Here is a 105,716-nt window from a genome sequence, read left to right on the forward strand (position 1 = left end):
CAACATCTTATTTGTTAAAGATCCTGAGAAAGATGTCAACATGGTGTGGTCATTCAGTTCATGAACTACACAGCCTAATTCTCTGGTAAGATAATTATACTTTTATCTGTAATGAATTAGGGTTGCCAGGTCAGAAGCATCCCAAACCCTGAGATTTCAGGGGTGGGCCCTAGTGATGTCACAGGGATGGGCCTAGTGTTGCCATGGGGCAGGCCTGAGTGATGTCACAGGGGCAGGCTCTAGTGATGTCATTAAGCATGATACATTAAGCACCAACCACAGTTGCTTGGAGCATACAATTCAAACAAAAACATTTCTCTGATTGGAAATTAAGACAAATATTTTAGCTAAAATATGGAGCCTTGGTAGGGAACATTTAATCTAGCCTACTTGCTTCTGGCAAGTAGGGTTTAAGTGCCCTCAGGTCGGTCATCAGTAAGAAGAAAGGAGCCTAGTGTTGTGGAGATCTTAGATGGGAGCACACAGGAGTAAAGATGGATGCCCCTGAAGACTGCAATTCTAAACACACTTACTAAGGAACTAAGACCCATAGAACTCAATAGGACTTACGTCTGAATATAGTTTGGATTGTGCTGTTGGTAAAGCTTGACTAGGGATCCTCTGCAAAGATATTCATATCCAAGCAGGGTTGGCAACCCCCTGCCTGGAATGCCCTGCCCCTACGTTTTAACATGACTGCTCCAAATGTCTTTACAGATTTGGTCCTTCACTTCAGAAAGAGGTCTGAGAAATGAATAAGAAGATTCTCTAAACTTTTCCGTCTACCCTGTGGGCCGCTATAAACTCACTTTGACAGCCAACACAATTCCAGTGAGTTACCTCAGCGCAGCCAGCAGAGACTGACATTTAAAGGAATTTACTGTATTTCTTATTGCAAGCTGCCTTGGTTTCTAGTCAGCAATCTTACCTCACAGGGTTGTTGGAAAGATTACACACACACACAGACACACACGAGATGTAAAAATACATACACCCCATATAATATTGTCAAAACCAGTTGGTCATTGCTGAACATTTTTAAAAAATCAGTATCAGTTTCCTACATAATAAAAGTAGTGATACCTAACAAAGCCCTGCCTAACTGCTTTAAAAATAGGATTGGAGGGGGAAACATTTACAACACAAACACAATCCTTTGCTATGTTCACTCGAAAGTCCCATTAATTTACAGCACAATCCTAACCATGTCTATTCAAAAGTCCTATTGAATTCAATGGGGTTTACTCCTAGTATGTGGGATTAGCATTTCAGCTCATTTCAGAACAGTGAGTATTGGATTAAACCTTCATATTGGGAAGGTTTTCCAAACACTGCCCTCTTCAACAGCCCAGCAAAATTTAAACTTGTTTGACTCCTGCACACAACAGAGAAAAAGACTGAAAGCTATATACTTAATTTATTAGATTTTCAGATAAGCAGGAAAAAAACAGTTTTCTGGCCTTGCTATGGGGTCCAGTTTCTGCCTTGAGGTCAACAAATCCCTTGTCAATCACAACCCTGACTTCACTTATTGGCTACACCTGAAAGGGTGGGGTTAGAGCAGCCATTTAACAGAAGTTGCAGGAGATGGCTGCTGATGTTTTGGTGTATATCTTGTGAATCAGACCACCTAGCAACTTAATTTTTTTAAATGAAATGTGAGAGTCTGGAAATTAAAGTGACTCACCCAGAGACCTAGAGAGGACCCCAAAAATCTGGAGTCTCTGGGTGAAAACCAGAGACCTGGCAACCCTATAAAGAATATAGATGAGCAATTCCTTAAACAGATTCTAGTGGGCCGTCGTTGGGTGACAGGGTGAGATCTCTTAAGTATTTATGCAGTGCAGAAAAAAAGACTTCTACATTTGAGGCCTGAGAGCTTTTTGTGCTATTAAAGATCGCTTACCTGGTTTCGCTTTCTGTGTTTGCTCTGGGCGTGGTTGTTGCCATCTCAGCAAATGTCGAGGTATAACATTCTCATAATCCCTATCAGAATGTTCAAAACTGCCTTCAGAATCTAAAGAAAGAAATAGTAGCTAAGGGCTGATATTAAAATGCATATTCCAGTTATTTAATTCTCGTTTACTCTCTTAATGGAAAATGGCCATGTAGAACATTATATAGTGTGAACTGGAAAGTACACAGTAGGGCTGTGCATGGACCCCCAACCTGATTTGTGGCTTTGAACTGTAAATACAGGTATAGCCCAGCAATTTGGAATATTTGTACCCATCCCAACCCGACCTGGCTATTACAAATATCCAAAATCCTATTAACTTGCATAACAAAACAAAAATGGCCATAACTTTCTTATTTTTTGACAGAGGGACATGAAATTTGGAGACATTGTAGCCGCTAAATATGAAATTAAACCTGCCAAATATCAGGTGGGTAGCCAGAGGAGCTTTCATGTTAGACACCTCTAATATTTAAAACATTTTAAACTCATCTCAGAATAAAAGTCTTTGGTTTGTGGGTTTTTAACTGGAGAACATGTACAATAGTAACAGGCATCATCATCATCACCACCACCACCACCACCACCACCTAACTTGTGTACAGCAATTTAACAATAGCTCTGGAAATTGCCTGAAAATAAAAGTCTTAGAAAGGCTATGATTCTGCCCATGCATGTTACAGTACTTAGAAGTAAACCCCACTGAGTTCAACAGGCTTCCTTCCAGACAAGTGCCAAAGATGGCAGCCATGCAGCCGGATCTCAGGCAAGTGTTCAAGGTGGCTCTTACCCCCAAGTAATTGTGCAAGTAAAGCCTATTCATCTCAAATGTGCCTACAATTGCAGCTTTACAATCTAACCCTAGATGTGTTTCTTCATATGTTTATCCCACCGAAGACAATGAGATTTACTCCCAAGTATGCATGTACAGGCTTACAACCTTAATTTCCTTGCGCACAATTTCCTTGTAAGCAGGTTCCACTAAAACAGGGCTTTAAAAAGTATTATTATCAAGAGTGGAAAGTGCAAAGCCCATTAATTTAAAGGGAATTTGAGCACACTTACGTCTACTCCTTAATTGGAAGGGAAGCTCTGCTGATTTTTCACTGGGCTTTACTTTCGGGTAATGCATTCAGAATTGAAGTAGCTGATTGGAATAATCAGACTCCCCAACAAGGCTTCTGTATGCATTTGCAGGAAGAGTTGTCACTAATACAGTGTCCTCCCTTTCTCCTGCTGCTACTGTGATGTCTCAGTGTTCTTGTCTGTGCAGGAACGGAATATTGCAGCTGACAGCCAGCCAAATACACAGACAATGACATATGACCTCTAGTTACTTTTTTAAAACTCCAAATACAGGTATGCTGTATTTGGAAACAAATCTCTGAGAATGTGGTCTCTGCCCCTTATGACACAGTGACGACTCAGCCCACTCTGTAACGTCAGAAATAGCTGCTGAAGAAGTCAATTTGGTTTGTTCCTCAGGCTTCATCTGAACACAGAACAGAGTCCTACTACACAGTGGCCCTTTTTATATGTAATGTTAAGCCAAACCAAGTGAGCATCTGAATACTCACAGCAGGAAACACAGTTGTTTCACTCCTCCCTTGGTCTTGCAGCTGCTGCACTACTGTCAACCTCACATACAACATCCAAGCACATTTATCCGAGAGAACAAGATCTTGTGCATGGAAACAACCATGTACTGTTCTAGATGTGTTCATAATTAACCCTTGTTCCCTCAAGAACACACTCTCACACAATGCTATTTCAAAAGAACTCTTTATTACAAGAAAGAAAGCAACTTTAACTAAAAGTGCAGTAACTGATGTGAATAAGAGATATGCGGGACAGCAATTATAAGTAATACATTCACACACACATAACTAATTAAAGAATCAAGAAACCCTAAACAAAGTGGGTAACCGCAACTATTTGTTCTGATTACTCTTAAGATAGCAACAGAAGCAAAGTTTCCTATCCTAGCTCTCGGTAGAATGATCCTGTAGCAAATAGGAGAAAATTGTGCTGGTCCTTGAGAGCAATGTGAAGAATGTGAAAAGTAGTTGGAACTGCAATAACGAGCTAACCATGACAAAAAAACTGATCTTAAGTAGGATTTCAAATTCTGCAGGTGGGCATGTAGTAGGGTTGCCAGGTGAGAAGCATCCCAAACCCTGAGATTTCAGGGATGGGCCCTAGTGATGTCACAGGGCAAGGCCCTACTGATGTCATTAAGCATGATATGTTATGCATCAACCACAGTTGCTTGGAGCCTACCACTCAAACAACAAAAATCTCCAATTGGAAATTAAGATAGAAATCTTAGCTAAATGAGGGTGTTCCCAGGTCCAGCTGAAGTGATGGGATCATTCCTTCTCAGCTATTTAGAGAGCCTGGGTAGGGAACATTTAATCTAGCCTACTTGCTTCTGGCAAGAAGGGCTTAAGTGCCCTCAGGTCAGGCTAGTCACCAGAAGGCCACTGTAGGAAGAAAGGAGCCTACCGTTATGGAGATGTTAGATGGGAGCACTCAGGAGTAAAGATGGATGCCCCTGAAGGCTGCAATTCTAAACACACTTAACTAAAGGACTATAGTAATGTCATGAACTTGTCAGAATGGCTCAGAATGGTTCAATATAACATGGCTCTGATGCAGTGAATTGTGGGGATTTCATCTTGTGCAGAGATGGGCCTCTGAGTGAGTGGAAAAATCCAAGTTTCATTTCTTAGCTGCAGTTAATTAGGAGGCCTGAGAAGATACACCTGTTTATCTGATGAGAGCCTGCTACCAAGGTCAAGCAGGCCTGGGGATGGAGGAGAGGATGAGCCTGTTAGGCGTGAAAACTGGAGAAGCTTCAAGAAGCATTACCTCATGAGAAAGCCCCCTGATAGGCTAAGATAGTATGGTCTGTTACTAGGTTCTTTTCCTTAAGGATAGGGGTGAAAGCTATAGCCTTTGTTCCGTTGGGTTCCATCTAGATGGGTGGTTATCTGAGTGGGGTTCCACTGCCTTTCACTACCCAACTTATGCCTCTCTGGGGAAAGGTGAAACTTTCACCAACTATCTCTTCAAGTAAGTAGAATAGGCTAGTTAGTTTTGTTATTTTGGTTTGTGTCTGAATTCTCTTGTATGTTTTATCTAAGCTTGTTTGGGTATGGGTTTTAAGGAATTGTTTTGCTGCTATTAATTGTGCCCTTATATTTTATTCAATAAAGCTACTTCTTATTTACCCATGTGTGTTCTTTGCAGGAAGGGAAATTTGGCTCTGAACCTGGTACCTTGGCCAGTGATCACTGACTACCGTGTTTTGGGGTTGGTTGGGGCTCCAGGACAAGGAATGCCTCTGTGACTCTTGTCTTTAGGAATCCCTGGCAGAACTATTTCTGGGCTCTGGGTTTCCCCTGACTCAGAGTGGTTACTCAGATTAAGGGGGGGTGGCATTCTACCTACCACCTTACAGGGTTGTTGTTGGTTTGCTCAACCTTGGCAAGGGGGGATAGTTTGCCAGGATCAATTGCCCTGGGTTGGGAATTGGGTCCTGGGAATGCACCTAGCACCTGTTGGGTGGCACTAGGGCATGACAAGTCCCATAGAACTCAACAGGACTTACTTCTGAGTAGATATTGTTAGGATTGTGCTGTTGGTAAGGATTGACTAGGGATCCTCTGCAAAGATATCGATATCAAAGCAGGGTTGGCAACCCCCTGCCTGTAATGCCTTGACTGCCTTTTAATGTGGCTGCTCCAAACCTCTTTACAGACTTGACCCTTCACTGAAGAGAGAGGTTTGGGAAATGAGTAAGAGTTAAGAAGATTCTCCACCCTTTCCCCCATTGCCACCCAAAAGGGAGTTAAACAGGGCTGTATTTTAGCCCCTACATTGTTCAACCTATATATCAACTGCTTAATTAAAAGCTTGGCATGGTGCCCCTCGCATCATCCTACCCTGTCAAACAGGCCTCTTTCTATCCTATTATATGCAGATGATGCAGTTCTTTTGTCCCTCACAAGTACTAGCCTCCGACGCCTGCTCAGAGCCCTCGCCAGTTACTGTAATAGAGAACAGTTAGTTATTAACCAAAACAAATCAAAGGTCGTAATATTTACTAGGAAGAGAGTGAAACATCGATGGCAATTAAACGGTACCCCTATAGACCAAGTATCATCATATAGGTACCTTGGGATAACCCTTCACTCCTAGGGAGCATGGCATCTACAAGCAAAAAATGCCAGGGCAAACGCTATGAGGAGCACAAAGGCGCTTCTCTCCTTTTTTTACATGAAGGGTGGGCAACACGTTCCATCTGCGCTACAGGTATTTAGCGCTAAAGTCATCTCTCAATTACTTATGGTGCCCAGAGAAGTGTGTATGCCAAACACACCTCCTTCGAAACTATCCAAACTAAGTTTCTAAGGAACATACTGGGCAACCCCCTATGTGAATCGAATGCCAACGTACGTCTTGAAGTCAGGCTGCCTACGATCGAGGCTTGTATGTGGGTGCTCAAGTTAAAATACTGGCTTAAACTGATCTTTCTACCAGTTGGTTTGGCTCCACTAGTGTTATCTGATGCGTTTCAGTCAAAATGGAAGAAATCACTACTCACCAAACTCTCAGCTTTAGGCTTTTCTCCTGCTAGAGTCCTCTCGGGTGGTTTTTTCAAAGCGAAATCGGCTATCACCCAGAGAATATTCGATATAGAATTGTAAAACCATTTGCCTCTTGCTGGCTCCATCTCCGACTCTTGCCTTTCTACAAAAACCTTTACTCCTGCGCATTATCTGGCCTTCCTATACATCCCCAGACTTAGGAAAGCCTTCACGCTGGCCAAGCACAATGCCCTACCATTGGCACTTTTAGAGGGCAGATACCAAAAAATCCCATTCGCAGAACATTACTGCCCATGCAATGTTGACGCAGTAGAGACCGTGAGCCACATTTTATTAGAATGTTCTCTTTATCATGACCTCCGATGCTGATTAATTACCCCCATACTGCAGAAATTCCCAGGTAGAGATGCTGTTTTCTATGTACAATATCTTCTAGCTAATAAAAATCCTTTAGTTACAACTAAGGTCGCAAGCTTTTGTGACGCAGCCACAAACGGAAAAACATGCCAACCCAATGACTGTTATAGCTTATAGCTTGGTTTTAGATTGACCATGTGTCAGTATACAGTCTATTGTACTGTTAACTTTTTATACAGTTTTTTTGCCCTGTTAACTTCTTATGATGTTTTATATTCTGTACTTTGGTCTCTGCTGGTCTTTGACCGTAATAAAGCAATCAATCAATCAATCAATCAATCAATCCACCCTTTCCTGCCTATCCTGTGGGCTGCTATAAACTCACTTTGACAGCCAACCCAATTCCAGTGAGTAATAATTGACAGAGAGAAAACACACATGGTTTGGTCTACCTTCACAGGTAGTAGCTTGAGAACAACAGCACTTGAAGCCACACTTCCCAGTATGTGAATTCTCTTTTACCACTATTGGGCAAGAAACAAACCATCATGCAAATAACAAGGTGCATCATCAGTGGGTTTAAGGGGGTTTGACCACATGGAACTACTGTTGTTGCTTCTATGGATGTAAGGGAGTACGGTCAGAGGTAAATGAAACGCAAATAGAAAAAGAAAAAGACAGTGATCATTTACTAAATGGAATACCATAACAACCCCAAGAAGATTCCTATGAGTAAGACAGAAAACTCAGCATCCTACAACCAGTCAGAGTTCCTAACCAAAACTAACAAAAATCCTGGCAGCCAGTCAGCCAAGGTCACAGAAATCGCCATGCAGCATAACCTGACCCGGGGGCTGCAGTTAATGCAGAACTCTGCAGCACAATTGCTGACATGAGTGAGACCCTATCAGCACATAATACCTCTGCTCTGAAATCTGCACTGGTTGCTGAAGCAGGCCAAGTTCAAGGTGCGCTTTCCATGTTGCAGGTTCCACATAGTACTTGTTCTACTCTTGTAAGCAATCAGTCCTTTAGTGTGGCAGTATCTTTAGTTTGGAACTCTCTGCCTATTTACATTAGCAGGTGCCTTCATTGTACTCATTTTGGCACCTGCTAAAAACATTTTTGTTTAGGCAAGCCTACCCAGGCATGGAGAAGCTATTATGATTTTTTAATCTGTTTTTAACTCATTGTTGGTTTTATTATTTTGAATGTTTTTAAATACCTGTCTTTAACTGTTTCTGCCAATATTGTATTGTTTTAATTCCTTCTATAAATCACTTTGAGGTTTTTTTTTTACAATAAAGCAGTATATAAATGTTGTAAATAAAATATATAAATAAATTTTGGAGTCACTGTGGCTCTTGGGTCTCTTTTCTCTTTTATACCAACACAGACAATTTGATACCAACTAGCCCAGTACAGATGACATGGACTAACATTGACTGTCCAGGATTCCAGGCATAATCTCTTCCAGAGACTGAATTTTAGACCTTTGCATGCAAACCATGTGCCCTACCACTGAGCTATAGCTTTAAAAACGTGTCTTTTAAAATTGTTCTTTTCAATTCACTAATGAATGCACAGCATACTAGGGCAGAACTACACCTTGCATTTAAGCACATTCAACATACATTTGAAGCACGTGAATCCCACCACAGAAACCGGAGAACTGTAGTTTGTTAAGGATGGTGGGAACTATTGTAGAGAAAATGGCGCTTGAGTAGCGGATGTGTTTGCCGAGTGCTCCTGGCCTGGAGATATAATTAGTTAAAAGAATTGCAGTTGGACGAATTCTGAGGCCTAAACATCACTGGGGGATGAGATAAGAACTCCGGCAACTACGAAGCAAGATAATTGCACCTGTTGTTAAGCTAAACATCTCTCGAGAATACTGTGGAAGGACAGCAGGAAGAGCTCTGCCAAAGAGTAAACTAGGTACAGACATAACAGAGCCAACCAAAAACAGTGGCGTGGATATAAAGAGAGCCAAGAGAGGAGGAGAAGGAGAAGGACAAGGGGACGCCACTGACTGTCTAACAACAATAGCAGCAACAGCTGCTGCCACCGTTACAGGAGAGGAAGCCCTCCCAAAAAATCTCCTCAGAAGAGACGCTGCCGGGCAAGTGTACCGTCTTGCTGCTGTTGCTGCGGTTGCCAGGTTGCCGAGTTGTTGGGTTGTCTCTACCTGTGGGTTTTCTGTGAGGTACTTACTCCTTTGCAAACCCTGGTCTATCAACTGTGATTTAGTAGTTTCGGCCGTTAATCGTTTCATCAACTGTGATTTAGTAGTCTCTGCCGCCAATTGCCGCCACCCCTGCTGTTGTACTCGGGGGGTTGGCAGATAAACAGGCAGGATTCCAGCCGAGGGCTAAGACACCCCAGCATACTCAATAGAGAGAAGACCTCCCCTAAGAACATCTTTACCAGAGTGTTGACGCCCGGTGAGTGTATTTTCTAGCTGTTATTGCTTTTTGCCGGCTTGACTCTACTTCTGAGACTTCTTGAGAGATCTACCTCTTTGCAGACCCAGATTCTATCAGCTGTGACTCAGCAGTCCCTACCAGCAAGTGCTGTCTACCCCAGCTGTGGCAGCTGAGGGGTTGGGAGATAAAAGCAGGACTTTTTTGGGACCGGGGCCCTGCTTGAGTTGTGAAAGCCAGTGTCGGGGGGATGTGTCTATTGGAAGGGAATGACGGGGAGAAGGTGGGAGGCCAATATATAAGGAGGCTTGGGGTCATACGTTGGTGGAGGGCCGGGGGCAGACCTTGTCAGGTAAGAGAAACTAGGGAGAGATATGTTACATCTGCCCCCTGTTCCGGACCTGTCCAGAGCCAAAAGACTGCTGGGAGATGCTTGACTCCACACTCTGGTCTTAGATTGCTGCTGTGCAATGCCAGATCTGTTGCCCAAAAAACATCTTTCATCCATGATATGATATTGGATGGGGGTGCAGATCTGGCATGTATTATGGAAACCTGGCTGGATGAGGCTGCTGCCCCTATCCTCACAGCCATGTGTCCGTCTGGGTTCTTGTATGCACACCAGCCGAGGGTTGGTAGTTGGGGAGGGAGAGTTGCAGTTATTTACCGGAGGTCCCTGGTCTTCACTAGGCCCCCTCTCTGTGAGACCAAGGTTGCTGACTGCATGTACTGGAGACTGGGTCCACAGGGCAGTCTGGGAATTCTGTTTGTGTACTGGCCCCCCCACTGCACGACAGACTCCCTGACTGAGGTGCTAGAGATGGTCTCAGATATTCGGGTACAGTCCCCAAACTTACTGGTAGTGGGGGACTTGAATGTATATTCAGAGGCCAAACCTCGGGATTTTATGGACACCATGGCTTCCTGGGAGTTACATCCTATTTTAATGGGGCCTACTCATATAGCTGGCCATGCACTCAACCTTGTGTTTGTCTCGGGAGAGGAGGGGAATGGTCTGAAAATTGGGGATACCCCCGTATCATGGTCAGATCATTACTTAGTGAAGGTGGACCTTTTGCTGACACAGGCCCTCTGTGGGGGTAGATGGATTCCTGAGGGCGCTTGCGGATTCTTTAGAGCATGTATATGGCCACTCGGTTGAGACCTTGTTGGAGGGGTGGAATGCTGCAATCACCGGCGCACTGGACCAGGTGGCTCCAAAATGTCCTCTCCCCCTGAATAGGGCTCAAACAGCACCATGGTATACCCCACGCTTGCAAATTCTGAGGCGGGAGATAAGACGGCTAGAGCACTGGTGGCGGAAATCTCGCTCTGATTATGATCGGACATGGGTTAGATTGGTTGCAGCAACCTACCACGCGGCGATAAAGGCAGCAAAAAGGGATTTTTATGCTGCCTCTATTGCATCCGTAGAGTGCTGTCCCAGGAGGCTGTTCCAAGTGGTTCCTACTCTGGATGGTCCGGTTGTTCTGAGACCCACGGAACAGATTAAGGCCTCCTGTGATTAATTTGTGAAGCACTTCGCGGATAAAATTGATCGTATTAAGAATGCCATTCCGTGTAACATGGTTGCAGTGAGCGAGCAAGAGGTGGCCAATGGTGCTCTAGTGGTGTGGGACCGGTTTCAGCTTCTTCCTTCTAATGAAGTGGACAAGATGCTCAACCTTAAAACCAACCACTTGCTCACTCGATCCTTGCCTGTCATGGCTCATTATGAGCTGCAAGGATAGACTAGGCGAGGGGATTAAGGCAGTGGTAAATATGTCCCTGGAAGAGGGAGTAATGCCTTCAGCCCTTAAGGAGGCAGTAATTAAACAAATTTTAAAGAAGCCCTCCTTGGATCTCCTAGATCTGAACAACTTTAGCCCAGTCTCAAACTTGCCATTCCTGGGCAAAGCGGTTGAATGGGTGGTGGCGAAACAGTTACAAGCACATTTGGAGGAAGTGGCTTATTTGGATCCATTTCAATCAGGCTTTAGACCTGGACATGGGACTGAAACGGCCTTGGTTGCCTTGGTGGATGATATGAGGAGGGCTTTAGATAGGAGCAAATGCACCTTCCTTGTCCTCCTTGATCTCTCAGCGGCCTTTTGACACAGTTGATCATGATATTCTTCTGGACCGCCTGGAGAGGTTAGGTATAGGGGGCACTGTACTGCAGTGGTTCCGTTCTTTCCTCTCTGGAAGGTACCAGAGAGTGGCATTGGGGGATGAGATGTTGGACCCTTGGCCTCTCACTTGCGGGGTGCCACAGGGTTCTATTCTTGCCCCGATGCTGTTTAACATCTATCTAAAGCCGTTGGGGGCTATCATCAGAAGATTTGGGCTGCAGTGTCACCAATATGCGGATGACACGCAGCTCAATCTTTCATTTAAATCTTCACCAAGGTTGGCTGTAGAAGCCCTGTCCAATTGCCTGGAATCAGTGAGTGACTGGATAGGAAGGAACAGGCTGAAGCTGAATCATGACAAAACCGAGGTACTGCTCGTGGGTGACAAAGGACGGTTGGGCGATGTTGACCTGGTGCTCAATGGAGTGTGATTGCCCCAGAAAGACCAGGTCCGCAGCCTGGGGGTCATTCTTGACTCCCAGCTGTCCATGGAGGCTCAGGTCTCAGCAGTGAGCCAGGTGGCGCTGTATCAACTTCATCTGATACGGAGGCTGTGCCCATACCTTCCCAACCATCTGCTCCCATCGGTAGTACATGCCCTTGTCTCCTCTTGCCTAGAATACTGTAATGCGCTTTACGTGGGGAAGTTGCAACTGGTACAGAATGTGGCGGCTCGCCTAATCAAGGGGAGCCGCCGGCAAGATCACATTACTCCAGTGTTGAAGGAGTTGCACTGCTTATGGGTTGTTTTCCGGGCCCAATTCAAGGTATCGGTTCTGACTTTTAATACCCTACATGGTTTCAGCCCAGCCTATCTGAGGGAATGCCTCCGGCCTCATCAGGGATGCTGCTCAACAAAATCAGCCTCAAAAGGCCTTCTCTCTATCCCACCAGCTAAAACAGCGAGATTGGTGAGGACTAGGGAGAGAGCCTTTTCAATTGTGGCCCCCACCTTGTGGAATTCCCTTCCAAACGATCTCCGCCATGCCCCTGCTATGATGAACTTCCGCCGGGCCTTGAAGACCTGGCTTTTCAGGCAGGCTTTCGGGGAGGGTTAGGTTTTTATTATGCTTGGTTGAGATTTTACTGTTTTAATATATTTGTATGCTTTTGTGTACATCGCTCAGAGTGACTGGACATTCAGCCAGATGGGCGACTAACAAATCTAATAAAATAAATAAATAAAATAAACTATAACTGTGAGGGGGAAACTACACTTCCCAAGATTCTTTGGGGGAAGTCATACGCTTTAAATGCGAGTTGGATGTGCTTTAAATGTATTATATGGATCAGCATTACCTCATAAGCTTTGCCTGCATATAAATCATTTTAATTAAATTTTAAAATGGAAATAAGCTACAAAGTTTACTGGGTGACCATGGACTATGCACCATCTCTCAGCTTAATCTGCCCCTCAAAGTGAAATCAACATAGGGGGACCATGACCACCCCAAGGAAGAAGAGCACACTTGAAATGTAGAGGAAATAATACTTTTTAAATAATAATTTACAACCATAATGTGACACCAGATACTTATCAAGACATAGTATGAAGAAATATTTATATAAGCATGAATGTCAAAAATGTTTATTATTTACACAACATCTAAATATATTTATAGTGCAATCCTATGCATGTTTACTCAGAAGCAAGTCCCAATGTATTCAATGGGGCTTACTCAAACAGGGAAGCATGCACAGGACTGCAATATAGTGATAAGGAACTTCACTCACCCAATCCAAAATTCAGAATCATGCCACTTTAAACTGTTTTGCAACTGTTTTATATTTGTTTTATGGTTATTGGATTTTAAATGGCTTTATTTTTTGTTGTGAGCTGCCTTGATTTCCAATCCTACCTCCAAGGGTTGTTGGAAATATTCTATATACATACACACTGGAGATGTAAAAATACATACACCCCATATGATAGTTTATTGTCAAAACCAGTTGGCCATTGCAGAACATTTTTTTTTAAAAAATCAGTATTAGTTGCCTGCCAAATAAAAGCAGTGACACCTAAGTAAGCCCTGCCTAACTGCTTTTTAAAAAAAAAAGGATCAGAGGGGGAGAGATGTACACCACAATCCTTTTCTATGTTCAAAAGTCCACGGATTTTCAGCACAATCCTAACCATGTCTACTCAAAAGTAAGTCCTACTGAATTCAATGGGGTTAACTCCTAGGTACGTGGAAATAAAATTGCAGCTTTACTCCCAGAAAAGCTTCTTTTTAAGAAAGTTTTCAAAACAGGTTATAAATATGACAAATAAACTGACCTCTTCAACAGTCCAGTAACATTTAAACTTGTTTGACTCCTTAATCAGAAGAGTATAACACTGCAACATGTACACTTTTTAAAACTTGTTCAAAAATTATTTGAAAGATAACATATATAATATGCCATCTTTGCAAGCAATTAAAAACACCCCGCATGCACACTTTTATTATAACTAAAATTGTTTTCTGTGTATGCCCACCAAGATCCTTCTGTGATCTTCTGTTGTAGTGTAATCCTATGCATGTTCAGTCAGAAGCAAGTCCCAACCCTGTACAGAGAAAGTACACTTTATGCTACTGAAAGCTATATACTTACTGAAAACTGTTCTCAGAACTTGAAATGGGGTTTAGGTATTGCCTGGGGGGTCAACAAATCTTGTCAATCACAACCCTGACTTCCCTTACTGGCTAAAAACCTGAAAGGGCAGGGATTAGAGCAGCCGGCACTAACAGAAGTTTGGGGGGGTGCAGCTGACATTTTGGCTTATATCTTTTGAACAAGACCACCTAGAAACTTTGTTTTTTAAAAAATGAAAGCTAAAAGTCCAGAGATTAAGGTGACTCACCTGGAGACCCAGAGAGGACGATGAAAAAACCAGAGTTTCTGGGCAAAAACCGGAGACTTGGAAACCCTAGCATGAAGGAGTTTGAAGATGTATTAGGAAGGTGGATATGTGATGTTTCACTTTTGATGGTTTGCTGTAATCAGTTAAACAGGTAAAGTTTGGAAGAGGTTTACAGTAAATGTGGTATGGACAGAGAGGGAAGGGGGAGTGAGGGAGTTAGCATGTTGAGGAATATTATGTGCTGATTAGCAGAGTGAATATGGGATAATGAATATATCTGGGAAGGAGAGCTCCAGGTTTAGTGCATCTGATTAAGCTAGGCTAGTAACTATGTGATAACCCAGGGTAAGGATAAAGCAAGAGTAGCCAACTTGGTTGGATGCAGAGGGAGGTGGTTAGATGGGTAGGATAGGCAGGCTTGTATTTTACTCTCTGAGGAAATGTTACAAAGAATTAGATAAATGAAACCAGTTGTTTTTAACACATGCCTGACTCTTGGCCAAGTTACCAAAGAGAACAAGTTTAACTGTGACTAGTGACAAAGTGACACAGTAGATTGACATAACACAAATAAGGGCAGAAACAGTTATTAATGGTGGCAGCGAATTTCTCAGTAGAGAGAAGCAGTTACAGGTAGCAGAAAACAACACTTTGCTGGGATCTTTAGAGGTTATAAAGTATCCAGAGGCGTTGAGGCTTTCTGTTCCTCAGGCTTTTTGTAAGCAAAGGCTGGGGGGAGGTGAGAAAACAAGGTCGCTAGCAATAGCTTTGCTTAACTCTGGATGTGGAATAAGGATCTTTACTTGCACCAGGCAGAGCATGAAAGTTTGGATTTTTGGTAGGGAATAACCAAATCTGGACGAAAAAACTCCTCCTGAAGAGTGGGTTTTGGCAGGGGGAGATAAGACAAGGTACAATGATAGTTAAAAAGGTAAGGTGGAAAAATCTGGTTTACAATGGAATAGCCATGACTTGGTGTATGTCAGGAACCATAGGCTAGACTCCTAGTAGGGGCACCCAAGGCAGAATGGTCAAAGCTTAGATACCAGACTAAGATGCATCCAAACTCAGAGAAAGGCAATGGTAAACCACCTCTGAATATCCCTTACCACGAAAACCCTATGAACAGAGTATCCAAAATGCAACACGAGATACTGCTGGAAGATGAGACCCCCAGGTCACAACGCACTCACCAAGCTACCGGGAAAGAACAAAGGACAAGTACGAGTAGCACTGTGACTAATGATGCAGCTGGGTCAAAGCCGAAAGGAAGCCCAGAGGCTGATGCGCACAGATGCAAAAGAAGAGTCCAGAGCTGTGTGACACACACAATAGGAACATGGAATGTGAGAAGCATGAACCAGGGAAAATTAAAATTGTCAAGCAAGAAATGGAACGTATCAATATTACAATACTTGGTGCAAGTGAATTAAAATGGACGGGAATGGGACATTTTCAATCAGGCAACTACAAAATATTTTATGCAGGAAATGAGAAATCAAGAAGAAACGGGGTTGCTTTAATAGTGAGAAGTGATATAGCAAAAGCAATTAGGAGCTACAATGCAAGGTCTGAGCGAGTGATATCAATGAGATTAAACAGGAAACCTATTAACATAACCATCATCCGAGTCTACACTCCAACAGCAAACGCAGAAGAAGAAGAACTGGAGAGATTTTACACAGAAGTACAGGAGGAAGTTGATCACACACCAAAACAAGATGTGCTGATAATCATGGGGAACTGGAATGCAAAAGTAGGGAACAGAGAAGAACTAGGAATTGTGGGGAAATGGGGCTTAGGAGACAGAAATGAAGCAGGAGAAAGACTTATTGAATTCTGTGAAGCCAATAGTTTGTTTCTTGCGAACACATTTTTTGAGCAACCGAAAAGACGACTGCACACGTGGACATCACCAGATGGTCGATATAGAAATCAAATTGATTATATAATTGGTAACAGAAGATGTTTTCTGCGAAAACAAGACCAGGAGCAGACTGCGGTACAGATCATGAACTGGTCATATCGAAAATCAGGGTAAAGCTAAAGAAGAACAAGAAAGCAATCATAATGCCAAAATACAATTTAAATAACATCCCAGAAGAATATAAAGATCAAATAAGGAACAGGTTTGAGGCTTTAAACTTAGTTGACAGAGAACCAGAAGAACTATGGAGTGAAGTCAGAGAAATTATCAGGGAAGAATGCAGAAAGACAATACCTCTAGTGAAAAAGAAAGACCTCAATGGATGGCTGAAGAAACTCTTCAAATGGTTAAAGAGAGAAGGAAAGCAAAAGCAAAAGGTGATAGAAACACGGTCAGAACCTAGATGCAACAATACAGCGACTAGTACGTAGGGACAAAGAAAACTATTACAGTAGTTATTGTATAGAAACAGAAGAGGACAACAACAAGGGAAGAACAAGAGCCCTATTCCAAAAGATTAGAGAAATTAAAGGGAAATTTAAACCACAACTAGGGATATTGAATAATCAACAGGGGAACACACTGAGATGAGTTGGCCGAGATGAAATAAAAGGAAGATGGAAGCAATACACTGAAGAACTCTATAAAAGAGATGCAAGGATGACAGATTCATTCACGGAGGAACCATATGATGAAGAACCAGAAATTTTAGAATGTGAGGTAAAAGCTGCTCTTAAAATACTTGGAAGAAACAAATCAACAGGAACAGATGGCATACCAGTAGAGTTGCTACAAGCTACTGAGACTGAATCTGTCCAAATTGTGACTAACATTTGTCAAGAAATATGGAAAACTAAACAATGGCCTACAGACTGGAAGCGTTCAATATATATCCCAATTCCAAAGAAAGGGGATCCCAGGGAATGCAGTAATTATTGAACTATTGCCTTAATATCCCATGCAAGTAAAGTAATGCTCAAGATTCTACAACAAAGGCTCTTACCATATATGGAACGAGAAATGCCAGACGTCCAAGCTGGATTTAGAAAGGGAAGAGGCACCAGACATCATATCTCAAACATATGTTGGATAATGGAACGGACCAAGGAATTTCCGAAGAAAATCACCCTGTGCTTTATAGATTACAGCAAAGCCTTTGACTGTATAGATCATGAAAAACTATGGAATGCTTTAAAAGAAATGGGAGTGCCACAGCATCTGATTGTCCTGATGCACAACCTATACTCTGGACAAGAGGCTACTGTAAGGACAGAATACGGAGAAACTGATTGGTTCCCAATAGAAAAGGGTGTGAGACAGGGGTGTATTTTATCACCCTATTTGTTTAATCTGTATGCAGAACATATCATATGGAAAGAGGGACTGGACCAAGATGAAGGAGGTGTGAAAATTGGAGGGAAAAATATCAGTAATTTAAGATATGCAGATGATACCATACTACTAGCAAAAACCAGTAATGATTTGAAATGAATGCAGATGAAAGTTAAAGAGGAAAGCACAAAAGCAGGACTACAGCTGAACGTCAAGAAGACTAAAATAATGACAACAGAAGATTTATGTAACTTTAAAGTTGATAATGAGGACATTGAACTTGTCAAGGATTATCAGTATTTCGGCACAGGCATTAACCAAAATGGAGACAATAGTCAAGAAATCAGAAGAAGGCTAGGACTGGGGAGGGCAGCTATGAGAGAACTAGAAAAGGTCCTCAAATGCAAAGGTGTATCACTGAACACTAAAGTCAGGATCATTCAGACCATGGTATTCCCGATCTCTATATATGAATGTGAAAGTTGGACAGTGAAAAAAGTGGATAAGAGAAAAATCAAGTCATTTGAAATGTGGTGTTGGAGGAGAGCTTTGTGCATACCATGGACCACGAAAAAGACGAATAATTGGGTGTTAGAACAAATTAAACCAGAACTGTCACTAGAAGCTAAAATGATGAAAGTGAGGTTATCCTACTTTGGACACATCATGACAAGACATGATTCAGTATAAAGACAACAATGCTGGGAAAAACAGCAGGGAGCAGAAAAAGTGGAAGGCCAAACAAGAGATGGATTGATTCCATAAAGGAAGTCACAGACCTGAACTTAGAGGATCTGAACAGGATGGTTCACGACAGATGCTCTTGGAGGTCACTGATTCATACGGTCACCATAAGTCGTAATCGACTTGAAGCACATAACAACAACAACACGCCCTTCCTCCCAGCTGGAGCCCAGGGCAGCAAACAAAAACATAAAAAACACTTTAAAACATCATAAAAACAAACCTTAAGATACATTAAAACAAAACAACTTTAAACACATTTATTTAAAAAGCTTTGAAGACATCTTTAAAAAAAGGTTAGAAAACATATTGTTGCGCGCCTCCCCCAATCTCCGAGCGGTAAGATTTTGGGGGTCCCTGTGCTCCTCCAGGGTTTAGTTTCCTTTGGGAAGGTCAGCGGAGACTGTGGTGTCTTTATGAAATATGGTTTATTTATTTACACACATTCCAACCCAGCTCGAGGATGGAGGGGTTCAATGCATCAGCAGTCTAATATCCAGCTTTTCCATCTGGGTTGCAGGAGGCACCTCAAAAGCCATGGTGCAGAGAGCCTGTCTCTTTCTTCCTGCCTGCAGCCCCAGCCATTCTCTAGCGACACTAAAAACTACAAGCACACTTCTGCTAGCTGCCAGCAGTGGGGGAGAGGCTCTCCTCTAGAGTTCTAATGACAAAAGGGGTCTTCCTAGCCCATTCTCCATTGCTAGGCAACTGATCGGCCCATTATCTTACCTGGCCAATCTATTTGGTTAACAAAAGACTCATTTGACCAGCAGAGAGTTCCTCATTCCAAGGCACAGGATTCCAAATCACAGGCTGGAAAGGTGACCCACAGGAATCATCCATTCCAACCCCCCATGCTCATAACAATATTGTTTTAAAAAAAGGTTTAAAAACATATTAAAAAGCAATTCCAACACAGACGCAGACTGGGATAGGTCTCAACTTAAAAGGCTTGTTGAAAGAGGAAAGTCTTCAATAGGGGCCAAAAAGACAACAGAGATGGTGCCTGCCTAATATTTAATACAAATGGGGCTTTTAGTTTGGGGAAAAAAGGTGAGTGAAGGGGGGCATACTAGAGGTGTATAAAATTATGCATGATGTGGAGAAAGTGAACAGAGAGATGCTTTTCTCCCTCTCTTATAATACTAGAACCTGGGTTCATCCAATGAAGCTAAAAGTTGGAAGATACAAAAGGAAGTATTTTTTCACACAGCATATAGTTAAAACTATGGAATTCCCTACCATAAGATGTAGTAATGACCACTAGCTCTGATGGCTTTAAAAGGGGGTAAGGGAAATTCACAGAAGGCTAGTCATGATGGCTGTGCTCTCATGTCCCGCTTGTGGGTTTCCTAGAGGCATCTGGCTGGCCACTGTGAGGACAGAATGCTGGACTAGATGGGTCCTTGGTCTGATCCAGCAAGGCTCTTCTTGTGTTATATTCTTATTAGGGAATATTGTTTGCAAAAATGTGTACATTTGGCAAAATTGCATACAAACTGTGTACATTACACACACAATACATTACATTAATTACATTAAAATACGTATAAATGTTCATGCCACAGGAGTTACAGGATTTTTGTTTTGGAAGGCTGGGTAAAATGGACAGGTTTGTTACAAGCACACCACATCTACCTGCAATATATAGAAAAAGGATATAAGCTTCCAACATCCTTCCGTTTCCATAATTTGTGTTCTCTCACAGCATGCCTATCAAAGGATGTTAGAGTGGTATCCAACTAAAATCACTGCACTCATTGAATGAATTCCAAGAGTGAAACAGAACTTCCCCTCTCTCCATTCCCCCATGTGCCCCCGGCACTGTGCCTAAATCTCAGCAGAGTTAGCGTGGGGGAAGCCCTAGAGCAGATCTGGGGGGCACATGGAGGGAGGAGAGGGAGGGAAAGTTCTGTTGAACTTGTGGAAGATGTTGTTTGTGTGAAGTGAAGCTAGCAATACAACCCTCAGTGTAAAAATGAAGCTCAGATAGAGATACAGGGAGACCATTGTGAAGCTAATATTTGATAATGCGCTATTGCTTTGGGCTAAATGTTTTAATTGGTTTTAGAAATATGTATTGGTGTGTTTTAATATGTTAATGTTATGTTATGTTATGTTAATGTTTATTTATATCCCGCCTTTCAGCCAAAAGACCCTCAAGGCAGCTTACAGAAAAAGTAAACACAAATATAAAAATACATCCACAAGGCAATACATCAATAAAGCAATACATCAATAATATATTGTATACTTTCCTGTATAGTATGATGGATGGATGTGGACTGCCTTTCAGGATTTCATGGTAAGCGGTATTCAGAGGGGGTTTACCATTGCCTCCCTCTGAAGCTAGTCTTCTCCAACTGGCTAGGGCCTGCTCAGCTTGCCACAGCTGCACAAGCCAGCCCATTCCTTGTCCGCAACTGCCAGCTGGGGGGCAACTGGGCTCCTTGGGACCATGTAGCTTGCCTACGGCTGCACAGGTGGCAGAGAACGTAACCCCTGAGCCACTCACTGTGGGGGTGATCTTTAGCTGGCTCGACATCCAGGAGACACGAGCGGGGATTTGAACTCACAGACTCTGGACTCCCAGCCAGGCTCTCCTCCCCACTGTGCTATACCAGCTGTTTTCCTATATAGTACAGAAAAATCTAAATAAACTAACTGCAGATGCCCATTTCACATAGTGCAAACTTTCATTTTCATTTATCACATTTGTATCCCACTTTTCCTCCAATGTACAGGGCAATTTCTATGAGGTTATCCCACTTTGTCCTCACAATCATCCTATGCTAGATGGGGCACAGAGAGAAAGGATGATCCAAGAGGACACGAGTTTCATACCTAAGCAGGGATTTGAACCCAGACCAGCATTTTATCCACTACAGTGACTATACCACTTTGGCTTTTTCTTTACAACCACCCATTACCCAGAGTGTCTTTGAGCCAATAATTACATGAATGGTACCAAAGATCTTTCCTTTGTATCCAGAGCCAGAGGATGAAAAGGGTGGTACTATGGAACACACAGAGAATACCCAAATCATACTGGTCAAGGTAGGGAATTGAGCTCATCCCCATCCCACACACATTTCACACACATTTTTTTCCGTGCAGCTCCTACCTGGCCTCTGATGTGCCATTTGATCTTTTTCCCTGGTGTAGTCCAGTACAGCTCTAGTTGCTCCAGAACAGTTTGGGCACGTAGTACTGGTTGCTGTTACCTCTGAAGTGAGATGTGGCTACTTCCCCAAAGGCAGGCATTGATTTGTATAACAAGTGGGTGTCAAATGTGTATATCTGACTCTTGCAAAACTCCCACAAGCTTCCTTAAGTTCAGAAACCACAAGCAACAAAAGGTCTCCACACCATGACTCTTTCCCCAACCCCTTCAGTTCCTTTACCCTGCTCAGTGAGAACTGCTGGAAGGGAAGCTGGGGTCAGCCTTAATAGGGAGCGAGCCATAACAAATGCTGGGCCTGGAGAACTGTTTCAAAGCAAGTTAAGTCACTAAGGGCAAAGAAGAGGAAAGGAAGAACAAGGCTATGAAATATGAGTTATTATTAATTTATATATTGCTTAAGTGCCAAAGTTGCTTCTAAGTGGTTCGAACAACTTATCGTTGACCTTGTACAGAAAATTTGGTTTCCTCTCAAAAACTAGATTACATAGAACCCAGTGATTAACTTTACTACTAAAGTTAATCTTTAGTACTAAACTTTACTGCTAAAGTGTGGCTGTGCCAGAATGAGGGACAACACAGGAGTACAAATGTTATATTCTGTGGTTTGATATTTTAGCTAGTGTTAATTTTATGAGCCATCTTGGGTCCATCTTTGATGGGGAAAACTGGAATACAAGTTATTAAAATAATAGTAATATTAATAATAACAGATACAGGGAGAGAACAATCATTCTTCACTTATATACTTTGCTTAGCATACTCTTAAGTGCCCATCTCTAAAGGGAATTATGGGAAATCTTTCAGCAACAAATGATAAAGGCAGAACACAGGAAGGGTATGAAAGGGGAGGAGATAACTCCTTAATGAACTGGAAAGTTAGCAAAAGAAAAGGAGGGAAGCATTGAATAAAGCACAACTCTCTGAAAGAGTTTGGGAAAAGAAAGTTACACTCTGCAGATTTAAAAGGTCCTAAAATAATAGGGCATAAGAAGTAACACTCTTCTTATTTTTCATTATACAGCCACAAGAGCGGCTGTACAGTAGGGCCCCGCTTTACAGCGCTTCGCGTTACAGCGTTCCGCTAATACAGCGGTTGTGAATTGTAGAAAGGCCCCACTTTACAGCGCTTGTTCCACTTTTACAGCAGTTTTTTGCCGCCGGGCGCCATTTTGGTCAATGTAAGTCAATGGGATCCGCTTTACAGCGGTTTTCGCTTTACAGCAGGGGTCCGGAACGTAACCCGCTGTATGAGCGGAGTCCTACTGTATACTATAGTCAGTATGGATTTTTCGCATTCCACAATGTTAAATTCAAAATACCCCCATGCCATTCTCATGCTTCCTATAAGCTAATTTCAAAACAAAACCTTACAAAACTTATAGTCCTGAACTCAGAAACACTTGCTTAACAACCCTCTGTATTTTCATGGCGATACAGAAAACAGTCAGAGTGAATCTAGAGTTCAAAGTGTAAAAAGAGAGAAAAATCAGACCTGTTGGACTTTTTTTTCTGTCAGAGTTCTCATAATTTGTTGAAATTAATAAAAATCAGCCATGTTCACAGAGTACCTATAATCCTATTATTGACCTTGCCCCATACGCTGACCTTCATCTTCTGTAGTTTAATAGCTAAAAAATGCCTGGCTGATTTTTAATTAATTAAAGAAATTTAGCATTAAACTCAATGATATTGTCGGGCATGCTCAGTAAGAACCAATTGTCAGTGTTCTAAAAGACAGACTCACAGCTTCTGGGCTTGCCTAATCAGGGGGCTACACCCACAACAGACCTTTATTTCACTAGACAGTCATGGCTTCCCCCAAAGAATCCTGGGAAAAATGGTTTGTGAAGAGTGCTGAGAGGAGACTGCTATTCCCCTGACAGAGCTCGTGGCCAGAGTGGTTTAACAGTCAGCTGCTCTTATTGAAGCTCTGTGAGGGAAACAGTGCGCCTCCTAGCAACGCTCAGCACCCTTCACTAAATACCCTTCCCAGAATTCTTTGGGAGAAGCCATGACTGTCTAAAGTGAAATAAAGGCGTGGAGTAGATGTGGCCAGGGACAGCTTTGGTTTAAATTTGGGTGGGAGGCTACATGTGCCTGCTGTAGAATAAAAAGGTGGGGGAAGCCCTGAAAAAGAATACTATCCACAATGTTTTTCTTTTGGAAAAGAAAGGGGCTTTCCCTCTGCCCAATGCCATCCAATCTCCTCCCCACTCCCTTCCCGCCCTCCTCCTCCCCTCCCCCAGGTCAGTTTCACCAATCCTAAGCATCATTGCACAGGAGTAAATCCCACTGAACTCAAAAAGCATACACATGATCAAACTTCCCCTCCCCTATCCCCTCCCTCTTGCCTCACCCCTCCCTTCCCATCCCCTCCCTCCCCCTCCCCTTCTTTCTGCTCTCCTCTCCCCCCTTTTCTCCTTCCCTCTACTCTCCCCTCCCCCCCATGGTCAGTTTTACCTATCCTAGCCATGATTGCACGGGAATAAATTCCACTGAACTCAATGATCAGACCTGTATTTCCCCTCCTTCCCCTCTCTTCTCCCTTTCTCCTCTCCTCCCCTCTTCCTTTTTCCTCCTCCCCTGCCCACTCCAGCCCTCCCTCTCCATGGTCTGTTTTACCTATCCTAAGCATGATTGCACGGGAGTAAATCCCAATGAACTCAATAAACATGCAAATGATCAAACCTGCCCTCCTCCTCTCCTCCCCCTCCTCCCTTCCCCACCCCGTGTCAGTTTCACCTATCCTAAGCATGATTGCAGGGGAGTATGCTCAGAGGCAGTTACCAAATTCTTCCAAGCTACACAGGAAGTGGATTGGACTGTGAAAGAGCAACCCAAATTGTATTTGCATTTTTACAAATTTATAGGGCAGTACAATATCTCAGAGAGGAGATCTGGTCTCCTGCTCCCCTGGTGCATTCACTATAGCTGCCCAATTTCCCTGCTTTTTAAAGTTTGATAGAAATATTTGTTGGCTATATAGGTATGTTCTTAAACTGCAAGGTTTTTTGCCTGTTAGTGAATAACTTCTCTAGAGGAAATGGGGCTCTTTTCAGAAAACAAACTTGAGGCCTGATTTCAGGCTTCTTTGCTTTGTGTCACATTTCCAGAGATAATGGTATTGCCATGATATTGTCTTATATATGAGGCTCCAATTCTTCCCTATCCTGATTAAAGACATTTCTCAAGTTTACCTTCTTCTTTTGAACAAACAGGATGAGTCAAACATTTTGTATATGTATGTTTTCTCGATCCTTGGAAACTCCATGAATCATCCAGTTTCACTTGTGCTTACAGCCAGTTCTGTGCACTACAGTGGAAGTCCCCTATTCCTCTTCTATATAGTGCAATAGTATGCCTTCCTGATTGCAGCTCATGTGCTAAAAATAAATTTACTAATTATTTTATTAATTCATTCTTGTGAATTTCTGTCTTGCTTCCTAACTGCACTCAGAGGAGCTTAAAACATCTCTCTCCACACAATTTACTTATTTAACAGATTTTTATAACACTCTTCAGCAGGGTTTCTAGGGCAATTCTTAAAATACATAACAAATAAACAAAATCATAAGAAAATACATAACAATAAAGAAATGATTAAAACAACAGTTAAAGTATTTTTATAAGCCCTGAGAAAAAAGCCTTTTGACTGACATCCAAAAGATAATAGAGGAGCCAGGCAAGCCTTGCTGAGGAAAGAATTTCACAAATGGGATGCCCCAACTGTGGTCTTCTTCCCACATTCCTCTTGCCAGATGGCCTTCAAAGATTATCTTAGTGCAGATTGATGTGGGAGCAGGTCCAAGACACCAGAGAGCTTTATAGGTGAGCACCATCAGCACTTTGAATTGTGCTCAGAAATGAACCAGAAGCTGGCAGAGTTGTTTAAGCATTGGCAAAGTGTGTTCTCAACTGCTGGTCCCAGTGAATAAGTTAGTAGCCATAATTGTAGTTTCTGGGCAGGCGACAAAGGCAGCTCCACTTAACAATGCATTAGTCTAACCTGGGCAGTATCAGAACATACATAACCGGGGCTAGGTTATCTGTATGCAACAGAGGGCACAGTTGGCGCACCAGCTTTAGATGGCTCACTGGGCCACTGAGCTCACTGAGGCATCTAGTGACAAAGCTGAATCTAAGAGCATCCATAAATTGCAACCCTGGTCCTTTAGGGAGAATGTATTCCCATCTACAACAGGCGGAGCACCATCTCCCTAAGAAAATGAAATGCCAACCCTCAAAACTTCCATCTTGTCAAGACTGATCCTCACTTTATTGGCCTTTATCCAGCCCATTACTGATTTCAGGCACTAACTTAACACTTCCACTGTCATGTAGAAAATGCTATGAAAGCCCAACACCATAAATCTTTTGTGAAGGGTTGGCAACTAGGCCTTGCAGAGGAGCCCTCTGATGACCTTAACTACTGGGAAGGAAGATGCATATGAGGCATGACTAGCAGGTATGTGGGACCCAGGCCATTTGAAGCTTAATAGGTCAGAACTAGCACATTGAATAGTGTTTAAATTCTAGACACTAGAGAAAGGTGAAACTCATGAAGCATGGTATTTTTAAAAGAACAACCTGAATTTGATTCATTCATCTTGATGCCTGAGTTCCTATTTTGCTAATATTTAATAAAGATTTTCTTTCTTAAACAGCAGAGGTGGGCTACCTTGATAAATGAAACACTGCCCTATCTCTCTGCAGATGCACAAAATGTTTCTTGATATATAATACTTCAGTTAATTAATCCTCCTGGAGGTGCGTTTGCTTTGCATTAAAGAGATCTTTCTTCCAGGGCTGGGGAGGGAAGGACCCAATATGATTCAGAGGGGGAAGGGGAGGGGAGGGACCCTTTAAAGCCCCTACTGAAGCTGCCCCCACTATGAGTGGGTGTAAAAACCTATCCCTATTCTTTCCATGTTATTCCTACCTCTGGTACAAAAGTTTCTGTGAAAGAAGTAATGTCCAGGAACATATCTACTTTAATTGAGATATTACTGTATTTCTGTCCACTGATGGGATATGAATATGAAGTAGAAATGTGTATTAGTATGTTACAACTAGTACATGCTTCCAATCAAAAAGCAGCTTTTTGGGATAGATGAACAGAAAGCTGAAAATGCCCCTGCAGCTGGAATAGTGGCAGCTGGCTCAGAGTCAGAGGCAAACAAACTGAACACCTATTTCAACCTCTGGAAGCTTGTTAGAAAGTACTGCTGCTCCATCCGGAGCATCCCTGAATGCAAAATAAGCAAGTGAATATTTTAGTCACTTAAAACCCACTGCAACGATTTCCAGGAGTAGCTGTGTGAGCTTGCTGCGGCAGAAACGAAGTGTTTGGTAGCACCTTAAACACTCCTTAACAAAGTTATGATGGCATAATAAGACCGAATGCTTATTATACCATAATAAATGTGATAGTCTTTTAGTTGCCACATGACTCTTTGTTGTTTAAAACCCTCGACATTTTTTGTTTGTTAACATTACTGAGGGGAGGGGGTTCAGCTTAGATCATAACAAAGCCAGCTGGCCACTAGAGGAACCCAAAGCATACACTAAGCCTTTCTACGTTTCCTCTGATAAACTAGAAGCGCAGCCCTAACCAAAAATTTCGCCAGAACTCCCATTCTTTACTCTGATGCAAGCAAAGCAATCTCTTTACACCGGGGAAGAGGAGACGACAACCAATACGCATGCGTACAGCTGCCTTCCGTCATAGAGGAGAGACCGGAAATGTGGTCTATCCTTCACTCCTTGATAACCATAGAGAAGTAGTTGGTTGCTAGGGTGGCAGTTTAACTGTCCACCCTACGTCTTCCTTTCTGTCAACCGCTGACGTTGGATTTCTGTCAAGCCCTTTTTTCTCCCACAGTTTTGTAAAGTGCAGGTTATTTCCAGCCTTACAATATTTGGTTAGGTTCAACTCGAGCTCCGAGAAAACACTGCGTTTTGGTATAGTCCCATGGAACGAAGTTTGCAAAGGTAGGCCACAGCCTGGTTGCCATAGTAACACTTCCGGGTCTCCCTCCGCTTCCGTTAGGCGCCTTTGTTTACCTCAACCCTTTTGCAGCGGACGTAAAGGTTGTCGCGCTGGCGGAAGGTGAAAATAACTGTAATAACTTCACACAGCAGGTGAGAGATATGGAGTGTATTTGGGCTCAGTAGATGTTGCGAGGGAGGAAGCATGATGAGGTCAAATGCAGCCTTTCTCTCTTAATCTCGGCAACACCGCCCTTGATTGCAGAGCCAGAGAGAGAGGGAAGATCCCCTTTAAAGACATAGCCGCATTCCAGGTGCAGCTATTTTCTAGCGCAAGGGGGATTGTATCTCGCATCTATGCTATAAATATAGATAGATTTGATAAACGGCATATAGGACCTGGCTTTTTCCAAAGGAAGCCTTTGGAACTGTAATTTTGCAGGAGTGCTGGGTATTATTTGGTAATCTCTAACCCTATCATAGAACTACAATATCCCCAGAGTAAAAGAGGCTAGAAATATGTTTCCATTTGTGATGTAAACGAAACTGGAACTAGTCTGGTATTTTTGTAAATTACTGCCACCACTTCAGTGGCTGCTAGTTATGATAACTGTGTGTGTTAACGCCAATATTGGAGGTCGTATATCTCTGAGCACCTGTTGCTGCGAATTGTGTGTGGGGCTTACTATTCATTTATAAAAGTATTTGTAAACTACCAGCTCCTGCTTGCGGGCTTCTCATAGGCATCTGGTTGACCACTGTGAGAACAGGATGTTTGGACTAGATGGGTCTTTGGTCTGATCCAGCTGTCCTTATATTCTTCTGGTTTCTTACTATCAGGAGCATTTAGATTAGAGTATTTGTAACCAAGATGATTCCACAGTGGCCAAGTTAATTCCCTTGGAAAGCCAGCGAGTAAAGCATGGAAGTAATAGCCTTCTGTTCTTGCATCTTAGCAAATAGTATGCAGAGACTTACTGCTTCTCAGTTGGGAGTGGGGGATTCCCTTTAGCCTTCTGGACTAGCAAACCTATCCTTAATTCATTTTTCTAATGCCCCTTTAATAAAGCTAAACTAGTGGCTATTGCCACATCTTGTGGTGGTAAATTCCATACATTAAATACAATAAAATAAATACATTAAACACAATAAAATATAAATATTTTATAATTATGTATAAAAATGTAGTTCCTTCTGTCTGACCTGAATCTGCTGCCAAACTATTTCATTGGATGACCTAGAATTCTAGTATTATGAAGGAGAAAACTTTCAATCTATGTCGCCATACTATACATAATTTCATATATTGCTCTGAGGTCCACCCCTGTTCCCTCATTTCTAACTAAAAAGCCCCCTTGCTGAAAATATTGTAGCTTATCCTTGTAGAGATTCAAACCCCGTGATCATTTTGGTTGTCCTTTTTCTGCAGATATGCATATCTGTATTTGTTTTGTTTGTATTCTGTGCTTTATCTGAAAATCTGAATGGCATATGTCTGCAGGATTTCCAACATTTAATCTCCACAAGAACGTGTGGGTTAAGTTAGGCTAGGAGGTGATGATTAGCCCAAAGTCACCTACTTCTATCATGGTGGCTGGCAATACCTAAATTCACTCAATCCACTGCATTGCACCGGCTTGGATGTCTGTCTTCCCATGCAAAATAACTAGCATTTAGAAGCTGCTATATAAGACAGTGCCCCTCTTGAAATACAGTTCTATTAATTCAGGACAGGTACTTATTACCCAATAACATTTTCTCTCTATAGCACCATGGATGCACGTTTTACTCGTGGGAAGTCTGCTATCCTTGAGCGGTCACTCACCCGGCCCAAGACTGATGTTAGCCTCAGTGCCTTTTCACTATTGTTTTCTGAGATTGTACAGTACTGTCAGAACAGGGTATACTCTGTCTCTGAACTTCAGAACAAACTTTCTGAGCTAGGTCAGCAGGTGGGAGCCCGTATCCTGGATGTGCTGGTGATGCGGGAGAAAAATGGTAAGAGAGAAACCAAGGTCATCAACATTCTGCTTTTCATCAAAGTGACTGTATGGAAGGCTCTCTTTGGGAAGGAGGCTGACAAGCTGGAGCAAGCCAACGATGATGACAAGACCTACTACATCATTGAGAAAGAGCCTCTCATCAATACTTACATTTCTGTTCCCAAGGAGAACAGTACACTCAACTGTGCTTCTTTCACAGCTGGCATTGTGGAGGCCATGCTGACCTGCAGTGGCTTCCCTGCCAAGGTCACAGCCCACTGGCACAAGGGAACCACCCTCATGATCAAATTTGATGAATCAGTAATAGCACGTGACAAAACCCTGGATGGCCGCTGACTACAATTTGTTTGAATTAATCTGAATCTTGTATATGCGTATTTTGACAGCATCCTGAAATAACTACCCTGACCATGCTTTGGCGGTATGTGGTGAGGAAGAAATGGTCCAGTCTGTATTGATGGTAAATGTTTCTACAGCATTTGTACTGATTATCTAGGACCACTTCTGCTTCCAGAAATCTCCCTGAATTCTGTTCCTTGAATCTTAGCAGAGGATTGAAGAGGGAATGGAGTTTGTTTTCCTTGCCAAAAGATAGCATAGCCCTAATTAGCAGATGATCTATATAATTTGATGTAAAGATCTCTCTTATGCTGTTGTCTTTTCATTTCTTTGTCATTGCCCTACTGATGTTGCCACTAGAAAATACTGATTAAGGGTGTATATTGCTGGAATAAGCCAAGACATCTTTGCTGCTGTTACTGCTTCTTAGCTAGTCCCTATTGATTATTACTGAATATTTTACTCTGCTTGCTGTCTTACCTGCAGGCATGAGCTGGAGCTGGCTTAGCATACTAGGTGAAACCCACAAATTACATGACTAGATTCCTTTAGAATGGCTGAGGCTTGCAAACAAGGGCAGGGATAAAACATATCGGGGTGAAAGTTGTGTCTGTCTCCCTGAATTACACTCTTCACTGCCCATGCTGCTTCTGCTCTGGAGACAAACAGGCAGCAGAAATCTAAATTTAGTACTTGCCTTCACACCCTCAAATACCAAAAAAAGTTAGAAACTTCTCTGAGAGTTGTTCCAAGAGCTGTTCATACAGGGCTTTCCATCAGTACCACTGGTCCTTCATACAATTGTTTCCTGTCATACTTTTTGAAGCAGGGAAAGTGATGCATTCCTGACCTAAGATTTCTCTCTTATTTTTTTTAAAGGGTAAAATAAGGTAACTAAAATACAAAGAACATACTGTTGAAATATGTTTAATTGCAGGGCTCTTCTTTAAACCAACCGTTTATGAATCATTCCATGAAATGAAGATGCCAATGGTCTTGGAGAATTATACCCAGTTAATAAATTCTGTAAAATAACCCTTTAAGGATTTTATCATCTCCCTCTCTGAACTTAAACCATTTAGTGCAACTTACCCATGTTGTTCTTGTTCTGTACACACCACATTATATGGGACAGTACTAGTGTTCACATTCTGTTTAAAAGGCATTGAATAGTTGGGTTTATATCCATGTTTTCAGTATGAAGATGCAAGTGAGTTTAGTGCTGTATTGCAAGTGATCTTTGAGAACAAATCTTTCCTGTCTTGATGGGTTGAGAAAAGTTTAATATTCAGCCAATGCAGGTATGTCAGGGATGGGAAACTTGGGGTTCTCCAGATGTTGTTGAAAAATCCCATCAGTCCCAGCCAGCATGGCCAACGATCAGGGATGATGGAAGTTCAGCAACATCTAGGCCACAGCTTCCTCAACCCTGAGACATTTGGAACATTAGAATTTATTCCATAAATCATTAGATTAAATTATATGCTAAATACCATATGACTCAGTGGAGAGTTTTGCAGAAAGTAAACTCTAGTATTTGGTTCAAGTCCCTCTATAGTTCGTTTACTGTTCCCAAGTGTTCCTAAGTGACCATCTTCCATCATAGAGCCTCTACCTGCAATATTTGGCTTTCAGCCACTCAGACTCTGTGTAGGTTGAATGAGGTGGTAGAATCCAGGATCCATTTGACTTAGTCATGTCCATTAATTTCAGTGGGTCCACTCTAAGTAGGACTACCATTGAATACAACCCATTCAAACAAAATACTCTATATATTTATAGATATGAATTCAGGTGAGGTGAAGGAAAACGTAGATCACTTTACAGTAGGGCCCCACTGATATGGTGGGTTAGGTTCCAGACCCCCGCCAAAAAGCGGAACACCAACAATAAAATGACACCTGAAAAATGCCAAAAAAGCGGAACAAGCGCCGTATGAGTGGGGCCGTACTGTAATTGAAAAATACCGTATTAGCGGAACGCCTAGAACCAGGGCCCTACTGTATTAGGAATTGCTGTATTAGGATTCTGCATATGGCTTTGAGTGTCCTGTGGAAAGGAGATTGTATAGAGCAGGAATTTTCTTTTACTTTTGTTAGTGATGGGTTGCATCATAACTGGTAGAGAAATATCTTTTAGCTGATGTTTCTCAAAGGTGAGAGAAGTTACAGTTGACCTACTTACAAATCCTAGAGGACTGTTGTGTATGTTATTTAATAATTCTGAGCTGAAGCAGTAGTTCCTCCCCCATCATGACGTTCATTATAAAATCACTAAATGGGGATGCAAGTAATGGAATTTAACCTCTTTTATGCATGCTTCAGTAATGTCATACATAGGATTGCAGATTTTTACTAATGTTAATAGAGTTTTGCTAATTGTCTTTGGACCTACTGATTTGTATGCATATAATGGCTTTTCTTCACTAGTAAGAGCCGGAAGTCTTCTTATCTCAGAAGAAATGGAGCTTTTCCTGTCATCAGATGCTGAGAACATATAATGATGGGGTGCAACTCATGATAAAAATGACTGTTGGTGGCGAATCCAACAACTAAATTGTCAGAGCAGAAAGGTCTTAATTGCTTAAAGAATGCAAAAAAATGAGACTATTTAAGTAAACATCTTCCAAAGAATAAGAGCTCCTTCTGAGAAAGAGTTTGCTATGTTGAACCAGGTACCCAAGTACAGAATAGGTCCATATACAAAATACAACAGTATAGCTTTAGGTTTGAAGGGTATCCAAGTGTATAAATGGAGGGAGGTCTTCCCTTAAAATAAATGAATGGGGCCCCAATATTTCCCTAATCGCATCCATGCTGTGTGCAGACATTGTTGGGGAAATAAATACCTTTCTAATAGCTGCTCTCTGTAAGAACAACCCTTAGAAAAGCAGTGATCTAGTTGGAGAACTTTAGATAGTGTAGTTATACATGGTCCTATTCACACAACCCAGGTATCAAGGTGTTAACAGTACCACTCATCTGGAGAACCAGTGAGCCTTCAGATATTATTGGACTGCCATCAGCCCCAGCCTCAAAGGGCAATGATCAAGGATGATGGGAGTTGCAGTCAAGCAACATCTGGAGGTCTTTAGATGTTTCACCTGTGATCTGCATCTTCCAGGGATGTTCAGACTCCTGGAAATAATTCCTAACTCTTCATAATTGCCATTCAAGTTGTGCTTTTGTTGTTTCTCAGTTATGCTACTGCCAGTCACTCAAGTTATGGAAATTGCAGCCTGTCTGAGTCAGAAATGAGTATACCAAGGAAATCCTAAATCTCTGTCATGTCATTGTGTGATAGAAAGGAAGCATGAATGAAAATTGTTACACGGAGAGTGGCTTTCTAGTGAAGAAGCAACAAGACAAGCACAGTTCCTCATCTTTAAGAAGTCACTCAAATTACCTTGGAATATTAATTTTACACGTTCTATTCATAGCCTTCAACAATATGTGTGGTTTTCTATGAATTTACTGTATATGTAGTGACAGAATGAGCCTCTTGTAGGACCTGTACATCCCTAGCGATAATTGTGTTAAAATATACTCTACTGGAATGAACTGGTGCCTCTGGAAACACATCTACATCAGTCCTTGAAGTGCGAGAGGACTCGTGGCTTTTTTGCTGTTCACAGGGTAACAGGCCCACCTTCTGCCATTCACATTTACTCTAGCAAAGTTCCAGCATCCCTCACCATTGTCCATGCTGCCTAGAGCTGATGGTAGTTGGAGTTCTACAACATCTGAAGGGTACCACATTGGCTGCTTGTATTCTACACAATCTATATCCTTCAAATCAAGCATGTGGTACAACCGTAAAAACCAGACCTGTGACAGAGTGTAGAATGGGGCTACAGAAAAAGCCATGTTAGAATAAAGATTTCTGACAGTCTGCTGTGGCAAGCAATTCTTGATTGAGGAGAGAATGATTTGATTCTCAGGCTTTTCTCTTTATGAATCCAATATATCTGGTACAATGCCCTAGCTATGCACACAGGCTGGAATTGCCCTCTGAGATCTACGAAGAGTAGATTGAAAATTTCTCCCATCTCTCACCTTTACTTCCATTTCCTGGGTTGAAACATGTCTATGGCTCTTCTCTCCAGGCACTCCTTTGCATGCATGTTGAATGTACTCATATCCTAAATGTCAAAACTGCCCCTACAGGTGGGACCAACCCCACATGGCAGACCTGATTGGAGGATCCCCTTCTAGTTATTCCACAATGGTAAAAGTGGGGATGATTCTGTATGAAAATTTATCATTTACTGAACATCAGGTGTGATCTTTGCACCTCTCAGGAAAGTTTGAGTTTCTTTTTTAGATTGTTGAATGTGGATTGTTTCTTTCTAAGGTACCTCTTTTCTTCCTAAGCCTTAATCTTGATAGTTTTTTTGGAACCTGGGAATTGGTTGTATACTTTTCACAACCCAAGGATCTTTCCCTTGCGTAGCAGGCAAGCAAACATATGAATACAAATAGCAGACTACACTTGCACCAGGAAGTAAAGGGAAAGCAAACTGAACTTGCTCAGCAGTGACAGGGAAATTAGGTGGCAGTTGTCCTCTCCAGGGCTGAAAGTTAGCCTGTAACTCCTCGAGTTCTTCTGATTTAGGAGCTAGGTTCAAGTGAGGTGATGGGGTATTTCAAGGCAGTCGGCCATCTCCGCAGCCAGTTCAACTGAACTGGGTGAGGCTTCTGAATAAATACATTTAAGCTCAGGCTGCATGTGCTAAATATCCAGCAGAAAATGTAGATCAAGTTGTAAAACCCAGATTGCCAAGTAGTTACCATGGTTGGTAGGATTCAAATATTGTATCTTGAGAGCTGTGCTTTCCCATGACTTTTAAATAGTAAACAAGAATATTTCCCCCACCTCCCTGAGCAGTGAGGGATTAGAGATGGGGTGGGTGCTTGACTCATTTGTGGCTTGTTTGGATAAAAGAGAAGCTGATAACGACAGAAAGCAAGCACAAGTTTCTGGATTGTATCTGTCCTGAGAACTATTACTGGAGCAGTCTCACCCCACCATGGATGACAACTATCAGAATGAAGACTACTACAATGATGATAAGTCAGAGAAATTGTCCCACACCAGGGAAGTACATTCCAAGTCAGAACATATTACAGCAGGTAATGGGGAGGATGAGAAGAAATTCTCAAAACATTGCTCTAGTTCTGTGATAAAGTGTTGTGTTCTCACAACAGAAGCAAAATGAAGTATGTGTCCTAGCTAGTCAAGGAGTCTTATTCCCAAGTAAAGTTTGGCACTCCACCCAACTGGAACCACAGTTCTTCAAGAGCAATCAGATGTCTTGCTGCAGAACCCAGAAGTTATTGTGGAATTGTTTAGAAAGATTTCAAGAAACAGGAGCACTTTACAGTGTGGGCTAGTTAATATCAGCTGCTTTCTTGCAAATGTTTAGCTATCTGTGTAAACTTTCTTAATATGTTTGCTAAATAGCATCAGCTCTCATTATTCAATTTTTTTCTCAATTTTTAGCCATCCACGTTGATATGTCTCAAAGGCCTACATTTGCACTGCAGAGCAGAGAGCTTCAGTACCATGGGGACTGAGTGATGGGTATCTGTCTAGATGCAACCTAGATAAAGAGGCACAAGCGGCCCACAGCTCTGCAATATATTTATTGGGTTTTTTTTAATGATGAACATTTGGGCCAACTGTCTGGGTGTAAAACCAACTGGCAAAAGTCAGAGGCAATGTCTAAGGATGACTACCAGTCTGCAGTCATCATATTGGCTGGCCATTTATGGGACATGGGGAGGTTACTATATCTGAGCCTCCTTGTCCCCAAACAGGTAAACTAAGCCATTAAACTCAATTTTAAGAACATAAGAAGAGCCTGCTGGATCAGGCCAGTGGCCCATCTAGTCCAGCATCCTGTTTTCACAGTGGCCAACCAGGTGCCTGGGGGAAGCCCGCAAGCAGGACCCGAGTGCAAGAACACTCTCCCCTCCTGAGGCTTCCGGCAACTGGTTTTCAGAAGCATGCTGCCTCTGACTAGGGTGGCACAGCACAGCCATCACGGCTAGTAGCCATTGATAGCCCTGTCCTCCATGAATTTGTCTAATCTTTTAAAGCAGTCCAAGCTGGTGGCCATGACTGCATCTTGTGGGAGCAAATTCCATAGTTTAACTATGCGCTGAGTAAAGAAGTACTTCCTTTTGTCTGTCCTGAATCTTCCAACATTCAGCTTCTTTGAATGTCCACAAGTTCTAGTATTATGAGAGAGGGAGAAGAACTTTTCTCTATCCACTTTCTCAATGCCATGCATAATTTTATACACTTCTATCATGTCTCCTCTGACCCGCCTTTTCTCTAAACTAAAAAGCCCCAAATGCTGCAACCTTTCCTCGTAAGGGAGTCGCTCCATCCCCTTGATCATTCTGGTTGCCCTCTTCTGAACCTTTTCCAACTCTATAATATCCTTTTTGAGATGAGGCGACCAGAACTGTACACAGTATTCCAAATGCGGCCGCACCATAGATTTATACAACGGCATTATGATATCGGCTGTTTTATTTTCAATACCTTTCCTAATTATCGCTAGCATGGAATTTGCCTTTTTCACAGTTGCCGCACACTGGGTCGACATTTTCATCGTGCTGTCCACTACAACCCCGAGGTCTCTCTCCTGGTCGGTCACCGCCAGTTCAGACCCCATGAGCGTATATGTGAAATTAAGATTTTTTGCTCCAATATGCATAATTTTACACTTGTTTATATTGAATTGCATTTGCCATTTTTCCGCCCATTCACTCAGTTTGGAGAGATCTTTTTGGAGCTCTTCACAATCCCTTTTTGTTTTAACAACCCTGAACAATTTAGTGTTGTCAGCAAACTTGGCCACTTCACTGCTCACTCCTAATTCTAGGTCATTAATGAACAAGTTGAAAAGTACAGGTCCCAATACCGATCCTTGAGGGACTCCACTTTCTACAGCCCTCCATTGGGAGAACTGTCCGTTTATTCCTACTCTCTGCTTTCTGCTTCTTAACCAATTCCTTATCCACAAGAGGACCTCTCCTCTTATTCCATGACTGCTAAGCTTCCTCAGAAGTCTTTGGTGAGGTACCTTGTCAAACGCTTTTTGAAAGTCTAAGTACACTATGTCCACTGGATCACCTCTATTTATATGCTTGTTGACACTCTCAAAGAATTCTAATAGGTTACTGAGACAGGACTTTCCCTTGCAGAAGCCATGCTGGCTCTGCTTCAGCAAGGCTTGCTCTTCTATGTGCTTAGTTAATCTAGCTTTAATCATACTTTCTACCAGTTTTCCAGGGACAGAAGTTAAGCTAACTGGCCTGTAATTTCCGGGATCCCCTCTGGATCCCTTTTTGAATATTGGCATTACATTTGCCACTTTCCAGTCCTCAGGCATGGAGGAGGACCCGAGGGACAAGTTACATATTTTAATTAGCAGATCAGCAATTTCACCTTTGAGTTCTTTGAGAACTCTCGGGTGGATGCCATCCGGGCCCGGTGATTTGTCAGTTTTTATATTGTCCATTAAGCCTAGAACTTCCTCTCTCGTTACCACTATTTGTCTCAGTTCCTCAGAATCCCTTCCTGCAAATGTTAGTTCAGGTTCAGGGATCTGCCCTATATCTTCCACTGTGAAGACAGATGCAAAGAATTCATTTAGCTTCTCTGCAATCTCCTTATCGTTCTTTAGTACACCTTTGACTCCCTTATCATCCAAGGGTCCAATCGCCTCCCTAGATGGTCTCCTGCTTTGAATGTATTTATAGAATTTTTTGTTGTTGGTTTTTATGTTCTTAGCAATGTGCTCCTCAAATTCTTTTTTAGCATCCCTTATTGTCTTCTTGCATTTCTTTTGCCAGAGTTTGTGTTCTTTTTTATTTTCTTCATTCGGACAAGACTTCCATTTTCTGAAGGAAGACTTTTTGCCTCTAAGACCTTCCTTGACTTTGCTCGTTAACCATGCTGGCATCTTCTTGGCCCTGGCGGTACCTTTTCTGATCTGCGGTATGCACTCCAGTTGAGCTTCTAATATAGTGTTTTTAAACAACTTCCAAGCATTTTCGAGTGATGTGACCCTCTGGACTTTGTTTTTCAGCTTTCTTTTTACCAATCCCCTCAATTTTTGTGAAGTTTCCTCTTTTGAAGTCAATTGTGACCGTGTTGGATTTTCTTGGCAATTGGCCATTTACATGTATGTTTAATTTAATAGCACTGTGGTCACTGCTCCCAATCGGTTCAACAACACTTACATCTCGCACCAGGTCCCGGTCCCCACTGAGGATTAAGTCCAGGGTTGCCGTCCCTCTGGTCGGTTCCATGACCAACTGGTCTAGGGAATAGTCATTTAGAATATCTAGAAACTTTGCTTCTTTGTCATGACTGGAACACATATGCGGCCAGTCTATGTCCGGGTAGTTGAAGTCACCCATTACTACCACATTTCCTAGTTTGGATGCTTCCTCAATTTCATATCTCATCTCAAGGTCTCCCTGAGCATTTTGATCAGGGGGACAATAGATCGTTCCCAGTATTAAGTCCCTCCTGGGGCACGGTATCACCACCCACAACGATTCTGTGGAGGAGTCTGCCTCTTTTGGGGTTTCGAGCTTGCTGGATTCAATGCCTTCTTTCACGTATAGAGCGACTCCGCCACCAATACGTCCTTCCCTGTCCTTCCGATATAGTTTATATCCAGGGATAACCGTATCCCACTGGTTTTCTCCATTCCACCAGGTCTCCGTTATGCTCGCTATATCAATGCTCTCCTCTAAGACCAAGCACTCCAGTTCTCCCATCTTGGTTCGGAGGCTCCTAGCATTAGCGTACAGGCACTTGTAAGCAGTGTCTCTCTTCAAGTGTCTTTGGCACTTGTGGTTAGGCCTGTGGTAATTTTCCTCTTCTGAATTTATATCCTGTGCCCCTGCTCTCACAATGCCTACTTCTAGGCCTACCCCTTTTAAAATTTCATCATTTCTTTGGTTTTTATCCCAGGGGGGAGGTTTATTCCGAACCGGACCTTCCTCGGCTCCTGTTGGGTTTCCCCCCTCAATCAGTTTAAAAGCTGCTCTGCTACCTTCTTAATTTTAAGTGCCAGCAGTCTGGTTCCATTCTGGTTCAAGTGGAGCCCATCCCTTTTGTACAGGCCCGGCTTGTCCCAAAATGTTCCCCAGTGCCTAACAAATCTAAACCCTTCCACCCGACACCATCGTCTCATCCACGCATTGAGACTGCAAAGCTGGGCCTGTCTGGCTGGTCCTGCGTGTGGAACCGGTAGCATTTCAGAGAAAGCCACCTTGGAGATCCTGGCTTTCAGCATCCTACCTAACAACCTAAATTTTGCTTCCAGGACCTCACGGCGCATTTCCCCATGTCGTTGGTGCCAACGTGCACCACGACCACTGACTCCTCCCCAGCACTGTCTACCAAACTATCTAAACGACGGGCGATATCCGCAACCTTCGCACCAGGCAGGCAAAACACCTTGCGGTCTACACGCCTATCACACACCCCACTGTCTATGTTCCTAATGATCGAATCACCCACTACAAGGATCCCTCCACCCCCTGGAGATATATCCTCCGCACGAGAGGATAGCTGCTCATCCCCCAAGGAATGGGACCCTTCTAAGGGATCGTTTCCCTCTTCCTCAGCTGGATGCTCTCCTTCCCCGAGACCATCGTTCTCCATGATAGCAGGAGAGTTATCATCGCTGGAGTGGGACACAGCTATAACGTCCCTGAAGGCCTCCTCCACACACCTCTCTGCCTCTCTCAGCTTTTCCAGGTCTGCCACCTTGGCCTCAAGGAAATGAAGTCGTTCCCGGAGAGCCAGGAGCTCATTGCACCGAGAGCACACCCACGACTGCTGTCCAACAGGCAGATAGTCGTACATGCTGCAGGCTGTGCAAAACACTGGAAAGCCTCCACACGCCTGCTGGCTTCTTACCTGCATAGTTTTGTTTGAGGTTTATTACGTCAATAGGTTGGAGACTGTGGTTTAGTTGAGGTCAGGGAACAGAAGGGCAGAGTAGGGGACCCTGGCCTCCTCGCCCTGCTGCCAAACTCGCTCTGCTGCTTAACTTGCCTTGACGCTTTGTCAGCTGGGGCCTTGATGCTTCGTCAGCTGGGGCTCCCTCTAGCTTGTGGAGCATGCTCCCTCGCTAGGTGCTCTGACTTTATATGTGTGGCTGGTTCCTCCCAGCTACTGCTGCCAGCCAATGATGTGTTACTTGAGGCTGATGGCTCAACTATCAGCTGGGGCTTAACTCTTTAGTATTATCTCAGGCTTCCTTCCTTTGAAGGCAGGAAGGCAGGCTTCCTTCCTGAGCGAGGGGCGGGGCTGTTTAAGCTTTTGGCTGCTTTTAATCTCAGCAAGGGGCTGCGACTTCCAGGCAAGTCTTTTGTGTTTGTTGTTTTCCCACCTAGAACAGCCTGACCTTTCTTTAACCTAGGGAAACAGAGCTTGTGGTTGTGTTTCACAAATTTTGGGGGGAAATATTCACAAAAGTGAAGACTGACTGGGAACACTGATCTGGACTAGTGATGAGCCTATCTGGAAAAATAAATGCAATTCAAACGGAACATTTTAGTAGTTGTCATATGTTCTCCAACACATGTCTCAGTGTTCCCCAAAGGTATTTCACTCAAATCGACCAGCTTTTCAGCAAGTTCTTGTGTGGTCTAGGCCCTTTATTGTCTATGACAATATGTAAATGCCAATATCTCAAGGAGGCTTAGGTCTCCCAAACCTGAGAGGGTATCATAACAAGGGTGAACGCAAGACATTGGTTAATGGAGGCAGATTCTGATATTCCTTTATGGCTTGAAATAGAGCAATATCAAGGGTCACAGCATTAACCTCTACTTACTAAGATGGCCCACTCAGTATACTGCTACTCTTAGGGCAATTAGACAAGCTTAGATGGTAACTGTGGCCCAGCTCCATTTTTGACCCATATGTCCATTCTGATCTTGTTTGGGGTAACCCTCATATTGTTACAGCCCACAAGCCAACCCTATGAAAGTGTAGAAGTGGAGGAGGCATCCATTACAGGTTTTGTTCCAGGATAAGAACTTTAAAGGAGGAGTTCCCAAACTGGTTTGTGGACCACTGGTGGGTGGCCTGTGAGCTTCATTCAGGTGGTCCACAGCATGTCTGTGGATTTCTGATTGGAGATAGGGGTTGTCACATCCATTGCATCAAATATTCATATTATACAGCCATGAGAGTGGCCAGCATGGAATTTTTGCGTTCCACAATGTGAAATTGAAAATATCCCCTCATGCCATTCTGCTACTTCCCATAAACTCATTTTAAAAAAAACCTCACAAAACGTATGGTCCCGAACTCAGAAAACATTTGCTTAACAACCCTCTACATTTTCATGGCGATACACAAAACAGAGAGAATCAAGAGTTCAAAGTGTAAAATTGGGGGGGGGGGAACAGACCCCTGTTGGACTTTTTTCTGTCAGTGGTTTCATAATTTGTTGAAATTAATTAAAAATTAGCCATGTTTACAGAGTACCTACTCTTGTGCTGGATCAGGCTGGCAGCCCATTTGGTCCAACATCTTGTTCTCACAGTGGCCAACCAACACTGAATTTCAAACTGTTGTAACCTTTCCTGGGACGAGCTGGTGAAGGATGGGTGATGGTGGTGGTGGTAGTGGTGATGGTGGTGGTAGTAGTAGTAGTAATAAATATTCTGAGATTTAGTTTATATTCACTTCTGCCAAAGTGAGAGCCTTCTGGGGCCTATGGGAAAGGAAGGAACCACCCTTACTCAGAAGTGCTGTTTTGGCCTCTTAGCATGTAATGGTAAGGCAAGCTTTGATGTTATCAATATCTTGTTAACCAGAGAAACCTAAAAAAGAAAGTTATTTCTGACAGTATATGGGGCGTGTAATTCAACATATCTTTGTCTCTCTGTACTTCCTAATATAATGTTCCTGCTATAAAATTTGTGGATGGGCTGCTGTGGGACTACATAGAACAGGGGCATTGTAGGGTGTAGCGGCAGCACATCCTCTCTTGGGCCACGGGAAGTTCTGCCCAGGTCTCTGCTTTCTTCAACCAGAAATACTAGCTTTTTTCTAAAACTGTGAGGATTAGAACAGACATTATTTCTGCTGAGGTTCTATAAACCTAGGATGTCGGAGTCCATCCCTTAATTATTCCTATGAAAAGCTGATGTGATAGAATTTACAAATAAGCCCATTTAAAATTCCAGTGTATTGTTATCTTTTATCCCCTGGGAAAGTTATTATAAGCCAAATAGCATGCTTAACAGAAAATATTTAATTTTAGATTGTTCTTAGCATGCGGCCACTCACAAATTAAGCCATTGAAGGGACCATAAGTCATTGGTAAAGGAGCTGCTTTTTCATGCAGAAGGTGCACGGTTCAGTCCCCAGCATCTCTAGGTAGGGCTGGGAGGGACTGCTTGCCTCTGAAACCTTGGAGAGCTGCTGCTAGACATTGAAGACAGTACTGAGTTAGATGGACCAAGGGTCTGACTCAGTTTAAGGCAGCTTCCCATGTTCCTTCTGGGGAAGAGCTATAGCTTAGTGGTAGAGCATCAGCTTTGTATGCAGAAGGTCCCTGGTTCAGTCCTTGGTGTTTCCATGTAGGACTAGGAGAGACCCCTACTTGGGGGAAAAAAATACCTGGAGACCTACTGCCAGTCAGTGTAGACAATACTGAGCTAGATGAACCAGTGGTCTGACTCAGTATAAGGCAGCTTCCTATGTTACGAATGAATATAGTTTATTTATGATCCATCAACCACAAATAATTGTGTCAATATGGAGAACCCAGAACAGCATCAACATGTCTCTCTATGCTTTGTCCAGCTAGGCTCTTTCCCTCCATTTCACCTATAAAATATGGGGAAAGGGCTCTTCCCAAGAGTTCCTCATACAAACAGATTATAGACTAATGGAATCCACTGGATTCCTGAATGCCCTGGGGGAGTTCCCAGTAGAAAGAGCAGGTGACCCTGTTGAAGCCCTTGTCACATTGTGGAACAGTGACGGGCATTGGGCTCTTGACAAGGTTGCCCATGAGCGCCCTCTCCAGCATTGTGGAGCCCGGTTTGCACCTAAAGTTGCTCGCCTCCGTAGCAGTCTTGATGCCCCATCCACATCTACTGTAGTCCACAATGAGGTGTCCAATGCAACGTCTGCTGCAACTTCTTGGGAACGGTTTCAGTTGATGTGGCCTGATGACGTAGACAAGGTGTTTGCAGTGATGTAGCCAGCAACATATCCTCTCGACTCTTGCCCTTCTTGGCTTATTAAAGCTTGTTGAGGGGGTTTGACCAAGTGGATCCAGGGTGTGGTCAATGCATCATTGCAGGAGGGAGTGGTTCCAGCCGCTCTGAAAGAGGCGGTGATTTGACCGCTCCTGAAAAAGCCCACCCTGGATCCATTGGTCTGTGACAATTACCAACCGGTTGCAAATACCCCCTTTTTAGGAAAGGTGATTGAGAGGGTTGTGGTGCAGCAATTGCAGGTACTCTTGGATGGAACAGATTATCTTGACCCATCCCAGTCTGGGTTCAGCCCTGGTTATGGGACTGAATCGGCCTTGGTCGCCATGATAGATGACCTTTATCAGGAGAAGGACAGGGGGAGTGCGACCCTGTTACTCTTACTTGATCTCTCAGCTGGCTTTTGATACCATTAACCATGGTATCCTTCTGGGCTGACTTGGTGAGATGGGTATTGGAGGCACTGTTTTACAGTGGTTCCGATCCTATCTCCAGGGTCATTTTCAGAGAATAGCATTGGGTGATTGTCTTTCAGCCCCGTGGCAGTTGTCCTGTGGGGTGCCACAGGGTACTGTCTTGTCCCCCATGCTGTTTAACATCCATATGAAGCCCTAGGGAGTGGTCATCAGGAGATTTGGGGTGAGGTATCAGCAGTACACTGATGATACCCAGCTCTATTTCTCTGTAACATCTGGATCGGGAGAGGCCGTGCAAGCTCTGGACCGCTGCCTGGACTCGGTGGTGGGCTGGATGAAGGCCAATAAACTGAGTATGAATCCTAGCAAGACGGAGGCGCTGTGGGTTCATGGTTCCCGAGATAATTAGTCAGTTGCCTGCATTGGATGGGGTCATACTCGCTTTGAAAGAACAGGTCTGTAGTCTGGGGGTGCTCCTAGATCCATGTTTGTCACTAGAGGCCCAGGTGACCTCAGTGGCTAGGAGTGCCTTTTACCAGCTTCGGCTGGTAAAGCAGCAGCGGCCGTTTCTGGACAGGGATAGCCTGACCACTGTTGTCCACACACTGGTAACCTACAGGCTGGATTGTAATGTGCTCTATGTGGGGCTGCCTTTGAGGTTGGTCCAGAAGCTGCAGCTGATGCAAAATGCAGCGGCGAGACTGCTCACTGGGGCAGAGTATTGCCAACATGTCACCCCACTGCTGAAAGAATTGCACTGGCTGCCCATTTGCTACTGGGCCACGTTCAAGGTTCTAGTTTTGGTGTACAAAGCCCTATACAGGTCTGGACCAGGATACCTGAAAGACCATTTTATCCCTTATATACCCAGTTGATCACTGTGCTCTGCAGGTGAGGGCCTCCTGCAGATACCATCTTATCAGGAGGTCTGTTCTGCACAACATAGGAAATGGACCTTTAGTGTGGCAGCACCTACCCTGTGGAACTCCCTAACCTTAAATATTAGACAGGCACCATCTCTGTTATCTTTTCGGCACCTATTGAAGACCTTCCTCTTTCAACAAGCCTTTTAATTTGACCTTATCCCAGTCTGCATCTGTGTTGGAATTGCTTTTTAATATGTTTTAAACCTTTTTTTTAAAACAATATGTTTTTTAACCTTTATTTTAAGATGTCTTCCAAGCTTTTAAAAAAATGTTTTTAAAGATGTTTCATTTTAATGTATTTTAAAGTCTGTTTTTATGATGTTTTAAAGTGTTTTCAGTGCTGTGATTTGCTGACCTGGGCTCCTGCTGGGAGGAAGGGCGGGATATGAATGAATGAATGAATGAATGAATGAATGAATGAATGAATGAATGAATGTGCATTCGACTGGCATGCATTCCAGGAGAAATGCTGCTACTACAACACAAAAGAGGCGGCTTGGGAAAAGGCCAGTCGCACTTGCCATGACCTCAGTGCAGATCTGGGGGTGATTGACAGCGGAAATGAACAAGTGAGTTTTCCCTGTGCTGGGAGCCTTGGATGGGAAGCTCCTGTTCTCTTACCCAGGATAGTTATGGTTATGGGATGGTTACCTCCCTTATCAGAACACCAATGAGGGTAGCATACAAAGTCATCTGCTAAATGTAACTACATCAAAAGGTCTGGTTTTTTTGTTACGGTTTGATCAAATCAGATTGACTGTTTATTAGAATACAGAAAGTTCAGTAATAAGAATTAAGCAGAGTCGCTCACAAACCCTAAGATACCCCTCACAGGAGCCAAACTTGTACTTTACATCTTTTGAAAATGTCTCCAACTTGGAGAGGTCTTTGGTCCACCCAGTCTAGTAGTGCCTCATCTGACTGGCAATGGCTCTTTAAGATCTTGAGCAGAGGTCTTTCCCAGTCCTGGGCCTGCTTTTGGAGACCCTGCAGTCAGTCAGTCAGTCAGTCAGTCAGTCAGTCAGTCAGTCAGTCTGTCTGTCTGTCTGTCTGTCTGTCTGTCTGTCAGATTTATATTCCGCTCTTCCTCTCAGTAGGATCCCAGGGTGGCAAGCAAGTTCAAGCAAGCTCTCCCGTTGCATACCTCCTAAATGCTTTAATTCTCTAATGATTTGTATTTAACATCCAAAGACACAACCTCAAAACTTGGATTGCTTCCCATCACCTCAAAGAGGCCTCACTCTCTCTTATATCAAAAATACTTGTTCATCATCCGTAAAAAGAAAAATGACCACAAAACCAACCAATAAAGAACAACACAACAGAGCATTTAAATGTGTAGACGTAAATCCATAGTCATAAAAGAGGGTTTTTTACTAATAAGTCAGCTTTCTGTATTCCAAGATTTTGTGAAAAGACAAGATACTGTGTGGTAATTGGAGTTAAAATTCCCATGACCAAAAGCTGAAGCCTGGGAGGCAAGCAATCTCTGTGAGTCCTGAGCAAAAACAACAACAAAAGCAGAAAGAAAACAATGAAACCAAGAAGCTTACTCATAACCAGGGTGTCCAATAGGAAGCTCCAGCTATGGCCTATGTATTGAGTGTCCTTCCTGATTTGTTTGCAGGGAGATTTGATAATATTGGCTATTTAATGAGCATTCACTCTGAATTGTTAGTGCTTTTGTTTGCTGCCCTGGACTCCTGCTGGGAGGCAGGGTGGAATATAAATCAAACAATAAATAAATTAATAAATAAGCAGTTTTCGATACTATCGACCATGGTATCCTTCTGGGGAGACTAGCTGAGTTGGGAGTAGGAGGGACTGCATTGCGGTGGTTCCACTTCTACTTGGCAGGTTGCCTCCAGAAGGTGGTGCTTGGAGAACATTACTCGACACCCTGGACTCTCCAGTATGGGGTTCCGCAGGGGTCAGTTCTGTCCCCCATGCTGTTCAACATCTACATGAAACCATTGGGTGCGGTCATCCGGAGCTTTGGAGTGCGTTGCCATCAGTATGCTGATGACACGCAGCTCTATTTCTCCTTTTCATCTTCTTCAGGTGAGGCTGTCAATGTGCTGAACCGGTGCCTGGCTGCGACTATGGATTGGATGAGGGCTAATAAACTGAGGCTCAGTCCAGACAAGACTGAGATGCTGCTAGTGGGTGGTTCTTCTGACCAGATGGTGGATGTCCAACCTGTCCTGGATGGGGTTGCACTCCCCCTGAATGAGCAGGTTCGTAGCTTGGGGGTTCTCCTAGAACCATCTCTGTCACTTGAGGCTCAGGTAGCCTCGGTGGCACAGAGTGCCTTCTGCCAACTTCAGTTGGTGGCCCACCTACATCCCTATCTGGACAGGGATAACCTGGCTTCAGTTGTCCATGCTCTGGTAACCTCCAGGTTAGATTACTGCAATGCACTCTACATGGGGCTGCCTTTGAAGACGGTTCAGAAACTGCAGCTTGTGCAAAATGCAGCGGCCAGATTGGTAACAGGGACCAGACGGTTCGAACGTATAAAACCGATTCTGGCCTGCTTGCATTGGCTGCCTGTATGTTTCTGAGCTCAATTCAAGGTGCTGGTTTTGACCTATAAAGCCTTACACGGCTTGGGACCACAATACCTGATGGAACACCTCTCCTGATATGAACCCACCCGTATGCTATGTTCAATATCAAAGGCCCTCCTCCGGGTGCCTACTCCAAGGGAAGCTCGGAGTGTGGCAACAAGGGATAGGGCCTTCTCAGTGGTGGCCCCCAAATTATGGAATGATCTCTCTGATGAGGTGCGCCTGGCACCAACGCTGTTATCTTTTTGATGCCAGGCCATGACTTTCCTCTTCTCCCAGGCATTTTAGCATGTGTTTCAAATTGTTTTTATATGGTTTTAAATTTTAAAATTGTGTTTTAAATTGTTTTTAAAATATGTGTTTTAAATTGAATATTTGTTTTAATGTTTTTGATTGCTGTAAACCTCCCAGAGAGCTTCGGCTATGGGGCAGTATACAAGTGCAATCAATCAATCAATCAATCAATCAATCAATCAATCAATCAATCAATCAATAAACAAACAAACAAACCGGTGCCTGCAAATCCTCTGGTCCTCCCTCCTACAGTTTCCAGGCTTACTGTTCTTTATTTGCAACACTGTATGCATTCGAGGATGACAAGTGAGAAGTTTTTAACAAAAAAACCTTTCATCTCAGTTCTGCTGCTCTGTTCCCTAATCTTGGTGACAGCTGCTCTCGTGATGGCATGTGTTAGATGTAACTGCAGATCTGTAGAAAATTAAACTTTTTAATATATTACTTCTGTATAGTTTAAAGGCGCATGCATCCTTTGCAAGTTATGGAATTCTGTACCCAAGTACAAATTGTTGATGGTAAGATATCCTTGGTGCAATCACTGCCTGAAAGCTCTGACTCAAATTCTTAAATCTCTAGAATGCAACAGATGACATTCATCCTGGTTTATTTGCAGGGAGATTAGGCAATGTGAGCTACTGAATGAGTATTCATTCTGATCTGTTTGTGTGGAGGTTAGATGACGTTGTGTCAACAGAAGTGTTGTCTCACACTTTCCATTGCATTTTCTCAGCATTTTCCTTATTGCAAAAAGTCCCAATTTTCTGGGAGGGGGGGGCTTGTTGTGCAAGGTCTCCCAATCAACTATAATTGCAAAACTTGAATTTGCCAGTACATGATTGAACCCTACCCAAAAATAGGGACAGTCTAGAAGCGCCCAGGAATTTAGTTGGAAGTTGGGACTGAGCTTGAAATTTTAGTGGGAATGAAAAGAGTACGGCAGCTGAACCCTTGGACCTCTTTTCCCAGTAATTGTTCAGTTAAATGCTCGTAGCCCCCAAATGAGCATATCCTAGCATGTCTTTAGGACTAAAGTCACCAGTGTGGTGTATGTAGGTACAATTATGCCTTTAAGGACTTCCCTTGATTCTGTGAAGCCTTTGCTTCCCAGCCTCACTGCTACCTTTGTCCCCCCATCCTGAAAAGTATATAGAGCTGAAGGAGGAAGTTGGAACAGCAACACTCTTTCCCACTTCCTGTTTCAGCGCTATGTACTTTTTATGGCTCAGAACAGCAGCTGACTAGAAAGTGAGCTGACAGAGAGGGTAGGAGGGAAAGAGAATATCAGGAGAAGGAAGCAATCTGGGGGAGGGAAATGGAGTGACTGGGGGGAGGCAGGGGGAGAAAGTGGAGTAATGCAGAAATTAAGGGGGAGACAGGAAAGAAGAATGGAATTCCATGCCAGCGGGACATGTAGAAAGAAGGCAGCTGCACGCACTAAAATACTAGATCCAATATAATGGATCTTCTAGAAATTACATAATTTTTCATGGATTCACCACCAGGAGCACAGGCAGAGGGCTCATTCACATAGGAACTGAACTTCGCAGTAAAGACACCGCTTTTGCCATTGCAATAGATTTGCAAGGTTAACACTTCCTACCTTCAAATCTGCTGTTGTCCTTTCACACAAGTAGCCATTCCTCTGGAAATGTTTAGTAGCACTTTTCCTTGTAGCCTCGCCCCTAAGTTTACATGTTTACTCCCTCCTGAGTATCCATATTGATAATGGAGGGGAGGGTTTTTTGTCAGTTTCATTGTTTCTTGTCAATTGCATGCCTCTCCCCATCTAGAGAATGGTGATGCAATTGACACGAAACTCTATGAAATTGAATAGAGGAGGAGTGAGAGAAAGGCAAAGTAGGCAGCAGATGCCACAGCTTTTGCAGGTGGCAGAGGGAGTGGGAGCTGGTGATGGGGCATAAGAGAGCCTGCCCACTAAAATAAATAGAGGCAAAGCACCTACACAGAGGATTGCAGCGAAGTTGAGATGGTTTTTCCTTTCCTTTTTGCATTAGAATTGGATTGGGTTGATATGGGAAAACTGTGTGATAGTTGCTGGTTGCCTGCAACATCATGTGAACCATGCAAATTAAATGGGGATGCAAGTAGCACTAATCTCACAGTAAATCGCCATGTGAATGAGCCCAGAGTCAAATCACATATTTCCCCATTAACTGACTTCTCATTTTTATGGTTCACCCTGAGGTGACATTGTATATACTTCATATGGATAAGGCAAAAGGACCTGGCTCTTGAACCATGTGTTTTTATTGGCTGAAAGTCCAACTATGATAGTGTTTTTGACTCCAACCACAAAAACACCCTGTGACTAGAGAAACATTTAAGGTGGTTTCATGCTGGGCAACATTATTTCAAGACTTCCATATGTTGCAGGCTTTCCAGAATGTCCAGGTAGCTGGGAGAAGTTCCAGGAGAAATGCTACTACTACTCCAGAGAACCAGAGAGGTGGAATGATGCCAGAAGTCTCTGCCAACACCTAGGTGCAGATCTGATAGTGATTGACAATGAAAACGAACAGGCGAGTCTCTCCTGACTCAAGTGTAAAAAGTGGAAATGCTGTGAATGTAGTAGAGATTTATCTTCCCCTTAAGGTTCTACTATGAATTGATCCCAATATGAAATTTGAGACTCCAGAACAGCCATCAGCCATGAGTCATTCTACATATTGCATGGAATGAGGAGACAACTGCGGCTAGAGGATTTTGATACTGTAGATTGGGAGCCTTATTTATAAATCCTGCCCCATGTAAAAAAATCTCCCTATATACATTAAATGATGACATTAAGAACATGGAAATGCTAATTAAAATAATCAACATCCTTTCTGATATGCTAGTTTTCTGCATGCAGGGTGCATTAAAAAATTGTTGGGCTTTCACAGAAGCTGTGGAAGTGGGAGCAGACATAGAGGCTATTTTGGGCAAGTCTTGAGAGAATTTCAAGTTCTGGGGGTTGTGAAATTTTATACTCCTCCATGTAAAAACTCCATGCAAAAGTCAAACTAGCACTTTAGCAACAAAGGTTCAAGTTCATCCCTCTCCCAGCTCTGCTAGTTTACTTCTTAGAGGGAGATATTCATAATAGAGAACATTCAACACTGCAGGTCCCCACCTGCACTCTGAAATGTTACAGCCCATTCTATTGCCTCATTCCCACATCACCATCCTTTTTAACTAGATTTTTACAATGTTCCTGAATGCCATTATGCTAAAGTCCTATTCAGGCATTTGCTACCTGCGGGCTTCTACCCACAGAGGGTTTCCAGCATGGCAGGGGCAGGGAACTTCAGTACTGGTGCCAAACGGGTCTCTTCTCCAAGCCTCTCTATTCAGCCCTCGAGGCTCTAACAAGGCCACACCCCTTCTCCCAAGGCCACACCCCTTACGAGCCCTGTTCTGCACTCAAGTGCTTTTGCCTGGCTTGAATTGAATGTGACCTTGAACTGTTGATAATGCCCCTTGCTTGCCTGGGTGGAGGACAGAGAGATGTGTATGCAGAAACCTCTGCCTTTTGCATGGCTGGAATGTAGCCATCTGCACGAAGGCAAGAACCACACACATTGCTCCGCCCACTTTTTCCTCTGATTTTGCCCATCTCTGGCGTGCTTTCCCCAAAAGGCTATCTACAAGGGAATGCAGCCCTTGGTCTGAAAAAGGTTCCCCACTCCTGCAATATGGGGACCCTGATCAATAAGGTTCCTGTCCTGTGGAGGACACCTTGTATGCATAAGCCCTCTCAGGACTAATGCCGTTTTTGTGTTAGCCAGGGTGTGTGGCCATCATTCAAGGGGGCAGGGTTACCTTTATGTAACTGGAACCAAATGCTTTAATAGGGCTTTGGAGCAGTGATGCTTGGGATCCAGAATCTGGACTGCCCAGATTAATTTAGGGGATGATGGCAACCCAGAACTGTCCAGCAAAGTCCTGTTTGTGAATAGAAATTGGGGCTCTGACAAAAGACAATTGCTTTTCTGGCATGATTATACCAAGCATAAAGTAGCTTCAATCAGTAACTATTATTAGTTTCTACAAAAAAAAAGTGGGGGAAGACATCTGTGTCACAATTCTGCTGGAAATTTCTTTACTTGGTACTTTTGGTTATTGAGTCTTACCTATCTCCCAGCATCACATTTGTGAGAAATGAGGCAGCCGGAGCTAGCTTGCCGTTGTTTGAGGGACACGGAGCCAGCAGCTGGTATCTGCATTTCTCCTTAGCACCAGGAAGACCTGTAGCTCAGTGGTAGAGCAACTGCTCTGCACGCAGAAGGTCCCAACTTCAGTCTCTGGCATCTCCGGGTAGGGCTGGCAGAGACTCCCCCCCTTCTGGGATTCTAGAGAGCTGCTGCCAGTCAGTGTAGATGAGGGGTAGGAAAACCTTTTGGCTTGGCAGACCAGATCTCTATATCCCCACACCCTGTTGGCGGCACCACAACCTGTGAGTCATCTGACATCATGATGCCTGTGTCCGTGAGGAACTGTCTTGGACACCGGAATCAAGCATGACTGAACTCTCTACCCATCAGCTGATGTGCAGGGAGTTTAATCATGCGCTCCAGCCACAAGATCCAGCCACATCTCTACTCGCCCAGCACCTGATGGCTCATGGTTCCCCAGCCCTGGGGTACTGAGCTAGATGGACCAATGGTCACACTTAGTATAAAACAGCTTCCTATGTTCCTATGATAGCCTTCTTTTTTCTCATCATGAACTTTTCTCTTCCCTCTTGCTAAGCGTGCAATATGACTTGAAGTGCACTGTTCTTAACTGGTTGTGCCCCTTCTGTCCCACCGTTGTCTCTGTTTGCTCTTCCGTTCCTTTCACAGAATCATTACTTTGCCTGTTCTTGTACTGCCTTCAAGTCGATTCTGACTTATGGTGACCCGACGAACAGAGTTTTCATGGCAAGCGATATTCAGAGGTAGTTTTACCATTGCCTTCCTCTGAGGCTGAGCGGCAGTGACTGGCCCAAGGTCACCCAGTGAGCTTCATGGCTGTGTGGGGATTTGAACCCTGGTCTCCCTGGTCGTAGTCCAGCACCTCAACCACTTTCCCTCCCATATTTTTTATGTCCCCTTTGACTATCATTCCTTCCCACCCTTCCTTTCTGAATTCTCTAAAAGAACATACTAGGAAAGCTGACTCTTTTGCTGTTTTCTCTCAGACAGTGTCCTGTGCCTTTCCAAAGACAGAACACATAAAATGTTCATAGCTTTGTATGTTTGCTGCAAATATATAACTTAACATAAGGAAGGATGTGGCTTCTCCTCCATTTTTCAGCAGTTCAATGAATAATGGAAGTGATAGGTACGTAGTATCCTTCTTACGTCCTACACATCCTGGGCGGTGTTCAGCTAACTTTTTGTGCTAGCACTAGAGTTGGCACTAGCACAATGTAGGGATGGGGGAGAAATTCAGTTCATATTTAAAGCCAATTCTATCAAATTCTCACTTTCAAAAACAAAATGAGAACTGCAACACAGCCGTCCTTCAGAATTCACTTACCCAAATTTTGCAGTGTAGTTCTGCAACCAGAGTTTACAAAAGTGTGTGTATTGGGGAAATGTGCATAAAAATCTTCTTCTTCTTCTTCTTCTTCTTCTTCTTCTTCTATTATTATTATTATTATTATTACCCGCCCTTCACCCAAAGTTCCCAGGGTGGGTTACAACAGTTTTAAAACAAATAATGAAAAACAGTTAAAAACAATCTAAACAACATTAGTGAAAATAACATACAAAAGAAGAAATTGCTTGCAAAAATGTGTACTTCAGTCAAAACTGCATTCAATGATGTATTTATTAGGAGAAATTCACACTAAAATGTTGAAGAATTTTCGTGAGGATTTTTCTTTGAAAAATTCACAAAAATTTGGAGAGGTGTGAAGAACTGAGTTTAAGATTGCAACAAAACGAAACAGAGAGAACCACAATGGACAGATCCTTCCACCCAGGTGCACCCTGCACCACCCCCAAGTCTGCTCCAGAGGTTTTTGGGGAAACCCAGAACAGACTTAGGGGGGCATGGGGGGGAGATCATTCCATTGTGCAAGAAGAATTCTTTGTACTGATGGACAAATTGCTTTAGTGCGACATTGAATACAACCCCCTATTTTCAGAATGAATTTCTTTAAAACACGATGGCCTTTGTTATGGCTTGATCTGACTATAGAAACTGTAAGTAAAAGTCGAATTGGGAAGCATGTAGTTTCACTTCCCATATTTAAGACTGGCCCTCATGTGAGTGATTCTTTGTACTTTTATCATGAAATTTTGCTTCAAGATTTTTGACTTGTCTTTCTTCCTATGACAACAGTCTTGTGTTGGAGGCTGGCCTATAAGGCCAAATGTGGTATACACTCACCAACAGCAGCCAGTCCCTCCATCCCTTAGCCCCAGAGCTTGAGCCCACTATTTATCTCCCCTTTTCCCACATTATAAGCACTGACTTTCAGCCTCTGTTTATGCTTGCAGTCTGCACTGCTGTGACATGCTAGTGCTGAATAACTTTCTGCCTGAACACTACTTTTAAAAAAAAATTCACATAGAAAAATAGTGTTCAGGCAGAATGACAAGACCTACCAATCCTCCAAATAGCCTTCTTTTCTTGAGAGTGGAAACAACTAGCCAATCAGTTCACAGTTATTTGCTGCTATTTGCATAAAGTGGTTCATTTCAGACCAGCCCCACAACCAATGCACTGCAAGCACTTCAACCAAGCAAGCAAACTCTCTCCCTCCCTCCCTCCTCTGATTGCTGTCCTTGGCCCAATCCAGAACTCTTTCTGGATGCTGTCAACCAATCACATTGCTGTTGTAGTTGTAGTTCTGTTCTGAGAGAGAGGAGCTTAGCCAGCAGGGGGAAGCACCAGAAGGAATAGGCAGGGTGTGTTGCTTTGAAAAGGACTTCCTTTCTTACAGTAAACACAGAAAATCTCCATCCAAATATCCCTCTCTGTTCTGCCCCTCCTGGCCCCTTGGTTGCACACATGACATACGTTTAAATACATGTAAGGCCCATGGCTTCCCCCCAAGAATCCTGGAAACTGTCACCCCTCACAGAGTTACAATTCCCAGTACCCTTAACAAACTACAGTTCCCAATATCCTTTGGGGACAGGCATATCCTTTAAATGTATGCTGTGGAGGTGAACCTTGCCTTGCTCTTTCTTGCTTCTCCTACCCCTACCCCTGATCCACTCTGTTTTCTCCCAGCCCTTACCTTCACTATTCATTTGCCCTTCATCCCTTCCTGCACCCTTAAACTCTGTGTTTGTGTGTGCGTGGGCATGTCAAGTGTCTCTATCTTTGTGTTAAGTGTGCTCTGTCTATTATGACCTCTGGTATCACCAGTTGTTAGCTGCCCCATCCTCTGCTCTGTCTTTGCCCCAGCAGCCCCAATTGGCAGCAGCTGCCACTGATCTCAGCAAGCAGGTACAATTTCTCCACACCTCTAGTGACACCTGTGGTATGAAGAATCTGGGGCTACTGCTTCATGGTTTGGGACGTTTGGGCAAATCTATCTGGTTTTCATTTTGCCCTAGGACTTTCTGAAAGATTATGGTTAGCTGTGTTATTAAAAATTTATGAGAGGTCAAAGAGAAATCCAATGAAAAATATCACTCACCTGTAAGATGAGTTTGTGCCATCTACCCACTTCCACATCATTTCTCCTTTCATGCCACTATAGCCAATCCAGTGTGAGTGTTTGTCTTGAATGTTAAAAACAAGAACGTCCTAGGGAAATATTTTAAAAGGATGGATCTTCTCCTTGCCTGCTGCTTAATGTTCCCAGCTTATGACACATCTGGGATGTGCAAATGTGAGTAAATCATATGCAAATGTGCACACAGCTCAAGAGTAGGGATGGCAGGGAAAAACTGATTTGTTTCACATTTAAAGGCGAGCTTAGCTCATTCTCACTTTTCAAAACAATATGCAAACCAAAACACAGCTGTCTTTCAAAATTCACACTTCTCAAATTTTGTAATGCAGTTCTCCAGCCAAGCAATGGGTACAAAAATGCATATACTAGGGGAAAGTAAGTATGTATCATATATTATTATATATTAGTGGAAATATCATACAAAACTGCATTATACTGGGGAAACTGCTTTGTAAAATATGTATATTAGGCAAGATTTTATGCAAAAATGTGTTATCTTTGGACAAATTTGCACTAAAATGCTGATGAATATTCATGAAGACTTTTTTAAAAAAAAACTGATGTGGAAATGTGGACAACTGGAGATTGGAAAAATGAGAAACTGAGAGAAATTGAAATTGACCAGTTTACCCTTCTCTAACTCAGGACTTTGCATGCCTAAAGTCCCACCTTCAGCTCTTGGCACTTCCAGCTAAAAGAATCTCATAGAGCTAGTGCAATGATCTTCGCTCATATTAACCATCTCCAGGAGACTGAGGGCTCCTCCAAATGACCTGTTTTTTCAGCATTTAACCTGGTTTGCTTGAGGGGTGTTATACATCTTCCCATTAATCATTCATTCAGCCCACACTTTTCAATGCATTTTCCTGTCACTTTCCAAACCACCAAAAAAAACCCAGTTTTTCAAAAGTGGATTTGTTATACTAGGGTAACTAAGCATTTTAATCAACTTTAATTGGACAAACCTAAAAGTTCTGGCATGTACTTGAATCTCCCCCACAAAATACTAGCAGCCTAGAATGATTCTGAAATCAAGGGCACTTCTGGACTGTCACTGTTTTTCTGGTGGCATCCAATCACATACTGGCAAATTCAGGATGTGCAATTATAGTTGATTGGGAGGTCTTACACAACAAACCCACTTCCCCAATACAAAAGATCAGATTTTTTTGCAATAAGGGAAATGACAGGAAAATGCACTGGAAAGTGTGGGATAACTCTTGCTTTTGAACCAATGTATCTAGTCCCCCGCAAACAATTCAGAGTGAATGCTCATTGTGTGTGTGTGTACTTTCAAGTCGATTCCGACTTGTGGTGACCCTATGAATAGGGTTTTCATGGTAAGTGGTATTCAGAGGGGGTTTACCATTGCCTTCCTCTGAGGCTGAGAGGCAGTGACTGGCCCAAGGTCACCCAGCGAGCTTCATGGCTATGTGGGGATTTGAACCCTGGTCTGCCAGGTCGTAGTCCAACACCATAACCACTACGCCACACTGGCTCTCTGAATGCTCATTAAATAGCCAATATTATCAAATCTCCCTGCAAACAAATCAGGAAGGACGCTCAATACATAGGCCATAGCTGGAGCTTCCTATTGGACACCCTGGTTATGAGTAAGCTTCTTGGTTTCATTGTTTTCTTTCTGCTTTTGTTGTTGTTTTTGCTCAGGACTCACAGAGATTGCTTGCCTCCCAGGCTTCAGCTTTTGGTCATGGGAATTTTAACTCCAATTACCACACAGTATCTTGTCTTTTCACAAAATCTTGGAATACAGAAAGCTGACTTATTAGTAAAAAAACCCTCTTTTATGACTATGGATTTACGTCTACACATTTAAATGCTCTGTTGTGTTGTTCTTTATTGGTTGGTTTTGTGGTCATTTTTCTTTTTACGGATGATGAACAAGTATTTTTGATATAAGAGAGAGTGAGGCCTCTTTGAGGTGATGGGAAGCAATCCAAGTTTTGAGGTTGTGTCTTTGGATGTTAAATACAAATCATTAGAGAATTAAAGCATTTAGGAGGTATGCAACGGGAGAGCTTGCTTGAACTTGCTTGCCACCCTGGGATCCTACTGAGAGGAAGAGCGGAATATAAATCTGACAGACAGACAGACAGACAGACAGACTGACTGACTGACTGACTGACTGACTGACTGACTGACTGCAGGGTCTCCAAAAGCAGGCCCAGGACTGGGAAAGACCTCTGCTCAAGATCTTAAAGAGCCATTGCCAGTCAGATGAGGCACTACTAGACTGGGTGGACCAAAGACCTCTCCAAGTTGGAGACATTTTCAAAAGATGTAAAGTACAAGTTTGGCTCCTGTGAGGGGTATCTTAGGGTTTGTGAGCGACTCTGCTTAATTCTTATTACTGAACTTTCTGTATTCTAATAAACAGTCAATCTGATTTGATCAAACCGTAACAAAAAAACCAGACCTTTTGATGTAGTTACATTTAGCAGATGACTTTGTATGCTACCCTCATTGGTGTTCTGATAAGGGAGGTAACCATCCCATAACCATAACCATCCTGGGTAAGAGAACAGGAGCTTCCCATCCAAGGCTCCCAGCACAGGGAAAACTCACTTGTTCATTTCCGCTGTCAATCACCCCCAGATCTGCACTGAGGTCATGGCAAGTGCGACTGGCCTTTTCCCAAGCCGCCTCTTTTGTGTTGTAGTAGCAGCATTTCTCCTGGAATGCATGCCAGTCGAATGCACATTCATTCATTCATTCATTCATTCATTCATTCATTCATTCATATCCCGCCCTTCCTCCCAGCAGGAGCCCAGGTCAGCAAATCACAGCACTGAAAACACTTTAAAACATCATAAAAACAGACTTTAAAATACATTAAAATGAAACATCTTTAAAAACATTTTTTTAAAAGCTTGGAAGACATCTTAAAATAAAGGTTAAAAAACATATTGTTTAAAAAAAAAGGTTTAAAACATATTAAAAAGCAATTCCAACACAGATGCAGACTGGGATAAGGTCAAATTAAAAGGCTTGTTGAAAGAGGAAGGTCTTCAATAGGTGCCGAAAAGATAACAGAGATGGTGCCTGTCTAATATTTAAGGTTAGGGAGTTCCACAGGGTAGGTGCTGCCACACTAAAGGTCCATTTCCTATGTTGTGCAGAACAGACCTCCTGATAAGATGGTATCTGCAGGAGGCCCTCACCTGCAGAGCACAGTGATCAACTGGGTATATAAGGGATAAAATGGTCTTTCAGGTATCCTGGTCCAGACCTGTATAGGGCTTTGTACACCAAAACTAGAACCTTGAACGTGGCCCAGTAGCAAATGGGCAGCCAGTGCAATTCTTTCAGCAGTGGGGTGACATGTTGGCAATACTCTGCCCCAGTGAGCAGTCTCGCCGCTGCATTTTGCATCAGCTGCAGCTTCTGGACCAACCTCAAAGGCAGCCCCACATAGAGCACATTACAATCCAGCCTGTAGGTTACCAGTGTGTGGACAACAGTGGTCAGGCTATCCCTGTCCAGAAACGGCCGCTGCTGCTTTACCAGCCGAAGCTGGTAAAAGGCACTCCTAGCCACTGAGGTCACCTGGGCCTCTAGTGACAAACATGGATCTAGGAGCACCCCCAGACTACAGACCTGCTCTTTCAGAGGGAGTATGACCCCATCCAAAGCAGGCAACTGACCAATTATCTGAACTCGGGAACCACCAACCCAGAGCGCCTCTGTCTTGCTAGGATTCAGACTCAGTTTAATGGCCGTCACCAGCCCACCACCGAGTCCCGGCAGTGGTCCAGGGCTTGCATGGCCTCTCCTGATTCAGATGTTACAGAGAAATAGAGCTGGGTATCATCAGTGTACTGCTGACACCTTGCCCCAAATCTCCTGATGACCGTTCCCAAGGGCTTCATATAGATGTTAAACAGCATAGGGGACAAGATGGTACCCTGTGGCACCCCACAGCACAACTGTGGCAATGAACAAAAAAAATCTGTGTATCTGCAGATTATAAAAACCCAAACTCTAAAAGTATTGATTGGATAACCTTGCAATACCTAGAACCACATGAGACTGGCTCACAAAACTCCGAAAACAATACACACAGGCCCATTCCAGCAACACCTAGCCCCCATGTTCTGGGGAATTTGGGGGGCAGCCTGAACACAATTGTAGAGCTAGATTGACTAAGACAGGGGAGTGGTACCACCCCTCTAAAACTTCTCTCCTTGAACATTGCTGGATGGAAAATTAAATGCAGGGACTCAAACATCTTTGCTTATTTGAATAGATTCCTGTGGGGGCGGGTGGCTGCCTGAGTTGTGGAAGCCAGTGTCAGGGCATGTGTAGATAGGATGGGAATGATGGGGAGAAGGTGGGAGCCCGATATATAAGGAGGCTTGAAGGCAGAGGCTGGTGGAGTGCTGGGGTCAGGCCATGTCAGGTAAGAGGAACTAGGGAGAGATGCATAATATCTGTCCCCTGTTCTGGGCCTGTCCAGAGCCGAAAGATAACTGGGGGATGCTTGACTCCATACTCTTCGATTGCTGCTGTGCAATGCCAGATCTGTTACCAAAAAAACATCGCTCATCCACCATATAATATTGGATGGGGGCGTGGATCTGGCGTGTATTACGGAAACCTGGCTGGATGAGGCCGCTGCTCCTATCCTTGCAGCCATGTGTCTGGCTGGGTTCCTGTAAGCACAGCAGCTGAGGGCTGGTAGTCAGGGAGTGGGAGTGGCGGTTATTTACCGAAGGTCCCTGGTTCTCACCAGGCCTCCTCTCCGTGAGACCAAGGTTGCTGATTGCATGTACTGGAGGTTGGGTCCACAGGGCAATCTAGGGATTCTGCTCATGTACCGTCCACCCTGCTGCACGACAGACTCCCTGGCTGTGGTGCTGGAGGTGGTCTCAGATGTCCGTGTGCAGTCCCCAAACTTGTTGGTATTGGGGGACTTCAATGTACATTCGGAGGCCATCCTCACAGGGGCGCCTCAGGACTTCATGGACACCATGGCTTCCTGGGAGCTGCACCTTATTCCAACGGGGCCCACCCATGTAGCTAGTCATGCCCTCGACCTTGTGTTTGTCTCGGGAGAGGAGGGAAGTGATCTGAAAATTGGGGGTACATCCATCACCCCCTTGTCATGGTCAGATCACTATTTGATGAAGGTGGACTTTTCGGTGCCACAAACCCTCCGTGGGGGTAGAGGACCCATTAGGATGGTCCACCCCAGGCGTCTGATAGATCCAGATGGATTCCTGAATGCGCTCGGGGATTCTCTGGAGCAGGCACACAGGCACTCGGTTGAGACCCTGGTGGAGGGTAAAGGTAAACAAGCCTATCCGTTTGGAGGATCCTAGCTCTATCTTCCCTCTGGAGCACAAACAAAGAGAACAAAACAGGAGTTGCTCTTGCCCCACTTCCAACACTCACCCCGCTGCTAAAAGATTTGCACTGGCTGCCCATTTGCTGCTGGGCCAATTTCAAGGTTCTAGTTGTGGTGTACAAAGCCCTATACAGCTTGGGACCAGGATACCTGAAAGACCACCTTAATCCTTATATACCCAGTCGATCACTGCACTCTGCAGGTGAGGGCCTCCTGCAGATACCATCTTATCAGGAGGCTTGTTCTGCACAATATAGGAAATGGACCTTTAGTGTGCTGGCACCTATCCTGTGGAACTCCTTCCCTTTGAATATTAGACAAGTGCCACCTCTGTTATATTTTCGGTACCTTTTGAAGACTTTCCTGTTTCAACAAGCCTTTTAAGTTGAGACCTATGCCAGTCTGCGTCTGTAATAATAATAATAATAATAATAATAATAATAATAATAATAATAATAATAATAATAATAATAATAATAATAGGGGACTACAGTAGATGTGGATGGAGCATCAAGACTGCTACGGAGGCAAGCAACTTTACCCTCAAAGTGCCTTGCAAACAATTCACAGTGGACCTCCGAAGGGTCTAAGACTCCATTTCCTGGAGTTGATGTCAACAGGCTGCTGACAATACGGAAAAGCTCCACTGGACGGCTACTTGAGGATGCGATGGAGGCAGAGAAGTGGGCCTTCTTCGCCGCCCTCACTGCCACACAGTAGGCATGGTTATGATGTTTTACTTGTGCCCGATCAGCCTCACAGCATGTCTTTCGCCACTTGCACTCTAGCCGTCGTCCAGCCTGTTTCATTGCCCTTAGCTCACTGGTGTACCAAGGCGTAAACTAGGCTCCACAATGCCAGAGAGGGCGCTCGGGGGCAACTGTGCCAACAGCCTGACGCACCTCGCTGTTCCACAGCATGACAAGGACCTAAACAGGTCATCTGCTCTATCTACTCTGAACTCCCCCAAGTCATTCAGGAATCCACTAGATTCCATTAGTCTCCGGGGGCGGACCATCTTAATCTGTCCACCATGCCTGCAGGGAAGGATCAGAGTACAAGTCCAAATTTCACCAGGAAGTGGTCTGACCATGACAATGGAGTGACATCCACTCCTCCATCTCCGGACCACCCCTTCCTCCATCTGGAGCAAAAACCAAATCGAGGGTGTGCCCTGCCCTATGCCTTGGGCCTTGAGACAGCCCCATGGTCATCATGAAGTCCTGAGACGGAACACTAGAGGAAGCCTCAGCATGGACATTGAAATCACCCAGCTCTATCGTTCTGGGCTCCTCCAATACCACAGCTGAGATGGCCTCCGCCAGCTCAGTCAGAGAAGCTGCCAGGCAACAGGGTGGATGGTACACCAGCAGCAACCCTAGTTTACTGTCTCCTTGGCCCAACACCAGGTGTTGAACTATCGTTCTGGGCTCCTCCAATACCACAGCCAACATGTTAGAAAGCCTATAACACATGGATCCTTGAAATAATGCAGCACAGAACAAGTACATTCCAAATGTTCCATTGTCTACATGAAGTTTTTGTGACTGGTGCCAGATACTACCATAGATGGACACTCAGCCACACTCAGCTACAGGGTAGGTCATTTTGGCTCACCCAAATTGTACTCTGCAATGTCACCACCAGGGGCTTCCCTAGACTGTCATTGGACTGACAGTGGAACACTTTATCATTATGACTGATGCTAACTGATTCACACAGTAGCTTAAGCATTCATGTGTTAGCGTCCAGGTCCAATATAAATTTGTAGACTTGCCAGTTTTTGACACAGCAGGATGGGAGCCAACTTCCTCCCTGGATCTTGTGCAGGAATAGGACAAGGGAACGGCTCTGTGTCCATGAAAAGGCACCACCAAGTTTTAGGAGCCGACCACCAGCTTTCAGTATTTGGGCTCCTATACAGTCAATGAATGGCTGGGTACAATTCCACCAACTGAATTGGGCCTTGCCACAATTCTGTAGATGTTTGAAAATTCCAAAATTCCCTCATCTATGAAACCTTAAGGGGCAGAAGCTTAAATATTGAAAGGATGACCATCCCTTGTCATATTCGTTTCTGCACCTGCTGCAGTTGTGTAGTGGCAAGTTCAGAAGTGCAGGATCCCTTCATGTTAGTCACAGCTGCACCCCTTCCCACTATTTATTTGTTTGTTTGTTTGTTTTGCTGTGGGGTTTAGAATGAGATTCTTGTTAAAGTCTTCTCCCACAACAACATATATGCGTAGGAGCCAATAAGAATGACAAATGAGTGTGTTAGCCACTGAAAAGAGTCTTCTCAGTGACTTTCACTTGGATTGGCTCCAATCTGCAGGAATGGACAAGGAAGCATGTTAGAAGACTCTTTTCAGTGGCAAACACACTCCCCTTTCATGCTGGTTGGCTCGTAGGATGCTGGAGATATAAGGACCCTGCTTGGACCTTGCTCCCAAAAAAGTAAAGGGTCTAAGACCCCCTGAGACCCTGGACGACTACATCTCTGACCTGCCATAAGACCTACTCAGTGAACTCAGAAACATAAACCTGGTTGATCCAGCCCTGGAGAGTTCTTCGCCTCCTGTGCCCTGTTATGGAGGATGCAGGCTCAAGGCAGCAGTTAGCTTCAGACCTGGACTTACATCTGAGAAACATGATCACGAGAGCAGCATTTGCTATTATCAGGGGAAAGATTGTCAGGATGTAGATGATGAGAAAAATTATCCTGTGGTGGGCCCATTTGCCAATACTGGATGCAAACACTGGAAAAAACAAGGGTGTTCACAAAATTAATACAGGAACAGATTATTTCAGTTGCTGGACTAACAGCTATGAAAAAGGCACTTGTACCTGTGAGAAAGGGGAGACTCCTGCAAAGAGGATGGCTAATGAAAGAGGAAGAGAGGGAGAGCTGAGAGGTACATTGTCAGTACATAGTGAACACCAGAGGGCAGGGCACAGCTTTCAGTAGTTAGAAGCCAAAGCATCTATACAGAATGGGGAATCCTTTTCAGTCCAAGGGCCACATTCCTTTATGGGCAATCTTATGGGAACTTTTCCCAAAAGTGGGTATGGCCAGAATAATTACTGTTACTGTGACCCTTTCCTTTGTCCCATAGTTTACATTCCAGCTAAGCAAAAGCCAAAGGTTTCTACAGACAGAGATCTCTCCATCCAGGTAAGCAACAGGTGTGAGCAGAGTTCAAGGACACATTCCAGCTGTGCAAATGTGGTGCACAGTGCCCTCAAATGTGGTGAAGGCGAGCATGGCCTGGTGAGGGATGCGGCCTGGGAAGAGTCCCAAAGGCCAAAAAAAGAGGCCTAGAGAGCCCCATTCAGTTCCCAGGCCTGAGGTTCACTGTTTTATACCCTGCTGGTAGCTTCTGTGTTTGTCTTTTGTGCTGTCCCTCCACTTATTCTTCCCAAAAGATTCCAAATATCTAAAGATCAAAGTTATGGCATGCAACGAGGTAACTTTTCTCGTTCTGTCTAGTGCTCCCCATTGGTTCAGGTCACTTGTAACTAGGGTTGCCAGGTTCATGGCCTGAAACTCATCCTGTATCTTTAGGAGAAGAGAAAGTCAGCCATGTGCAGGTGTTCATGGAACCCTGTAATGAGAAAAACCACAAGGTGGAATTATTTCTTCCCCCTGCACAACTTTTAAAGATACAGAAGACCTCTTGGAGGCTGGGCTTGGCAACCAAGAGGTCTTCTGTATCTTTAAAAGTAGCGTAGGGGGAAGAAAGAATTCCCCTTGTGGTTTTTCTCATTACAGCATTGCAAGAACACCTGCACTTGGCTGACTTTCTCTTCTCCTAAAGATACAGGATCAGTCTCACGCCAAGAACCTGGCAACCCTAGTTACAAGTGACCTGAACCAATGGGGAGCACTAGACAGAAAGGTAATCTGCTCTTCCCTGTGCTGATTCCTCCTCTAAAGTGTTTGTTGTTTTTGCAGGCTTGCTCCTCCCTTCTCTTCCTATCTTTATTCTTAGTTAATTAGTAACGGCTCCCTGAGTGGAAGTCACAGGTAGGAACAAGCATTAAGTTTATTTATTCTTTCAGTGACCAGTCTTAATAAGACCAGTTATTTCTGCACTCTGCCGCTCTAAAAAACTCTAATCAACCACTGGCCATGCTGGCTGGAATCATGCTGGCTGGCTGGAGTTCAACAACATTTGGAGGACCACAGGTCTCTCATCCCTAACTTATAGGCATTCCTCAGGGATCAGAGCCATGCAATTCTAGGACTGTACAAAAAATAAGTAGGAACTGACACAGCTCTGTTGCATTGAGCCAGCGGACACATTTGGAATTTTGAGAAAATTGTAGAGACATGTGGCAGAAATAAGACAAAATGGTTCCATGGCACACAGGGGCCGTGGGGGAATAGAGCTCACCTGCTGTGGATTGCAGGGAGGGAGCTGCCCGCCCACCTGCTTGCTCACCAGCCCACCCATGCCCGCTCACTCTCCCGCCCCCTGCTCACCCCCACTTACCCGATTGCTCGCCCTCCTGTCCCACCTACCCACTCACCCGATCTCTTGCCCTCCTGTCCCCCCACCCCCACCTGTCCTCCTGCCTGCTCCCTCACTCGCTGTCCTGCTGCCCTGTTCACCCCCTACCTTCCTGCTCACCTGTCCCCCACCCGCTCGCCTGCCCCTGCCTGCTCCCCTGCCTGCCTGCCCCCTGTTCCCCTGCTTGCTCACCCCGCCTGCTCGCTCACCCCCCCGCCTGCTCGCTTACTCGCTTGCCGTCCCACCCCATCCGCCCGCTTGGTAGGTAGGTAGGTAGGTTGGGCATACGTGCATGTGAGTGCCAGAGCCCAGGGCAGGCTGGAGCCCAAGGGCCCCAGCATGCCTGGCGCCGGCTCTGTGGAAGAGATTCACATTTGGAATTTTACATTGTCCAACATTAATCGCTAATTGATGGGTGTATTCTGTTCAGCCTTGCTGGAGTCAGATACCAATGAGTCATGATTTCCTAAAGATTTAATGCAAGGAATAAATTTAGAGGCATTCTTCCAAACCCAGATCCATTTTTCTTGAGAGATGTTACTAGACACATCTCCCTCCCGCTTTAATTTTGTAGAGGCGGCTGTTGTGCTGGCAGGGCCAGGGGAGCAAGATCTACCCCTCCAGGCAGCCTTGGCCTGGGCTCCTCCTCTGGGTGGAGCAGGGTCTAAAAGCAACAAAGCTGCTGCATCCCTTCCATCATTCTGCTCGACAATTGCTGGAAACGGTCGGGGGGACCCATGTAAACATTTTCAAAGCCATAAGGCGGCTGAGGCCCATGCTTTGGAAATGTAGACTCAGCTCTCTGGGGCACATCAGCAGAGGAGCAATGAGGAAGAGACAGGACTGAAATTAGGGGGAAAGAAGCCAACACAAAGTAGGGCACCACATACCCAGGAAAACTGACTTCTCTCCTGTGCTATACAGAACTCGGGCAGACTTGTTTCTCTCCACCACCACCCCGTGTCATGTTTACCTGCTCCTCCATGTTTTGAGAACTCTTCCCAGGTATGGGACAGTTTCTCGCAAGCAAGGTCATTCTGGTACCCTTTATTCCGATAGCTGTCATCCATGGTGCATTTGAATCTACTTCTCTAATGCCTCTCAGAACAGATAGTGCCCAGCAACCAGATGCTTGTCTTTTTTTTTCTATGAGTGTCCGCTTCCCTTCTATCTAACAAGCCACAGAAGAGTCAGACACCCACTCATCCTCATCCCCGCTAATGCCTCACAGTTCACTAGATAAAAGTCACTGGAAAGTGCTGTTCTTACTGGGAAATCAACACTGCAGCAAAGTGGCAAGGGATGGCCCTCCCTTAGCTATGTAACGATGACTGAACTGTTGAAGAAGCTGAAGCTATCCAAGACAGGTCAGGCCTGTTTGTGAGACAGTGGGAGCCATTGTAGCTGTAGAAAAGGCACATAAAGGTTGGCCTTGTATTGGGTTTTGCAGAGTCTGAAGCTGTTGCTTTTTAAAATAACTTTCACTAGGAAAACTCTAAATATGATTTAGTTATGTGCATATATACTCATGATTTTGTGCCACATGCACACATTGTCCCCTCCCCGCACCCCCAACCATGTGTATATATAGCTGCAACTGAGAATAGCACTTCATGCATCTGATGCGGTGGACTGTAGCCTGCAAAACCTACACCATAATAAATTTGTTAGCTTAGAGTACCACTCAACTCGTCAACAACAGATTTATATGGTTACCCCTCTTGTAGTTGTCTAAATATAATGCTGTGGTAATAAAGTGTGAGGGACATTGCAGACCAACAAGAAGAAGAAAACACTTTTGAGAAAGAGGGTTTTCACATACAATAAAACAAAATGAGGCAGAATCCTTTCAAACTTTTGTGTGTGAATTTAAAGTCAGACATATAACTTTGTGGACTCATTAATTAAGGGGTCACAGGTTAAATTAAAGTCAGTTCTCATTTTAAGGCAAATTACCAAACTCACACATTCCAAAACAATATGAGAATGGAAGCAAAGCCACCCTTTGAAATCCACCCATGTCTGAATTTTGCAAAATAGTTCTTCCAGTGTACAAAAATGCATATGCTGGGGTAATGTGCATGTATAAGTAAAAATAACATACAAAAGTCCATTATTTTAGGGGAAATGTTTTGCAAAAATATGTATATTAGGCAAAATTGCATACAAACACGTGTATATTAGAAGTTCACATTCAAATGTGGGTGAATTTTCATGAGGCCTTTTGAAAACAAAAATCACAAGCTGATGTGGACATGTGGAGCACCGAACTCAAAATCTGAAAAATGAGAAACGGAGAGAAATCAGAATTGACAGATTTGCCATCCCTCTGTGTTCTAAGGTTCCATGATTGGAAAATGAAGGCAGATTGCTAGAAATTAAAGACCGGACTTTGGCAAAGGCAGCTGAAGTATGCCAGCCTGCTGCAGTCACACACACACAAAAGGAGATGCATTGGAAGGAAAGAGTTTTGTTAAGCATGCGGCTGTGTGAGAGGTTTAGTGAATGGGGACTAGTGGAGGAGTGTGGGGATTTCTCTTTCGTTTAAGGCTACTGTTAAGTCCTTCTGTGTAGATCAGCTGTGTAACATACTGCCCATCTGCCCTGTCTCTGCTTTACACTTTGCCAACAGTAAGCAATGTCATTGTGTCATTAACACTCAGAATTGTGTGGGGTTTGCTTGCTGGGAATATGTGTTTGACTACAGTTTTAATGAAGCATTTTACACACCAGAGATTCTTGCCTAGGAAGTTCAATAATAAGCAAATGATCTGCAAAGGGGCGCAACACTCTTGCAGTGGCTTGTTTGCGACTTCCCTAACTGCACATTGTTATCTGTCCAGCTTTTTTAGTAGCTGCCAGTGCAGCTTAAGACACAGCTTAAGAACCACTGATCTAGGTCTCCTTATAAATTTTGTTTGCTAATTTCCAGTAGCAAAGGCTAAACCTGGAGACTTTACAGTCCTTCCACAAGGTTTCTCACTTCCCTTTTTGACAAACATCAAAATTTTCTGGATGCATATGAGAACCAAGCTAGACAAGATGTGGGGCAAGAATAAGATGCAGAGGGTGGGGTTAACCTTCTACCCCTGCCCCAGTTCTGTGATGCAAATTACCATCACCACCCAATCCCAAATCTATGAGCCACAGCAGGGAAAACCTACAGACAGCTGTATTGTGCTTGAGTGTTTAAATAGCTGCAGCTAACAGTAGCTGTGGTGATTTCCAATGGCCAATCAGCAGAGAGGCAAAGGGTTAACAAACCTTCTCTTCCTTCCTAACATTGACCCAACTGGGAAAGCCTTGTAGCTGCTTTTGGAAAAGCTGTCAGGAGTTCCAGTTTGGCTCTCAGATGAGAGTACAGTCAGGTGAAGCAGATATGGAGACAATCATATGCTGTGGGCATATTGCGGAGCAGCACAAATCGGGTCTCTTTTAGATTTTAAAATCCGTGATTTAGGATAACAGTCCTACCTGATTGCCCAAAGACTACAGCCCACTACATCCAAACAGAATGCCCACGTTGGGCTTTGTGCTCCTTGCTGTGCAGAGCTTTGCCACTTCCTGTGTCATGTGTGTTAATGATTTGGGGAACAGATCCACGTACATGGTCATGGTGAAGGAGATCTATCCCCCCCAGAAGCTGTAGAATGGAATGGAAGAAAACACTGGTCAAGAGACTCTGGCTCATGATGGAAATAGGCAGCTAGTGGTGCTGGGTGCCCTTCGTGAGACTCTCTGTGCCCCGTTAAAGCTTGGGATCACGTCAACCCTTAAAACAATGGAAAACTGTTTCTGTAGGTGTTTGTCCCAGGACCTGTCAATTACCAATACAGAACCAAGTTTAGTTGTCAGCAAAGTGTGAATTAAAAAGCAGCCAATCAGCAATCAGGAAAAGGTTTCTGCACAAGCAGGTTTTTCTAAGGGTTTTTGTGTGCCATAATTTCTCTTCTCTGGAACACATACAGAGAAGAAAACGTTGCTTTTGGATTCCCTTCTTGCTGCCTGTATTAATTTTACAACGGGCTACATTTTTCTGTGCTGAATTTTCCATATACTTTTTGTATAGCTCAGATTATATTGTTGGCTGGGTGAGGTTCAGACTTCACTATCTTATTTTTAAACATTTTCTTTAATTCTTACCAGGACTAATTTTCTGCTTGGATCTTTCTTGCATCCCAAATCCTGGACACCAGATTGATCTCTAGTAACATGCATCTAAGACCACAGGAGCCTGATTCCCAGAATCTCACTTTGGATTGGCACTCGTGAGTGTATTACATATATTCACACTCTGAGGGCACTTCCAGACAATCTGTATATTGAGCGTTCATCCTGACTTGTTTACAGGGAAATCAGGCTATGTCGGCTATTTAATGAGCATTCAGTCTGATTTGTTTGAGGGGAGGTTAGATGACGTTGCATCAAAGTAGCTTTATTCCACACTTTCCACTGCATTTCCCCCTTATCTCAAAAAGTCTGATCTTTGGGGAAAGCAGGTTTGTTGCGCAAAGCTCCAAATCAGCTTTAATTCTGCAACCTGAACTTGCTAGAATGTGATTGAATCCCACCCAAAAATAATGTCAGTCTGGAAGCGCCCTTTGTTACCAAAAAAGGCATCCTAGAGCGGGTTAAATTCATAAAAACATAAAAACACTTTAATATAGAACTTTTTCACTATTTTAATAAAAGAAAAGAAAAAACAAGAGAGAAACCAGCAATGCCCTCATGCAGAAACGGAAACTGACATTGGGGCAATGAAGAGAGAGACTTTTCAAGGGGCACTTAACAAGTTATTCATCATTAATGTAGAGGTTGGGACCAACAGGGGGCAACAAAAATGGACAAATGTGCAAATAGAAAGTGTTTTGTTAAATATGCAGGAACCTTGAAACGCCTTGATAGCACTTTGCCTGTCCACCCCTTGCCTTTTATTGCAAAAAGAAAATAGAAATTAAGGGCTAGTATGGCAGCAAGCCAGAACAGGGTCATTGCAAGCCAAAACATTTCAATATGGTAGAATGTGATGTTGAAAATGCACTCTTAGCCAATAGCATAAGCCGAAACAGGAGACGATGAGATTCTTAGAGTTTCACACAATACTACCAAGGGATTCCACATACTGTTCAGTTCCCATAAATCTTAATCTCATAAGAAAACAGCAGAATAACCTTTGAACACATCAAACAATTTTTGAAGCTTGATAATTCCCCTGGCATGACAAGTCCTAATTTAATACAACGGAAAGAGATGGGGCAAAATGCTTGCCTAAAGGTTGAACTGGTTAACCCTCATTCTCACATCGCCATCTAGGAAAACCCATCACATAATATAATGGTCATATTTCTCATTGTGGAGTAAGAAAACTCTTGAATTTTGAAGGGATCTGCAGTTGATTTCTGAAATTTGGTGACAGATATGTAAGGCTAGATTTCTGACTCATTTTCTTAAAGTATACAAATTAAAGGAGAATTAAATCCCACCCTTCAAAACAAATTCCAGGGCAGCAGCTTCACATTACAAAAATAAAAAGGCACAATAAGAGTTTAAAACCTTACTCTAGACTAAAAAACAGTAGGATCTGAAATCTACAAAGAGCAGCATAAGAACCTCATGGAGAGAAAACCGGTCCAGATTTTAAAGCCTAAGAAAATAATAATAAAACATTCCTGGCAGCAAGATGACAGCAATGTAGGCATCACATGAACCTCCCTAGAGACGGCATTCCACAATCAGGCACCGCTCCCAAGAAGGCCCTTTCGCATAGCACACTGTGCCTCAGACAGGTATCCTCCATTTCATATGCTGTGAACAAAGGAACTTACTAAGTTAGTGAGCTTTACAGTGAATTATTCACTAAGTTGTAAATGTGAGAATATCAGAAAGAGGTTAATCAAACATGTTAATGTAGAATGAGAGGCTGGGACTGAAGCCAAGAACTCTGGCTTGTTGTTCTGGGAAGAAAAGAGAGTAAGGTCTAGTGAGTTATGGAGGAGAGGTAAAAATCTGGAAGCCTAGCTTTTTGCTGACTCACTGACGTATTATTGGCTGGATTTTATCACCTCAGTTTCGAAGAAGTGGCACTGGTGGCCACACACCCACCACCCAGAAGGTGACAAAGTTTGCACAGTTCAAAAACTCAACCAGAGTGAGAGAGTCATAAAGACCAAGATTGGTGTATGTTGAGTTCTCCTTCTGCTGGGCACACAGCTAGCAGCTCCATGTCTTTTCACAGATGTAGCCATCTATGTCACTTCCACACTCACGATCTTGCCACCTGCCTGAAGGTGTCATGATGACACAGTCCTCTCCTTGGCCAGCATTGTTGGGTTCCCGTGGATTCCAAGAGCTGCAGGTGGAAATGTAACAAATAAACAAATGGCAGAATCAATCAGTCCTAGTGATCAACCTTTTGTTCCAGCTCTAGACCTCCATGAACCCTCCCTTATGCCCAGCAGTGAATGACAAAGCCCCCTGGGACTGATGAAGAGAAGAAATATGTCATGTTGTTTTAGATTGGACTTTATGCTAGCATCTTACTGGCCCCCGTTTGTTTTCTGTTGGTTTTTAATTGGAAAGATGTGAACAGTGAAACCCTTGTAGCTAAGGTCCTAGACTCCCTGCTAGGAAATTATTCACTTATTCAGGGACACGTGTAGGTTTCCTAGCTGGGAGTCAGGGCCAGGATCTAGACCTTCGTGAACCCTCTCTCATGACCAAATAGTGGGATGTTTATGTGTCCAGCTAGTGGAGGTGGTGGTGGACCAAGTGTCCACCTTCCAAGAGCAGTCTGCCAGTAGGAGAGAAAGGTTTGAGTTCAAAGCTGGAATAAAATTGATACCAGACTTACGTAAAAGACACAGGGCTGCTATCCACCCAGACAAATGTGCCTTCACTGAGCATGTCACTGAGGCCAATCCAGTAGTTATTTTGTTTTGTATTTGATCTGAGAAAACTCTGAAACACAAACCATATTAAATTATTTCAGATGAAATGTACTAAAGAGAACATACACTGTCATAACTAAAAACATTAAAACAAATATACAAATTTAAAAACACATCTTTTAAAAACAATTTAAAACACAATTTAAAAATTTAAAACAATTTAAAACACATGCTAAAATGCCTGGGAGAAGAGGAAAGTCTTGACCTGGCGCCAAAAAGATAACAGTGTTGGCGCCAGGCGCACCTCATCGTTAAGATCATTCTATAGTTTGGGGGTCACCACTGAGAAGGCCCTCTCCCTTGTTGCCATCTTCCAAGCTTCCCTCGGAGTAGGCACCCGGAGGAGCAGAGCTTGGAAGATTACTTTTAAAAAGTAATAAATTACAGTTACAATTACTTGGCCCAAAAAAGTAGTAATTACCGTTACAATTACAATTGCTCTGAAAGTAACTGATTACTTTACTTTTTCTCGAAAGTAATCACTACAATTACATTTCAGTTACTTTTTAAAAAAAACTCCTACAAGGTGCTGGCCTTGGCTGCTGCACATCTAAGAAGCCTAAAACAATATTAAAAATAAACACACACACACACAGGGGGTAGTAGAATAAAAAAATTTATCCATAAGATTAACATAATGGCATAACAGAATTTCACATCCCCCCAAGCAATGAAGATACCCCAAATCAAATTTTACACTTGAAATGCTTTTATAATATGTTTCTGTTATGTCTCAAAAGAACAAGATGCTCAAAGAGCATGTCAGACAAGGAATGTCTTTTTACAGTCATTATGTTGCCACCAGTACTGAACAGGCGTTCTACTGCGGCGCTTGAAGGCATGCCTGTGTTGTGCTGCAAAAAACACTGCAGCACACGTGGAAAGCCATGGAGTGATGACACTTCCCTGCTGGGAGACCTCAGGTACCTCACCAGTTCCTCCTCAGCAGTGTCCACTGCTGACTTCTTGCCCTGGGGCAGAAAGTTAAAGAAGTCATCTTCTAAGTCATCTCCTTCCTGGTCTTTATCTGAAGACTGATCACTGTCCTCATTAAGTACACCCATCTTTATTTCAGCTTTCAACAAGGCTTCCATTGTGTATCTAAGAAAGAGAGAGGATATGTTAACACATATATGTTAGGAAACCATCATCTGCTCTTCATTTCCTGATGCTTGTCATGTCCCCTGGTTCAGGGTCCAGCCTGAGCCTGTGGATGATGACATGGAAGGTAGGAAGGTGACCAAGTCACCACACTCACGGGGCAGCACAGCAGACCCTTAAGGATTACCTGCAGCAACCCAAGGTTGTGATGAGGAGCCCCAGGAAGAAAAGGGCCAGCCCCTGCCTACCACCTTAAGCCCTCTGATGCCTCCCTTGAGACAACATTTCCCTTGGAGTAATCCACCCAAAGGGCTTCCCTAATGTTCTTACTTGTTGGTATGGGTGGTGGCCTGACACGATTCCAGCCGATCTAGTTTGAAGCGAGGGTGTACGCAGGCTGCCAGAAGAAGCAGATCCCTGCCAGATCCCCACCTCTCAAGGGTTGTCTGCTGCTGCTTCAGCATTTTGGGAGGAGGGGTGTCATTCATTGGTTCAGGAAGGCCACGTCTCCTTGCCTTTATTGCTTCTTCAATTGCTCTCAGCTTCTCAGGGTGTGCCCTCTGAGGAAGAAGAACAAAGCATGAATCCAAGAAAAAATGGAAGAGGAACTTCACAATTTAAACATAAATAGACAATGGACACTCTTTGAGGACCAGCATGACAAAGGCTTACCTCAAAATGTTTCTTCACATTGGATGAGGAGGAAACAGCTGATCTCAGATTTTTGATCCTTGGAAGGCAGTAATTGTATCGTACAACAACATTTTTCCCACTCTGGCTCACAAATGTACAAGCTTTCTCAAAGCCAAACCATGGTACTTGCTGTTCTGCAGATGTGGCTGTGGGCAACTGGCACTGCTTCATGCCCTCCTCCTCCTCGTGCACAGGGCCTCCTTTCTGAACCTCACTTTCTAGTTTTGCCTCCTCAGGATCAACAAGCTGTGACTCAAGTGGCCGCACTAACTGACTGCTGCTCTCAGCAGCAAAACCTGCAACAGGCGTCTCTGTAATAAACAAGAGATAATGCTCCTATGTGGGTGAACTTCAGCTGTGATGTGCCCCCATCTCTTCCCCATGCTGCAAGATGCCCCAGTCAGAGTGGAAGTAAGCAGGTCGATAGCACAATTAAAAGAGATCCTATTTGCATCATTTTTGCTCACTAAATAACCCTGCCTGGGCCAGTCTAACCTACTATCTCACAGGGTTGTTGTGAGAACAAAATGAGACTAGGGTTCAAATCCCCACATAGCCATGAAGCTCACTGAGTGACCTTGGGCCAGTCACTGCCTCTCAGCCTCATGAAAACCCTATTCACAGGGTCACCATAAGTTGGAATCAACTTGAAGGTGGTACATATATTTTTTATTTTGAATATGATGATTATGATAATAAATATGCAGCATTTCAAATTAATTCTGTATGAGAAGCATTCCATGCCAAGCTTGGAAAACCAAGGATGAGGTATAAAATGTAGACAAAAATACTTTTGACAAAATGCCGTTTATCTTTTATATATATGAGCCTGGGTAGGGAACATTTAATCTAGCCTACTTGCTTTCAGCAAGAAGGTTTAAGTGCCTTCAGGCTAGGGCAGTCACCAGAAGGCCACAGCAGAGACAAAGGAGCCTAGTGTTGTGGAGATGTTAGATGGGAGCTTTGGGGAGTAAAGATGGAGGCTCCTGAAGGCTGCAATTCTAAACACACTTACTAAGGGATTAAGCCCCATAGAACTTAACAGGACTGACTTCTAAGTAGATATAGTTTGGACTGTGCTGTTGGTAAACCTTGACTAGGGTTCTTCTGCAAAGACATCCATATCCAAGCAGGGTTGGCAACCCCCTGCCTGGAATACCCTGCCCTTATCTTTGAATGTGGCTGCTCCAAATGTTTTTACAGATTTGACCCTTTACTTCAGAAAGAGGTCTGAAAAATGAGTAAGAGTAAGAAGTATCTTTTAAAATTGTTCTTTTCAATTCACTCTTGAATGAACATCATACCTAGGGCAGATCCACACCATTCCTTTAAAGCACATTCAACACCCATTTGAAGCACATGAATCCCACCACAGAATCATGGGAACTGCAGTTTGTTAAGAGTGGTGAGAACTATAACTGTGAGGGGGAAATGACACTTCCCAGAATTCTTTAGGGGAAGTCATGTGCTTTAAATGCGAGTTGGATGTGCTTTACACATATTGTGTGAATCCGCTTAATAAATTTTGCCTGCATGTAAATTGTTTTAATTAATTTTTCAAAATGAAAATAAGCTATAAAGTGTAGTGGGAGACCATGGGCTACTCACCATTTCTCAGCCTATCTGCCCCTCAGGATGAAAACAATGGAGAACCATGACTACCCCAAGGCATACTTAAAATGTAAAGGAAGTATTGTACAACCATAGTATGCAATTGGATACTTATAGGGACACAGCATGACAAAACTGGGTGGAAGTAAAAGTTCTACACTTCGGAAAAAGAAACCAAATGCACAGTTATAAGATGGGGGATACTTGGCTCAGCAGTACGACATGCAAGAAGGATCTTGGAATTGTTGTTGATCACAAGCTGAATATGAGCCAACAGTGTGATGTGGCTGCAAAAAAGGCAAATGCTATATTAGGCTGCATGAACAGAAGTATAGTTTCCAAATCATGTGAAGTATTAGTTCCCCTCTATTCAGCACTGGTTAGGCCTCATCTTGAGTGCTGTGTCCAGTTCTGGTCTCTGCACTTCAAGAAGGATGCAGACAAACTGGAACAGGTTCAAAAGAGGGCAACAAGGATGATCAGGGGACTGGAAACAACGCCCTATGAGGAGAGACTGAAGGAACTGGGCATATTTAACCTGGAGAAGAGAAGACTGAGGGGAGATATGATAGCACTCTTCAAGTACTTGAAAGGTTGCCACACAGAGGAGGGCCGGGATCTCGATGATCCCAGAGTGCAGGACACAGAATAATGGGCTCAAGTTGCAAGAAGCCAGATTTCGACTGGACATCAGGAAAAGCTTCCTAACTGTTAGAGCCATACAACAATGGAACTAATTACTAGAGAGGTAGTGGGATCTCCGACACTGGAGGCATTCAAGAGGCAGCTGGACAGCCATCTGTCGGGAATGCTTTGATTTGGATTCCTGCATTGAGCAGGGGGTTGGACTTGATGGCCTTATAGGCCCCTTCCAACTCTACTATTCTATGATTCCATGAAAATATTTATATAAGCATGACTATCAAATATGTTTATTTATATAACCTGTAAAGATATTTATAGTGCAATCCTATGTTTGTTTACTCAGAAGCAAGTCCCAATGTATTCAATGGGGCTTACTCAACCAGGGAAAACTGCAGCCTCAAGTGATAAGGAACTTGTTCTTTTAACAAGTCCTTTAAGTTGAGAGCTTATCCCAGTCTGCATCTGTGTTGAAATTGCTTTTTAATATGTTTTTAAACTTTTTCTTAAAAAAAATGTTTTTAAAGCTTTTAAAAATGTTTTTAAAGATGTTTTGTTTTAATATATTTTAAAGTCTGTTTTTATGATTTTTAAAGTGTTTTTAGTGCTTTTGTTTGCTGCCCTGGGCTCCTACTGGGAGGAAGGGTGGGATATAAATAAAATAATAAAAATAAATAAATAAACTTCATTCATTTTTTTAAAAAAAATGAGTATTAGTTTCCTACATAATAAAAACTGTGATAAACCCTGCCTAATTTCTTTAAAAATAGGGTTGGAGGAAGAGAGATTTACAACACAAACACAAGTCTGCACTTTACTCACAATCATGAAAGGGCCGGGTTGCAGCCAGAGCTTTGAAAAGTTACTTTAAACTACAACTCCCATCAGCCCCAGCCAGCATGGCCACTGGATTGGGCTGATGGGAGTTGTAGCTAGAGCATGGTCTGTTTATAAAAATTTTTTGCAGGGGGGTTACGTTTTGGTGTATATCTCGGGAATTAGACCACCTAGAAACTTAATTTTTTTTTTTAATTGAAGCGGAGAGTCCAGAGAGTAAGGGGTGGTAGCCAGAGAGCCGGAGCCCCCCTCCAAAACCAGAGACTCCAGCCGAAAACACACGCACCGGGGCGCGCGCACGCGCGCGCACACACACACACACACACACACAAATAATCGTCACTCACCTCCACAGCTCTTTGCCATTCTGCTGCAGCCTTCTCCTCCGTTGTTGTCCTTGCCCTGGCTTTTTCCTCTGGCGTCCATTTTTTCCTCTCAGAGTCAGACGCTAGCAGGCTCCCCCTGCCTATTCAACCTCTTCCCTCGTGCCTCCTAACACAGATCACGAGGGAAGAGACAGTCTGCGCAGAGGTCCAATCAGTGTGAGGCACATGTCTTGTGTTAACCAATCACAGCCAGGAGCTGACTTCCCCTTGTTCCCGCCCCCAAGTAACGTCCAACCTAATGTGGAAACGTTAAAGTTGAAGCTGAAAAGTAGGGAAATTACTATTCGTTACGTTACTTGCCAAATGTAATGGAATTACCCACTCGTTATTTAAAATTGTAACGAATTAAAAGTAACTCGTTAAAAATAACAAGTTACTTCCAAGCTCTGCGGAGGAGGGCCTTTGATCTTGAACATAGTGTACGGGTGGGTTCGTATTGGGAGAGGCGTTCCATCAGGTATTGTGGTCCCAAGCCATGTAAGGCTTTATAGGTCAAAACCAGCACCTTGAATTGAGCTCAGAAACATACAGGCAGCCAATGCAAGCAGGCCAGAATCGGTTTTATATGTTCGAACCGTCTGGTCCCTGTTACCAATCTGGCCACTGCATTTTGCACAAGCTGCAGTTTCCGAACCATCTTCAAAGGCAGCCCCGCATAGAGTGCATTGCAGTAATCTAATTTGGAGGTTACTAGAGCATGGACAACTGAAGCCAGGTTATCCCTGTCCAGATAGAGATGTAGGTGGGCCACTGATGGCAACACACGCCGAAGCTCTGGATGACCGCACCCAACGGTTTCATGTAGATGTTGAACAGCATGGGGGACAGAACTGACCCCTGTGGAACCCCATACTGGAGAGTCCAGGGTGCCGAGCAATGTTCCCCAAGTACCACCTTCTGGAAGCGGCCTGCCAAGTAGGAGTGGAACCACCACAATGCAGTACCTCCCACTCCCAACTCAGCCAGTCTCCCCAGAAGGATACCATGGTCGATGGTATCGAAAGCTGCTGAGAGATCAAGGAGAATCAACAGAGTCACACTCCCCATGTCTCTCTCCTGACAGAGGTCATCATACAGGGCGACCAAGGCTGTTTCCGTGCCAAAACCAGGCCTGAAACCCGACTGAAATGGATCCAGATAATTGGTCTCATCCAAGAGTGTCTGGAGCTGGCCCGCAACCACTCGTTCAAGGACCTTGCCCAGGAATGGAACATTTGCTACTGGCCTATAGTTATTAAGATTTTCTGGGTCCAGGGAGGGTCTCTTCAGGAGTGGTCTCACTACCGCCTCTTTCCTTCTGCCCATCTCATATGCAGTAAGAGGTAGAACTCAAGTAAGCCCTAATGAATAATAGTGGTGACATCAAAACAATATCCATCAGGCGCCCATGACACTTACCTTGTCACATTCTACACAGTAGTCACAACACTATCTGTGGGGGATACCACATTCCCTCAGGTTCAAAATGCACTTTGAGTGCTCCAGACCTGCAATATCCCTGCCACAAAAGGACTACCTTGATGAAAGATGTGTGGACTGTGCCTAATAAATGGGAAACAGCTCTCATTTAATGCAGAAAGGCCTTGGATTACCTGCTCCTGCAAGTCATTGATAACAACCAAGTGGCCACCTTGATCCTCACACGATTTCTTGGCAAAAGACCAATGTGTATTCTGCACTTGAAAATGGTAGCATTGTCCACTGCTCAGCAACCAGCCCTCTGGACAAACTCGGCAGGCTGAGTCTATGAAGTAATTGCAGAGACGTTAAAGCAACCAGGTAACTGTCAACAATAGCCCCTTCTAGAGTTGTTTGTGCTCATTGTTAGTGATGCTGCCAGAAAGCATAATGATTCAGTCCACACTATGAATCTAATTTTTCATGTTTTCTAACTCTGATCCTTCAAAACTGTTATATGTTGGTAATTAAAACCAAGATTTCTTCTGGATTACTTTCTCTTTTCTGTACCTGCGCAGTTTGTGTAGTTAGCATGACAAAGCAGTCAAACTCCACCACCTTTGCATGTACTCAGCTATTGCTTCCTTTAGTTACTCAAGGAAAAGGAAAAGTCTGTTGTTTCCACACACACAATTTTACTTTAACTGTTTAATGTTTTGCCAAATAAACCAATCAGTTTAAGTTTGGATCCCAAACCCTACAACAATCAATCACCTTGAAAGAATCAGACATGTTCGTTTGTATCCACCACATTCATTTGTAGTATAACCAACCAGAGAAGGGTGTGTCATACCCAATAATGAATCACAACGGGATCAGTTAGCCAATCACTGACTCTTATGATCTCATTATATGGATCCTTCTGACACACATCCCTGGCTTTCCATAGCCCAGGAGTGAATACTGTCTCTGAAGGAATGAATTACATGTTGTGAGCCCTCTCAGCCATTCTCCTAGGTCCCCAGGATCCTCAGAATGCCAGGAGATCTCTTTCCTCCAAAAACATCTGGTGTTCAGACAGAGTTTGGGGCTCTTGTCATCAAAGGATCTCCTCTTACCTGAAGGGTTTTTTTACCTCCTTCAACAGACTAGTGTTATGTTAAAGATTCCACATAACCTGAATCCAGGAGAATGATGGCATCGGCTGCTTTCTAGCTCAACTCCCCCTCTGTTGAGTACTATTGACTTTATTATAACATTCTTGGCAACATTTCTGGCAACTTTCCTGAACAGGTTTGAATAACTAAGAACTGAGAAGATTATTTAGTTTGGAGGCTCAATATAGAGACGCCTCGTTAAGGAGTGTTTGCTTTACAAGTTCACGGCAAAGCCCTCATTCTCAGACTGCCCGGTAAATCTGTTTGTTACGCTGAGACTGATAACATAAGGCATACTGAGGCCATCGAACTCTAAGTAAAAGAAACAAGATATATGCTGGAGCTGTGCCCTGACTCAGTCTGTGCTCATGATTAACGTTTTTCACTGGATTTTACTGGATTTTAATTAATACATTTAACCATCATTTGAGTGCTGCCTCTTTAATTGTGCTATCTTCTCCGAGCAGCTCACAAACCACCCGGGAGGTCAGATGCTCTATGATTGTTTAGACCTCCCCTGTAACCATTCTACTCAGGTTCCGGTGGTCCTCACTAGAAAAGGTTATAAGCAATTGGGGCTGGTCCCCTCGATTGAAGATGATATGTGCTCTGCTAAAACTCGTAATCAGCACAAAATTACAGACTTCTTTAGCCCCAGTCACGAAGAAGGGACTCAGCCAAAGACCTTAAATAAGTCATTGCGTGGGAAGATACTCGATTGGTCCTTGGGTCCCCAGTGTATAATGAGAACCATGGACTGGGAAGCACAGGAAATAAGTGAAAGTAACTTGGCCGCAGAATTACTGTCTACTGTTACACCTTTAAATAACTCTCGGCAGGCTAGCAGACTTGAAGTGATACAAGTGAGTCCCAAGAACTCAAAAATGTTCTGTCCTGCTGAAAGATTGATGAGGGAGACCCGTGATCCTCTTCCCTCACAGCCAAGCCCTCCTTCCTTCCCCTCTTTGCCTCCCAGTTGTAAAAAAACTGACTCTCATTATCAATAAACCTATTGAACTCTCAACTTGAGCTGATTAGGAGTCTATTTACAAGATGGACCGGGGATATAGCTCAGATTAAGAACTTCCTCACAGAGTGTGTGGCGTTATTGACCACCTTAACAAACTTAATCCTGGACAGATTAAAGGGGAGTGTTCAACCAACTCCTATCTCCCCAGAAGCCAAGGACCAGCTGTCAAAATCTAGGACAGACCAGGATGCTGGAATTACAAACGAGCTCCTTTTATTGAATAAGCAACATGTAAAGGATAGTAAGAACTCTATTAATAGGACAAAGGAAAATACTTTAGGGAAGAGCAATAAGAATACTAAACATAAATACCCAAAGGTCTCTATGAGCTCCAAATGGAAATCCAAAAATATAAAATCTACAGTCAACAAAAAAAATGTGCCAAAATGAACTTTAACAAATTATTCAAGCTATTAGACTTAGAGGAAGAAAGACGGAAAACATCTGATCCTGTGAGGCCGGATAACAACATCAAGAGTGTACAAAAGAGGGCACGTCTAGCTCAGCGCCCAGAAGTTGTCGATCAACATGCTTCTGAAAATGTACCTGATGGTCCACTAGATCCCTGGTCTATATCCCAACTTTTGAATAAGAAAGAAGTTCCTACAAAGGATACTGTGGAGCAAGAATGGTCTCAGAAACCATCTCTGACAAATAAAAAATAGTGCCTACAGTTAATGGGGGAGATCCTGGTTTTCATTAACTACCCAAAACCAAATGGTTGGCTGACGCAGCATGAACGTAAAGTACATCTATTGAAGCTTGCATCATTGTCTATTAAGACTCCTATAAACTTAGACTCTATACGGAAGATTGATTAACTTTATTACAATTATAAAACGGCCCGAGCAGTGACAATTTTTGCATCAGCTACCATAGCCACAACCATTTACTCAGCCAAAGATGAGTTCAAAAGAAATGGCATCAATGTTAGAAGGCATTTTATGGATAACTCAGCCGCTCTCTCCCTGGGACTTCAAAGGGAGGAGAAGAGCTGCCTCCCTACTCTGAAACAAAAGGAGCCACTGACCGGGGAATTAGTCATGCTAACCAACGTTTCCTCTCCTACGCCGACCCATAGTCCAGGAAAATTAACACCTGGTCCGTGGAGTGTTAAGGGCTTAATTGGTGTGGGGGAGCCCCTCAAAAGCAAGGATAACTCTGCAATGGGGAATTTAGCTCCAGAAGAATTACTGCTTATTGGAAGCTTTAGTGCGCTACCTCGACAAGCTCAACAAGAAATACTGCTGAGACTTTCTTCCTTACAACAAATGCTTCTAAATATGGCCAATCAAGATCATGAGCTTAATCCAAACGATACCCACCAATCTGACGCTGGCATCAAGGAAAGAGGGGGAATTACTCCCCCCGGGATTTGCCTTGTGCAGACTCCCCCGTGCCCTCCAAAGGTCCCTATCTGGTCAACAAACAGTAGGATATCTCGGGCCATCTCCCCAGTACGTAAGTCACAGCATTATAATACAAAGGAGCAACTGGCTTTAAGCCCTGAGATAGTGGTTTGCAACCCTCTAATACAACAAGACATAACATCCTCTCCAAGCCTGATGACCTGGGAACTTCAATTTCCCCAGATTTTACTAATTGTGAGGGACTTCAAAAAAAACCTGTATTTGATGATTAAACAAAAATGAAGACAAAACCTATTGATTGGATAGCTCTACAATATCTGGAACCTCATGAGCATGGCCTACAAGAGCCCAATAAAATTACTTCGGGACTAACCCCTCGAATTCCCACCCATTATGAGCCTTCTGCCAACTGCTGCGTCCTTGAGAATTTAGGTAGCAGTATGGACATAACCGAAGAGGTGGACTGACTACGATCAAAGAACAATACTACTCCTCTGAAACTTCTCTCTTGGAACATTGCTGGCTGGAAATCTAAAAGTAGTACTAGCAATTTCCTGGCCTACTTGATATCATTCTGCTCCAAGAGACATGGTGTAGTGACCATATCTATGTAAATGGATTTGTGTCATTCTGTACGCCTGCAATCCCTAATAAGACCAAGGGCAGAGCTAGACAGGGTCTGTGTATCCTGGTCTCCTCATCTTTGGATGCCAAGATCACTGAGCTCCCTGTCAGTGATCCTACTCTGCTGACTTTGATTCTAGACATGAGGTCTACACAGCTAACTTTACTTTTAGTTAATATTTATTTCCCTCCAATGATTCGTAGGGAGGATGCTGTGTCAAATTGGCTTAAAACTGAATGCCATTATGCACACTGGAAGGCCAAATTCACCCACGCACTACCAATAATTGCAGGTGACTTTAACGCAAGGACAGGAACTTATTTGGTGGATGCTGCTACGTCTGATTCATTTCTCCCTGCTAATAGGGGTGATTTAAAGTGCAAGCTACGCCACTCTAAAGATACTTTTTTAAACTCTGCTGGAGTAGGTTTGCTCCAGTTTGTTTTTAAAAATGATTTGTGTATTTTAAATGGCTCCAGCCCAGGTGATGAACGGGGGGAGTTTACCTACGTCTCCCCTCGGGGCTCAAGTGTGGTCAACTACATTATTACTCATAAGACACTGAAAACCTTGGGCCACACTCTCAGAGTAGCGAATCGCCCTGATAGTGACCACCTGCCGCTGGAATTATCTTTTTTTATCCCTGCTGTACTACAGCTGAATATACCACAGCATGCACTTTCCAGATTGCCTTTAGTAGCCAGCACTAATAAGATAAAGTGGTCTAATAAGACAGAACGGGATTTTAACAGTTTTATTCTTTTCCCCCGTACAATGGAAGCCCTACAGCAAATAACCACTTAACTCACCAAGTAAGGGCATAAAGATTTATGAGGACATGATAAAGAATATGAACATCACACTCCAAACATCTACCAACCCCTCAAAAGTTCTGGTTGAAAAAACTAACAAGTGGTTCGATAAAGAATGCCTTGATCTCAGGAAAAGAATTCAATCTGCCTACCCTTGCTATCGATTAAACAATGAACAACAACTTCCACACTCATATTACGTGCTAAGGAAAGAGTATAAGAAGCTCATCTGTAAGAAGAAAAACAAGGCAATTAGGGAATCATGGCAAATGCTAATAGCAGCAACTATGACCCATAGCACCAAGTCCTTCTGGAAACTTGTCTCCAGAGCCCTGGTTAATTATAATGGTAGCCCAGATTGTCACATTCTAGCCAACATCTGGGAGGACCACTTTCGTGTTGTTTTTAACGATCCAAAATCAACAAACCCTAGTCTTTCACCTTTAGTCTTTCCGGACACTCCTGCCTGCCCCCCCCGTTGATATTAACACTATTGAGGAACTAATATTTCAGCTAAAAACAGGTAAGGCTCCCGGACCAGACGGAGTCCCCTCGGAGCTGTTGCTATGTAATATCAGCTGGTGGGCCCCCTTGCTGGCTTCCCTCTTCACCTTAATCAACAACTCGGGAATCATACCTACAATCTGGCTGAAAGCTTATATTGTTCCTATTTACAAGAATGGCTCTAAGAATGACCCGAGCAATTACCGCCCAATCAGTTTACTGTCTATTGTTGGAAAAGTGTATGCCAGCTATTTAAGTTCGAAGCTAAATCTGTGGATAAACGACAATAACATCCTGGGGGAAGAACAGATAGGCTTCAAATCAGGACGCTCCGCCCTTGATCACTGCCTGGTACTGACCCATTTAGCGCAAAAATACTCCAAACCACGAGGCAGCAAACTTTTCACAGCCTTTATAGACTTGAAATCAGCCTTCGATTCCATCCTTCGTGATCGTCTTTGGAGCAAGCTAGATTCGCTGCTCATAGAGAAGAGACTTTTGTTTCTGATCCGTGCACTGTATTATAATACCTCTATACAAGTACGTTGCAGCTATCGAGGCCATCTCTCTCGAGAGATCCACTCCTCACAAGGTGTCAGGCAGGGGTGTGTTCTTGCCCGCACCTTATTTAATTTATACTTGGCTGACCTCCCTCCTGCTATGAGAATGTTACAATCCCATCCACCCAAGCTTGGGCCTACCAAAGTATCCATCCTGCTGTACGCAGATGATGCGGTCTTAATCTCCCAAACCCAGTTGGGTCTCAAAAGATTATTAAATGGTTTTGTAGAATACTGCGAAGGCAACCATCTCATAATTAATCATTCTAAATCCAATGTAATAGTTTTCTCCAGGAGGAAGGCCAGATTCTCCTGGTCTATGGGTTCTGCCCGAATTGAACAAGTTAACGCTTATAAGTACTTGGGGATCTGGTTTCAAGAAACAGCCACTTGGAGAACCCAAGCTAAATATGTTAAGGCCAAGGCTGAGAAAAATCTGGGTGCACTGACCCGATTCTTTTTCACTAAGGGTGGGAAATTTGTGCCAGCTGTAACACATGTTTCAAAATTAAAATAGTCCCGATGATACTCTATGGGGCCCCAATTTGGTACCCCTTTTTCAAAGGATCACTGGAAGGAATCTATGCCTCCTTTCTTAGATCTATTTTTGGCGCCCCTAGATGTGTCACTGGAGCCATCCTTAATTTGGAGGCTGGCCTTAACTCCTTAAACTGTCTAGCTTGGACAAATGTCATTCAGTTCTGGTTACGGTGCTGTCTCATGCCCTCTCAAGATTCATTCACTTATCAGATGATGAGAGATCCTATTAAGTCATCCTGGACCAAGATTGTCCAGGACAAAGTTGCCTCGGTGGGTCTCTCATCCGCTGAGTTGCTTTCTATGGAGCTTGGCAGGGCCAAGGCGATTGTCAAACAACGGCTAGCTGATATAGACAATCAAGAGCTCCTGGCAGCTGCTTCAGGGCCTTGTTCTCCCCACTCATTGGGACTCTCAGGACTCCCCTGCAAAGACAGGATGAAAGTTGGCTGTCTGTACCCAAGTACAGAAGAGCATTTTCCTTGGCCCGATTCAATGCCCTACCTTCTGAACTTTTGCAGGGCAGATATGAAAAAATCCCGAGAAATCTCAGATACTGTCCATGTGACAAGATTGAAGTCGAGTCTGTCTCACATGTCCTATTTAACTGTAGGCACTACGATGGGGCTAGAAAAGATCTTTTAAACCCCATCCTGAAATCCTTCCCGGGCTGTTCCCTGGAGGCTCTTTTGTTTGTCCTCTTAGAGGGTGCTGAAAAAGTAATCACAGTTCAAGTTTCTAAATTCTTGAACCTAGCCATAATCAACAGACCATGTATGGTTGCTCTGCAAAATTAAATTAATTAATTAAAGTAACAAAAGAGCCAGAATACTATAGTAAGCCCCAGCTTGGAGCCTATAAGGGTTTTGGTTAATGCACCAAAAGGCTACGCCCTTCTCTAGTCATTTGCTCTTTTGTATAGTCCTGATTAAGATACCTGTTTTAATTATATGTACATAACTCTGATTATGACTTTGTTTGTATGTATGTTCTAATGTTTTAATGTTTTGTATTCGACCTTTGCTTGTAATGGTCTTTGGACTAACCAATACATTTCTCTAACCTGAATCCTGCCAAACTTCCACTTCTTGTCTATTTTTTATTACCTCCTGTCGACTCACCCCTCAGAATTCCTTTTATTGCCCTTCTAACCCGTTACCCGCCAGTTGTCCCTTTGGGGCAGAGCTTGCCCAGTCCCTTCTGTTTCACTGCCTTTTTCTCACTCAGTGCCCTCCTTCCTGTTCTTGCTTCCTTTCCCTGTCTCTATGCTAGCTTTCTTATCTCCCCCTATCCCCCTATTGCCTTTAATTATGTCCACTTCTTTGCCCTGAACCTTCCCGTTTCCCTTCTACCAGCATTTCTCTTTGGCTTTACATATACTCCCTTCTGGCTATGTCTCAGTCTCTGCTTCTCTCACCATCTCTCCTCACTTGCTCTCCCTGGGACCTTCCGCTGCTCCTCTGCCCACTCTGCTTTTATTCAGCTGCAGATTGGCCATTTCCACATCTTCTGAAGCGTCATTCTGCCCCGCCCCCTCCAGTCTGCCCAGCTTGCCTCCCTGACACACTTTATTAATCCGGCGCAAAGGAAGTCTCATATCTCACCATTCATCTTATGTAATGCTTCTTGTAGCTTAAAGGTTTCTTTCAAGGTGCGCTTGCCCTCATCTTGCATTTTACCCAGACATTCATTCACTAGCAGGGGGAAAATAGAGGGAGAATTAAACGGGAAGTGAATGTGGTCCGATGCAATCATTATACAATGCCAATGTGAATCTGAACCAAACGTTTAACAAACCTAACTAAAAACTCCACAAGTTTAATTGGTGGATTAATCAACTAAGGTTCATTCTCCCAATGGAGTGGTAATCCTGTGTCTGTGTTAGGACAGAAGAGGGCTCACAGGTTGGAAGGCTTCTCCATACGTGTTTTTGTTCCCATATTGTTTCCAAAAGTAAGAATTTGATAGATTCAGCTTAAAATGTGAATTGAATCTAAATTCTCACCCATCCCTACTAAACATGATGTTTGTCATGTAGTTTGTATATGCATAACTGTGGGGTTTTTTTTAAAAAAATACCCAGCTTTTTTGAGGGGGGGACAGGCTAGATCAGGACCATAGAATGGTGGAAGGAGGCTTTAACCCTTTGTCTCTGCAACAATCACATTCAGTATCATACACCCCCCATCCCAGTTTCCCAGTTATTTACAATGGGAGAAAAACTCCCATTATCACCATTGGGATTTTTTTCTATCACAAATAATAGTTGCAGAGGTTTAATTCTGATTGAATTCTGATAACTCCTCCCCCATACCATGGTTCCAATTTAGTTCCCCCTGTCAACTGGCTAATTAGTATTTAGAAATCAATTATTCAAAGGCAAACCATGTGACAAGTTGTTGTCTCCCTTTCCCTGATGTTGGGCACATTCTTCTGATTGTTCCTTCCAATCCATCTCTTAAAGGAGTTTTACCATCACACAGGTGTGCAGAATATTTGGTCCACCAGATGTTGCTGAACTGCAACCCCCAGCATCCCTGACCATTGGCCATGTTGGCTGGGCTGATGGGACTTGTAGTTCAGCAACATCTGGAGGGGCAAATGTTCCCCACACTTACCCTCACACATACACATTTGCAGCAGGTCTGACCTATCTTGGATCAGCTTCAGCTTCTTAGATAATTCAGCCATTCCTTGCCACTTTATTTATTATTATTATTTATTAGATTTATACACCGCCCCTCCTTTGGTGGAGGAGGAGAGACACAGATCTGCCTGAAAGAATCATAGAATTGTAAAATAGTAGCACAGGAGAAAAGCTAGTTCTCCTGGGTAGGTGATGTCCTACTTTGTGTTGTCTTCCTTTCTGATGTGCTCAAAAGGGCTGAGTCTACATCCCCAAAGCATGAGCTTTAGCTGCATCAAGGCTTTGAAAATATTTGCATAGGTCCCCTATAAATGCATAGGTCTCCTATATATGACTAAGCTCACAAACTGAGGGTGGTATTCAAGTTATGTTGTGCACTTGTGCAAGGATTAGCACTAGTGCAATGGGATCTCCCCATCCCCCATGCATGTCCCATGCCATCCCCAAAACTGCTCCAGTCGTTTGGGGAAACTCTAGAACAGATTTGGGGGGCATCCAGAGGGGGGAAGAGAGAAGGAGAAGATTCCGTTACACAAGGAAAAATCCTTGTGCTGACTAGAGATGGGATCCACATTTTGGTGCTGGTTCAATTTTCGCTCCATCAAACTTCCTTCTGGTACCGCTTCAACAGAGATCAATGTGTACTATTTGCTATAAATAGCAATGTGTTTTTCCCCACAAAAGTATCAATATTATCAATATTTTTAAAAAAATCACTTTTCATATATTTTCTACAAAATATCAATATTTTAAATGAAATATCAATATTAATATCTATATTTTTGAGGTGAACTTTTTTAACAAAACCCACTTCAGCTGTGGAAAGCCACTAGAAAAAAACCTGATCCATTAGAACAAAAAAAGCAAATAAATAAGAAATCTTGTGTCAAATTCGAATTTTGCAAAATTCGAACCTTAGCATTAGCACTACATTGAATACAACCCCGTATTCAAATGAGAGAAAGCAAGCAAACAGTTGACAACTTGATTGAAGAATGGAGTTTGTCCATATTTTATTGGAACAACAAGGTGCAAGAACAAATAGATCCTGATCTATTTGCTTGGTTGGAGAACTGCACCATAAAGTTTGAATAAGTGCAAATTTTGAAAGATTGCTGTGTTTCAGTTCTCAAATTGTTTTGGAAAGTGCAAGTTTGATAAATTTGACTTTAAATGCGAACCAAATCAAATTTCTCCCCCATCCCTACTTTTGAATCAGAGTAGACTGATTCTGTAATGCAAGGGAATAAGGAAAAGAATGCTGTCATGCCGGCATCACATTATGCTCCTTCGTGGAACTTATAGTTGTTGGGTTTTGCTGTGGTAACCATTAAAGGTGACATTTGTTATCTTTCTACTATACTTAGTGGAGAGTAATTCTTGTATGATTGTTGCTGTGCCTATTAGTCCCTGGAGCTGAATTTTATATATGTTTTAAATTCTGGTCTTTGTATATTTCCATGGAGGAAATCAATAAAAACATATATTCCAAAAGAAAGAAAGGCAAACGGACAATGGAGAAAGGTGGTGAGTAGAGCTCAGAAGTCTGGCTTGACATAGGCAGTGAATCACGAATGTAAATGGGAGAAATCCAAACTCTGTAAGAACTCTTACTTCTGAGATTCCATATAGTCAGCTCCACCTGCTTCCCTCCCTTCTCACCAGCAACTGTCTATCTGAAGGAGCGCCTCCAACATCATCAACAAGATCAGCCTCAAAAGGCCTTCTCTCTATCCCACCAGTTAAAACAGCTAGATTGGTGAGGACTAGGGAGAGGGCTTTTTCAATTGTGGCCCCCACCCTGTGGAACTCCCTCCCAAATGATCTCCGCCATGCCCCCTCTAGGATGAGCTTCTGCCGGGCCTTGAAGACCTGGCTGTTCAGGCAGGCTTTTGGGGTGGGTTAAGTTTTATTATTATTGTTGAGGTTTTTAATGTTTTAATTCATTTGTATGTTTTTATTTTGTACGTCGCCCAGAGTGGCTGGACAGCCAGCCAGATGGGCGACTAATAAATTTAATAAATAAATAAATAAATACTGCCTACAAAGAGCACTTACCATCCTTTTTCATTGTATCCTGAAGAGCCACCAACCTCTGCATGCTGTCATTTAGCCTTAAACCTAGGAGAAAGCCAGAAATAACAGCTACACTCCAATCTCTACTCATGGCAAAAAGGAACTGTTACGTTCTCTACACTTCCCAGACAAAGAAATCCAGTGGTAGTACTATAGAGCTTCATTTAATTGCATAAGAAAGCATTGGGAAATCATGGTATCTTTGTAAATATAAAAAACAAGGGGGTTCAAAACCCAAAATGACCAAATATTGCAAAATGATTTATTTTGTCTTCTTTAAAATGCCCAACGCGTTTCGGCTCTATTGTATATCAGCCTTCGTCAGGGGCTATAATACAAACACATATATACATTTATATGATTTATATTTTGTTTACGTTTTACTCAAATTTCTAAATAAACAGTAAGAAAACACATAATTATAAAAATTGTTTACTTACACTTTTCTTAGTCTACTTATTTCTCTAACTGCTTATAGCATTTCTTTCACCTTCTTTTTTTGTATTTTGAAAGTTGTGCACTTATTAGCCCAAGAAAGTGTGCTTTTATATGTAGAGTGATACTCAGCTGTAATGTGTATTTCATTATCAATTCAGAAACTGCCTGTAAGGGATCCTCTAAAAACTCTATTTCTTTATAAAAGAGGAAGAAAATCTAGTTCTCCATTTAAACCTAAAGGTGATAGAGTATTTAAAGCCAAAATCCACCATATTTCTCTTTTTAGGAGTCTGTTGTTATCTTGTCCCCACACTTTTTCTACACCCCAAAATCGAAAATCTTTTATAGTATGTTTACATTCAAGAAAATGATCTACTAATGGTGAACCCTTTCTACCACATCTTATGTTGCTAAGGTGTTCCCCTATTCTTATTTTTAAGGGTCTTGTCGTTTGTCCTATGTATAATTTCGAACAGCTGCATTCTATAGCATAAATAACATGTGTAGTTGTACACGTGGTGTAACATCGTAAAGGAAATTCTTGTTGATTTTGATGATTTTTAAAGGATACCTTCTTATTAGTGTATTTACAATATGTGCAGTGTCCACATGGGTGACGACCTATTGGTTTAGTAGTTTCCATTATTGTTTTCTGTATATTCTGTTGCTCTCTATATGTACTTTTAACTATATATTCTTTAATGTTTTTTGTTCTTTTAAATGAGATGATTGGTTTTTCTGCACACCCTGGAATATGTTTCAAAATATACCAGTATCTTTTAATACTGTTTTGTAGTCTTTTTGTGATGTGATTAAATGTTCGACTACAATGTATCTGTTTAGAAACTTTTTTAGGCTTAGATGTTAAAAGGGTAGTACGGTTTTGTTGTAAAGCTGATCTGAAGCTCTCTTCTACTTTTGGTAATGGGTATCCTCTATCTATTAGTTGTCGTTTTAAAGACTGTGAATGATCTATAAATTCTTTATTGGAACTGCAATTTTGTCTAATTCTAAGAAATTGTCCATAAGGCAAATTATTCTTTATAGTTTTAGGATGTGAACTCTCATAGTGCAGATATGTATTTCTGTCAGTAGACTTTTTGTATAATGTTGTGGAAAGTTGTTGGCCACATTTAGTCACCTTCAGATCTAAAAAATGTACATTAGTTTCACTATATGTTGAATCAAATTTTATACTGGGATGTCTATTATTTACCCATATCAAAAAGTCTGATAGCTGTTGTTTCTTTCCTGTCCAAATAAGAAATACATCATCTATGTATCTAAGCCAGCATTTTATGTTAGACTTAAAAGGACTAGAATTAGTTATTTCCCATTCATAATCTCCCATAAACAAATTTGCCACCTCTGGTGCCATGGCACAACCCATGGCTACACCTGTTGTTTGCCAATAGAATTTTTGATTAAAAGTAAAATAATTCTTTTCTAGAGCTATCTCTGCCAAAGTACATAAAAAATGTGATGGTGGATGTTTGTCTAATCTTTTTTTCCAAAGTTTCTCTTATGATCTTTAATGCTGATTCTTGTGGGATATTAGTATATAAAGAACGAACGTCCATAGTGACTAACAAATCTTCTGGTGTCACATACAGATGTTGTATTTTGTTAATAAAATCTACTGAATCTCTTACATAAGAAGGAATTTCTTGTACAAAAGGTTTAAGAAAAAAATCAACATATTGTGATAATGGTTCTAAAACTGAGTTGCATCCGGACACTATAGGTCTTCCTGGAGGTGGTATTTTGTTCTTATGTATTTTCGGAAGTGTGTAAAAAACTGGTGTTCATGGGTTTGTATTGTACAAAAATCTTTTTTCTTCCTCACTGATATATCCTAAACTCAGTCCTCTTCTCTCGCATGCACATCCCTGCAAGAAAATGATCTCAGATCCTACCATACAAATAAATTTACCAGACAGGAAAAACACATGTCTTGTTAGCATTAGCTTCCATTGAGGAAACATTTTTATGAATTATGTTAGAGATTCCCTTCAGCATGTTTCACCAATCATTTTTACTATTAGCAAACAACCAGGTTAATGAAGGATGGTCACCTAACATCCATAACCGTGCTTAGTGGGAGTTGGAAGAAGGAAAATAAATAGCAATTATGGATTGTTGAGAAGAGCTGGAGGAAGAAAACAGGAACACCAGCAGTGATGACAGGATCATAGCCAAGTCGATGCATACCATAGATAGCGTAACTGGAATGGAGCATCTCTAGCTGCTTCTCCATGTTGGAGCCTAGAAAAGACAGAACTCAATGAGGAGCAGCTGGTTCAGCGCCTATTTGTTAAGCAATATGGGTTGAACAGTTCTTATGAGATACCAGCAGCTGACTTCTTGATGTAGTTTATGTGAATGGATGGAAAGTGGATTCACCCATTATAATTTGTCAAAATGAGAATTTGGCATTTCAGAGAGTAAAAGAGATCTGCTTCTCTAGTAATGCATTCTCAGTAGATCTGGGCCATCTTGGTTTGGGGTGGGCAGAGTAGCATAGAAGGCCCAAGCTGGGTGAGATAAAGAACTTGCCTCCTCTGTGCATCATGAGTTACTATTAGCTTGCATGAGTCTGATGCTCCAAGGAAGAAGGGATCAGAGCCAAAAAAAAGAAAGGACCAACTTGAAGGCTTATTTAGCTAGGATCCTTCTTGTCTCATCAGCGTATACACCAAGCTCACTTGCAGATGAACTAGGAATGGTTTTTATCAATTATTACTATGATGTCCAGCTGGGTGGCTGCCTCCAAATGGTTGCACCAAATCAACTCTTAAGATAATCTGTACTGTATTGTTGCCTACAGCAAAAGCCAGTTGTTTTGTGCATCAGATCTGATCTGTGCTAACCCGGCCTGCCCTAGATTGTGGTTTTTCAACAAGAAGTACAAAAAAAAACAAAAAAACCCCTCAGTTTCTGTGGATTGTTGTCTTTTCCTCTTTCATTGCAGACCTTGATTTGCAGTTGCTTGCAAAAAGTTTAATCCTTCATGTGACCATGACTGATTGGCTATGGGCAGAGAGCCAGCTCTTTGCACTGCAATTTCAAGCATCCATCACAAGCCAGATGGCCTATGATTCTCATTCAGCCCTTATTTATATGACTTAATAATGTACCGTTTTCAGAAAAAAGTTCTGAAAAATGGATGTACAGTAGGGATGGGGAGAAATTCAGTTCAGTTCACATGAGAAATTGCTTGCAAAAAGGTGTACTTTAGTAAAAACTGTCTACAAAAAGGTGTTTATTAGGAGAAATTTGCACTAACATGCTGGAGAAGTTTCATGAGGTTTTTTTTAAAAAAAAAAATTGCAAATTTCTGCAGAAATGTGGAGAACTGAATTTAAGATTGGAAAAATGAGAAACTGAGAGAACCAAAATTTCTATCCTTAGTTTAAAGTAACCTTCAATGACTCTCTTTCCTTCACTTCAAAGCTGCTTTTTTGGTGGAGGAAAGAGGGTCATTCTCATCATATGAGGCATTTTTGTATGTTATTTTCACTCATATTCATTTTTATGCACATTTGCCTTTTCCTCTGCATTTTTCTAAACGTTGTTTGGTTAGCAAACTGCATGGCAAAATTCAAATAAGTGCAAATTTTGAAGGATGGCCATGTTTTGGTTCTCATATTGTTTCGGAAAGTGCAAATTTGATAGATTCAGCTTGAAATGTCTTAAAACATCTCAAAAACAAAACATCTTCAAAGTATTTTTTAAAATAAAATATCTTTTTAAAAAACCTTTGAAAACATCTTAAAAAGCAATTCCAAAACAGACTCAGATAAGGTCTCAACTTAAAAGGTTTGTTTAAATAGGAAGGTCTTCAATAGGCCCCAAAAGATAACAGTTTAATATTTAATGGTAGCACTAAGTCAGGGTCCTGTCAGCGCAAGGATTTCTACTTAAGCAATGGGACTTTCCCACTCACCTTGCATCTGTTCTAGAGGTTCCACCAACCCTCCAAAGCAGATTTGTGAAGGGTGTGGGGCATGCAGAGGAAGGAGATGGGGTAAAGTCCTGTTGCACAAGTGGAAATCCTAGCACTGATGGGACACATCCATCTTAACTGTATGCCCATGTATCTTGGCACTCTTCTGTCAACGAAGTCGACTAGAAAGGACCATAAGGTAAGAAGCACTCTGCAGGCTCTCGATGGAGTCCAGGGACAGGAAGTGCTTCCATTCTCTAGCCATTCGGGCTGATTCACACATGCACGTGCATCCCTCCGTGACATATTGCAGCTGAACATGTTAATTGTCTCCGCTGATATAAGCATTGTGTATGAAGTGAAGGGTAATTGCATGAAAGCTCTGCCTCTGATGTTTTCCTTGGGGTCATTTCACAGAAGCAAGTTGTCACTTGATGTTGCAGTTAAGGTGTGATGAACTCACATGCATGAATGTGCCCACTGAGATGTCTGGAAGGACTCAGCTTAGAAAATGTTTTGTTGCTTCGGTTGGAAAGCCCTTTGTGAAATTACATTTTTCCATAAATGAAAATTAATACAGCCCTCCCCATACAAAAAGGGTAATAAGTTTTTATTATGGTAACATTTTTACTGGCAATCTCCCCACCACGACCATAATTTTGTTACTGGGAGTTTGTCAAAGTATAATTTATTATTTATAAACAGATTGAATTAAATATAGAACAGTGGGGGGGGGTCCTAAAAACATAGCTGTAGAAAGTAAAGCCTCAGATATCAAATACAGAGGAATTGAAATAATTGTGGCTTGTCTCCAATGTTAGTTAGACTCAGGATAGATCCATTGAAGTTAATGGACATGACTACCTGAAGTTCTTTGGTTTCAATGGGTGGGTCTAAGCAGGACTAACACTGTACAACTGTGCATTTTGGAACTCTCTTGCCTCTTTTCTCTCCTTCAGCCACTCCTATTCTAAATATATTTTATCAGGATGACCTGCTAAACAGAGTCAGGTCTATTAAGTTAATATAGATCCCCCTTTAAAAACTGAAGCCTATATAGGGATAGGAACGAGACAGAAGTAATTAACAGTTTGCAACAGAGAAACAATTGTTACCGTTTGTTGTCAGTGCAGCTTGATTGCCACGCAGCTCTTCTAATTTCTCTGCCATCTCAGAATCTGAAACAACACATCATAGTTGAACCCAGGGAATTTATAGGGAGAGCAGTCTTGATTTTCATTTTGGCACAGCCAGCATGACCACTAGGCCAGCCTTTCCCAACCTTTGGGTCCCCAAATGTTGTTGGACTACAATTCAGCCCCAAGCAGCATGGCCAATGGTCAGGAATGATGGGAATTATAGTCCAGAAAGATCTGGGGATCCAAAAGTTGGGAAAGGCTGCATTAGGCAATGTTGCTAGGTGGCTGTTACCTAAGGAAGGCAAGGAAGGGCAGTGCTTCTTCTTTTTTAAAGAGACATGGCCTCAAACTGGTGCTAGGAAACAGACATTTATTGTGGAGTTGAGTATGCCAAACACATTTCAACTGATTGTCTTCTTCAGGGATAATACAGTCTTATTTCACCAATAAAGTAAAACGATACAAGTAGTGGCATATCTGACAGCACAATAAACTTCTGTTTTTTAGCACCAGTTTAAGCCCATCTCCCTCTTTATTTAAAGGTGTTGTCCCTTCCTTGCCTCCCCTCCCATAATCTCCCATCACCACAACTACTGTTCAGCTAAGAAGGAAACAGGTCAAGAGTGGAGAAAGGGGGTCTGGCAAAGAGGGTCAAGGGTTGAGAAGAGTTCAGCAAAAATTTAGGTCACTCCACCACACCCCAGTTATATTAGGAGGTTACAGGAATCAATAATAAGGCAACAGTTTGCCTTTTGAGTCCATACTGGGCCTCTGAAGGCCAGTAACTCTTAAGTAGGCTTCAGAATACTTTTGATTATATCCAGTGCTTTTTTGGAATAATAATAATAATAATAATAATAATAATAATAATAATAATAATAATAATAATAATAATAATAATAATAATAATGATGATGATGATGATGATGATGATGATGCTGATGATGATGATGATAGGTACTGGTACTCATACTTTGATAAAAGTGCCATGGGTGCCAGCCAGTGCAAAATGGTTGTGATGGACAGCAAAAAAAGAGGTGACAGTATTCCATACCAGTGGGTAACATCACAAAAAAAGGACTTATCCTTATCACAAAAAAGGACTTATCAAGGAATAAGTAACTTTTGCTTACATGAAACTGATTAACTGTTTTCAGTCAAGTATTTTAAAAGTATACATTTTTAAAATTGCCATACTTTCTATGAAGATGTCTGTTGTTTTTAAAATCTCATTTAGATTTTAACAAAGCAAAACATTACTGAGACACCATATTTTGGGTTTTGCTTTCCATGTTTGGGGATAGAAAAAAATGTTAAAGTAAAAAATAGGGGTGAGTCTGATTAAAAAACTGAACCCAAATATATTTTGACAAAGAGGATATGAATTCTATAACATTCTGCTTCAGACCAGGAGTTCCCAAGAATAATTACATTAAAACACAGTATAAAAAATAACAGAAATAAAAATAAGAAATAAAATAAGCCATAGAAAGACAAATAAAAACCACGCAGCATCTAGCACAGAGCATTACAACAGTCAGCAAAATCATGAAGTGTTTTGCCAAAAGCCTCAGCTTTTCAAGTGATCTGTGAGGGGGGGAAGTTTGGGAACTACTGCTCCAGGTTGCAGTTTATGCCACTGCACTCTTTCTCTCCTCTTCCCCGCCTTCTGTGTCTTTCAGAATTGACATAAATGAAGCAGCCATTGACTCAAGTATCCATACATTTTGAAGTGATAACAGCAAAGAGTATGGTCCACAGCACAAATGACACGACATTCACAATGTAGAGGATGGAGATGGACGTTCCATCTGAACCACACCTGCAACGTTGCCACAGGAAACCACCTGTCGACAACAAAAACGTATCATGTGAATTATATCTGTCATGGCAGGAAGCGAAACTTTGCAGGGATAGAGCTCAGCAGGGCTAGCCCTAGACAGTTTGCTACCTGCGACAAAGGACAAAATGGCACCACCACCCCAATTCCACATATAGAAGCTGACCAGATTCACAGTTTAACCTTACTTCAAGACTGGCAATAAGACAGGTTCCTCCATGGTAGGCTAACATAGGGGGTGCAGCCAGAGCAGGTCATGTGGCATACACATCTCTGTCCTCCAATACCTCAGCTCCCCACTCCCAGCATCAGTCTGAGGTGTCTGCCTGACTCTACCTAATGGTATGGCTGGCTCTAATAGGCATAGAGTGCTATTGCTAATTACTCTTCAGAATATAAATAGATAATAATGGAAGCACTGTATGAATTGGGAGAGGACAAGCCAACCACATAATACAATATGCCAGGGGTGGGGGACGTGTGGCCCTCCAGACGTTGTTGGATTACAAGTCCCATCAGCCCCAGCTTAACATAGCCAATGGTTAGGGTTGATGGGAGTTGGAGTCCAATAACATTTGGAGAGTGACTAATGGGAGTATTTTTCTTCAAAGCCTGGAGACAATAGAAATAGAATTAGCAGTAGTCCCAAAAGGTGCCAAAGCTTACACTAACTAGAATCTCACTAATTCTGGAAGAATATTTGTATTCATCTGTGGTAGCAAAAGGTGCTCTGACATTTTAAGAGTTCAGCTGGTTTACTGTGCCATAAACTTCCTTAGCCAACAGCTCATTTCATCAGAGACATAAAGTGGACTGAGCAAGTGGTGAGAATACCCATAAGCTAGGACTAAAGATATCTGAAACGCATCTTAATAGCAAATGTCTCTAAATATTTGCACAGTCACTGGTTGTGAATGTGAATCTATCTAGAGCTTATTGACCCACCACATTATTAATTAATTAATTAATTAAACTGATATTCCCACCCTTTCCCCACCTTGAATGAGCAAGAGTCCTGTATATTTTCTTGGAAATCCTATGAGAACTTGAATGGCATGATCCACAAATGATGCCACCATCATATTCACCCCCATCCCTGAAAAGTCCTGATACTTTCCCTGGAGGTGTTTTATGCCCCTTTTCAAACAGTCATTTCCTCCTGGAGTAACTTCTGTGGCAAAGCAGTTCACTTCTATACATACTGCCTCTTCAGAGTGGAGAAAACTAATTCTGTTTCTCTTTTGTCTCCAGGCTTTGAAGAAAAGTACTCCTATAATCCCATGACAAAAAAGTACTCCCATGATTCCTTGCAAGTAAGGGAAGATGGGCATTATGTCTTTTCCAAAAAAGGCAGTATATTTATTCTCACACCTTCCACACTGATTGTCTCTCTCAAATATCTCAGGGAGAAAAATAGTAGCAATAATGCTTTATCTTGAGCTGTAATTTTACACCACCGCTATGGCTAGTCAAGTATGAACCCTACAGCCACACCACCACTGTTATGTTTCACTGCAAGACATTTTTAAAGTAATAATTGTGTGTCAAATGGACACCCAGTCCTAGCATTTGGACACAAATAGACACATAAAATTTAATCAATGAGCCAAGTACACAGATTCACATTGGAAGCCACTGAAACACTGACTAGAGGTATACATTTTAGTGAAATTGAATAGAAACAGTAGAACATAGAGGCACATAACACAATAATTCTTAGGGTTCTTACAAACCACCAGTTTTTCTGAAAAACTTCTTACCAAAATATCTCCCCCTGTACACTGTGATGTGAGGTTCTCTGTATTTTCATTCTTTTTTTCATAAGAATTCTGCTACAGCATGGTGTGGATCATATGCCGCAGTTGTTAATTTTAATTTGCTTTTTATTTCATGTATTTGCTGGTGCGTGGGCAGGCTAGTAAGAATTTTGCTAGGATAGTAACTTGTATAACCACTGTCGCCTCAATCCAAATGTCAGGGCTTGTACATGATAGACAGGCTTCTGCATGCAATCCATTTAAATGAAAAAATGGACACCCAGTAGCAATTCCTTTTTAAAATGCCTTGGTTCACTGTCTAGTTCACAGTTCTTTCATTCTCACATCTGCAGCCCACTCCCTCTAGCATCCTTCTAAAAAGTATTTCTACCCTACAGACTATGCAGGTGTATGAACAAGGCCTAATCCCACATGCCTAGCAGGCAGAGTATGTACTAATTCTTGGTTTTTGAATAGCACAAGTTAGTACTAAACCAATTATACATATCTGGCTTCAACTGCCATTGAGCCACATGGGCACTTCTGGCTGGAAACACAAAATGCTGCTCTGGATATAAGTCAAGAAACAAAGGAGAAATCCCCAATAATACAACATAAAACTCAAAGCCAAAAATGCCAGAACCGATAATAAGGATGTGTGTATAACCTACCATTTATAAATGCAAAACGCTCAAGACACTAATAAGGACAAAAAGGCAAAACACAGATAATTGTGAACAAAACAATGTATAAATACAAAACTAAACTAAGAATCTCTTCAATACATTTGTCAATAGTACTAATTTCAAAATTGGAACATTCTATTAGTAAAAGCATGAGGTCAAAAGAGCATTTATTTAAAATTGCTGCCCGTTTATCCTAAAATTCTTGATCCTTAGCAAAGAGGCTAAGGTTCTTTTTGATTCTCAGACCCCTGGGAATACATTCAACCTTGCAGTACTCTGCCAAGGTGGGGCATGTAAATCCACACGGACTTGTTGTTTCTTTCGAAATTCTAAGACCTGCCAATCATTGAAGGAGTGACTACTCTATTCTAGACCAAAAAGAGATCTATCAGATAATAATCTTTCCTTATCTGCCTCATTAAAGGCAAAAGAATGCTTCCATTCTGTCATATTTACTCTAGTGAAGAAGTCAGTTTTGTTTTGTATTTATACACTGTTTTGTTTGCAGTTATCTGTGTTTCGCATTTTTGTACTTATTACCATCTGGGTGGTCACTGATTCATAGGGTCGTAATCGACTTGAAGGCACATAGCAACAACAACAACCGCCTGAGTGTTTTGCATTTGTAAATTGTGGCTTGTATACACGTCATTATTGGTTCCAGCATTTTTGGCTTTGTGGTCTGGATATAAGCACATATGAAGCTGGCTTACACTTGGCTCAGGCTATTTGTCATACTGTAGACTACCCAGAGAACCTGCATTACTGGGGAGTATATAAATATTGTAATCAAATCAATATAGACAGTCACTCCTTCTCACCAGGAAATTTTGAGTATCTGCAGTTTGAGGGCAAGATGGGCAGGGTAGGAATGTCTAACAAATCATTCTCAGCACCCTAATCAAATGTCAGTCCCCAGGAGTCTTTGGAGAAAGCAATGGCAGTTAAAATGGTATCAAAGCTGATATGAATTCCTAAGTGGCGATTGCTCATTCCCAGGCTTCTCTCTCCCCCAATGCACAGAATGCATCACGTTCAGAACCCTTCTGAATTTTGCTGATTCCAGTCAAAGAGGTTGCTGCTGCCCTCTGGCCCTCACCCCAAGTTGTTGAAAGCAGGAAGCAGCTGTGCCCCTGGAGTGAAACTCCCTCTCTAGGAGCAATACCACAAAGGGAAGGAAAGCGGATCAGCAGTGAACCCAGCAAACGGTTTGTGCAACGGAAGGGCTAGACCTCTTGTTCCCTGAGCTGTTGAGCAATCACGGGCCATCTGGCTTCGACCGCAAGAGGTTGTGGTGGACATAAGAACACAGAAAGCTGCCTTGAGGCCTACTCCAGGACTGTTTACCTCCAAGATGAGCAGCAGCGTTCCTGGGTCCAGGCAGAGGTCTTCCCCATCACCTGCAGTGCGACCTGATCCTTTTAACTAAGGAGATTGGAGATGGAGCCTGGGGCATTCTGCATGCAAAGCAAGCGCTCTTCCACTGTTTCATGATTCCACAGTCACGTCCATCACACCAGTGCAGAAATGAGTCTTGGCCCAGGTGAAGAATGTAGCATTGTGCTAATTTCACCTTCTGAGTACTCTTGAAAATAGATGAGCAAGGCCTCGTGAAAACATGAGCAGGCACTAGTAGCCTGTGTGGTGAGGCAGAGCTGCCCTCCTGACACTGTGGTTACTGCAACTTAGCTGGACGAGGCTGGGGCTCGACTGGGGCAGGTGAATGGCAAGGCCAGGGGCAGGGCTTACAGCAGGCACACTGGCAGGAGCGCCCGATTGGCTCTGCTGGTGTGCTTGCTCAGCACTGACCTCACCACCACCCTGCCCCAACCCTCCCCAGTTCAGCTGCAGCAATACTAGTTGCGTGGCTCTGCAGCTCTGTCCCACCACATGGATCGCGACTGTGATTTCCAGGGGCCAGGACCCAAAATGCTATCCATACCTCTTTCCCCTTTCCCTCATCCAAGGCGGCCCAAACATTCGTCAGAGTGAGAGGGCCTACCTCAGTCAGGCGGCAGGTTTAAGTGTAACAATAAGTGTGCCACATAGCCCATTGTTTCGCTTCATCTGCTATTTCTTTCTACCATCCCAGAGGCACCACTTGGGTTTTTCTGCCTGAGGCATCCCAATCTCTTGGGTCATCTCTGCTCATATTTAACAGACGCACAACAAATGTGGCGAAACACACAAATAATTTCATTGATTTGTTTTACTTTTCTATAATTTATACAGTCATAAAATTCTAGGCACAGAATTTAGACAGGATCCCTACCAATGACCTGTTGACTTACTTTCATGCTCCTCTGAACAAAAAGATAAATAAATCTCCCATGCACGTAGAAAATCAGCATGCCAGACAGAAGGCTACACTGGAACCCTTTCCCGTGGCCTCTAGCTTACGTATTTTTAATTTTTATTGTTTGGCTTAAAGGAGAATTCAGCTACATGAGCCCCTTCAGCAGTTTGAAGAGGCAGATCCAAGACACAAGCCTCAGTGGGTACTAGGCCAACTTGAATAAGACAGAATACAATTAGTAAAGCACTTTGGACAAATAGTTATTTTAGCTGAGGCTTTCTCAGTCCCACATGGATGCCCACTCTCACAGCATGAGCAACATTGCAAGTGGCTATTTTGTCATTTAAGTTCAGTCCTGCACATGTATCCTCAGAAAGAAATCCCAGTACATCCCATGGGGCTTACTCCTAGGAAAGTAGGTATAGGATCAGAGCCTTAATATCACTAAAACAAGTTACAGCATGTCAGGACTTTTTTCCTCAGCAAAGCTATCTCGTACTATAGAGACTGGCAATCACTTCCACTGTATCTTGCTTCAAAGGGCAGAAATCAATGTACAGTGACAGCCCACCCTGTAGTTCTTAGTGTCATAAACGGTTCTGATCAGATGACGAATCAAGCTCCTTTCTCCAGAAGCCAGGTCTTTGTGGAAGTGGATGCAGTTATAGTTCCCGCATCTGTTCTGCAGCTAGTATTTACCTGTTCTTGTTGGTGCCATGCCCATCATTTTCTCTTTAACCACTAGGTTCTCAGGTTCTTCACACCTCCTGTAGATTCCACCTTGTGCCATCCCTGTTGATCTCTGTGTTAATCTCTGCTCTTGGCTACTTTTATACTATCTAAGATCTCATGGGCTTTTCTCAGGACAGGAAATGCATGCATGCAGCCAGCCTTCCTCTTTTCACTTTGGAGTCCTGTTGTCATGCCTGTCACTTCTGCACTGAAATTCTTGGAAATCTTCATGATGTTGCACAGATTCACAGGGCATGCTCAGAGCTCATTGTAAGCGGCACTGGCCCAGTGTTGTCTCAAATGACTCCTGAAACTAAACAGTACGCTCTGTATAAGGACACTCCAGCCACCAGCATTCCATACATAATGATGGTGCTGTGGCATGGGACTGGCATGCTGATTGACATCACTGCCAGATGCTGACTGTAGAAATCCCTATGCTGATGACTGCTATTCTAAAATGCTCTAACAGTATCTACATCAGGAGTGGAGAACTTGTGCCCCCTCCTCAAATGTTGTTGGACTTCAGCTCCCACCATTCCAGCTGGCACGGCCAATGACCAGGGATGATGGGAGTTGTATTCCAGCAACACCTGGTTCCCCACACCTGATCTACATGTTGTTTAAGTGAAGGATACCAATTGTTATGCTTCCCCAATCAAAGTCACTGCAAGCATCTGTGATAACAGGATGAGCATTCAGACACACCTCATGCTCTGAAAGGGAGACTGGGTTAATGCCCATCAGCCCCTCTGTTGTGGCGCAGCCACTTTTGGCAAGCATCAGAACAGGCCTTACACAAAAGGGGCATCCTGAGAGGCCAAAGACTGTCCCCAGCATGCTGTATGAGTATACACTAATAAGTGTGTGAGAGACCTCTTCTCACTCTTGCCAAATGGATGTCCAGTGGAAGGTGCAGCGTTTGCCCTCACGGCTTGCATCACATGTGCTTTGAGCACCTGAGGGGTTTCATCTGAATCTCCCTAAGTGCTATTTCCATTAAGATATTTCCTGTTTTGTTTCACCAGAGAGATGAGGTGGGCAGGAAGTGGAGATAGAGCCTTTTTGCTGGTGATGCCCTATTTATTGAATGCCTTCCCTAAATTGGCCCACCTGGCACCTTCATCATTAAGCTTTATGTGCCAAGTGAACAGGTGGCTTATATACTTGCTCAAGCCTTTTTGTGAACTTTTTGTTTTCAGACAAATCTTCCACTGACTATTATAGTGGTCGGAGTTTCTGTTTGTTCATTGATATACTTTTATGTTTTTATCTGTCACCAAATTTAGGTTTTATACCTTGACTTTAACAGTAGTAATCTTTATTGTTTACAGCCATAGGACATTACAATGTAGTACAAAAAGGTACCATCTGATAAAATTCCAATTAAAACCCACTGCACTACTCATCCTCAGTAAAATAGTCCAGTGGGGAGTAGTAAGATACCAATCCCCTTCATAAAATCCACAGTCAAAACTAAAACATCCACACTGGGAGATAATACATATCACAATGATAACACTAAAAACCCAGGAATAGGATGGGTTAAAAAAGACTAAACGGGGGGGGGCATGCGAGCACCCAGCATTGTTAGATGTCAGAGTCTCATTTTCCCAGCAGCCAAAGCAAACTTCGCCACCTGGAGAGTTACGCAAGGGTCAGAGCCCGCTAGAACGCATATTTGCTCCAAGGGAGGTCTGCTTAGCAAAGGGGGGAGAATGGGAGCTAGAAATTTCAGCCGGGGCTCGTTATACAAAGAGCATCTTAATAAATAATGCACAGTATCCTCCACTTCCCCAGAGTTACAAATGCAAACTCTTTGATGGACAGGAAGATTTAGATACCTCCCCTCCAGGAAGGCCGAGGGCATAGATTAGAAGCGTAGGGCCGTAGAGGCCTTTCTTAGGGAAGGGGTGGTCAGGAAGAGAAAATACTGTTCAAGACCAAAAGCTGTTTTGACAAGAGGATACCATAAAGAAAAGGCTGAAAGCGTGGAACCATAAACGTCCCTTCTTTTGGAATATAGCATGATTCTGTCCTTATAAAGGAGCTTCACGCGGGGGGAAACATGGAAGGGAAAAATTTCAGTGTTGATCCCGTATGTGGACAGCATCGCTTTAGAATGCATAACCCAGGTGTTATAGGAGGGCCTCTGTAGCTGCTCCATGAAAGAGCTTCAACCAGTACCTTGCAAGCGCCGCATGCACAAGCAACTCTATCGAATGGAGACCCGTTTCCATCCTTAAAAGGAGGGCAGGGGTACCCCTAGGGAGGGCAAGGATGTCCCTTAAGAAGGTATTCTGCACAATCTCCAGGGGAGAGAAGTTAGCATGTCCCCAGTTCTGCGCCCCGTAAAGGAGCTGTAGGATCACTTTACCACGGAAGGCCTCAAGAATAGGGGAGATCAAACATCCCCCTTTAAATCTAAAAAAATGAAGTAGTGAATGGGCAGAACGTACTGCTTTCAGCTTCACTCCATTAAAATGATGTTTCCATGTCTGGTTGGCAGCAAAAGTTAGCCCTAAATATCTAACGCTATGTAGTTGGCCAATAGGATGACTATTAAGTTTCCACCTGTGGACTTTTCTTTTCATTCCAAACACCACCACATTAGTTTTGGTGTGATTTATTAGTAAATGTTCATTAAGGCAAAACCCACCCAAGGTTCTCAGTAACCTCCTCATCCCAACTAAGGTTACAGAAACCAAAGCCAGGTCGTCGGCATATAATTAAACTGAAAGGTTAGTATCCAGAATAGAGGGAGGAAAAAACTCTGGGCCACAAAGAGCTTGCACAATATTATTCACATAGAAGTTAAAAAGGAACGGGGCCAAAAGACAGCCCTGCCTCACCCCTCTGGACGTTGGGATTGGTTCCGATAGCAGACCATTAGTACCCACCCTGACCCTAAGGTAAGTGTTTGTATGCAACATACGTAGCAAACAAAGAAGTCTTCTGTCTATATTGGTCTGGGATAACTTGAACCATAAGCGGTCTCTATCGATGAGATCAAATGCTGAGGTGAAGTCAACGAATGTAACAAATAGTTCTTTTTT

At 42.9% G+C, this 105,716-nt stretch overlaps 3 protein-coding genes across 6 annotated transcripts; 2 read left to right on the forward strand and 1 right to left on the reverse strand.

Annotated features, from left to right (window-relative positions):
* Positions 1-27,264: 27,264 nt before the first annotated feature.
* On the forward strand, positions 27,265-30,879 carry TRAPPC5 (trafficking protein particle complex subunit 5). Of its 3 annotated transcripts, none has more exons than XM_061616594.1 (2): positions 27,265-27,505; positions 29,271-30,879. In XM_061616594.1, the coding sequence occupies exons 1-2, from the start codon at positions 27,486-27,488 to the stop codon at positions 29,839-29,841; spliced, it is 591 nt and encodes a 196-aa protein (XP_061472578.1). In that variant the 5' UTR covers positions 27,265-27,485; the 3' UTR covers positions 29,842-30,879. The 3 variants fall into 3 exon arrangements, with proteins under 3 accessions (XP_061472578.1, XP_061472579.1, XP_061472580.1); XM_061616595.1 differs by lacking the exon at positions 27,265-27,505 and adding an exon at positions 27,535-27,655; XM_061616596.1 differs by lacking the exon at positions 27,265-27,505 and adding an exon at positions 27,694-27,816.
* A 3,154-nt stretch (positions 30,880-34,033) lies between these two features.
* On the forward strand, positions 34,034-50,129 carry LOC133378761 (C-type lectin domain family 2 member B-like). The gene is made up of 2 exons (XM_061613388.1): positions 34,034-35,057; positions 49,728-50,129. The coding sequence occupies exons 1-2, from the start codon at positions 34,874-34,876 to the stop codon at positions 49,886-49,888; spliced, it is 345 nt and encodes a 114-aa protein (XP_061469372.1). The 5' UTR covers positions 34,034-34,873; the 3' UTR covers positions 49,889-50,129.
* Positions 50,130-69,524: 19,395 nt separating this feature from the next.
* Positions 69,525-102,819, reverse strand: LOC133380068 (low affinity immunoglobulin epsilon Fc receptor-like). 2 transcript variants are annotated; one of them, XM_061616598.1, is made up of 9 exons: positions 102,628-102,819; positions 97,074-97,196; positions 95,326-95,388; positions 92,476-92,529; positions 89,809-89,871; positions 86,708-86,797; positions 78,703-78,854; positions 71,744-71,850; positions 69,525-71,242 (listed from the first exon to the last, which is right to left on the reverse strand). In XM_061616598.1, exons 1-9 carry the CDS (start codon positions 102,716-102,718, stop codon positions 71,104-71,106), a joined length of 882 nt encoding a protein of 293 aa, XP_061472582.1. In that variant the 5' UTR covers positions 102,719-102,819; the 3' UTR covers positions 69,525-71,103. The 2 variants fall into 2 exon arrangements, with proteins under 2 accessions (XP_061472582.1, XP_061472581.1); XM_061616597.1 differs by lacking the exons at positions 78,703-78,854; positions 86,708-86,797; positions 89,809-89,871; ... (2 more) ...; positions 97,074-97,196; positions 102,628-102,819 and adding exons at positions 72,773-72,941; positions 73,272-73,501; positions 73,614-73,945; positions 77,072-78,691.
* Between the last annotated feature and the right edge of the window lie 2,897 nt (positions 102,820-105,716).

Source organism: Rhineura floridana, chromosome 3 (assembly GCF_030035675.1).
Source record: "Rhineura floridana isolate rRhiFlo1 chromosome 3, rRhiFlo1.hap2, whole genome shotgun sequence".
In the NCBI taxonomy this organism is placed as follows: Eukaryota; Metazoa; Chordata; class Lepidosauria; order Squamata; family Rhineuridae; genus Rhineura; species Rhineura floridana.

Bases quoted from the DNA above. Each gene is read 5' to 3' on its own strand.
- TRAPPC5 (XM_061616594.1), top strand. From the start codon at position 27,486: ATGGAACGAAGTTTGCAAAG. The intron at 27,506-29,270 runs GTAGGCCACAGC...TTCTCTCTATAG, and splicing joins ATGGAACGAAGTTTGCAAAG to CACCATGGATGCACGTTTTA.
- LOC133378761 (XM_061613388.1), top strand. From the start codon at position 34,874: ATGGATGACAACTATCAGAATGAAGACTACTACAATGATGATAAGTCA. The intron at 35,058-49,727 runs AATGAAGTATGT...CATATGTTGCAG, and splicing joins TGTTCTCACAACAGAAGCAA to GCTTTCCAGAATGTCCAGGT.
- LOC133380068 (XM_061616597.1), bottom strand. From the start codon at position 77,150: ATGGACGCCAGAGGAAAAAGCCAGGGCAAGGACAACAACGGAGGAGAA. The intron at 72,942-73,271 runs GTAAGAACATTA...TCTCTTTCTTAG, and splicing joins GCCACCACCCATACCAACAA to ATACACAATGGAAGCCTTGT. The intron at 71,851-72,772 runs GTGAGGTACCTG...TTTGTGTTTCAG, and splicing joins ACACTGCTGAGGAGGAACTG to AGTTTTCTCAGATCAAATAC.